The sequence below is a fragment of the Mastigoproctus giganteus genome, chromosome 12 (assembly GCF_048544385.1).
Source record: "Mastigoproctus giganteus isolate SK-2022 chromosome 12, ASM4854438v1, whole genome shotgun sequence".
Lineage (NCBI taxonomy): Eukaryota > Metazoa > Arthropoda > Arachnida > Uropygi > Thelyphonidae > Mastigoproctus > Mastigoproctus giganteus.
Window position 1 is genome coordinate 146,764,014 of NC_143586.1, and position 144,179 is coordinate 146,908,192.

Genomic DNA, 144,179 nt, shown 5'->3' on the forward strand with positions numbered 1-144,179 from the left:
AATAACGTGCTTTGTAAGTTGTCGTATTATTATTATTATTATGATAACTTCCTTATGTTAATATCTCAAATGTAGAGCAGTTGTCTTCGTGACAATATCCATGTGAAATCCCTGGCAGCATGCTGCGATGGGTATGATGTATCGTATCTTTTACGTGTAATAAAATAATTAAATCCCTGTATGTTATATCAGCGTTTGTCCGATTTTTTTTTTTTTTTTACGGCAGGGACCCACTCGGAATTATTAAAAAGAAATCTAAGCTCAATCATTTTAGTCGTATTTATAGACAAAGAGGAGTTGATTGTTTTATCTTCTCAATTTTTAATATTCAAAGTATAAATGCAGTCAACAAAAATGTTTATCGATTACTACATATAATATTTTGTTGTTAATGTGATCCTTGTACTTCAAATTTCGTGACCCACCTAGATTTTCTTGCAGCTCACAATCCTACAGGTTGAGAAAGCTGTTCCTATATTTTTCAAAGTAATACATTCTCTTTTAATATGCATTATCTTGGGGGTTGGGAGGGAAAGTCTTAATTATGTATTCATAATTTGCATGATAATGAAAATTGGGCATATAACTCTTCAAAATCTAATACCAGATTTGTGCCAAACGCTAAATTCCTTATTATTATTATTTTTTCATCCCTCTTCTCTCCCTCCCTGCTCCCATGAGTCATTTCAATATCATTTCTAAAAGTAGTCAACATCCTTCACTCGAATAGTTGCGCCATCATGCGTGCATTCCTCTAGTGAGCGAGGCGTGGAGGTGAATGGCAGTGGTGATCGTTGAAAGGATGCCGTTAGATAACAGGATATATCCGTGAAGTTTCTCGTGAGATCTGGATATGTTTTATGTTATACTCACATGTATGATTATTAGGAGTAATATGGGGTTGCCATTGCAATGGGCTTCAAAGATGGGAGGCAGTACAAATTTATGCGTCAATTCCGTCCTTTTTCATTCTGTTGGAAGTTGAATGCGGGAGAGGAAAAAAGCGGCATTTATGGCTTTACCTTGTTTTTCACTCTCAAAAGAACATGAATTCATTTGCTGTTCACCGGTAAGTAGTATATTTATATCGAAAGAACAGACTTCGATAGTCAGATATGCTCTGAAATATAATATTTGCTTAGAAGATGACAGTGTTGCTAATGCTAAAAAAAAAGTAGTCATAGTTGTATAAATGAAACTCATTTTCTTAAGTCTTAGTCTGTTTACTTGTTTTAAGTGCTTTATAGTTTATCATACAACGTATGAAACATGGAATAGTAACACGACTCTTTGGTTACTTGTAATTTTTGTTACTTGTTAGAACATTGCTTTCTGGATTTCTTAATCAGTAACAAAGTGAGAAGATGTTTATAGACTGCATGGTGCCTTCTCTTACCCTATCTCTAGTATACGTTGTTTATTTATTTTTTAACTCAACACCCAGTTTTGTGCGCGCACTCTGTATTAGATGTGGACTACCCCCCCCCCCCCCAGGAAATGCAAGTTTGGAATTATAGCAATTTGCAAGATTTTCCAAAAAAAAAAAAAAAAAAAAGGCTGTTGTGTGTGCTCTAAGAAAATAGCATTGCTAAACTTCAGTTTGTAGCGCTACACTGTTCAATGATTTTCAAGCATCTCACTGCACCAGAGAATTTACATTTAGGTGTGTACCGCATTTCTTACAGCGAGATATATGCACATTATACGAGACAGGAAATTAGTAATTAAAGCGGCTAATATAAACCAGCTGAGGATGTTTATGATTCCAATGTAGGTCACGTTCTCTTGAATAAAAGTGGGTTACCTATAATATAGCAGTGGTTACTTTCTTAGTTACATAGCGTTAGTAGTTATATCTAGAAACCATTGGCGGTTTTAGCATTCTTAACATGTCTTAAAATTATATAGAACAAATATATAATGAACAGTTTTAGGATTGTTATATTCATAAAGTTGATGAGTAATTTTAATATAGTGAACAATATTTATGTAAATGAGATAATTTATATAAATGCAGATAGTAATCCCAGTACTAATTTTACAGGATTTATTTACTTCCAATATAATTCACTTAGGATAATCTGGCCACAGATTTTTCAATGGGATCAGTTGAACTGTAACATTTAATGAATGGGGAGGAAAATGCATGCCTTTTAATGTAAAATGAATGAAGCAGAAAATAATTCACATTAATTAAATATGATTTTATGCTTAACAGAAAAGGGTTGCCCATATAAGATACAGTCGGTCTGGTGTGACATAAGCAGTGGTAAAGGGAAAAATGAGAGGAGTACATTATAGGCCAAATGACTGCAATGAGCAACTATGCAGATTGTTGGTAGATAGTGGACCAGCAAATCTGAATCATGAGATAATTTACTTTCCAGGTTTTCATTGAAATTCATAGGTTGGTAGCTCATTCAGTAACAGAACATTCCAGATTTGCTCTATGATTGTTTACTATACCAGTGGATGTTAAATATATGGAATGATTATAAATTGTCTGAGGATTCTGTAGATTCACTGAATTCTGTATTGCTTTACTCAGAGTTAAGCATGCTATGCAAAGAAAGATTGAGAAGTTGGCTTTGAGTGAAAAAAAAAAAAAAAAAAAAAATATATATATATATATATATATATAGTTAGCAGCAAGGAATTATTGCTTATGTTAAGACTAAAAGGAAACAGTTGAATCACATTGGTCCAATTGATATGATTGGCACCTTTGAATGATCCTGTACAGGTTGCTAACAAAATGAATAAATATTATACTTCTGCATTCACACATGGAAGTTTTTAGAGATAGCGTTAGCAGACATCTGTGTAATGCTGATTGGGAGTTCAGTGGTTTTGTAATAACTGAATGGAAACAGATAGAGAAATTGTAGCTAAAAGTGAACAAAGTACCTTTTGCTGATCAAATGTATCCACTTATATTAAAAGAAGCAGCAAGAGAGTTAGTCAGATCCTTAGCTACAGAGAACATCCTTGGATTTAGGGTAAGTTGCTATATATTAGAGACTTGCAAATGTATCTTCTATTCATAAGAGCGAAGTGAGTAACTACATACTTAAAGTTTGACTTCTTTGCCAGGGAATTTAATGAAATCAGTAGTTAAAGTAATGCAAGGTCATCTTGTTAGGAGTGGAGCTATGAAGCAATCACAGCATGGATTTGCTAAAGGGAAATTATGACTGAGCAGTCTGATTACCTGCTATGAGATTATCGCTGTGGAACTGGATGCAAGGAGTATTTTTGATATTGTGTATATGTACTTCCTATATGTACATTAATTTCCTTAAAGCCTGTACTCTTATTTATATAAGAATTATTCATATGAAGCAGTATTGATATGATATTGGGAATTTGTTACTACCATGGATAAAGGATGGTTAAAAGGTATGGATAAAATCTGCTGTACTTCATGGACATTTTGCCATAGGGTTTTGAATTTGACCCCTTACTGTTTTTAATATTTATAAATAATACTTGTGTAGGAATTTTCAAGCTTGATGTGGTGATTGTATGTAAGTTTGTTGTTGACATAAAGATGAGAAGGGTGGTTAATGACATATTCAAGCAGATGTAGGTAAATTAGGCAGATAGACTGAAGAAGGGTAATTGGAGTTAAACATTGCAGTATTCCACATCTGTAATACTGCATACAGCTTTGTAAGCCTTGTTTTAGGAAGGACATGATCTGTTGGAAAGGGTACAAAAGCTTTGTAAGCCTTGTTTTAGGAAGGACATGATCTGTTGGAAAGGGTGCAAAAGAAGAGCAATAAGATTGGTTCTGTAAATTGCAGATCTGGAAACTAAGCACCTATGTGGTCACCTAATCGAAATATATGTTTTTAAAAGATTAAGTAAACTAAATGCTGATGCCATTTTTATTCTTTCTCAAATGCTTTGCAATTCAAGGTGGAAAATTTTAAATTGAAAAAGGGTGGTGGTTTTAATAAATTCGAGGATTAAGCAAATTACTGAAAGGAATGAGTGTGGGAAAAAATCTTGCGATGCAGTGTATAACAGTCCATTTGCCATAGGAAGTGCTGACCAAGTGAAGTAAACTCCAGTGTAGTGGTGCTGATCTTATAAATAATTGAATAAACTCCTGGAGCTTGTGTATTATTCAGTCATGAAACAGACCAAGTTTAAAATAAATGTAAAACCTTTACTTTGAACTGCTTCATATGTATTCTCTACAATGCACAGATTTTTTATACTCTTTATTAAATGGATAATTTTTTTTTTTTTTTGCCTGTTGCTGTATAAGCTTTGTTTTCTTATATTATTTTGTCAGTACTATGTAGTAGCATCATTATCATAAATATTTAAATCCTGTTTTTAGACCAGCTCTTTGCTTAGTATTGTATGTAATTAATGCTTTGTAAGTTTACTGGAAAAGCTGTGGTTTATTTATATAATCAAACACTTGAAAGAAGCAATTTCTCTATACAGTTGTTCATTAGGAGGGTTACTTCAGTATCAAATAAGAACTACATAAATTTTATTGAAATGCTAATTTGCAGCTTTTTTATGTTACCCTATGAACTAAATGAATTCATTTAGTTTGTTACCCAAACTAAATGAATATTTTGCATCGACATTCACACATGAGGAGTTATTCAGGGAGGGGAATGCCAGAGGTGTATTCAACTCTGGCAGTAAGATAGATAATCTTGTAATAACTGAGAGTAAAGTGGAGGAGAAATTGTTGAAGATAAACACAAGAAAGGCACCTGGGGTGGATGGAATCTATCCAGTTATATTAAAGGTGGCGGCAAAGGAAGTAAGCAAACCCTTAGCCATAATTATGAGAGCTTCCCTGGACTCAGGGGAGGTACCCATGGACTGGAGATGTGCAAATGTGACCCCAATCCACAAAGGAAGATCAAAGGGAGACACAGGTAATTACAGACCTGTTAGTTTAACTTCTGTTCCTGGGAAATTAATGGAGACACTGGTTAAAGAAGCATTACAGGATCATCTAGACAAGACTTCAGTTATAGCTTGGACACAGCATGGGTTTGTTAAGGGGAAGTCTTGTCTGACTAATTTGATTGGATACTATAATGTAGTCACAAAGGAACTGGATGCAAAGAATAACTTTGATATCATATATTTGGATCTTAGAAAAGCCTTTGATACTGTTGCACAAATTGGAGCAGTGTGGCATTAGAGGCAAATTGCTGCTATGGATAAAGGGATGGTTGAGTGGGAGAAGACGGAGAGTGGTAATCAATGGACACTGCTCTTCGTGGACTAATGTTATTATTGGAGTCCCCCAGCATTCAGTGTTGGGTCCATTGTCGTTTTCTGTATTCATTAATGATATTGATGATGGTATATCCGGCTTAATGTCCAAGTTTGCAGACGATACAAAGGTTGGCAGGGTTGTTAATGACACTAATGACAGTACACTGCTGCAACAGGATCTAGAAAAGTTGAGCAGATGGGCTGAGAGGTGGCAAATGAAGTTAACATTGACAAATGTAAAGTACTACATATGGGAAGCAGTAATCCCAGAGTAATGTATCAACTCTGTGGTACCACACTGACAGTGGTAGAGAACGAAAAGGACCCGGGAGTAATTGTGCAGGCAGATATGAAGTTTTTCTGAGCAGTGCAGATGGTCTGCAAGAGTAGCTTATGGTGTCTTGTGAATGATATACAGAAATTTTTCTAGCAGGGATAAGGAGGTGATTATCCCCTTGTATAAAGCAATGGTCAGGCCTTGAGTACTGCATACAGGTCTGGAGGCCTAATTTTAAGAAGGATGTAGAGCTGTTGGAACGAGTACAGAGAAGGACAACAAGATTAGTGAATAGAACAAAGGTTTGCTCTTACGAAGAAAGGCTTAAGCTTTGCAAGTCTCCAGACACCGTTATAGTGTCTGGAGACTAGGCACCTACGAGGTGATCTGATTGAGGTGTATAAACCGTTGAATGGTTTGAGCATGCTCAATGCAGATGGGATTCTTCCTCTTGCTCAGAATAATCGCCTGAGAGGGCATAAATTCAAATTGAGGAAAGATGGTTGTAGGATAGATGTGCGGAATTTTTCCTTTAGTCAGCGGGTGGTTGATTGCTGGAACAAACTTCCATCTGTTGTTGTAGAAGTTGATAGCTTAAATAGATTCAAGGCAGAACTTGACAAACATTTGGAGTGAGTGGATGGGTGAAATAAGGGTTTTTTTATTTTTTTTATTTTGGCTGATGCTATATAAGCTTGCTTTCTTGGATCATGTGCCTTTGCTAATGCTATCACAGGGAACATTCTATATGTAGATTTATACTATTTTATGGTTTCTCATGTGCTGCTCCTCACTTTGTTAGTGATTCTGCAACAGCACATGAAACTTAGCTACATATAAGAATTTATAGTTTTTCAGAAATTATGATGTACCATATTTCCCCATGTATAAGACGCACCTTAATTTTGGGGCCCGAAATTTGAAAAAAAATGTATTACATAAAGTTATTGAATTCAAGTTTTATTCATATAACTCATCACTGTCAAAACTCCCATCCATTAGCTTGTCCTCATCTGTGTCTAATGACGAATCACTGTCTTCATATATTGCCTCGTCCTCAGTTCCATCTATGGCATTTGAAATGCCACACTTCTTAAATGACTTGACAATGATCTCAATCTTGATATTATCCCAGGATCTTTTCACCCAGGTACAAACTTCTATAGTTGGTTTCTTCACTCTTCCTGCTGGTGTCAAATTGTCCCCAGAAGACTTCATCCATTGGTTCCATTCATCTCTCATGGCAGCTTTGAAGGGTTTGTTAATGGTGACATCAAGTGGTTGGAGCTGGGATGCCAAGCCTCCAGGTATGAAGGCAAGTTTTGTTTTTTGCTCTGCAGCAATCTTCTTTGTATTTTTTGTTATGTGTGCCCTGAACCGATCAAGCACCAATAGGGCAGGTTTGCATAAGAGCCCACCTGGTCTCCTGCTCCAAATTTTCTCAGACCAGATCTTCATCCCATCCTGATCCATCCATCCCTTGTCATGAACGTGGACAATCACTCCTCGAGGAATGTCTTCTTTTGGCATTGTTTTGCGTTTGAAAATCAGCATAGGAGGCAGCTTGGTTCCGTCAGCACAACAAGCTAGAACAACTGTATAATGGCTCTTTTCACATCCACTTCACAGTTACAGTTTTCACCCCCTTCTTATCAACAGTTCTGTTACTTGGGACATCAAATTGAAGGGGGACTTCGTCCATATTTGCAATCTGTTCTAACTCAAACTGATATCTTCCGACATTGAATGACAAAACGATGAAATTCAAGGACCTTCTGCTCATAGCTTTCAGGCATCTTTTGGGCAAGTCTGGTGCATGTACGCATGCTTAATCCATTCCGTTTCATGAACCTGAAGCACAAATTGTGTCCTCCTTTGAAATCAGTAACTTCTTTTTCATCAGCAGTTCTTCTTGCCTCATGCTGAACCATCTTTGTGGACACAGGAATTCCAATTGCCCTTTGCTCCTCAATCCATATCTTCAGTTCCCTCTCTAAATCAGGCCATTTTGCTGACTTGCCTCTAATGGCCTTCTTCTGCCGTAGCGTTTCTTCTTCTTCCCGTAGCCATTCTCGGATTGTTTTCTCAGTTGGAGGAGGAGGACCAAACTTACGTTCAGCAGCACGATTTCCATTCACTTTTGCAAACTGGATCACTTAACTTGAATTCAGCACTGTACGAAAATCTTTTCGGAGCCATTTCTGGGCAGCACGTGGCAAAACGTAACCTAATATACCGGTAACAAGTGCGAAACAATGAGCGCAAAGACAAGTGGGAAATGCAAGTAAAAAAAAAAAAAAATCTACAACCACTGTATAAGACGCACCCAGTTTTTAGACCCCAAATTTTTCGAAAAAAAGGTGCATCTTATACATGGGGAAATACGGTATTTGTGTAGGAGAGATACCTCTTTTCTGTGTTGCTTTTCTCCATGACCACTTTCAAAGAGACTAATGGATTACAGAATTTACCCTTGATGATCTTGTGTTGCAGAGCAGTGTTATGTTCTGGCAACATAACAATGCTGCCAGAACATAAAATTAAAATTTATAAATTATGAATAATACATCAGCAGAATGGCAGAAGAAAAGTAAGAATCAGTTACAAAGAAAACCAGTGCATTACTATAGCAGTGGAAGGGAGTTAAATTAAGAATAACGGTGTTGGAGTAATACTAATTTAAAGTTTGATAGCTAATTAAAATAAATTTAGCATCACCCCCTTGATGGTATCCAATGCCAACTTACATTAAATATCACTATAAAAAGAATACCTACCACAAACAATACAAACAAAAAAATTGTGTGCACGCTGAGCATGCATAGCAGAAGTTAAGTGGAACTTCTTTTGAATCTTTGAAATGTTTGTTATTTCGATGTTTCAGTGGTTTAATGTAAAGTTTTTACAGATCTCTCCTTTGTACTCAATGGAGGTGGTGTCACATTGCACATATGTGCTTTATACGGTGGTCGCCTTACACGTATATCTGTTTTAATACTTGCATTACATTACTCTGAATTTCAGAAATTAACTGAAAACTCATTCCTTTCATGACTCCTTTTAGTTTAGGAAATAAAAAGAAGTCACAAGGAGACAAATCAGGTGAATATGGAGGGTGCTGCAATGTTGTGATCGATTTTGAAGTTAAAAACTCTTTCACTACAATGGTGGAATGTGCTGGAGCATTGTCATGATGCAAAATCCACGACGAAGCAAGGTCGAACCTGGTTGATTTGCTCGCGAAGCCTTTCCAAAACTTGAAGGTAAAATTGTCAATTGACATTTTCAATAGGTGGAACAAACTCTTTGTGGATGATTCTTTTTTGGTCTTGGCAAAGAAGCTCCCTTCCATTGTTGACTTTGCCTTTTTGTTTCGGGGTTGTAAGCAAATACCCAGCTTTCGTCCCCTGTAATCACACGAGAAAGCAAATCCGGAACATCTTCAGTGCTTTCCAACATCTCCTGAGTATGTCGCAATCGAATTTCCTTCTGCTCATGAGAGGTTTTTCAGTACCAGTTTTGCACACACTTTCCTCATCGACAAATTTTCAGTCAAAATTAATCTAACACTTTCTTGATTAATGTTTAGTTTTTCGGCAATCATTCTTGTGGTTAACCGCCTATCGTTTCAAACAAGATCATGCACACGAACAATGTTTTCGTCATGTCTAGTTGTGGAAGGATGCCCTGAATGCTCATCTTCAGTGGATTCACGTCCTTCTCGAAACTGTTTTGCCCAAATGAAAACACATGGTTTCGACATGATATTATTTCCATAAACTCTGGTCAACTTTTCATAAATATCCGTTGATGATTTGCCACTTTTCATCAAAAATTTTATCACAGCTTTTTGCTCTAAATTGCGTTCCATTTTTCATGGAACTGAAACACGTCTTTACACGAACAAACTTGTACAACGACTGATGACGTTTACTGTTTGCATGCGAATAGAGGGGAGTTCAGGCTATACAGTGGGATTACGTAATGGTTTACAGTGTGGCCACTTTGACAGAAACAAAATTATTCTCGAAATTTTGTCACACCTCGTATATACAATATAGGTGAATCTGCTATCAATTTAAAAAATGAGGTGCTGCCAGGACAGTGGTTTCAAAGCTACTGGCTTCTCCTCAGCTAACTAGCAGGTGGCATTTATTAGTAAACATGTGCCAAGCTTGGAAGGAATAATGTCTTTTTTTTTTTTTTACCAAGTTAACAGCCAAGCATTGTATGGAAGTTCCCACTTAAATGCAGTAGTTAAAATCAAATTTTATTTTTTCAGCCATTGCATTGAAATATCCCTCTGCCAGCTTTTAGTGTTCTTATAGTACACTATTATAATATAGCAGCCAAGAGCACTCAAAAAGCAAAGTTAAACTGCTAAGAGCACAAAGTTAAGTAAATTGTTACTTACACACACAGAGTATTTATAAATGTAATGGAAAATCTTGGTTCAGTTTTGAAATAAGTTGCCAGCTAGCTTGTTAGTGATGCACAAATTTTAAAGTTAGATCTGATTACAGACCTTCAAATCATATCTGAGACTTTAAGTACAATATCTGTTTTGTGAGAAATAGTATTAATTTTATTTTTATTTGTTTTTTTTCAGGTGATTATTAGTGGCGGTGCATAAATGTGTGTTAATGGTGACATTAGAAATCTAAGACAAGGCAAGCAGCATAAAGTGATTAATAAAGAGTTCAAAAGATGCTTTGACAAATCCAGATCTATAGACAAAGCAATTTGGAAAAGAACAAGTTCTGTCACTGGTGAGATACAATCTGGATTTCTACATCCAGGAAAATGTTGGATTGATAAGAGATATCAAAATGAATCCTACAATACCTGATCTAGAGGTTTAAAGATGTAATGTAGTGGTAAATTAATGTTCAGTGTAGGTAACATTTATCATTATATTCAGAAATTAAGTTTTTATACTAAATCGAACTATAATCTATAAATAATAATTACAGGATTTGTACAGAAATAAGTCATTAACATTCCACAGACCACTGATGCTCAGACATTAAGTGCTTTTTCATTGTATTTCCTTATTTTTCAAGTCTTGTTAATAAAATTAGGACTTAGCTAGTAGACTTTCTGGAGTATCTCCGCAAACCCTTGGTGTTCCATTGCTTATTTTTTTTGGTAAAATGATCATCTCTGATATAGTCATTAAAGGGATACTTTGAACACAAATGTGAAATTCTTGACTTCACTGCATTTTGGCTGAATATTAGATTTTATACTAAATTGAAATTTGATGTGGAAATTTTTATTTAATTTGTAATCATGTGTTTTTGGCTTTATTTCAAGTTTTGTTTTTTAATGTGGCAAGTGATTAATCCTAGAATGATATGTAAATCTAATGTGGAATTTGCAAAACAGTGTCTCTGATTTGTTGTTAGAATGGCCAGTGACAGTCCTTTAGCTCTCCCACTTTCCATTATTAAAAGTTAGCCATTTTGTCATTGGTCTCTGACTTACAAATAGTCAGTCAGGTACTCATTTGCCATAGTTTCACAAGAAACTATAGCAGCAACAATAAGCTAAAACATCTGAATCTAAAGTTTAACTATCAAAAATGCTTTTGATGTCAAAGTTCTACATCACGGTTTATCTGGAACAGGCCAGCATTTTTTGAATGAATTTATGACAGTTCTGCCATATACCTATTTGTAGAGAGAATCAGGAAAAAAGCTTTGTTCAGAGTGTTAATTTTTTATGCTTATATGTAGTTGATAAGGAATCCCTCCTCCATAGAACCCTTCTTTTACAGTCAAATGATTCCTTTTTTTATTTAAAAAAAAAAAAAAAGTATCTTCCAGATTTCTGCAAGATAGAAGTACTGTACTCTTTCTTTTTAGTCTTAATTCTAATTCCATTTCTGTGGTTAATAATTATTTTAGCTTCTTTGACCTTTCTACTAATCCTGATAAATGTGCCTTTATTTCTTTCTCAAATATCCTATTTCTAATGTTTTGCCTTGAAGATTGGCACATTGGGCTTGACTAACAACTAAACTAGTATATCTTAAAGATATGTGGGCATTAGGTCAGTTGATTACTTCTCAGTTACCATTCATTTGATGAAATTGCTTACAAATTTATCAACTCTAATGGAATGCATGTGAACTGCAAAACCTGTTTCTAAATTATACCAACAATATAGGGTGGAATGGGAAGTAAAGGATTTTATCCTACAAGAAATAATCACTGACATGACCTTAGGAAATGTTAGGGTTGGAAGATTTAAAATAGTAATCTAACTAAGGAAAAGAGGAATAGAAATCATGCAGAATGCTAAATGACCCTTAATTGGAGAAGAGATGAAATTTGCACTTAATGCTGCAAAATTAGAAACTGAATCGACACTAAAAATCAAATCTTTCAATACAACAGAAAGAAGAACATCATTAAAAGGTTCCTAAAAATTGCTACTTATAAGAATATGGACTCTTTAGTTTGAGTTCGTCATGGAAAATTCAAAATTACTTTAGAAATTAGGTAACTTATGGTCATATATACAGGCAGTTGCCACTTTAACAGTTTTTGCTTTGAGTTCCTAGGTTTACAAGTTCGTTTTTTTTTTTTTTTTTTTTCAAGTATCAACAAAGTCGGAAATATGAACATTAATTGCAATAAATAAATGCTAAACATTCATAAATACAGAATTTCAAACCACACTCATAGCTATACAACACAGTATTACTATGCCTGCAGTTGTTTGTTCAGGCAGAGATAAAGGAGGGAGGCCCAACTCTTAAAGAATTTTGGAAAGAATTCCATATTTTAGATGCAATGAAAATAACAAAATGAAACAGAAGCAGTCATAAATGTCGCTAACTAATTGCAACTTGGGGTTTCTACAACTGATGTCACTGATCTGCTGCAAGTACACAATGGAGAAGTCACAAATGAAGACCTTATTGAAATAGCAAAATGTGAAGAAGCTGAAACAGTTGAGACTCCCGTTTGTTCCTTCACTCTCAAGGGGCTTGAAGAAGCTTTTTAACACAGAAAAAGCAATTGAGATTTTCGAGCACACTGGAAAAGTTGCTACAGATTTAAAAAATGCTTTTGCATGCTGTCATGAAATTTAAAAACAAAAGGGAAGATTGTCCTGGAAACAAACAACTCTTAAAGCATTTCCAAAGAAGATGACTCTGTGTGCTTCTAGCAAACCAACGAGAGCCAAACCATCAACGAATGTACATTTATTGTGTATGATGAAGCATAAACATTAATATGACAAATAATTTCTTTATTATTACAATTTGCTTGATTTTAAAATTTTAAAGGTTGTTTTCATTTCTATGGATAAATAAATCATTGTTTAAGCATAAAGTATTGATTTGCTGACCTTTATTTAACATTACTATGGTCAGATTTCATTGTTAAGAACGTAACCTGTTTTTAACATTACATCTATGGGAAATAAATTCCTGCTTTACGAGCACGCACTAGGAACAAATTAACTTGTAAACTCAGGAACTACCTGTATATATAAAATCTTGTGCAGTTCATTCTTATTATTATTAAAATTATTTTTACCAAGTGTGTAGTCATAAACAGACCCACTTGAGGCATTAAGGGCAAGTTGCTGCTATGGATAAAGGCATGGCTGAGTGGGAGAAGACAGAAAGTAGTAATCAATGGACACTGCTCTTTGTGGACTAATGTTATTAGGGGAGTCCACCAGGGTTCAGTGTTGGGCCCATCGTTGTTTTCTGTATTTATCAATGATAATGATGAAGGTATATCAGGCCTAATGTCCAAGTTTGCAGACAATACGAAGGTTGGCAGGGTTGTTAATGAGAGTATGCTACTGCAGCAGAATCTAGAAGACTTGGACAGGCTGGCTGAGAGCAGGTGGCAATTGAAGTTTAACATTGACAAATGCAAAGTACTGCATATGGGTAGCAGTAAATGTACCAGCTCTGTGGTACTACACTCAGGGTAGTAGAGAATGAAAAAGATCTAGGGGTTATTGCAGATATGAAGTTTGTTGAGCAGTGCAGGCAGGCTGCCAGAACAGCCCATGGAGTCTTGTCTATATGCAGGAATTTTGCCAGCAGGGATAAGGAGGTGATCATCCCTTTGTATAAGGCGATGGTCAGGCCACACCTTGTACTGCATACAGGTCTGGAGGTCACATTTTAGGAAGGTTGTATGTAGAGCTGCTGCTGGAACAAGAACAGAGGACACCGAGATTGGTGAGAGGCACAAAGGATTGCTCTTGCCAAGAAAGGCTTAAGTTCTGCAAATTGCAGCATCTAGAGATTAGGCACCTGTAAGGTGATCTGACTGAGGTGTAAAATGGGGAGGGTTTTTTTTTTTTTTTTTGGGCTGATGCTGTATATGCGTGTTTTCTTGCATCATATGCCTATGCTAATAAAAATGTAAATAATATGGACATAAAGAGCTGACTGCTTTGAGTAGTCAAATATTTATATTCATGTCTTCATTTCCTCACATGGGCTACATAGGCCATGATGCTACAAGTCCATTTTATACTCTGTGAAATAATAGAGTATATAATTAAGAAAAAATGAGTAATTCGAGTTTCAAATCCTGGCTGGATATTGATGGGGAGTGTGGGTAGTGCAACCCTTCCTTCCATTATGAACAGGGATTGTAATTTTGGTTGATTAAGCAACTCTATAAGTTATACAGTATTATCTTGGTTAATGCGGTAGGTAACATTTTAAAATATTCATTAAAATGTTATTTGATTCCAAGAATTAAATCCCTCCATTGTTAGAATGAATGGAGGAATTTAATTCTTGCCAACCCTGTCAATAGTGCAGCAAGCAAAAGGATTTTCTGCATCTGAATTTCTAATCCAAGAAAGAGGAATAGATTCAGCTGTGGCAATAGGATATCCGACAGTTTCTGGCTGATGCCAGAAGCTGTCAAATATCCTATTTCTAATGTTGGCATCAGCCAGAAGCTGTCGGATATCCTATTTCCACACAACTCACCAAAAAATTAATTATATTAATGAATATGTATTGTATGTAATAAAATATTATTGATTGATTTTAATTTAAAGCTAAAAATTGATTTACTGACATAGAAAATTTAATACATCATTTATTTTATTTTATTTTTGTGGGTTGGGTTAATGTTGGTTGAGTTCAGGTGCAGTTCCAGTTACTGTGAATGGAGGTTGGGTGTAGATCTGATACAGTGGCTTCGTGTAGGACTCTGATCACATACATGTATCTAGAGCAGCACCAACATTAAATGTGCACTCTTGAAGGGCTGTTAGTGAGGAAAAGATCAAGACTGTTGTGTGAGTGTGTGCAACTATGAATTTTTGTTATTCTGGTTAGCATATAAACATTAGTAGTGGTAATTGATAAAGGAAGCAAGCTTATACAGCACCAATTAAAAAAAAAAAAAAATCTGCCCACACCATCTGTCCATACCCTCTACCAATTTGTCTAATCCTTCCTTAAATTTATTCATACTACACACTTTAACAACACCAAATGGAAGTTTGTTTGCACAATCAGTTTCTCTCTGGCTGAAAACAAATTTTTGCACATCTATCCTGCAACCATCTTTTTTTTTTTTTTTTCAATTTGTCTGCCCCTATGTGTGTTATCTGAGAAAAAGTAAGGATGCCATCAGCATTTAGTTCACTCAATCCATTTAAAGCCTTAAACCTTTCAAATCATGTAAGGTTATTAGTAATCACAAGAGTATCAACATCTCTACCAGCTGAGTCTGTGTAACTAGAAAATCAAAGCCAGCTGGAGTTGTGAACTAAGGAACGTTACTTCATGTTCAGAGGATTAGATTAAGTCAGTGAGAATAAGGTGGATAGTAGGTGGAAATGAACATCACTGAAATTGGAGCTGAGACTACATATATTTGTGAAATGAATGAGGCAGTTTTTGTGAGGTTTAGGTCTTTTTGCAAATAAGTTTGCTCTATTGATATGAATATTCATGATGCATTTTGTAGATAAGGTAAAAGTAAGGGGAGGAATATGTATGATTTATAGCATACACATAGTAAGAATATTCCCACTTCTTCACATGACATGGCCTTTGGCAGTAATAAATAAAATAAACCTGTTTGACACTCTCCTCACATAGGTATCCATCCAGCTGACCTTTGAATTTAGCTATGCTGTCAGCCTCAGCTACCGATGGAGATTTGTTATTCCAATTATCAACAACTCACTGGCTAAAAGCAAACTTCCTGCAATCCCTTCTAAATCTCTCCCTCCATAATTTGAATTTATTGTTCCTAGTTTTGGAATCACTTATAACAGTGAAAATTTCACCCTTATTCAAGTCTCCTCTAAGGTGCCTACTTTTTTTCACGCTCTGTAGCTAACATATCAAATGCTATCTTTCCTCATAATGATACCCTTTTGCCAATCTCACCAGGCACATTATTTCTCTTGAACATTTTCAAGTAGTGTAATGTCTTTTTTTAAGGGTGGTCTTACAATTGCCTTGTACAGTAGGATTATGACATTCCTATCTCTTCAAGCAGATGTATGGTAAATCATTGATACCACATGATGAGTCTTCCTTGCTGCCTGTCTACACTGTTCAGAGAACTTCATGTCTGACAGTATCACAACTCTTATAAACCCCTTCTTTCTCTACCGTTTTTAGTTCAACCCCACCATATAATTATTTATTTATTATAAAAATTTATTTATTTATATATTAAATAAATAATTATATGGTGGGGTTGAACTAAAAATTTTCTCCAAGTTTAAGCCTTGCATTTTGCTGCATTAAAACACAGCTGCCACTTTTCTGGCCATCATTGAAGTGTAAAATATCCTGAAGAAGCTCTGCTTGGTACCGATCATTAGCTGCTCTAATGATTTTGACACAATGCCCAGAGGCTTACATCTGGTGAGTATCGGCTTGCCACACCCAGGGTCCTGAGCTGGATGTCATCATTTTTCTCTTTCTTGGTGATTCCTTTCTACTTCTCTCTCTCTCAAGGTAACTCAGGAATTTTTTTTGGCTGGTGCAGCATAAGCCTCAGGCTTCCTTGCACCATATGGCTAATAATAATAATCCCCTCATCACTGTCCTTTAAGAAAATCAAATGCAACAGTGGTCCCAGTACCGATTCTTGGGAAACCCCACTTTTTATGTTATCCCATTGTGAAAAATAACCATTAATCACAACCCTCTGCCTCCTGCCCTTAAGCCATTCCAAAATCAATCTGAGGATTTTTCCTGTGATTTCAATATGTTCCAACTTATACAGTAACCTCATGTGCATGAATGAGTCAAATGCTTTGTTGAAATTCAAGTAAACAATGCTGAAATTATTTCCTACATCCAGCCCATAAGTTGCTTTGTCAAAATAGATAACCAGGTTGGTTACCTTTACAAAGCTATGCTGTATAAGTGAACCTGCATTGCACTCTTTATCATTGCCTCCATGATTTTTCTAGTCAGACTGATTAGTCAATAGTTATCCATTTCACTCTTAAAACTACCTTTATGTATTGGGAACACAGACTTCTCCAACTCAAGGGAATCTCTCCCAAGTCCAGTGATGCCCTCATAATTAGCCTTAATGATTCATTGCACTCTGTTGTCACCTCCCTCAAAATTACTGGGTGTATGCTACAACTCCAAGAGCCTTATTTGCCTTCAGGTGTGAAACTTTTTCTAATAAAGAATCTTCTGAAAATTGCTAATTTCATGCTTTTCTGCTTCACTCGCACAATTTCTCCTCATCACAAAAGGTCTTTCATTTGTGAATGTCAATGCAGAATACCTGTTCTATTCATCTATGTCTTAGTAGGTTATCCTAAGACTTTCTTACACTCATTCTTTGCATTCACATATTTGAAAAATTACTTGTCCCTATTCTTTACTCTCTTGGCCAGCAATTTCTCATCTGCCTTTGCCAGCCTAACCTTTTCTGTGGTGCTGTCAGGCTTACTGTTCAATTTGTAGCTGTTATAGGCTTCAGTACTTTTTATTGCTCTGTAAATTTTTCATGCTATGGGTTTCTGCTCTATTAAATTGACTAACTCATTATTCATCCATCTTGGAATTCTCCTCATACTGTACTGTGTTTTCTTAATGGTATATATACATTCAAAGGCTTCTCTATTTATAGCTATAGAAGTAAACCATAATTTTAATATTTTCACACTCTGTGAACTATCTCCACAGTTGATAGATCCTATTGTAGCATCTTTGTCATAATCTCCCTTCCTGAAATTAAAACCCATTCCTTTCCCTTTAGAAATTGCTACTGCTCTCTCTTCATCATCCAACTTAGAACTCTATGATCACTCCCTGCTTTATCAGCCCAGTGATGTCATCTGATTTATGAGTGTATCTGGTCTATAGCATACACAGTACTTAGAATCCCTTGGTCCCTAGACTGTGAGATCAGCTGAACTGGATGCCTCCTAGAAAGTTGCCAATCTGATCAGTCTGTTTAGTGGCCAGTTTGAGAAAACTGCTTTAAAACTGTATCCTCAAAATGTAAGGAATATTGGACCTTGTCATGATGCCCATCATAACCTCCAGTGATATGACTCGCACTGCATGACACCAATGGGAGGAGAGTTACAAGCAACTTAAGTGGGAGTTGCAAATTTTTTAAAATTTTCACTTCAGATTTTAAGATTCCCAATTTTTTTTCTATCATTTATTTCCAGTGCAGTAGTTTCATCTTATAAAGTTGCTTGGCTCTATCATTGTTTTATTTGATAATGTAGACTAATTAATTATTAAAAGTGAATAGTATATTTAATCATCCATTTATAAAAAAAAAAAAGGAAATACTGTGAATTGCGCTATGTCCAGATTGTACTCTAAGGTGCTTTAGTTTAAATTACGAGAGGAGGTACAAGATAAGATTAGCAAAGAACAAAGTGATTTTGGTCCGGTTGCTCATGTGTGGACAACAAAGGAATTATGGAAAGCCCTGCAGCAGATGTCAGTTAATACAGAACTTGTTGAACTGATTAGGGAATTATACGATAACAATGTGGCATTTATTAAAATTGGAAAGTCTCTATTTAACCCAATCTATCCAGTGAAGGGGCTGAGGCAAGGTTGTAGCTTATCATCAAACATTGTATAATGTTTTCTTGGAATGCACCTTGCAAGAATGGGAGTACCAATTAATGACAGATATTTATGGAATCTCAATTTTTCCAATGATCAGGTCATCATAGCACAAGAAGCATATGATTTGGAATACATGTTAAGAAAATTGCATCTTACTTTTAACCAATGGGGCCTCAATATCAACTTCACAAAAACAGAATTTATAAGCACAGCAGAGCATCTAGACAAATTGGAAGTCACACAATCTATACATCTAAAACCTGTTGACTTCTTCAAGTATCTTGGCTATGTTTATAACTAAGGAAGGACTGGGGAAAGAGGAAGTTAGCACATGAATTCACCAAAGTAGAAAGATTCTTTGTACCCTCAATGCTATCTGGTGGGACAACAATATCTCCCTTAGAACAAAGAAAAATGTATCGGACAGTTGTTAGTATGATTGGTACTTTGCTACGGATGTGAGGTGTGGACACTGAAAGTTGTTGTTATTTAGTTTTTAGGAGCATTAGCAACTAAGGCCATATTGCTCCGGGATATGCGATGGTCATTCCCCGACCTTTCCACATCCTCCGTATTTGGTGGTGACGGGCTCGAACCCCGGTCTAATCAAGAAGCATGTGCTATGCAATGCTGCTCCTTCCCACCTGGCTACGGAGGTGCCAACACTGAAAGAGGGTGACAAAAAGAAGCTTAGGGCCCTACAGATGGACTGCCTTCATCAGAGTGCTAGAGTTTCCAAGCTTGAGGAGGTTACAAACAAGGAAATTAGAAGGCATTTGCACACAGATAAAGATATTATAGAGCAAATTGAAAATAGAAGGCTGAGATGGTTTGGACATCTATGCATGAATGAAGAGGGATGGTCTAAAATTTTATGAGCGGATACCAGACGGGAAGAGAAGACACCTTAGAAAATCATGGAAGCAGGGTGCAATATCATCTATGAGAGAGAGGAATTGGAATTTTAATCAATAAGGTGACGAGCTGTCGTATAAAGTCAAACATAGAGTATGTTTATTTCTAGTCACTCTTAAAAATTAAAATATTAGTTTTATTTATGGGAGCAATTGCACAAATTCATTTATCATTTTAGAGGCGTGTGGCATAGCAAAGTTTGAGGACCTCTTGGTTAAATCTTAACTCTATATTTTTAAGAATATTGTAATTAAGTCTTGAAAATATGAAAAATATCAGTGTTGTCATTCTAACAATTTATGGTGAAAACTTAGTATCAGTCCTCTATTTTGTTTCAGAGGAATGCTTGATCACTCAAAACATACTTTCATTTACATATATGGATTGATGATGTGTGTATGTGTGGTTTTTTTTTTTTTTTTTTTTTCAGTTCTAATTTTGACTTGTGCAAGTATTGATATATTTTAAGCTTGAAGCTTCTTGAGATTATTAACTGCATTATTGAATAACTAATTTTTGTCTATTTTTTATATACAGATATATTGTATCTCAAGGATCGAGTAATCCAGAAGAGAGTACATGTATGAAGATTTATTTATTCAGCAAGAGTATGTTGCCATATATTATTATGAATTAGTTTATTTAATTACGGGAAAAATATTGCCATGGAGGATGAAGAACATTTAGAAACTTTGGCTTTATCCAAGGATGCTGCTTTGCAGATAGAACCCATCATGTTCTTTTCTCGGATTACCAATTCTGTTGCTTGGCTCAAATTGGTTGGTATAAATGTCTTAGCATTTGGTCTTGAGTTATGTGCAAGTGCTGGTTTCACTTATATTCCTCCAGTTATGTTAAAGATGGGATTCGAAGAAAAGACTATGACAACTGTTATGGCAATTGGACCTTTTATTTCCCTTTTTCTTGTGCCAATGATTGGTCGATGGAGTGATAACTGTAAATGTCATTTTGGAAGACGACGTCCTTTTATTCTTATACTTGGACTTCTTATGCTGCTTTCATTGGTGATTATACCGTTTAGTAAAGAAGCTAGTCTCCATTTATCGTTAGGAATGATAAGTGCAACATCAATTCTAGCTGGTGGAGTCATTTTGTTGGATTTTGCAAGCCAAGCATTAATGAACCCATGTAAATCATTGATGTCTGATGTCTTGAGTCCGAAAGAACAGCAGATTGGATTTGTAGTATATTCTTGTATGTTATCTATTGGCGGATGTATAGGATATTTAATTACTTCTCTGAAGTGGAGTTCAACTGTTTTTGGTATGGCACTTGGTGGACAAGAAAGAGCTGTTTTTATGTTTTTGGCAGTTCTGTTTTTCTTTTTTCTTCTTGTTAACCTTATTGTTGCTGAAGAAAATTTTCCACAACATATAAAGATGGTTAGTACCAGTAATTCAGTCCATTTGTTAAAACCATCCAGTGGAAATAACACTGGACTTAATGAAGTCATTACTTTATCTGATCATTTGCTTCCATCTCTGAGAAGAAAAACACCTGTTTCTAATGGCACTGCATTTCATGAACATTCAGGTGGAAACAGGATGCCAAATCACCGCTTCTCCTGTTGTTCACTTTCATGTGTTTTTTCTCGAAGAACATTTCGGCCTCTGACTGGTGTAATATCTTGTTTGTTTAGGACTGTACTGTATATTGTTGTATTCATCAGAAAGACTGTCCTCTGTCCTTTTGTGCAGATACATGTGTTTTTCTCAATGCCACCTGTACTACTGAGACTCTTTGTGGCAAGCTTGTTTGGATGGATGGCAATTATGTGCCATGACATGTTCTATACTGATTTTGTAGGGCAGGTAGGTATTTGATTTGTGTTCTTTATTTTTTTCCCCCTTAAACTTGCTTTGAAAGTATCTTTGTTATTTCCTCTCACCTTTTTTTTAATATGTCAGTATAATAGCATGCTTTTATATTATTACATTTACAAACTTATTTATTTTTTAATACAGTGAACATATACGAGTCCCAACTTTTATGCTCTTAATCGCTGTTTATTCGGCCGTAATGCCGAATAAACAGTCTTTTCTTTTCTGATTAAAAATTGGAGTAACCTCTATTGAATATAGTCCAAAAGGTCCCCCACATGACTGCAACTGGGCTAAAGATGAAGGATTTCTATTGGGGTCTGATGATGAAACACTGTACACCACATTACAATGGTTAAATTGTTCTGTAAGTTTACTTCATGTTTTTGCTTCTTGTGAGCATTAGTGTATGCATGTGATCAAGTTGTTGGTATTTGTTCTGAAAGATTACACCTTAGATTGCTTTGCAAAATAAAAATTGCTCATTGTTGTATCATCAAAATGAATACTGTGGCTTTGTTTGAACAAATGAATTCCAAATTTGATAGCTAGATATTAACAAAATGGTGAGTAGATAATTTGAAAATCTGATTATTTAATGTGTCAAGAGAAGTTTATTTACTTATCACTAGTGATTTGAATTTCCAGAAAACTTTCCTATAGTTAGAAAAATATCTGGAAAATCCCACTTTAATAATCTCATTTTACAGGTCTTAAAGGTGTCATGTGGAAGTTTTTATTAAAAAGTTATAGGTTTTTATCCTGCTAAACAGAGAAACTAACCTTTTTAGAGAATGTCCAGCTTAAGGACATAATATGTAAGATATGTTATGGCTAAGGATCAACAAATTTGTTGATCCTTAGCCATAACATAATTTGTTTTAGACTTAAGTTTTAGCAAATTTAAATCTGAAAAATATATGTTGGTGTCATTGGATTAGTGTACCTTGATTATGATTGTTAGCCACTCTTCCATCCCATATGTCAGGATTTACCAGTTGCTGGACCACTAACAATTTTTCATCTATCACGAATGAGCTGAACCTCAGTTAATAATACATTTTGCATTTTTCTGTTTGCTTAATTTGATGAATGCTTTCTTCCTTTTTTTTTTAATTCCTTTTACTGGTGGCATAAAACTTCTAAAATATATGTATAATTTAATAATTCAGTGAATGAATGACTATCATAGTGAACAGTAACTCTTACTGTTGCCCTGCATGAATTAAAGAGCATCGTAGTACTGTCTGTTAAGCATAATATCAGTGCATGTTAAAAGGAGTATTCCTGCCAGTAGCTAGATTTGTTACAATTTTGAGCAGTTAACATTAATCTTACACAATCTGCATGAATGTTGAAATTTTTCATTTAAGTATATAAGAAAAGTTATTTAAATTTCTTCATTGATGTCTGCATTTGCAATATAATTATAAATATTATCTCTGGGAGTTTCTGCAATAATTGATAAAAGGAAATAAAATGCTATGTAATATTTATTTTACATTTCATTAATGTTGTATGGAGGTTTCATCTGTTAGTGCCATTTATCCAGTTACTATTAATATTGGCCACATGGTGCAGGGAAAACAGTTTTGTTGCACGAGCCAATCAACAACATTAAAAAACAACTTTTATGCTTCCTTCTCCATAGATACTAACATAGCTGACTTTTAAATTTTCCTAATCCATCATCGTCAACTTCTTATTCCAAAAAGTAGTTGCTGCTGGCTAAAGTGTGAAATTTAATATTGTGAAAATTTCACCTTGCTTCATTATCCCCTGTAAGGTACCTATTTCAAAGCTCTATAGCCCAAAATATTTGAAATCTTTCTTCATGTAGATAGTGTTTTACCAGGCTCATTGCCTGTCTTTGCAAATTTTCAAGAAACTAGGTGTTTTGTTTAGGTGTGATCCCCATATCTGGATTCAGACTAAGTGCAACCTTACATTGTGACCTGCCTGTGTACCCTACACGGAATACTTTGTTTTTGTTTCTTCCTAGATTATAATTTCCAAATCACTTTATTCTTCTACTATTTTTAATTCACGCCCTCCAAGTATATAAGTGGTTAATACTAGTATGTAGTAGTATACATGTTTTTGTGGTTTGATATAGACCTGCTGGAATGAGTACAGATAAGGGCAAGGAGATTGGTGAGTGGAACAAAAGGTTGCTCTTACCAAGAAAGACTTACTTCCTGCAAATTGCAACGTCTGGAGACTAGGCACGTGCAAGGTGACCTGATTGAGGTGTATAATGCATTGAATGGTTTGAGCAAGCTCAATGATGGGATTCTTCCTCTTGCACAGATTACTCACCTGAGGGGACATAAATTCAAATTGAGGAAAGACAATTATAGAATAGCTGTGTGGAAATTTGCCTTCAGCCAACGGGTGGTTGATAGTTTGAACAAATTTCCATCTGTCGTAGTGGAGGTTGAAAACTTGAATAAGTTCAAGGCAGAACTGGACAAGCATTTGGAGTGAATGGATGGGGAGTTTTTTTTGCTGATGGTATATAAGCTTGCTTTCTTGCATCATATGCCTCTACTAATGCTGAGTGGTTAGTGTGGGAGTGAAGTATCATGTTTGTTTGTGTTGATAGAGAGAGTCTTTAATGCCCTTCACGGCCAAAAAGCCAGGGGTTTACATTTTTACAGGCTCCCGAAACTTCCGGGAAACTCAAACAATTATTTACAAAAAAAGGTAATTTTACAAATGAAAACATATTTTGATACAAAGGAGAGAACTCCTTATGAGAGTTAAGTTTGATTGAGTTGACTTAACATTGAGATAAGAGCACCAGCTCAATCAGACAGGAACATATGCAAGGTACACATCAGTCATTGCTGATTAGTCCTACTAGTCATAATTTTTTTTCCGGTAAGTCCGGTCAACAGCGAATTTGTCCAGGTCAGCGTCAAGTGCCCGGGTTTGCTTGAACATCTGCTGAGGGAGGAACCTGTCCGAGAGATGGAGTCGTGCTGAATGCGAGTAGATCTCAGGGTTGGCCCTAAGGGCAGCAGGGGGGGATCCTCCAGCCACAGGTATCCCAGAATGAAGGTGTTGCGATTATGCCTGTTATCATCCTGACTGTTGCTAGGAGGCGTTGGTCATCGACTAAGGTGGGAAGCCGTGGAATCCCGAGAGAGTCGGCAAGCTGCGTGGTACGAATCAGAGCTGGAAGGTTGTGCTTCCTGTTGGCCGACTTTAGGAGCAAGAATTCTGTCTCAAAGAGTGGTTTCTTTATTGACGGTGCCGTTGACGCCCAAATTTCAGCAGCATAGAGTAAAGGTGGAAAGATAATTGTTCTTATGTACCTCACGGTTGTCTTTTTATCTCTGATATGAAGGAGATGCTGTTTTGCTATCCACCAGAGTCTTGAAGCACGTGTGAGGAGCATGTCTATGTGGGCGTTGAATCGAAGTTTGGAGTCGAATACAATGCCGAGATCACGATGGCTGGACACAATTGGGATGAGAGTGTTGTCGACCGAAGAAGGAGTTTGCTTCAATGAATACACCATGAATTCAGACTTAGCAGGATTGATCTTGAGCCCAAACTGGCAGAGGTAAGATGTGACTGCAGTGAGCGTGTTGTTAATTTCTGTTTTTACCAGATCGAGGCCTTGACCAGGGATGATGGGAGTGAGTATCTTGATATCATCTGCATAGCTCAGTAGACATTGAGAATGTGCAACCAGTGGGAAGATAATAGATGAGAACAGAAGGCCGGAAAGGACGCCTGCTGTGACGGATCTAGTAAGGGTGCGATCTCCTGTATGAAGCTTTATAACTCTGTTATTCAGAAGAGGAGAGAAAGCATAATATGTTCCCTGTGATCTGGAAGTGGCATTCCAGGAGAGTGAGTAGTTGGTTTACTTGGACGGCATCAAATGCAGCCTCAATGTCTAAGTAAGTAACAGCTAGTTCGTGCCTTTTCTCGAATCCTGACAAGATAGTATTCGTGGTGGCTAGCAGATTGGTGATCATTGATCTGTTGGAAGGGAGTAGTGAATTTGGGCTGGATTACTGGGCAAGATCTGCTTGGTGAGGATGGGGAGTAAGGTCTTCTCCAGGAGCTTCAGCAGGCTGGAGGAGTTGGAGATGGGTCAGAAGTGTTTAGGTTTCGATGGCGACTGAACTTTGGCTAAAGGTTTGATGAGATAGTTTGTCCATTGCTGTGGGAAAATCTGGTTTGAGAGTAACTGGTTGAAGATAATTAAAAGTGGCTGAATAATGTATGGACTTAGGCATTTGAGCATGAATTGGGGAACTCCATCACCAGTGGTTGATGAGGCAGGTAGAGAATTGATGGCGACGATCAGCTGTTGTTTTGTGATCTGAATGGTGTTCAACACTTCTTGCTGGGTTGGCTCTGTTAGTAGAGCCAGATCTGAGTTTGGCATAGGATTACGATTAAATTTTGTGACGAAATCGAGCCACGATTCAGGATCAAGTTGCAAAGGAAAATGAAGGTTCACTTTCTTGTATGGAATTTTTCCTTTAGCCAGATCTCGGTTAACGTATAATTTGATTGCCTCAGATTTCAGGCGATTAAATTGAGCCCGTGCCCTTGAATAAACGATGCAATCATTGACATTTTGCGACTGTTTCCATGTGCGATGGAGCTGTTGCATCAGCTGGAAACTCATTTTGAGTTCTGAATTCCACCAAAGTCTTGTATATGGACTGATTGTGATTTTTTTAGAGGCAGCATATTTGGCAACCGGGTTGATCCAGTTTGTGAGAATGTTCACAGCTAGCTCTGGGTCACAAGTCTCTAAGGTCACCCAGGGAATGAGAGAGGTGGCTCTGATGCACTTATCTACATCAAGTACGTTGGGACTAGTGATGTCAACCTTTTTTGTTGATTTAAGCTTATGCGACTGAAGTATGGTAATGATTATTTATAAATTTCTTTGACATCTGTTTATACTCATATCAGGGTAACTATAAACTTACAAGTTTGTAGTTACCCACCTTTATATATTGGAGAGACAAATATACATCTCCAGTGTTAAGGATTTTCCATAGGTGCAGTGATGCTCTCATTGTAACTTTTCAGGAAAGTTTTTTTCTTTTGTTTAGTTTAAGAACATTTTTTAAAATAAAATCCTCTTTAGTATTCTAAAGATATTTCACATATGCTTATTTTCTGTATTTCCCCATGCATTTGGGATGTGTCTTCATTGTTAGTATAGGGAAAAGAGTGTACTGTGAGTCTATACAGGCAGCAACTCTTGGTTTACAAACATTGGCTATAACGAACGTCACAATTCATTCAAAATTTCTTAAAGTCGCCAATAGATAGTTCCTTATAAAACGAAATGCCAAATGTATAGCGAACATAGTTGTAAGATTTAAATACAAAAGGTTTATTTATTTATTATGATAATTATACTGAACAGTTCTAGCCAGTAAAAAAAAATGTTGGTTTACATGCCATGCCGTGTAGAATGTTTTCTCATGAGAAAGAAATCGGTGATTTCCCCTATTATAATAATAATATAATAGGATCATCACTTGCTTTGCCTAGGTTATCTTAGACGGTCAACCGTTGGTTCAGTTAGAGTCTGAGAAAAGGAAGCTTCCCCATCCCTTTCTCTTCCAGTCGCAAAGATACCTGAAATGGATAATACCAGCACCCGACTGATCTTTTGCGTCGCACAACAACAAATGTTTTATAGACACCGTTAGGTGTAGTTTTGCATTTGGTGACTTAAAAATATATTTTTAAAAATTTAAGCGATCTTGTTATTTTCTTATGTTACATGTTGTATACAATAAACCATAACACATAAATAAAAAAAAAAAAAAAAAAAAGGTAAACTGGCAGCCATTATCACCCCACTGCAGGATGGAAGCCTCCTCAACAATTCATGTTGAGGGAAATGGACCATAATCTGCCACGTGCTCCAGTGCGGGTTGGCAGATCGACCATAATTAGCACTCATGGTCTTGAACCCCGATCTACTAAAGGAGCACATGCTACTGCACTGACACTCAGCAACACATACGTACATACATTATAATAAAATCTATTGTATAGATACTATAGACCATTCGATGTTTAGTACATGGTTTTATGCTTTAAAATGGCTGCTAACGTATACGATACGTATCGAAGCTCAGGAATGCAAGATACGCATAGTGAACAACATCTTGGAACGGAACTCGTTCGTAAACCGAGAGTTGCCCATACTGTTGAAATGAAAAACTATGTTGTCCATCAACAGTTGGGTGCTTACCAGATGTTGTAATGAAATGTTTAAGCCAGCACACATAAGCAGGTGGATTAATAGAAGCCACTGATTTTAAATTCTTGTTTTTTAACACTAGCATGTAATGATCAAGAATAGGCTTAACAAAAACATGTTATTTTATTTTTTATGGTTAACTTCTTCAATAACAAAACAATTACCCATGCAGATTGAAATAAAATGCAAGTGGTAAAATTGGCATCAATGTTACTTTTTTTTTTAGATGTAATGATCTTTGTAGTAATCCACCATGGACGGCATGCCTGCTTGAAGACTAAACTAGACAATTTTTGCACCACTAAAAGTGGCGAAGAAGGTCATGTAACACCTGGCTGGTGGCCAACTCTTTATTTCTGGAAAATATTTTTGAATTCCACTTGCAGTATGCTTGACCTTTTGTTAATGGATTGCATTAATTATTATATGCATCATCTTCAATGAAACAAAACATTTATTAGTTCTGTTCAAAATGGAAAAAAAAAACCATCATGAACTTAAAATATAAACATGAAAGTATTAGCCACTATATAAAATTGTTAAGGGTGCAAAATTTAAGAAACTGCCCATGCCCACATCTTTCTGCTTATATGTTACATATATTTATATTAGGTTTCACGCCGGTCACCTGAAAAAATGTATCTAAAGTACACTTTCCCCTCAGTTTCGCAGATTTTGGATTTTCCAAACAAAATTCCACTATACTACCATTTCCCAGATGCCGACCGAAATTCGCGGGACATCCACCAGTTAGTATGCACAGCGGCAATATTGTTTTTGTTGCGAGTGTAAGGACAGTGCACTTTGTATCAACATTTATCCATTATTAGTATTATTTCAAATAATTTTTGTGACCAGCAATGGCTTCAAAACAAACAAATGTTAAAAGAAAGAATGTACATTTGAGTGTCTGGTGCCTTGGTGTTCGGTGTTTGTGAGCAGTATGGAATTAAAAAGCAAACTGTTTCTGATATTTTCTAGGCCAAAAGAAAGCTCTAAAGCTTTGCATTAAAAAAAAAAAAAAAAAAAGCACACGACAGTAAGCAAAGATAAAGTTCTAGAAGAAGCTGTTTACAAATGGTACATGCAGGAGCGATTATGTGGAGTGAATTTTACTGGTGTTACCTTAAGCACTGCAGCTGAGAAACTGGCTAGACATATGGACATTAACAATTAGCTAGTATTGGGTGGCTGTGGTGCTTTAAACACTGCCATGGCATGTGTAACAGGAATGAGCAAGGTGAAGCTGGGTCTGCTGCAACACATTCAGTTGAGCCTGTCAGGCTCCACCTCAATGAACTGATAAAGGAGAAGGGCCTGCTCTTATCCCGGTTGTATAATGAAGACAAGACTGGGTTATTCTGGTGATCCCTTCAAAAAGGCGCCTCCGTAGTCAGGTGGGAAGGAGCAGCAGTGCGTAGCACACACTTCTTGATTAGACCGGGGTTCGAGCTCGTCGCCACCAAATACGGAAGTTGCGGAAAGGTCAGGGAATGACCACTGCATATCCTGGAGCAATATGGCCTTAGTTGCTAATGCTCCTAAAAACCAAATAACAAACCCTTCAGAAATAAGACAAAACTCTTGGAAAGAAAATGAGCAAGGAGCATTTTTCAGCTTTATACCATGCAGGTGCTTAGGGCCTCCATCGCCTAAAGCTGGCTGTCGTAGGCAAATCATCTGCTCACGTGTTTTGAAAGATTACATGACACAGTTGCCTGTTATCTAATACCATTCAAAGAAGGCATGGTTCAATGCCAGCATATTTTTTGACTGGTTTTTCAAGCATTTTGTCCGTGAAGTATGTCAATATCAGAAGAAGTCTTAAAGGTGGTGCCCAATCATTTAAAGGCTCTTCTCTAATTAGATAATGCTCCTGCTTATCCAGTTGCTGAGAAATTAGTCAGCAGTGATGGCAAGATCCATACCATGTTTCTCCCTCCTGATACAACCCATGGATCAAGAATTCATAGTTTCATGCAAGAGGTACCTGAATGAAGACTTAACTGAAGACACAAGAGGCCGGTGTACTCTGCAGAACAAAAAATTATAACATGAAGTTAGCAATTTACAACTTTACTGATTCTTGGAAAGACATAAAAACCACCACACTGGCTCATAGCTGGAAGAAGTTGCTTTTGTGCAGTGACCCTGACATTGATTTTGAAGGGTTTGAGACTCCAACTTCCACCAAATGCTATGCTGTAACTGATGTGGAACCGAGCTACCAAATCTTGATACCAGTGCAGATTACTGATAAAGTGAGAGCAGGTGGCATTGAGGGGCATCCAGTAATGAAGAAATTATTAACAAACCAAAAAGGACAGCAGTGAAATTTAGCCCCACTACCACCTATTAATATAGTGTACACACAATGCAGATTACTTATAAGCAATATAAGTACAGTAATACCCCGACTTATGCGAACTCAGAGTTACGCGGTTCTTGATTTTTTTCGTTAGGTGTATATCTAAAATTAGCTTACCAGTGATTTGGAAGTCAAATCATAAAGCTTGGGTGAAAGCTTCCGTTTTTGAGGACTGGTTTGGTCGCCACTTCATACCCGAAGTCGAACGTTATTGCAAGTCTAAACAGATTCCATTTAAAGTGATGCTTCTTATTGACAGTGCACCCGGTCACCCTCTTGCCACACTAATTAATTTCGACCCACGTGTGAAAGTTGTGTTTTTGCCTCCAAACACAACCAGCTTGCTTCAACCGATGGACCAGGGAGTCGTCAAAACATTCAAGGCTTACTACACGAGCCGTTCGTTTGCACGTCTGAATGAAGCTATGAGACAAAATAGTGAGATATCTGTTAAAGACTTTTGGAAACAATTCAATGTTTTAGATGCCGTAAGAATCATTGAAGAATCCTGGGTTGAAATTCACAAAAAACACATCGAATGGTCTCTGGAAGAAACTTTGTTCATTTTTTTTTTTTTTTTTTTTTTCAAAAACAAGATGAAAACAACGCCAGAAACTGATCATGTCGCTCATGTGATAGAAGAAGTTGTTAATCTTGCCAGGCAATTACATTTGGAAGTCAATGGTGATGATGTCAACGAGCTGTTGGATTCACATAGTCAGGAGCTGACAATGAATGAACTCACAGAGATGCATGAGCAAAACGTCACTGAAGTATCCGACACTTCATACCCAGTTCCACCAGAAAAGCACATGACAATTGCAAGTTTGACAGAAGGTCTCAGCTCAATTGAAAAGGGCTTAAAAATTTTAGAACACATAGACTCCAATGAAGAACACGTTATAGCTACAAAGCAAGGAATAAAAAATTAACTTGCTACGAAGAAATTCTGCGTGAAAAAAATGCGCTGTGTCGTCAGACAAATTTGTTAGATTTTATGAAGCCATCGACAATGAAATAACTTTTTTACATAACTCATTTATTTTTTAATACATATTTTGTATTAATATGTATAAAGAATTGCAATTTTATTAAATATTTTTCTTCTAAACTAGTGTTTTTGTTAGTCCTTGGTCCCAATTAAACAAAATTTATATGTATTTATATGCAAAGTTGTACCCCGACTTACGCGAATTCGACTTAAGCAATTTTCGTCGGACCCACCTATCGCGTAACTTCGGGGTATTACTGTAGTACAATATGTAAAAATAAACACTAGAATAAATAATGTAACAAAATCAAAAACTATTTTCTCTTACCTTGATGGAGATAGAACTGTCTTAATGTATGTTAGGAGAGCCTGTCGTAAGGGAGCAGTATAAGGGAGGTAAACAGATGAAGCTGGACATTCTTCAAACCTGTTGCTGCGTCTGCCTCATCACAGCTAGGAAGATCCACTGACACAGAATAAATTAGTCTGAGTCCTACTATACGATCATGGCAGAACAAACTCAGTTCTATCTCCATTAAGGTAAGAGAAAATAGTTTATGATTTTTGTTACATTATTTATTTTTACATATTGTACTATTTATATTGCTTATAAGTAATCTGTATTGTGTGTATACTACCTATTGGTACTATACAAGTTAAGTGTTTCGTTAAATATTCATTCGGAAAATTCGGACCACCCGTTCCCCCTATTAGTCCGCAAAATTGTGAGTTATTTGTACTCGTATGCTATCCAGTCAAAACATTATGACTGCATCTGTGTTTCAGCAGTTGTCTGTTCTTCCTCACCTGTTGTGATGTGAGCCAGGCAGGTGGCATACAGTCTATACAAAGTACTTAATTGATATGGGTAAGAAACGTGATCTGATGGACTGCAAAAAAAAAAAGGATGGTTGTTGAGTATTGGTTGAAGGGTAACAGTACCCTTCAACCAATACTGTGGGCTGTTTGCAGAATGCTGTAGTTAAGATGTTCCAAGGGTGGATGAGTAATGGATAGAGCAGCAGTTGCTGGGCTAATGTTGGGTGCCCATAAGCTGTCCCACCTTGTGCTTACCAATATACGGAAAACAGTGGGATGGTTGATCATGAACTTCAACAGAGTGGTGACCAGCATTGTTTCCAAAACTACAATCCAATGAACCCTCCTTTGGAGTAGGTGCTCAGTCAAGATAACCATGCTTATGGCCACCCATCAATAATGACACCTAAAGGTTGCATCTGAAGATCATTGTTAGACCATTGATGATTAGAAGAAAGTTGCATTTTCTGATGAATCATGTTTCCTACTATGGCATGTGGAGTTAGAATGAAAAACTGTGGAGAGAAAGAGGAATCACTTTGATGTTTCTTGGGAATCCCTTGGAGCCCTCATACCCCCTAGACCACACTCTGAATGCTAAAAACTACCCATTCTACGTGGCGACTGTTTACCCAGATATGTTGTTCACCAAACATGAAATTGACTTTGTGTTACCTTGGCCACTAAATTCACTGGATACGAATCCCATAGAACATTTCTGAGATTATTTGGATCAATAGATCCAGTGTTTGGTTCTTTCACCATGGAATATTGCAATCCTGGCAAGATGAGGCCTTATAGAGTCCATGCATTATCATGTGGTGGTGGTAAGAGGAGAACACACCCACTATTAGGTAGTGGTCATAATGTTTTGACAGGCCATGTATATTCTTACTCTATGGTATCATTTTTTTTTTTATGAAAACATTTCTGATTACCAGATATGGGAATTTACAGAGTTCAGAGATCAAAATGATTTATCTCTGAATAAATTGGTCCGTTTGTAATATTCTTTCTAGTCTCTTATAGGGAAAATTATTAATATATATATTTTTTTTTCTACTGCTCTTCTGAATATTCTGTTTGTAGGTGATATATCAAGGAAAACCACATGGAAATGAAGAAGGTACTGAGGATCTATATGATGAAGGGGTGAGGATGGGATCTTGGGGACTGCTTTTGCACTGCCTATCAGGTATTACAGTAATTTATACAATACAAAAAAAAATTGATCTAAAATAATTTCCAAACTTTTGTAAAGTATTTTATGTTATTGCTAACTGTTAGTGATATCTTTACAACAGTTGACATACTAGTGTGTTTAAATTCCTTTAAGAGGTATGTCAATTACTGTAAATAGATTAATTTTAATTACAGTTAAGGGAATCTGTCCTAAGCACACTAATTGGTATTTTTCTAATTTACACATATGTTACACTTTTGCCATGAAAATAGCTTTTTTTTTTTTTTTGCAATGATGTAGTTAAATATAATAAGAGGAAGAATGCCACAGCTGATGACGATTGCAAGTTTTAAAAAAAAAAAAAAGAAACTTTATATTTGGCATTATTTTATACCACCCATTTTCATTTGTTTCTACAGAAAAAGAATAAGTTACCCTTGATTGAAGAATATTTAGCAGAATACATGCATTACAAGATTTACTGCTTGCAACTGAAGTTTAAAAGTGTATATACAGATCCTTCTTTTTTTAGTTTACTTATAATTATGGCTGTGGTCTGTTGTGCAGATATTGGTTGTCCTGATAGTAATTCTTTGAATGTAATGTAACTGAAGAAGTAGAATTTACAGATGGACTAGGTTAGAATAGCAGGTATCAGCAGAAACAACAAAATAAGTACAGGCTATCTGGGTAAATCATTTTATTATGGTTTGCTTCAACCTTCAGCTGCCTATATACATTACAATAAACATACACAAACAATAGATAGATGGCAATCATGTCTGAAAATATCTAGATATAATAGCATATACAAATATTTACAGGTGATACATGAAATGTATATGATTATAATAAAATTGTTTGCCACTGATGAGTAACATACATTAACCTTACTTATGAATGATGCAATTGATCATTGAATAATATTTCTGGAGCCATTTTTTATGAGGATGATTTGTACAGCTCTGTTAGGTGGTATATGTCCTGGATCTTTTGAGTTCCACAGCATTTATGCATCACTGGATTCTGTAACAAACTTCTCTGGGATATCTATTTGTTGGTTTGAAGGCTGTCAAACAGCCTAGGGGCATGCAATAAGGTTGTGGAGATAATTAGTGAGAATATGTAAATTTCCTGACATGAGCAACTGATGCCAAAGCTATCACACATAATAGATCTTGAGATGGTTAAAGGATGACCAGAACATGGTTGAACCATCTTAATATTCAGTACTCAATTTTCACAAATATTTTGATGTTAGCTAGTGTGGCAGAGGACTATATAGTCAAGGCATACATAGGAATCAGAACAGGGCATGATCGTATATAATGACTGGCAAATTTGTACTTGCTTGCCCCAGTTAGTGCCTAAGTAATGAACAGGGTTTTTGCTCTAGTGTTGAAGTGCTGTTTAAAAGTCAGGCCCTCATCCCACCTAAGCCATATGTGAAACCTTCTCCTATTAGGGCAGAGTGTTTGGACAAGATGAGTTTAATATTATCTCCCTAAGTGCTGCAGTCAGGATGAGAAGATTTCAGTGTAGCAGACAAGATGCCACCTTGGAGAACTCTTCTATTGATGATGTGGTTCGATTGGATGGTCTTGTATTCAACCCTCAGATGCATTTGTTTGAGAATGGAATTGAGGTTTTTAATAAGTTTCTCAGTATTTTTTTTTAAATAAAAAAAAAGTGCCTTTCAAGTATTGTCATCAGGCTCTCAACCTTTTTGGCTGAGGTACCCCCACTGGAAGTTCTGAAAGGTGCTCAGATACCCCTAAGACTATTGTGGGCACTGTATTATAGTGGAACCAAACTATAACCGTTACTTTACTCTTAAAATTTTAAAGTAAAAAAAAAAAAAAGTATTATTAAGACTCCAAATTAAAAAGTAGGCTTACAAAGTGAATCTAATGAGAGACCTGCTGTGACAGATTTTAAGGGATTTTGCTGATGATTGACAGCGAATGTCAAATCTATTTTGCTATCACAATATTTAGCAAACCCACGTTAACATAAATAAACACAACCATTCCCTCTAAATGTTTGTCCAGTTCCTCCTTGAATTTATTTAAGCTCTCAACTTCCACAAAGACAGGTGAAAGTCTGTTCCAGCAATTAATCACCCGCTGGCTAAAGGCAGATATATGCACATCTATTCTATAACTATCTTTCCTCAATTTGAATTTATGCCCTATCAGAATTCAGCGTGCTCAACCCATTCAAGGCCTTATACACCTCAATCAGATCACCTCGCAGGTGCCTAGTCTCCAGCCGCTGCAATTTGCAGAACTTAAGCCTTTCTTCGTAAGAGCACCCCTTTGTTCCATTCACTAATCTTGTTGCCCTTCTCTGTACTCATTCCAGCAGCTCTACATCCTTCTTGAAATGAGCCCTCTAGACCTGTATACAGTACTCTAGGTGTGGCCTGATCATTGCCTTATACAAGGGAATAATCACCACCTTATCCCTGCTAGAAAAATTCCTATATATCATTGACAATACACCATGAGCTACTCTTGCAGCCCGTCTGCACTGCTCAGAGAACTTCATATCTGCCTGCACAACCACCCCCCAGGTCCCTTTCATTCTCTACCACTGTCAGTGTAGTACCACGGAGTTGATACGTTACTCTGGGGTTGCTGTTTCCCATATGTAGTACTTTACATTTGTCACCTCTCAGCCCATCTGCTCAACCTTTCCAGATCCTGTTGCAGCAGCATAGTGTCCTTGACAACCCTGCCAACCTTCGTATCGTCTGCAAACTTGGACATTAAGCTTGATATGCCATCATCATCAATATTATTTATAAATACAGAAAACAATAATGGACCCAACACTGAACCCTGAGGGACTCCACTAATAACATTAGTCCACAATGAGCAGTATCCATTGATTACCACTCTGCCTTCTCCCCCTCAACCACCCCTTTATCCATAGCAGCAATTTGCCACACTGCTCCAATTTGTGCAGCAGTATCAAAAGCCTTTCTAAGATCCAAGTATATAATATCAAAGTTATTCTCTGCATCCAGTTCTTTTGTGACTGCATCATAGTATCCAATCAAATTGGTCAGGCAAGACTTCCCCTTAACAAAACCATGCTGTGTCCGAGCTATAACTGAAGTCTTGTCTAGATGATTCTGCAGTGTCTCCATTAATTTTCTTGGAACAGAAGTTAAACTCACAGGTCTATAATTACTTGTGTCAGCCTTTGATCCCCCTTTATGAATTGGGGTCACATTTGCACATCTCCAGTCTGTGGGTACCTCCCCTGAGTCCAAGGAAGCTCTCATAATTATGGCTAAGTGTTTGCGTACTGCCTCCTTTAATATAACTGGATAGATCCCATCCACCCCAGATGCCTTTCTTATGTTTAACTTCAACAATTTCTCCTCCACTTGGCTCTCAGTTATTACAAAATCAATAAGCACCCTGTTACATTTTGATAAACTTCTGGCATTTTCCTCCCCAAAATACTCATTCAGATTATCAGCTATTTGAGCAAGATCATGAACAGTCAAATCATCAATATCAAGTGGACCAGTCTCATTCCTTTTATAAGTAAAGAAGTCCTTGCAGTTTTTCTTAGCATCCTTTGCGACTTGATTACAGACTAGCTTGTATCTGCCATAGGCTTCTGTGTTGCCTGATAATTTATATGCATCCCATGTATTTTTTTTCTCTGCCACAAGTCTCATTAGTTCATCTGACATCCATTTCGGCCTAAACCTTGAACAATATTTGTTAATCGGTATGAAAAGTCTAGTTGTTTCTCACTTAAAATTTGCTGTTGGTAATATCATCAGTTGGTCCGACATCAGTATGCTGTGATCAATGCTACCTAGTGGTTCCTTTATCTGCAAATTCTTAATGCATGAATAATCACTGTTGTTAACCAGATCAAGAGTATTACCCTCTTTGGTTGTCTCTTGAACATGCTGCTGCAGAAAACAATCATCCAGTAAATCCACAAAAGTTTTGCTTGTGTGCAAATGACCAACCCACAAGTTCCAGTCAATATCCCCCATTATAACACAATCTGATTTACTGGCCCATTCTATTTTTCTTTACAGTTGTCACAAATGGTAAAAGTTTATGAACTGCTATATTAGGAAAAGAGTCCAACAAACTAGTGTGGAATACTAAAAAACGTTTTTTGGAGTGACATGTCACTAGAGATATCAATCAGTTCTTTTGTGGAGAGGACAGAGGAGTTAACTATCCACCTGTAATTTTCAGTGTCTGTATTGACCAGAAAATATTCTTCAAAAGAGGGGGGGGTCAGTTATTGTTTTTTTGGAAGTCTGACTCTGGAGATATTATTTTCAATGAGACATAGTAAAAGTATTGAAGGCATCAAATTCTCCCTTCAGCTGTTTCTTGAAAGAATAATTTTATCTTTGAATACATCGTGACTAATGATTTTCGTTTTCCTAAAACATGATAACTTCTAGGGCATCAGAAATATTTTACTAAAAACTAGGCACATGAAAATCTGCCATTTTGGAAGCAATGCCAAAACATCTCTAAGTCTAAAAAAAAAATTTATATTAATCTGTGCTTTAGCATCCAAAATAAAATATCCAGTAGATTTGTCCCTTTGGAATCATGGTGTGTAAATATGGAGGTTTTTCTATAAAACAGTGCATGGCAAGAATTGGCAGCAGTCTTCTTGAATAGTTTATTGAGGTGAGACAAAAGCCCTTGTGTTTTTTTGGATGTTTGACTTTTGGCACAGTCTTTACGATATAATGAAATAGTGGGCCAATAAATCAGTTATAAAGAGGGATTTTAACTTCCCAGATATTGACTGGAACTTGTAGGTTGGTCATACACACACTAGGAGGCTTTTGTGGATGATTGTTTTCTACAACAGTATGTTCGACAGGCAATCAGAGGGAGTAATAATCTTGATCTGATTATTAGCAGTGATCCTTCATGCATTAAGAATCTGTAGATAAAGGAAACACTAGGCAGCAGTGATCGCAGTGTGGGATTTACTCAAAGACGTAACTACCATCAGGGGTAAAGGGAAGGGTTTTTGCTTTTTTAAAGGTGACTACAGTGGGACCAACTGATGGTATTACCAACAACAAATTCTAAGTGGAAAGCATTCAAGGAGGTAATCTTGAAGCTACTGGGCTATTTTAGCATATGATGTAAGAAAGCAACCTTCTGATTTCAGGGGCTCCGCCGTAGCCAGGAGCAGCAGTGCGTAGCACACGCTTCTTGATTAGACCGGGGTTCGAGCCCGTCACCACCAAATACGGAGGATTCGGAAAGGTCAGGGAATGACCACCGCATATTCCCGGAGCAGTATGGCCTTAGTTGCTAATGCTCCTAAAAACAAGATAACAACAACCTTCTGATTTCATGCGTCCACTCGCTCCAAATGTTTCTCTAGTTCTGCCTTGAATCTATTTAAGCAATGACAGATGGAAGTTTGTTCCAGCAATCAACCACCTGCTGGCTAAAGGCAAACTTCCGCACATCTATCCTACAACTGTCTTTCCTCAATTTGAATTTATGCCCTCTCAGGCGATTATTCTGAGGAAAAATCCCATCAGCATTGAGCATCCTCAAACCATTCAAGGCCTTATACACCTCAATCAGATCATCTCGCAGGTGCCTAGTCTCCAGACACAGTAATTTGCAAAACTTAAGCCTTTCTTTGTAAGAGCAACCCTTTGTTCCATTCACTAATCTTGTTGTGCTATATCCTTCTTAAAATGAGACCTCCAGACCTATATACAGTACACAAGGTGTGGCCTGACCATTGCCTTATAGAAGGGGGATAATCACCTCCTTATCCAGCATATCATTAACAAGACACCATGAGCTACTCTTGCAGACCATCTGCACTGCTCAGAAAACTTCATATCTGACTGCACAGTTACCCCCAGGTCCTTTTCATTCTCTACTACACAGTTGATATACTACTCTGGGGTTTCTGCTTTACATTTGTCAATGTTAAACTTCATTTGCCACCTCTCAGCCCATCTGCTCAACTTTTCTAGATCCTGTTGCAGCAGCGTACTATCATTAACAACTCTGCTGACCTTCGCATCAAGTGCAAACTTAGACATTAAACCTGATATACCATCATCAATATTGTTAACAAATACAGAAAACAATACTAATCTTAAATTACCTCTCAACACTCAGTCGCGAATGGTTATAATATGAACTTACCCCCCCCCCCCCCCCGCAAGGTGTTTAAGGCCTTGCCTGGGTTGACCATGTTGAATTCTTCCACTTGCTCAGATTACGAACCTAAGGGGGCAATTCAAACTTAGAAAGACAGATGTGTGGAAATTTGCCTTTAGCCAGTGGGCGGTTAATTGCTGGAACAAGCTTCCATCTGTCGTGGAAGTTGATGGCTTAAATAAATTCCAGGAGGAACTGGACAAACATTTAGAGGGAATGGTTGCATGAAATTTTTTTTGGCTGCTGCTACATAAGCTGATATGCTTGCTTCTTGCATCACATGCCTCTGTTACTATTAATAAATACAGAAAACAACACTGAACCCTGGGTGACTCCACTAATAAGATCAGTCCACAAAGAGCAGTGTCCATTGATGTCACTCTGCCTTCTCTCACTCAACCATCCCTTTATGCATAGCAGCAATTTGTGCAGTAGTATCAAAAGCCTTTCTAGCATCAAAATTATTCTTTGTGACCACATCATAGTATCCACTTAAATTGGTCAGACAAGACTTCATCTTAACAAACTCATGTTGTGTCCGAGCTATAAATGAAGTCTTGTTTAGATGATCCTGTAGTGCTTCTTTAACCAGTGTCTCCATTAATTTCCCTGGAACAGAAGTTAAACTAACAGGTTGGTAATTACTTGTGTCGCCCTTTGATCCTCCTTTGTGAATTGGGGTCACATTTGCACATGTCCAGTCCATGGAAGCTCTCATAATTATGGCTAAGGGTTTACTTACTGCCTCTGTTGCTTCCTTTAATATAACTAGATAGATCCCATACACCCCAGGTGCCTTTCTTATGTTGTTTATCTTCAATTTCTCCACCACTTTGCTCTGTCAGTTATTACAAAATGTTCTAGCTCACTGCCAGAGTTTAATTCACCTCTGGCATTCCCCTTCCTGATTAACTCCTCATGTGTGAATGTAGATGCAAAATACTCATTTAGCTTGTTTGCTACCTGAGCAGCATCATCAATTGATGTTTTGACCAACACCTCAAATTCATTTACCAAACTCCTAGCATTGGTGTACAGGCAAGTATACATGCACCTGTTCCTGTTCTTAGCTGCCTTAACACAGTCCATGTATTTACTTGTTCCGAAATGACTCCCAGCAGTCCCTGAAATCTCCTGCACCTTGTTTTCCAGGCTGCTCTTTCCAATAGAAGCAATGCAAGAATCATTTTGGGGAGCACAATGTGTACAGAAAAGAAGGGACATGCTGTTAGTTAAAAAAAACACTAATAAGGAAGTGCATTAAATTGATGTTGGCAGACAATGCATTATTGAGTCTGTTTGGTGTGACATAAGCACTGGAAAAGGAAAAATGAGAGTAGGTGTGTATTATAGGCCTAATGAATCTGATGAGTATAATGAGCAATTATACTCATCAGAGAAATCGAGTGGGCCAGTAAATCAGTGTCTTATAATGGGGGATTTTAATTTCCCAGAGATTGACTGAAATTTGTGGGTTGGTCACACACACACAAACAAGGCTTTTGTGGATTTATTGAATGATTGTTTTCTACAGCAGCATGTTTGGGAGACAACTAGAGAGAGTACCCTTGATCTGATTATCAGTAGTGATTCTTCATGCATTAAGAATCTGCAGATAAAGGAACCACTAGGTGACAGTGATCACAGTGTGCTGAAGTGGGATTTACTCAAAGCGGTAACTATCATCAGTGGTAAAGGCAACTATGGTGGTCTGAGATAGTGTTTAATTCTATATTGCACAACTTGTATTAGAATAAGTAGCGACCTGGAGCGAGGGGTGTTGGCAGTCATCCTGAAATAGGTGGGTATATGGGATGTGTTAGGGTAACTAGGAATAGGAGCATGTATACCAATGCTAGAGGTATAGTAAATAAATTTGAAGTGTTGGTCAAGACATCAAAGGCGGATATTGTTGGGATAGCAGAGACATGGTGTCACACAGATATAAGGAATGCTGAACTGGAATTTGGGGAGTACAATGTGTACAGAAAGGATAGACAGGGAGGAGGTGTTATGCTGTTAATTAGGAAAAACATAAAATCAAAAGAAGTGCATCCAGTTGAGTCAGTTTGGTGTGACATAAGCACTGCGAAAGCAAAAATAAGAGTAGGAGTGTGTTATAGGCCTAATGAATTGAATGAGTACAGTGAACAAATGAGCAGAGAAATAGTGGGCTAGTAAATCGGAATGCCTTATTAGCATTAGTAGAGGCATTTGATGCAAGAAAGCAAGCTTATGTAGCATCAGCCAAAAAAAAAAAAAAAACTACTTCGACTTCACCCCTCTGTTCGTTTAAAATATCTGACCAGCTGAGCCTTAAACTTATTTAGGCTATCAACTTCCACAACAAGGGTTGGAAGTCTGTTCCACCAACCAACCACTCGCTGGCTAAAGGCAAATTTCTGCACGTCTATCCTACATCTGTCTTTCCTCAATTTGAATTTATGCCCTCTCAGGTGATTATTCTGAGCGAGAGGAAGAATCCCATCAGCATTAAGCATGCTCAAACCATTCAAGGCTTTATACACCTCTATCAGATCACCTCACTGGTGCCTAGTCTCCAGACACTGTAATTTGCAAAACTTAAGCCTTTTTTCATAAGAGCAACCCTTTGTTCCATTCACTAATCTTGTTGCCCTTCTCTGTATTCGTTCCAGCAGCTCTACATCCTTCATGAAATGAGGCCTCCAGACCTGTATACAGTACTCTAGGTGTGGCCTGACCATTGCCTTGTACAATGGAATAATCACCTCCTTATCCCTGCTGGAAAAATTCCTGTATATCATTGACAATACTCCATGAGCTACTCTTGCAGCCCGTCTGCACTGCTCAGAGAACTTCATATCTGCCTGCACAATCACCCCCAAGTCCCTTTCATTCTCTACCACTGTCAGTGTAGTACCACAGAGTTGATACGTTGCTCTGGGGTTGCTGTTTCCCATGTGTAGTACTTTACATTTGTCAATGTTAAACTTCATTTGCCACCTCTCAGCCCATCTGCTCAACCTTTCCAGATCCTGTTGCAGCAGTGTAGTGTCAGTAGTGTCCTTGACAACTCTGCCAACCTTTGTATCATCTGCAAACTTGGACATTAAGCTTGATATACCATCATCAATATCATTTATAAATACAGAAAACAATAATGGACCCAACACCGAGCCCTGAGGGACTCCACTAATAACATTAGTCCACGATGAGCAGTGTCCATTGATTACCACTCTCTGTCTTCTCCCACTCAACCACCCCTTTATCCATAGCAGCAATTTGCCTCCAATGTCACACTGCTCCAATTTGTGTAGCAGTCTTCCATGTGCAACAGTATCAAAAGCCTTTCTAAGATCCAAGTATATAATATCAAAGTTATTCCCTGCATCCAGTTCTTTTGTGACTGCATCATAGTATCCAATCAAGTTGGTCAGGCAAGACTTCCCCTTAACAAAACCATGCTGTGTCTGAGCTATAACTGAAGTCTTGTCTAAATGATCCTGCAGTGCTTCTTTAACCAGTGCCTCCATTAATTTAATTTAACCAGTGCCTCCATAAATATCACCAGTGGATGGAAGGGATTTGTTACCTGTTTAAGAACTGCCTGAATATGAGCAAATTTCCAAGCAAAAGTGGGAAAAAAAGGTGACACAGAACTGGAGTAAGTTCAGGAGCACAGGTTTTGAGAACAAGTGAATAAATACCGTCAGGACCTGGAGCTTTCTTAGCATCAAGATTGTTCAAAATCCTTCTTACAGAAGACCAATTAACTCATTGAATGGAGTGTACTGGGAATGGTGGGAGGTGGTTTACCAAGCTCATCAATACAAGAGTTGGAAAAAAAAATTAAGATGCTGACAGATTATCTTTGGCTGAAGTGGCAGCCAATAGCATTGGCAAGAGATAAGAATGCTTGACTACCATTTGGACAAGAAGCAAGTTTTCTTCTCTTAGCCTGTTCGAAATCTAATTTGGACTGATTAATAACTGCTTTACAATTGTTGCAAGCTTTGGTGTAGGCAGAAAATGAATCTGGAGATTCGAATACAGCCAGTTACGACCAACAGCATTCTTCTTTTGAACAGTTTTAGCACTGGAATTAGAAAACAGTCATTGAGCTTCGGGTTGCATATCATACAATTTTCTAGCAACGACCGACTAACTGAGATAAAAGCATTAAAATACACAGTAGCTTTTGAGATGAAGTGCCTCTTCATCAGCTTAGGCAGTGAATGGTGTACTCCAGTATATATATTGTTGGTTACAATAGCAAAAGTCAGCTGAGCATGATCATGTTTTACAAGTTTGGTGTTGGTAGAATAGAATTACGTATGTGTGATGATTGCCAGCATTCATTGCACTGCAAAATAGTACATTCCATAATGAGGTGCTAGTGCGATTCATGGTACTATTACTGCTAGCTATGTGCAGTGTGCCTCAAGCCATGAGCACTGGCAGTAATGATGTGACTAGTTGACGATTTCAATATCCCATTGGGATCAAGATTGTGCTGCTCAACCCACTAATGCTCAGTGACTGCGTAGCATTCAACATTAATGATTCAAAGAGCTGCCTCATGTTCAGAAACAGGTTTCTGAACATGAGCATGTCCAGATGCTTGGCAGCACTCATATGTACTAGCTTTTCCAAAACCAGGGAAGGACGACCATTCAAATTCAAATAACACTTCCCTATTGTCCATACTAGCTTTCTTGGTAAAACATTAGAAAAAATGTTGAATGAGCGGTTAACATGGTTTCTTGATTCACATAATGACAAAAGCCGAAGCAAATATATGCAACACCACTTTTCTCCAAAATGAAAACCTTGTCTTGATATTGAGAAGGCTTTTGATTCTACCTAGAGATCTGGTATTCTGCAGGAATTACAAAAACCAGGCATGCAAGGCCATCCACTAAAGAAGTTCATGCAAAAGTCTGTTGCCATCATATTCTGTCTCAGGATGCACAATTAAGAACAGGTAGTACCCCAAGGTGCAGTCAAAAATTCAAAGTCTTCCCAAACATCCACCATGTCATTATCTGTATAATCTGAAATGGGAAACTTGAACAAAATCCAGGTTATGCAAACCAGCAGGTATCTACTAAAAGGATTAATTTCACAGTGGAACTTAAGTGTGGATAAAAATCTATGAAGATAACCCCACATCCTTCCAATGAGAAAAATCTGTTTAGCCAATTGCAACATGGACCTCACACAACGGAAACAAAATGCCATACCAAAACCACATGAAACATCTGTATTCTGCTTATATAATGCAAAAGGATGCACACATAAGTGCAGTAGTGGTCTTGCCAAACAGCTTAATTTCTTATAGTCTCTTTGTATAGAATATGGTGCTAAACTTTTTTTTTTTATGTAAACCCCAAACACAAGTGGTATTAGAACCTGTAGTACTTAGTACAGTCAGTCCTCATATAACACGTGTTTACACTACACGAATTCGATCATACATGATTTGTAAATAGAGGAACGATATTGTATATAACACGAACCGAATTCGCTTATGCACGATTCGCCTTTGTGTTTACAAGAAATGGCAGTCAAACGCGGAATCACCCCGACTGAACGCAACATGATAGGAATGAAGAGAAGATTCTGAAAATGTATTTATGTTTTTTATATCGGTGAAGGGGAAACACATTTAACCATAATAACGTAAAAATCCATACAATTTCAGCTATCGGTATTACCGCAAATGCTTTGTTGTTATTTGGTTTTTAGGAGCATTAACAACTAAGGCCATATTGCGGTGGTCATTCCCTTGACCTTTCCGCACCCTCCGTATTTGGTGGTGACGGGCTCGAACCCCGGTCTATCAAGAACTGTGTGCTACGCACTGCTGCTCCTTCCCACCTGGCTACGGAGGTGCCCGATGCAATTAGATCAAGTTTATAACAGATTCCACTAGCAGGAACGCAACTAGAAATTTGTTTTTATTGTTTTATGGTAGTAACCCCCAGAAATGTGCTTTAGTAAAATGTGAGCTAGTGAGGTGTTCATAGTGTCTCTGTGTTTACGGCGTTGTTTATTCAGTTGCTACACACGTGCAGCTTTGTTTATGTGTATCAAGCGTGCCTCCTCATTTTGTAATTGTGCTTTATTCCCTAAAAATGAGTAAAATACTTAAAAGGTGTGAAAAGGAAGCGTTGTGGTGAAGACAAAAGATTCAGAGAGAAAAAGAAAAGCAATATGGTATGGATAAACAGAGACGGATTTGGTCAAAAATTCTTACCCAGAAAAATTTGTAGTGGCCTCATACTAGCGTTTATGGCCAAAATCACACCGGCCTCCGGGGTTTCCCCAGTGTCTCGAAAGAGAAAAAATATGAAATTGTGAAACGCTTTGAGCGAAATTAAAGACCATGTAATATTGCACGTGCTACAGCCCTAAATGAGGCAACGCCGAGAATTACAAAGAAAATAAAAACCCATTAGATTAAGGCACAAAGAATTGGAAGAGATGGAACGGCTGTCATCTGTTTCGATAGAAAATCAAACAAAAAACAAGTTTGCTTACCATAGAAGCAAAAGCATTAGCAATATTTTATTACATAATAATCGCAATAAAATGCATAAGTATTTTAATACGATAATTTGTGTTTGGTAATGTTTTGGCTACAAATGTGTGTTCAACTTTGGGTGGTCGGCACCTAACCCTAATTTTCCCATAGGGCCTGTTTATATTGCACAAGGGTTTCTAGGAACACAACTATTGTGCTATACGAGGACTGGAGGTTGAGAATACAAAAGAAGATATTTGTTGACATTGAGCTTCTGTAGACTGTAATTTTCAGGAAATACGTTGAAGGAAGATTGCCAACTGCCATTTTCTGGAAAATGGCAGTTGAAAATTTGGTTATGTGAGTTTAAAGTTGGACAGTAAATGGATGTTGGCTGGTGGCGGCACATGTTCAGAAAGAGAGAGCGGGAATTATAGAAGCCAATTCAGAAGAACAGTGCCCATGGAAATATCTGTAGAAGAGGCATGCGGCAGAAACAGTACATCTATGAGACAGTGTGTGGAGAGACTGTTAGAGATGAATCATTAATTAACCTAACTGCCCCCTTCGGAACGGAATCAAGAAGCCTGAGAGAAATTTTTGGGGCACCACCCCAGATGTGGGAACAATATTCCATGATAGGGTGGATTTGCAATTTGTAAAGAGTGAACAGCTGTTTGGAAGAAAAGTAACGCCAAGAGTGAAAGAGAAAACCAAGTTTTTTAGATGCAGAGGAAGCAATATTTGTAATGTGCTTGTGCCAAGAGAGATAGAAGTCAGGGTAATCCCCAAAAGAGATATATCATTTTGCCTAGAAATAGGAGTGTCACCAAAGATAACCATAAGGGCAGAATAAGAATCCTTTTTGCGAGATATAAGACAAGACTGAGTTTTAGAAGGATTGAAATCAACTAAGTTGACTTTGCCCCACTGGAGATCGGTTTGAGAAGTTGAAGCTGATTGAGCAGGACAAGGTTTCTCAAAAATGGAAAGTGGAATGCAATGTTCTATCATCGGCAAAACTATGGATAGGATTTCCAGTCAATGGAAGAAGGTCATTAATATACAAGAGGGAAAGAACTGAATCTTGGGGGACACTGGCATTAGTGGAGAAGTTAGAAGACAGAGAGCCATCTACCATGACCCTCAGTGAGTGAACAGAGAGAAAACTGGATAACCAATTACAAAAAACAGTTGGCAAACCATAAGATGGAAGCTTGTTTAGAAAACCTTTATGCCAACCACGATTGAAAGCCTTTGAGATGTCAAGAGCAACTGCTTGTGTTTCACCGAGCTTTTCCATTGAATTAGTCCATAAATGGGTAACATAAGCCAGAATATCACCGGTGGATCGACACTGACAGAATCCATACTGGTGATTGTTGATCAGACGGAAGGTTTCTAGGTAGTTTTAAGAGTTGGCGGTTAATTGATTTTTTTCATTGCTTTAGAAAGAGTAGAAGTAATTGCAATGGGACAATAATTGGATGGGAGGGATTCCCACCCTTTTTAGGTACGAGCAAATTTCCAAGCAGAAGGAAAAACACCTTTGGAATAAGAAAGTGAAAAAAGCGGCAAAGAATAGGAGTAAGTTCAGGAGCACAGGTTATGAGAACGAGTGGAGAAATACCATCGAGACCTGGAGCTTTCTTAGCATCAAGATTCATCAAAATCCTCTTGCATCCTTTTGACGGAAGACCACAGGAGTCATTGAATGCAGCGTGTTGGGAATGGTGGGAGGTGTTTTACCAAGATCATTAATACATGAGTTGGAAGCAGGTTAGCTTTATTTTATCCTTGGCTGAAGTGACAACAGAACCATCTGGTTTGAACAGAGATGGGCAAAAATTGCGGCCAATAGCTTGGGCAAGAGGGAAGTTTTCTACTCTTAGCCTGTTCAAATTCTAGTTTGGACTGATTAATAACTTCTTTACAATTGTTGTGAGCTTTGGTGTAGGTAGAAAATGAAACTGAAGAATTAGAAACAAGCCAATTACAATATGTAACGTTCTTCTCTTGAACAGCCTTAGCTGTTGGAGCTAAGTTTATTGGAAAACCAAGGTTTAGATGAAGGACGAGATTTTAAAATGGAGTGTGGGATAAAGGATTCCATTCCTGCAAGAATAATTTCACTGAAACGATCTAAGCAAACGGGGACATTAGAAATTTCGAAACAGTAATCCAACCAAGGAAAAGAAATCTCGCAGGTCATCCCATTTTGCATTGTTGTAATGCCATGAGATAAAGGCTCCATTGGAGAAGAGACAATCACCAAGTTGTGATCTGAGGTTGCTAAAGGACCTCTCACTTCATCCATGTACTTAGGAGGGTTGTTTGTGAGAAAAAGATCTAGCGTGTTGGCTGTATGGTTAGGATTGTCCGGTATTCTTGTAGGTAAATGAACAATCTGTGCAAGGTCATTAGTAATTGCAAAAGCCTCAGCATCTTGACCAGCTGGAGTTGTGAATATTAAAATCACCAAGGAAAATTACCTTACTGTTAGGAAAGTTGGACTGGAGAAAGTCTGTTTGTCTAAGTCTCTCACTAGATCACATTGACAAAACTTCCTTCCAAAAAAGTATTATTTTTACAGACTCATTAAGTGCAATATATGCCTGACAGCTAGAAGATTATCTTTCTTTCTTATCTTATTTCAAACCTGGCAATCACAAATAAAAAAACAAATTATACCAGATCAAACAGCAGCTGAAATGCTGGAAATCAAGTTTTCAATCAAACAGACATGAAGAGGTTATCCTCCTCCGGCCTTCATATTGGACACACACATTTAACACACTCTTATTTCCTAATGAAAGACGGTCCTCCCAATGTATTTTCGAACTCACAGTAAATCACTTAAATCATAGAATCCTCAAGTTACCAAATAGACCACCAATTTGCATCATTAAATCTTAAACTTATTGTGGAAGAGAAATGAGACATAAATCTTACCAGTCACATCTAATACACTGACATCAGTAATAACAAAACCAGAACAGGTGCAATAAAGCAAAGCAACTTTTGCACCATAAAACCACAAACAACATAAATACCACATGATACATTACTCTCCAAACAGAGTATCCACACACGTGTTTTTGTAGTCCAAGGAACTTCCCTGATAAATAAGTGACAGACTGGAATGTAAGGAAAGTGTTTGAGTATCCGCACAGGTTAGTTGTTCTCATTATGGCACATAAAAGTCAAGCTGACTGATTTCGAGAGGGTTTTTATTGCTGGCGTGTCAATCCACGAAGTTGCTGTCAGCAGTTTTGTGATTTGGAAGTGTAACATTACCAGTACTATTCAGCAATGCATAGGAAGACCACAGAAGGTAATTCCACGTGATCAAGGAGTACTCGGGAAGGTAGTGTGACAATGTCATCAGACATCCTGCAAAATGCCAACCACGAGTTTAAAGCTTCAACAGGGGTCAAGATCTGTTATGAACACATTACAGGAACTCTCTGACTTAACATAATACTCGAAAATAAAACTTTATTTAAGTTTTTGCCGTCCAGTGCAAGCTTTAAAAAATCGTGGAAACAATGGAGGTAATGTGAACCCAATAACACACTTTTTTTTGTAATTCATTCCAAGTCCTTGGAAGTCAAATTTTGCTATAGTACTAAACTATTTATCTCTCTAAAATGTCATTTTTATAATGGAAATTGCACTATCCTTTCATTGTTATCATATGTTCCCGTTATAAGATTCAATTTTTGAAGGCTTTTGTGATATTTTTCTAAAGCACGTTTCTGGAGGTCATGACCAAAACACAATTTTCACTTTCCGGTTTATTGGGCTTTTCTGTTAGTGCATCTAATTATAAACAGGTAGTAAACTCAATTTTATTGCATTTGTGACAATAACAATAACTGCAGTTGTGTGGGTTTTTACGCTATTATGGTCAAATGTGTTTCCCTTCGCTGAAATCTTCAATCATAAAAAATCGAATTTTCAGAAACTTCCCTTCATCTCTTTATGTATTACAATAATGAAGGGAAAGCGACCAGCGGAAAGTGCAAGTGGTGGTAGTGCCAGGAAACAAAATTGATTTAGAAATGAAGTAAGAAGCAGGACAAAGTTTGTCATCTATTGCAAGAGTATTAGGTCTCGCTGCTTCAACAGTAAATACTATTTTAAAGGACAGTGCGTGCGCATATAAAAGAACATGTCAAAGGATCAGCACCGATTACAAAACAGTGTTCAGGCGCTATATTGAAGATGGAAAATCAGGTTCAGAAGCGAGTGCCCCTGAGTTTAATAACCATTCAAGCAAAAGCAACAAGTATTTATAAAGATATTAATAAGTACGGCAAACCACAACCCAAGTTTGTGGTTTAATAGGTTCAAGCATTGCACTGGTTTCCACAGTGTTAAAGTATGCGGTGAAGTCGCCAGTGCTGATTCTGCAACTGCAGAGAAATTGTGATGTGTTAGAAAAAACTATTGATGAAGGTGGCTATTCAACGCAGAAAATTTTTAACGTTGACGAGACTGCTCTGTATTGGAAAAAAATGCCAGATCAAACATACATTGCCAGGTTTCAAGGTGTCAAAATATAGGGCCGCGCTCTTGCTTGGGACTAATGCAGCAGGAGATTACAGATTAAAACCACTGCTTGTGTACCATTCTGGAAATCCTCGTGCATTTAAGGGCATCAATAAAGCCACCCTACCCGTGCATTTCCTATCGAAACAGAGAGCATGAATAACAATAGCTCTCTTTGAGGATTGGTTTAGATGCTGCTTCATTCCCGAGGTTGAAAAATATTTGTAAAGATAACAACATTTCTTTCAAGATTTTGCTTCTATTAGATGCTCCTGGACATCATACACATCTAGATGATTTCAATTTGAACATGAAAGTTATATTTCTACCGCCAAATAAGACTTCACTCATAAACTATGGATCAGGGTTTTATTTTGAATTTAAAAGCATCCTATTTATGCACAACATTTGCTCAGGCATTGTCTGCAGTAGACAGTGAGAAAAATTTTACAATATTTACCATGCCTGTTAAACATTAATCAGGCCTGGGCGGAAATTACTAAAAGTTTTTTAAATAAATAAATTTTCTGTTTATACTCCGGCACGACAACCAAGTCAGTAGAGTATATAATTAATCGTCAATACAAATATTTATCGTATTTAGTAGTCACGTGCTTGAACCCCGGTCCACTCAAGGAATACGTGCTATGCACTCTCACGGCACTTAAAAGGTAAATCATATGAAGAGGTTACAGATAAGATTGTAAAGGTTGGAAAGCTACTTCATTTGGAGGAGTTAATAGAGGAAGAAGAGAAGGTATTATCTAATAAAGAACTTATTGACTTGCAGGCAGTGATAGTGAAAGAAGAAAATACTGACGAAGCTCAAGATGAAGCAAATGAGGAGCTGAGATGCTTCGTCACCATAGAGATAGCAATGGTGAGGTTTGAGAAGATGGATCCTGACAGCGAACAATTCTTAAAAGTTAACCGAAGGGTGAATGATATGCTTGCTTGTTACAAATAAATCTACGATGAAAAGAAAAAAGCCACCATCCACTCATGTTCTTTCGTAAGGTTGAGCAGCTGACCCCTTCTAAATCTCCGCAGCGGTGTAGTTGTCAGCTGAAGACTTCGATTCTGGCACTGCCAGAATCGATGTCTTCAAATTGCACGCCCTTGTAAATTTTCCTGCGCATGAGATAAAAAAAAATTTAATAAATACAATGAATAATTCTCTATATGTTCGTCGAATAATTCTTTTTTGATTCAATCAATTCAGTAAGTACAGTTGCGAGTGCTACACAAGCATGGGGGAAAATCCGACTTACGTAGCATTCTGCAACCCTTATGTAAGTCGGGGAGTTCCTGTATTCTGGAGCTCCACAACCATGTTAGGTTAGGTGCTCTTGACATCTCAAAGGCTTTCAATCGTGTTTGACATAAAGGTCTTCTAAACAAGCTTCCCATCTTATGGTTTGCCAACTGTTTTTAGTAATTGGTTATCCAGTTTTCTCTCTGATCACTCACTGAAGGTGATGGTAGATGGCTCTCTGTATTCTAACTTCTCCACTAGTGCCGGTGTCCCCCAAGGTTCAGTTCTTTTCCTCTTGTATATTAATGACCTTCTTCCATTGACTGGAAATCCTATCCATAGTTTTGCCGATGATAGCACATTGCGTTCTACTTTCCATTTTGAGAAACCTTGCCCTGTTCAATCAGCTTCAACTTCTCGAAAATCTGCTACCAATTCCTTAAATGCCGATCTCCAGGTAATTTTCCGGTGGTCAAAGGTAACTTAGTTAATTTCAACCATTCTAAAACTCAGTCTTGTCTTATATCTCTCAAAAAGGATTCTTCTGCTCCTATGCTTATCTTTAGTGACACTCTGATATATCTCTTTTGGGGATTACCTTGACTTCTAATCTCTCTTGGCACAAGCACATTATAAATATTGCTTCCTCCGTATCTAAAAAACTTGGTTTTCTCTTTCGCTCTCGGCGTTACTTTTCTTCCAAACAGCTGCTCACTCTGTATAAATCGCAAATCCACCCTGCCATGGAATATTGTTCCCACATCTGGGGCAGTGTCCCCAAAACCTCTCTCAGGCTTCTTGATTCCATTCAGAAGAGGGCAGTTAGGTTAATTAATGATTCATCTCTAACAGAGTCTCTCCACTCGCTGTCTCATAGACGTACTGTTTCTGGTGCATGCCTCTTCTACAGGTACTTCCATGGGCACTGTTCTTCTGAATTGGCTTCTATAATTCCCGCTCTCTCTTTTAAAACAGTCCAAACACGTGCCGCCAACATCCATTTACTGTCCAACTTCAAACTCACAGAACCAGCTTTTCATCTTCCTCGTTTATTCATTCAACTGCCATTTTCTGGAACAACCTTCCTTCATATGTATTTCCAGAAAATTACAGTCTACAGAAGTTCAAGTCCAATGTCAACAAATATCTTCTTTTGTCTTCTCAACCTCCAACCCATGCATGGTACTAAGTACTATAGGTTCTAATACCTCTTGTGTTTGGGGGTTTACATAAAAAAAAAAAAAAAAAACCTCTGTTTTCACAAGAGTGGTGAGACATAAACCCAACATCAGCTGCAATTAGTAGTCTTGCCTTGTGCTGTACAATGATCATGATTATCGATCAACAGAAACACTTTAATCCATCCTATTCTTATGAGATGCACGGGCATGGAAGAAGCCTGCAGAATATCTACCGCCAGAATGCATTATGCCAGCAGTGAATTTCAAAGGAGGTAGGTTTAAGTGTGGGCTGTTTCCACACATATGGCTTGGGACCTGTGGTGGTTATGTGGGAACAGTGAATGCTGATGTGCCTACCTTAACATTTTTGGTTAATTCTGTACTCCCTGTGATGTGGTAGTGGCACAGACTAATGTTTGTTTAAATAGGATAATGCTCCATGCCGTACTGGTGCTATTAAAGAATTGGAATGATTGGCATGGAGTCCTGATTTGAATCAGTTTGTTAGCAGAATGACTAGCCAGGAGGATGCAGTGTGTTATTGAAACAAGTGGCAGTGATATTGGTGTGGAATTCACATGTGCACAGATACCTTTTGAAGGGTAGTATAGGTCAGAATGTTATGGCTTCAGTTCTCTTTGGACATAAAAGAAGGGAAGTGGGGATCACTAATTCATGGACCATGATCTGCATTCAGACTGCTAACAACTTTTCAAGCAACACAAGTGATTTAAGCCTAAGTTGATAATTTGTGTATAAAGTAATTATTTTAGTTTTGCAAGTTCTCTTAATTTGACATGTGATATTAAAAATCAGTCATATGTTATACTGAATGCACCTTTTTTCCATGCTCTGTAATAACAAGAGTAAATAAAAATATGCTAAAAAAGGGACATGGACTGCAATTTTTTTTTTTTCTAATATTGATTGGTATTACTAGTAGTAATGATAAAATAATGCATACCGGTTGTAGCAGTATTTTTTGTATTCTGAATTGTGCTTTTCTGACTGCCTGTTCAGAACTTAAGTTTCTTTGTGTTTGTATGCATGTGGTAGTATTTGATTTACAGTAAATTAATTAATTTTTTTTTTAGCTGCTATATATGCTGCTCTTTTACAAGAGAAGCTAATTCAGCATTATGGACAGTGTGAAACTTATGTATTTGGGATGATGCTTTTCACTCTCAGCATGCTTGGAACCATCCTCTGTAGCAACATAGTATTGATAAATGTATTTGCAGCACTATCAGGTTTAGGATTTGCTGCGGTAACAACCATACCTTATAATTTAGTGGCTACCTATAACAACTCAAAAGAGGTAGGTAACAATAATTAAAGAGAAAGATGTGGCTCTATGATTGATTTTTTTGTTTAAACATTCCAGCTACAATTACTTTATAAAAATTAGGTGATTTGCAGTGCACTGGCAAATTTATGCCCAGGACTTAAAAAAAAAAATAAACAAAAATTGCACACAGTTACTTAATAATTTAGTATACCAACTGAAAAATGACTTCTATTTTTTTATAGACTGTTTGAAACATTTGTTTTATGAAATGAGCTATCATCTAACAACTAAGGTAGTTAGATGATAGCTCATTGAATCCATTGAAATTTGAAATATAGCATTAAAGATTTTGGTCTAGAGAGGTATACATTTCATATGCGATTATTGGCCTTTCACAAAACACAAACCTACTGCTACTATTACCAGACATTATTGGTGTTGTGGAAACCACAAATGTTGACCCATGTAGCATTAGTTTAATCATTCTGTGTGACAGTACTGTGTTTTTGCCACTTGTTACTTATTTGGAGAGATTTAGATTAAAATCTCATTGGGTATGGAAAAAATTCTTGAAGATCTCTGCAGTTGATACTGTAGAGAACTTTAAGAATTTGAACCAAACTCGGACCAGGATGTAGAGTTCTCCACACTTGTACAGATATAATAACATGTGTTGCACCTTAGAAATAACAGCTAGTTTAATTGTGAATCCCATCATACTCCATACTATAATCAAGATTTTCCATACTCAGTTTCTGGAAACACATGGTGTGAAACTTGGGGGGAAAAAAAGATTTGTTTATGAAAATCCCAAACACAAAAGGATTAGAACTTGTGGTACCATGTATTTTAACCCAAAATGGCTGAGGAGACGGAAGATACTGGTTGACATTAGACGTGAATGAAGGTTGTATCAGAGAAGGGATAAATGAAGAAAAGTGTGAAGAATCACATTTGCCAATTCATAAGAACAATACCCATGAAAGTATCTATAGAAAAGGCATTGAGCAGAAACTGAAAGTTCATTAGACAGACAGTGAAAAAACTTTGTAAGGAACAGGTTATTAATTAATCTGACTGCTTTCTTTTTAATGAAGTCTAGGGAACACAACCCAGGATAGGATAGATTTGAGATTTATATAGAATGAGTAGTTCTTAGAAGAAAAGTAACTCTGATGTAAGAGAAATTAATTAGAAGTCACATGACCTGGTATTTGATGGTATAAACCAGAACTATGATGCTCAATACGTTCTGTGTTGATTTCAATATTTGTAAAAGAATAAGAGAAGTTTACCTCCATATGATGTGGAAGTAAACTATCATTATCACCGAGTGTAAATTCTTTAAGGTTATTAACTATATAATATTGGTGTAAATACACCATAGTTCACTATTTTGTATCTCTCATATTGTGGAAATAACTTCAACTGGGATGGCATGTTGCATTACTAGGGTACCTGTCTGCCCGCCGGTGATGAAGCCAACTAACTTCAAAACGGGTTCTGTGTGGTGGTATCCACTGAAAATAAATACCAGTAGTCTTCTCTGCTAGAGAAGTGTTATTTATTCGAAGTAGTGCAGTACCTGCTATCTCATTGTGAAGGCACCCACAATATGAGATGCAGTTCAAATTTGTGGGTAAACTATGGTGTATCTACACCGATATTATATAGTTAATAACCTTAAAGAATGTACACTCGGTGATAATTTATTCTCCCTGGATGTTATTTCATTATATACAAATGTAAATGTTCAATGCACATTAGATATTCTTTGGAATATGTTAAATAATAACGCTATACCGATTAATTATACAAAGCTTCCTATTAAAGAAATTTTTCACTTAATTAAACTTTTAGTTGAAGCCAACTATATCACCTTTCGAGACAAAGTATACAAACAAATTTTTGGTCTGCCAATGGGATTAATATCAGGTCTATCTCTCAACGATTGAACATATACATTTGACACCTTTTCTACCCTTTTCTTTAGTATCACATACTATGGGAGGTATTTAGTCGATGTTCTCATTATTACTGATAGCACTATCCAAGACATTTTACATTGGAAAATATGGATACTAAGTCATTAAATTTTCTAAATTTCACACTTACTCGGGAGTCGAATAAAATCCAATTTAACATCTATCATAAACCAACAAACACCGGTACGCTTCTGCATTATAACAGTTATTGCCCGTTCACTTACAAAAGGTCTATTATCTTCAATCAATTTCTCAATGCCTATAAATATTCAATGATGGAATCAGCTTTTAGATTCAGAAATACAGATATTAACCAGGGAACTAGAAAGCAAATTAGGGTACAAAAAATTACACCAACCAACAATAGTAGCATCAAAAAAAAAAAAACTATTTCTGTCCCATACATTGAACAAACAGCTTAGCACATTCTTTAAAGATACCAACCAGACCAATACGAAAATTACATGCTATACTGAACAGTCACTCAGTTCTTTCCTCTTTAGCAACATAAATAAGTGACCTAGTATATAGCATTTCTTGCGGTGTTTGTGCTTCTCATTCAGCAGCGTCAGAATTAGCCTTTCGTGCCGTTAATGAAAAAAACATACATTTTTATTCAGCAAGCACGAAATACTGTGTCCAGCATAATTATACTAAACTATTAATTTCAGAAACTTTTGAAATTAAATTACACAAGAATTCTATTAACATTTGCCGGCCATATCTGATCACCGATTCGTGGTCTTTTACGTGCATGCTGAGACATAAACAGGAGCAGTAAATTAACTCTTTTTGCAAGAAATAAAAGAGAACTGCATTTTGCACAAGAAACTCATCACATTCTAGTGATGAAGAGTTTCTTGTCTGATTTTATATGATAGTTAACAGTTTCCTTTTCACTTACAATGTACTGCTTGGGTACTGGAGGCAGAGCTAATCATGAACACTTGGTAAATTTCCACTGTTGTGATGAAACATGACTCCAGCCATCCAAAGAGGCTATGGATAGGGAGACTATCACCTTTTCTAATACAAAAATGGCTAGTCTGTTGCTGAATTCCTGAAAATGGTCAAACGCCTCCAGTCTGGAGACTTGTTGATCGAAGCTGCTAAACGAGAACAATCTGTACATTACTAAAGTTTACAACTTTTAATGAAATTCCGGTCACTCCTCATAACACCTTGAACATATTCAAAGGTGTTATCACTGAATGGGACTGAGAGAGACCAAAGAGGAAATAACCCAAGATGATAAGTGCAAAAAGAATTATGACAATAAAAGAGGGCAAACTAGGTCCATCATCTTGACATTTAGTGCTCCGCAGTAAAAACTAATTTTTAAACTGCAAGATTCAACATTACTCCCTGAATCCCATCCACTCTTTTAAATGCCAGAAGTATGGCCACTCCTGGATAACATGTCAAGAATATGCTGTGTGGCTCATTTGCAGTTCTAAGGAACATACTCAAGCAGGTTCTGCTTCCATTTGCCGTTACCGCAATGGAAGCTCTGGAAAAAAATCCAAAAGTATAAAACAAATAAAGTTATATATCCTGAGGAACAAAAACAAGTTTTGTTAAATATGCCTAATCATCCATATGCAAGTCAAACAGATGTTTCAATTGAAACAAACACTTCTTTTGCTAATTGAGCCAAAACTTTACTAACAACCAACAAAAAAGCAGACAGTAAATGAAACAAAAAGTCTGGAAAGCTGTTCAGTCATATACTGGTAGTATGGAAGGAGATGATCACACAGTATTAGAATTACAATGTGGCAAGTCATGAGTGATTTTGACTTGCCACATTACAGCCTAATCTGCTGATGTGCCATTAAACACTCACTGAAGTATGACCACTCCATCTGTAATGGACTATGCCACATAGATCAGAGTAGAAAAAGCCAAATTGCTTCATATGCAAATTACCATCTGCAAGTCATGAAGTAGTAGTTGTGGGACATAGTACAGATATCACAGAGTTTGAAATGGGCATGATTTTGAGAGCCCATGCATCAAGTGCTTCCATATTGAAAATGGCACATCCTGCTAACAGAAGTGTAAAGGGTGCAGTGCATTGTATGGGCTGAATGGCAAGTCAGTGTGGGACAGTTAACATGAACAATATCCTAAATGATGATGCACTGCTCAATTATACGTATGGGGTTCCACAGCAGATGACCCAAGAAATACCCTCTCCTTACCACTAATCACCGTTGATGGCATATGTTGTGTCAACAATACACTGGTTGGACACTAGTGTGGTAGTCAGAGCAGTCCAAGTACCTGGTGCAACATGCCATCTGACACCTTCATGTGTGGCATAAGCAGTATGAGTGCATGGTGCCCACTATCCACACTGGTGATTTCTTAATATGGGGCTGGTTTTGCTGGTAAGAACTAGAACCTGTGGTGCATGTGGACCAATGTTTCACTGGTGAGCTCTATGGGATCTTCCAAGATGATAATGTATGTGTCATCAAGCCCACACTAGGCACAAGTGGTTTGAGGAATTCAGTGAAGACTTTGCCTATCTTGATTGGCCTCCAGATCCACCTGACCTCAATTCAGTTGAACATCTGTGGGATGTTTTCCAGTATCAGGTCTATGTTCTGATACTGGAAAGCCTTATAGGCAGCACCAGCTGCAGATCCCTACATATATCCAGTGACTTATCTGTGCAAACAGTGTTGAACAAGGTATTAGGTAGGTGGTCATAATTCAGTGATCGCTGAGTGTACATGTGATCTCCCAATATTTACCAGATAAGAAAAAGCTGAAGCAAGATTTACAGAAGTACACCACCAATAAAAAAAACAGTTGGATTAATCTTCCTTAATCAAGCCCAGACGATGAATAAATTCATACAGCAGAACTGCAAAAGACTAAGCAATAATTTCAATGATTTGAATGACTGGCTCATTCAGATTAATCCAGTGGCTTTTCTGTCTCCCTAAAGTCTAAGAATTATACTCTGTGTGGGCAAAATAGAGATGCTGAGTCTCTTGCTCATGGTGGGATCGCATTTCTGGTGAATTCTAATACACCCTCCAGACTTTGTAATTTAAACCTCTGTAGAAGTTGTGGCAGTTTGCAAGGAGTATCATTAATTGCCTCAATTTATATTCCACTCCTTGCACCAGAGTATTATCATGCAACTCTCACTGCCTGTCTGTTTACTTGGTGAATGGTTACTGTCTACTGTGGGAATCTCCTAATATGAATGAAAGGGATAAACTAATTGAAACATTCTTTGACAACATAAATCTGACTCTGGTTCCCCAACACATCGATTTATTCATCTGTCTAACATCTCTTTTCCCCAAGTACTGACTAATCAGTACTCATTGGGTCATTTTCCCATTATCTGTTCTGTTCAAACACAGGTCATTTGAAAAAAATCAGAATGGAATGAATACTCTACTTTTGTCCTTAGTAAAAGACTTGCTTTTACCAAGCTCATCTCTCAATCTGTACAGTCAACCCTTTAGAGCTAAAATAATTATTGATCAAATCTTCAAGTAATGCATCAGAGCCAGATGGTATTCAATGCACAATACTTAGGCATCTATGTGAAATTGATATCTACACCTTGTTGCTCTTACACTTGGATCTATTCAGAAAACATATGTTCTCCCTTGGTACCACTCTTTTATGTGTGCAATACCATCACTAATCTGAAACTACAGATCACTTTCATTGACAAGCTGTGTGGGCAAACTTTTTGAAGGGATGGTCAGTAAGAGGCTCAATGGATTCTAGACTCTCAAAATCTTTTGTTGGATCATTCAGATATACTGTAAATGTTCTCCCAAACTAGAACCCAACATTCGACATGCTTCTGTAACGAGAAAGCATGTGACAATACTTGTTGTCAGTAACTGTGATGGATTTGCATCTTCTAGGACTAAGGGACCACCTACCTAAAATGCAAAACTTCTTCCAAGTCCTATACCAGAACATATTATCAACATCATGGGTTCAAGAGGAGGGTGTCCCACAGGGCCCTATACTCAGTGCAACCCTATATGCCATCCATGTTAACAGCATACCATTAATTATTGAAATTTACATGAGTATCCTAATATCCTTTCAGTCACAGAGCATGACCACCATTGAAAGACAGTCCCAACATGCTTTAACCAAATAGAATCCTAGGTGCTACATAATGGCTGTTGCCTAGCTGAACTGAAGTACACTACTAGTACCAGTCACTTTTGTAAATGGCGACCACTCCAACCTAAGCTTGATCCGTACATCAACACTGTTTTCTACGCCTGATACTAGATATCAAATTAAACTTCAGACTTATGTGATTCACCTTCGAACCATTTGTTTAACAAAATTAAATATACTTTGATGTGTCTCATCCACGTAATGGGTTGCTGATCAATACATCCTACTGCATCTCATCAGATCATCCCGAAAAAGGCAACTCATACACCAACCATTAAGTTCAATTATTACTGTAAACAAAATGTTGATACAAAAATATAATAACTGCATTTACAATAAAATAAAATTGACATAATATACCATAAAATAATATGAATTAAAACATCGTTATAATAAAATACTATAAAACATACACATAATTAAAAGCGATAAAACCTGTAGCTTTCAGAAGCATCAGCTTCCTTCCTCAACAGTATCAAAACTTCTTGAAACTCCTCCTTAAATATGGATGCGATTATTGTTGACCGGGCACATGGGTTCTGGGACCGTAAATGGCCCGAGAGCTTGCGAATCTGCTCATCTGATAACAATACTATTAATAGGGACAGAGGCATGCGTAATCCCCTCTTTGAAACTGTGGTCCTGAGTACGGATGAACGGCTCTGTTTGACACGCTCCCGAGCCATTTCTGGTTCAGACCATGTGCTGGTTGAACCACGTGTGGAAGCACTGTGAGCCTGCTACTTAAGGAGGAGTTACAAGAAGTTGTTGAGGAAGGAAGCCGACGCTTCCGAAAGCTACAGGTTTTATCGCATCAACATTTTGTTTACAGTAATAATTGAACTTAATGGTTGGTGTATGAGTTGCCTAGACTATGGATTGCCAGTATATGACTCCACAAATAAAAGTACTCTACAGTGATTAAATGCTATTCAATACAGTGCTCTTAGAATTGCCCTTTCCAAATTCACAGTCTCTGTATTAAAGCCCATGAACCTCCATTACACCTCCAAAGGAAAACATTGCTTTTGTTGTACACTGCAAAAATTCAGGATCTTTCCCTACACCCTAATGGAGATATACAATTCTATAATTGGATCAAGATATGCCATCAAGATCTGGAGTTTTCTTGGCATCAAGATTGTTCACAATTCTGTCAGATGACCATGGGAGGTATTGAGCACGGTTTGCCAATATAAAAGTTAGTGATAAAGTTTGATTCTATAGAACAATCAAGTTGTAACAGAGCTGAGAGTTTACGGAGACAGAAGTTGTAGCCAATAGCATTGGGAAAAGACAAAAAGCAACTTTTCTGTATTGTTCAAAATCGAATTAGGATTGGTTAATTAATGATGATCCCAAAAATGAAAGATATGAATTTACTGTGCATGAGCTGAAGGTTAAGATGTTTGGCATTGGACCTGAATTACTGTAGATTATAATTTTAGGGAAATATATGAAGGGAGATTATTCCAAAGAAAAGAAGAGTTAGTATTAGCTATATGGCACAATAAAGTCCCAAACTTTTGCTGCACTAGCCAGGAAAAAAAAAAAAAAAAAAAAAACTTTGTGTGGTTCCCTCCTCAGATTAGTACCTATCCAGCTGTCAGCTATAACCACCTGCAGAGACTCATATGCCCCAGATAAACCTCTTCTTCTGCAAATATTTATAACATTAAAACTTCTGCTTTTTCTCTTAGGGCCTTATACATGTCAGTTAAGTTCCTTCTGTGATGCCTGATTATCCAAAGTCTTTATTCATATGAAGGCACTTTTGGACCTTTCAAGATGCAGTCTTACAATTTTCTTGTACATTGAGATTATGGCCCCTTATCTCTCCAAGCAAATGTTCTGAAAATCATTGATAGGACACTATGGCTGCCCTCCTTGCCACCTGTCTGCACTGGACAAAGGACTTCATATTATAACCCCTCAAATCCCCTTTTTTGATTCAGCTCTGCCAACTGTATGAGTTATTTTTGGAGTCTAACAATAAATGAATGACATTTAATAACCCAAATTTCCTTTTTGTGTGCTCTATTTTCCCTTTCAGAACCTTAATGAAATCCTCTCCCCATATGGGTGCCCTTGCCAGGGATGTTGTCTGCCTTTGAACAGTGTTTTGGTGCAGTTGTGGAATTATAACATCTGTATTAAGGATTAGGCACTGTTAAGCTTGCAAAAATCCATGCACATATTACTGTGTTTTGTTAAGTAGATTGACAATCAAGATTTAAGCTATTCCACTGAGTAACTGTAATAGTAAATTTTACATTTTAGTGGTGTTAAACATGAAACTATTAGTCTCTTCCACATTCAAGTTCATAAACAAATAAATATCCATTTATTTGTTTAGGAATACCATGTTTTCCAAATTCCACTTTGTCTTATGGTTCAAGGGTATGCTCGGTGCAGCTAAAAAAAAAGTAGCTCTTGTAGTGTGGGTGATCAATTCAGATTGCACACTGAGTTAGCTGTAATTTACATTGAACAAACCCTTAAGTATTCATTCATGAGTGGACCAGATAAACAGAAGCACAAAATCATGACTTGATCATGAATAAAGCAACCAACAGTTTCACAGATGGACATCATTGCTGATTCCATATTTCAAGAAATATGGAATCAGCAGTTTCCTTCTTGAAGAAAGTGAAAGCCAATATTAGATGTTCGACATTGACATTTTGTTTAGTAACCCCTTCTAATTCTGTGTGTCAAATAAAATAATTTTTTATAGCAGTAGAATATCCATAATAAAAGACAAACATAAATATAATTTTGCAGAGGATTTTGGTTTTGTATAATTCTGAAACAGTGACAGATTAATTGCCTTAATAAGGTCAAAGTTTGGTGTAGGGATCATATCTGTGGCTTGAATCCTATCATCAAGCAGTACCAGAGAGGTTAGGATTTATTTTTAGGGGGGGGGGGGCAAGAAAATACCAAGTCATTCAGTGAAAGAAGTAGAGGTTTTGCATTGATGTTAATCTATTTTAGGAGTTGATACCCTCCAGTTGGGAAGAGTCATAGAGAATGAAAAACACCTTAAAAATTTTAGTATAAGAGCTGAATTATTAATATGAATCAGATTTTGCCTTAACAGGTCCCTGTTTTTTTTTTTTTTTTTTTTTTTTTTTTTTAATTACAGGACCTTTGAAATTATTTTAGTGTATATATAGACAGACCAATATTTTTTTTTTTTTTTTTTTTTTTGTAATTAGGTGTTTTTTTGTAATTTGTAACAAGGTGATGATTAAGTAATTGGTTGTTAGCAGTGGTCTCCTCTGTAGTTTTTTTTAGAAATGGTCCAGACTTTAAGATCATCTGTGTGAAAGGGTTTCTGCCTGTGGTACAAGTCTAATAGAAAGGAACTGCAATAAGTGATGCTCAAATAAAGTGGAGGGGATTCCATAAAATTGGTTAAGAAGGAAGACTGATATTACCAGGCTAATGGAATCAAAGGCAACAGCATCCAAGTAAGATATCAGGCAGTTTTCAACAGATCAGCATCAGTTGAGATGCCTTTCTTCTCATAATATATTTGGACCACTGGAAGCAGTGCTTTAATAATGATAAGGGAACACAGGAAATTAAGTTTTCTTTTCATTATGTCCTTCCGAGCATATCAGCATTGAAACTTGATTCCCATATGGGTGGAATGTCATATTGTTGAAAGCTAACATTAGGAAAGTGTGGAAATCCTTACAACCAACATATTGGGACAAAGGCAAAAAAGTAAAGTGCAGCCATTATCAACCCACTGCAGGATGGAAGCGGACCATAATCTGCCACGCTGGCAGATCGACCGTATTCAGCAGTCAGGGGCTTGAATCCCGGTCTACTCAAAGAGCGTGTGCTACTGCATTCCCTCTCCTGCCCACTCAAAACCATTCCTTATTCTTGTGTTTGGTTTTAACGTGCTAATAACATAATTTCAAATGTTTACTTTTGTATTTAGCTTATTTCTAATACCCTTTGCTTCTCTCTCTTCATCAAAGATTGACAGATCAAACTTTATTATTTTTCAGGTTTATTATGCAGATTGCTATTTAGAAAGAGGTATGGGAGAAGATATGGCAGTTCTGGATACTGCCTTTTACCTTTCGCAGATAATTCCTTCATTATTTTTAGGTTATATTGTACATCTTACAGGTTCATCTGCTGCATATATGGTGATAGCTGCCGTTTGTGGTGTTATTGCATGCTACACTGCTACCTTTGTAACATATCCTTCCTGCCATTGTTTATGATGTATGAAGAGATTGACATTTACCAAGTTTGTACAGACTTGCTTTTTATCACGTGAATACATTTGTATTTGAATTTTTTTTTCTTCAACTAAGAAAATTGTCTTTCAAGAACTGTTATGGATTAATATAACTGTAATCCAGTAATTAAGTGCCTTTGCTACTCCTAAGGTTGCTGTTTAAAAAAAAATTCTTTTTCTTATATATCAGAACCAAAATCCTTATTTTGATGATGAAACTGTTAAGACAAAGTTTTCAAAATATTTTTATATTGTAGGTGTTTATCATATGGTAATTTCCCTTACAATGTAGTTAGTTTATTTAAGAGATTATATACTTTTGATTAGTAAGTCAAGTCCATTGTATCATTTTTGATACTTAGAAAAATAAGTAGTTCTTTGATATTAAGGAAGTTAACTGAATCTATTCTTCCTTGGGTGGCTAAAATAATCATATCAGTATAGATTTTAACAAAGTGATGTTATTCTTAGTGAAAACATTACAATAAAATGTATATTTAAGTTTAAAGAAATAATTTCTTTATTTTACTAGCTGCAGGCAGCTTAATGGTAGTGCACTTTAAAAAAAGGATCATATGCATTGATTTTTGAATGCTAGCATATAGTGAAATGTTTCTCATTCTTCTTCACATGCCAAATTTTTTTTATTTGAAAGTGTATATAAAAGTACGTGTGTTTTTTTTTTTTTCTTTTATCATGGAGAATTCATCATAATTCTCTGTATAAATATGATCATATGCATTATGATTTTTGAATGCCAGCATAGTGAAATATTTATCATTCTTCTTCACATGCCAAATTTTTTTTATTTATTGTGGAGAATTCATCATAATTCTCTGGATAAATATGTGAATTTTTCAGTTTGATCTCAAAATGATCTTTTTACTGAATATTGTTTCAGTTATTAGCACATCTTCCGGGGAAGAAAATGCCTCATATTTCCTTTATTATCAGTAACAAAATGGCCAAGTGCTGATTTGCAAGAGACTTTTTACAGGCCAAAGAAAAATACAGTAGGATAGGTGAATACTCTTTCAAAATCTGCTTTCGTGGACTAATTCTGATCACCAGTTAGTTAACAAAATGTATGTACTTCTGCATGTAATAATCTTAAAAGGTAGTTGTGTCATATAGGATAAAGTTTTGCTACTAACCATATAGTACAAGGAAGCCAGAGACTTTGCATTTCCCTCTTTCTGTAGGTTTTTGGATTTCTCAGTCCATCTTCTTTAACTACCCACAAAGCCAACTTATTCCAGTTTAACAGCTTGCTGACTAAAGGAAAATTTCTTTCTCATACTTTGAATTTTATGCCCCCGAGTTCTAGCATCATTCAAAACCATGAAAATTTCACATAATTTGTTTTACTAAACATCAATTAGATCTTCTCTGAAGTACTTAGATAACAAACTGAGCAGTCTCTCCTCATATGGTTTTCAATTTTTTTCAAGAAGCTGGATGTTTTGCCTCCACATGCAATTGTTTATTAAATTATTGAAAAGACACCATGAGCCCACCTTGCATGACAACTCCCCATATCTCTTTCAGTGTCATTTAAGAAAATCAGAAACAGGAGCAGACCAAGTACTGATTCTTGAGAGATCCCACTTCTAACCTTAGTCTGTGCTGAAGAGTAACCATCCCCATAATCCATCTGTTGATCTTACCTGTGATTTCAAGATGTACTAGACTCATAATTGACTTAGTTAAATATGATTTTTCATTTACAAAAGAGTGTTGTATTTTCTTCACAATTCCAAGAGTCTAATAAAGCCCTTGTGATTAATCGTAATGGGCTGATCCATTCTTTTTCCTGTTCAACATATTGTGTACTTCAAGGCATGTATAATTCAGTTATATTCTCCCTCCAGTTAATGCATCAAAAAATGTGAATCAGGGCACTGGAGACAGCAATCTAACAAGTTAATTGTAATTAAATGAGGTAGAAGAATCTCATAGATGGTTACAGACTATTAATTAAACTGTACAATTACATTCAACCCCTTAGTGGATCTTTCATATGCAAAGATACTCTAATAAGGTATTGATGTAGTAAGACCTGGAGTGACAGTTTTTCTCATTACTTTGCCATGTAATAATGAAACAGCATTTTTTTAAAGCACTAATTCATTTTGATACTTATCAATATCCTGATCCACTTGATATTAAAAAAAAAAAATTCAGAACTACTTTTTCTGGATGCCATGTTCCAGTTTTGAAATAAAGATAATAGTGTGTATATCTAAGGAAAATGAGAGGTGCACTCATATTTTATGATATCTGAAACGATAAATGTCTGTGCATGTTCCAAATTGAATTAATATATAATATCTTGCGTCTCATCTTAGTTGCCAACATTGATTTGTTTGTGTAGCTTCCATTATAAGTACAGGAAGTTCGCTTTACAGGGTTTTTTTTTTCCCAAGTATCAACATTAATTGCAATAAATAAATACAGCGCTACTGTGCATTCATTCAGGCAGATGAGAGCATCTTACTGATTGACATGACATAAAGCACTCTGGGGTTATTAAGAGTGGTTGTGTTGCTCTTCATTTTCACCCCACATATTAATACTATGGAAAGATGTTAGTGAAGAGGAATAACATTGGAAACAAAATGATCTCATTCTTCATTTTAAAGGCTATGGTTTCGTTTCCTACTTTATGAGGATAAAGTCGAGAACTACGGGTAGTCTTATTCCAATAAGTTAATAACAAACTCATTTGATTTCACATAAGGCCAAAATGTTGCTGTTTTGGTATGTATCAATCCTCCACCTCTCTCAATATTTTCTGATTCTCTTTGTAATAAAAATCTGCACTTCAGTGAAAATGAAGAAAGGCAATGTGTTCAAATTCATAATCGTCCACAAAACCACCAGAAGCAAGAAAATGGATGACATTTAGATCCACAGAAGATTTAAAAAAAACTGTTCTGTTATTATCTTTAGGTCTATAATTTATCATATGATCAAGAAAAGAATCTCAGGCCCGTCAACTCCTTCCTCTTATTTAGAATTGTTTGTACACTCTGGCGTAACTGTCTTAGGGATGACATTTAGATTCACAGGGACTGGCTCTGGAGGTTACTTGGTTTGTTATTTCATATGGAAATAGGCATGATCTTTAAGAATCCCACCAGTTCACTTTACACTTCTGTTGCACAACAGCCAAGTATCTAATCATAATTTGATCTATGTTACAATAGAATTTTTTTGGTAATGATAAGAGGTGGATGTGGAAAATAGTTTTATATCAAGAAATAATTTCTCCTTGAATTACTTTAAAACCTGATCCAGTATAGGGTTATTTATCTTCTCTTGTCCCTCTATGATGAACAGTATTTCGTGTGTATAAGCAAAGTTGTTCTAGAGGCCTGCTAGCTCAATAATAGATAATTGGTTGTATCATAGCAAAATAGCCTCTGTGATGAACATCAGAAGACTGTGCTCAGAATTTCCAAATTTCACATGAGTTTTTGGACTCACCTTGGTAGCTATCACATTCATGGATAAATTGAGAAAATGGGTTCATACAGATTTTACCCTGATTTGTTTGTTGCTTAGATCCATAATAAATTTTGCAAGCATGGCAGCCTAATGTATTTTTAGAATAAACAGTTCTAGTCAAAGATATCACTAGAAATTTGTGGGTGGGGATAATTTTTAAAACTTGGCAACAGCAAGGGAAGAGTGATGTGCATTTGTTGGAAGTAGGTATAAAAAGTATCTGAACTAGGGCTTGCATAAAACCGGTTTTCTCAGACTTAGAGAAAATAATTAAAAGCTTATAACACAGGTATTTATTTTATCTTGGGTAGATTTTACAAATCATAATCAAATCTATCACCTCATAAAGTAAAAAAAAAAAAATAACTAGCTTGAGATTAAACAAAATTACCTTTTCGTATAGTAAACAAAAAAATAATGTGAAAAAAAACAGCTTAAAGTATTTAAAAATAAATACTTTACTATTTATTGCTCAGCTTTTTTCTGAAAATGATCCTTAAAAAAAAACAGTATATTAATCATTTTTCCTGATAGACTTGACCTTATTTTTGTGTTAAAGAGACCAGTGATCGAAAACACTCTCTCAGATTGGACACTTGTTGGTTTTAATGGTCAGTAGTGCTCTATAAACTTTCTCCAGCTTTTCACTTCTACTGCTAGTTGCCTTCAAAATTTTAAATTCTTTGCTGATTTCCAATTCACTCGGATATTTTGAAGGCTCTTCAGTTAATCTCTTTATTACACTATCATACTCTCGCATGAGTGTATCTCCAACATCGGAACTAGACGAGTCTGTTTTCTTCTAAAAGAACAGTTCGTTTATTTTCAGTTTCTTCATTCAACGCTAAGACTCCTTCGGAATGTTTTGCAAATAATCTCTTCAGCATGCTTTTTCAAAACTTGCTTACTTGAAAAATCAAAAGTTCTTGAACCTGAATCTTCTTTCCTAAACTTTTTGGGGTTGTGTAGATAGCTCAGCAAAGCCACAGTTGGGCAATTTCGTCTTGCATTGTGACGCTGCAAAAGGCTTTTCTGCTGTATCAAGCTTAGCCAGCAAAAATTCTATTGAAGACTCTGCTTTAAGTAAGTCTGTATTTTCTGAGGTTATAGCCTTCAGAATCATTTCAACTGGTCGCAAAGTTTCACAGTCATCGTCAGACAGCTTCAGTTGATAGTACTGCACATAGAGCATTTGGAATGCAATTTTTCAATTTCAAAAATCTCTCAATCATATAGAATGTGCTATCCCATCTAGTCTTGCAATCTAATATAAGTTTATATTCTTTCTTATTAAATTTTGTAATATGTCATTTTTGGTAGGCGATTTTCGAAAAAGTTTGCAACTTTTTCCGACTTTGTTAATAGTTTGTGCAATATTGGCCATTGGATTGAATAAATAAATGAGCTCATCGGTAAAGTCGGTTTGATAAAGCATGCCTTGCTGTCTTTCTTCAACATCACTACTTTCTTCATTGTCTTTGGGAGACTCAGAGACTGTGGCACCACAATTGATTGCTTTTTCATAAAGTACATCTATAACTGACAGATGTATACAATGGGCTATACATTGTTGATGATTAGGCATAATTTACTTGCCAAACTTAATCATCACTGCTGCTCCATCCTCAACAATATCCTCATCCAAATTCCTTCAAGTGTCCATTCACAATTTGCTCAGTTCTTCTGCTATCAAGTGAACCATTAATCTCAATAAGACCTAACGACCAATGATTGTCTTTTGAATGCACATTTATATTCATATACCTTTTATTTTGTATAGACGTATATTCGTCTAGAGTCAATGAATACCATGCACCCAAAACCAATGAATTTTTGAAATGCTGAATGAGTTCTTCTTTCTTAGTTTTATAATAATTCAGAACCATATTTTTAATGCCATTCACTGAGACTGGTGGTAATTTATCATATTTATTTCTCTGAAGGTGAAGGCTTGATTGTATAAACTCACTCTTGGCAATTGAATTAAAAGAAAATCCATCTAAAGCAACTAATTTTGAAATCTCTTCTTCCATAGATTTTTTTAATGTTCTTACCAATTTTACGGGAGGTTCACTGTTATCTTGTTTAATGTCAATCTGATGCATTTTCTTTAAATGCAATATCAAAGATGATGTAGATCCTCCAGACGACTTCATTATCTTCTGACATTTCGAACATTGTGCTTCATCTTAGACATATTAAGAGTAATAAATATTAATTAGTAGGAATTTATATCACCGACAATATTGAAGATAACACAATACTATGAGTCACTCCCGCAAGCACTGAATGAAGGTCTAAACGAGGCAAGTTTCAAAATTTTCACAAGAGAAATTTTTTTTATTTATTTACTCGTAATTTTTTTCCCCAATTGAATCTATTGTATTTTCAAAATTACATAAAAGCTAAATTTGGTGAAGCTGCTTTTTGGAGAACATTTGATCGCAAATTTAATAGGAATAAAGAAGAAAAAAAACTTTGTACGATTGAAATTTGATGCAATATTCAGCGAATCTGTTTCTAGTGGGTAACCATCAATAAGGTGCGTTCCATAACTTGCCTGGCGAACAAGATAGATGGAAAGGAGAAATGTTGAGCATTTTCTTTTACGCTATTGGTCCGACTCAGTCGTAAATGAGTACACCTGCATCGTGCCATGATACAGGTGGGAAGATAAAAGGGCCTGCTCTTAGATTTGGGCCACTTGCCCATGAGATTCGTACCTAAACATAAAATAAAAAACATAAAGCAGTTGAACGATCCATACAAACGGACAAACAAATGTGCGTAACAAAAAAACTATATTCGAGGGCTAACTAAAAAAAATATTTGAATCCGGTTTTAGAAGCTCGGTTTCGGTTTTAACAACTCAATATGAAAACTGGTTTGCAAGCCGTAATCTGAACTGATATGGTACAACTTTACCCACATCTTTAGACAAGTAGACAGCAACCTGACTTTCTCCTTCAACATATGTTTATCCTGAACATTAATCACCCACAATTTGCCTCCTGTCTAGAAATACTACAGCCTGTACCTCTAATATTGTTCAGCTCATAGTTTTCCACAATTTTCTCACTCATTTAGTAACATGATGATATTTTTTTTCTTTTGTGGTCCACTTATATATTGTTCAGAATGTGCTTCTTTCTTAATACACTCAACAAATTTCCATGATGGGCTGCAACTTGTTCTTTAAACCTTCTATGCCATCCTTCAACCTTCAACAGAAATGTTGGGGTTAGGTAAACTATCACATAAGTTCCAGATTTCGTGTGTTCTCTTGGGATGTGCAGGGGGGGGGATCTCTTTTATGTCATCAAAATGATTGTAGTTGCTCTTCCTGGGGATTTCTTTCGATCTGTTTATCCTTATAAGACAGATGACCAATGAAATTTTTCTTTTCTTGAACTGCTATATTTTAACTTCAATGAGAATAGCTAAACTGAATTTACGTCCACTTTTATCCCAGTGAGCAGGTATGAGGAGATAAAAATGTGCCTTATACCAAATTAGGAGAACACAGGCACATTAACTACTTGCATTCTTCTAACACCAAGAGGAAAAGTTTTGGGCCCACTTGTAAGCTAATTATTTCAAAACACGTTGTTAAAAAAAGTCATTGAAAATTTATCATGTGAATCAGCAGAAATACTTTTACTAATCAATCGATGATTTTAGAACAACTTTAAATTAATATGTTCTGAAATTGTAGGAGCCTGACCCTTTGATTGTATCAGAATCATAAAATACTTTATTGGGCTTACACACACAGCAACAATACATTCTTTTATGGCATCCATCTCTTGCTATTCAAATTTTTTCATCTTAAATTTAGGTTTGTTGCTGAGACTGCAGTGAGAAATCTTTCCACTCACAGACTTTGAGCTTTCTTGAATAGAAATCCTTCTTAGTGGCATCAATAAAGTAGGAATGTGCAGGCAATGACCCAACCTGATATTTTCCTTTTTGGGCAGTAACTTCTGAATGAACTTGCATACTCTTGCAATTCTGCTATTTGGAAAGCTAAAGTCTTTAGCAGTCCTTCCAGTTTTAGAATGTGCTGCACTAACTCTTCTTCAAAACAGTTTTAAGTATGGCCTTGCTGCAATTTTTATTTATCTCACTCCATTGTCCATAGGAACCTCTTGTACTCATTCTGTTCCATTTAATTATCTTTCAAAAAGCAGTGTTGATTAATAGCACATTTTTTATCCTTTAAATATGGAACATGACAAAATACCTAAATATGATTTTAAGTTACTGTAAATACATTTCCTTCATTGGATCACCAGTCTATTCTAGGCAACATTCCTGTAGTTACAGATGTTTTCACAACAATAGTGTTATAATTAACTTGTATGGAAACTAGATATATAATGTGGTGTTCATGTAAGAGTAATTTTTTTTTATGCAATGCATAAAAAAAAAAATGTCAGATTAAAGTTTGGTATGAGGCTACCTCTCAGGTTTATAATATCACGTGGTATGTGATTTTCATTTGAAAAAGTCTTATACAAATTCTGCCCTTTTTTTTATAAGAGTAGAATAAAATGCATTAAAGTTCTTAGATAATACTTCAGCAATTCATGCTCTTTATCTACTCCTGTACAGATTTTTTTAAATGTAGGTGATAGAAGGTCCTTTTCATGGCTGCTGACAGATTTAAGAATTGTTTGTTGGTCTATCCTAGTTTATTTTAATGTGTAACCCTTAGTAAATAATACTATGAATGTGGCATTAAGGAAGTTTGTGCTAAAAATTCAAGCTACTCCTTCCCTTGTACATAGTTATGTTAATTTTCAGAAACCTAGAAATAAGAATCATGTTCTGTCAAATTTAAAACTGAGTTTTTTGAATGATATATGTGGGTCATGTACTGATCGAAGTGTTGGGTTAATAGTTTTTTTTTTTTGTTCCCTTTCAGGGTTTTAAGGTGCTATATACACATTGTTTCTTTGTATCCATATTTTTTAACTTATTTATACAAGAACAATACATGCATGTTTTTCTCTTTCAGAAAGATGTAGCTCAGTAAAAATTTTTATGGCATTTAGATATTACTTGAAGGTACTTTATTTTTACTAGTCATTTTGAAGTGGGAATAAAGAAGCAAGTTTTTTTTCTTAAAAGACTAAAATTAGTACCAGTGTAACTAAGTTCGAATTACCAGAATATTTTGGCCAGTAAACATTATTTGGATGAAAAAGAAACCTTCATTGTTCTTAGAATATGAGTACTTTAATTACTGTTTATTTAAATTTACTATGCATTACATGCTTGCCTTTGAATGTATTACCTCCTCTGGCACTAGTTAAGAATGCAAAAGTCTTCAGTTCATTTATTCTAAACACAGTGAAGCTGTTGCATTTCTTTCTATACTTTTAGGGACTGGATACTGTTGTAAATTTTGAATAAATGACTTTCTACATCTTTTTTAGATTCATTTACTAAAAAGTAAATTCTTTATTAACACCAACCAGATGTAAGCATCTTCTTGTCAATAATAAAACAGTTACATTGTATATAGCTCTCTCAGATGGGGAAAGGAAAATACATCTCAAAGCCCTGTCATTCTAAGTATACACTTAAGCTAGAACTTATTTTGTGAAACAAACAGAATCCCAGTTAGTTTGCATAACTAATAAGTTAGATAAAATAATTATGTGGAGAGCACTTACATTTCTCTGCTCATTTTAATGTGGTGGTTAAGTCTGGTCTGTTTAAAACAGAATACAGCTAATTTAAGAAGGTTATCGTCCCCCAAAGTATAATTGGGAGTAAGATGATGAAGTTTGTAGAAAGTACTGTAGAATTATTGCAGCCATCAAAATTGTTGCAAAGACACACTTCTTTTTCATTATCTTTTCTAGTGTCTCTGTAGCACTGTGTGGCAGATGAAGAGCGAACACATCCCCAAGTAACATTTATCGGATCATCTGTAAAAAAAAAAAAAAATTCCTTCCCATTAATCCTCAACCTGTATCAATTTCACATCCATATAAAAACTTTAAAATATATGAACATCCAAAACTTCAGGTATATCACTATGGGTGAAAAAAAAAAATGTAAATGGTACAACTCTGTTATTATTGTACTGTGCTTCATTTCCTGGTCTGTCTGAAGCTATTCCTACTTCATAAAATGATGGAAAGACAGACTGTTATTAATAGAAGCCGTAGCTAGCACATTGACCACTGTCTCTCTATATTTTGTTCAAATTCCATCTTTATGGAGGAACTATTTTTTTGCCCCTCATGTACTTGGAAAGCTTCTGATACTGTTACACATAAAACGCTATGGCATTAAGGGAATCAGTGGACTTCATGGAGTCTCCATGGTTCAGTGTTGGGCTCAATATTGATGAATGTATATCAGGCTTATAGATCATATGCAACTAAAGTGTACTGCACATGGGTAGCAGTAACCCCAGAGTAACATACCAACTGTGCGGTACTACACTCAGGGTAGTGGAGAATGAAAAAGAGACCTGGGGGTAATTGTGCAGTGCACAGGAGGCCTCATTTTAGGAAGGATGTAGAGCTGCTGGAATGGCAACAAAGGCTTAAGTTCTGCAAATTGCAGACTAGGCACCTGCAAGGTTTGAGCAAGCTCAGTGGCGATAGGTTCTTCCTAAGAGGGCATAGATGTGCAGAAATTTTCCTTACTGGAACACTTCCATCTGTCATTGTGGAAATTGACAGCTTAAATGGGATGGGTTTTTTGGCTGAATAAGCTTGCTTGCATCATATGTCTCTATCAATCATCCATTCAATTTGAAATAAAAGATTTGGGAAAATTGCCCACCAGTATAAGAGATCTATAGAAAAATAAATCATTGAGTGACTTGAAACTCACATCAACAATAAGTTATTTCTAGTCAGCTCTGTGTAAAGCTAAATATAAACTTACTTGCTGAATAGAAAATCCATTTGGTACAGAATCCTGCAGATATGCTACATTTACTGCAGTCCTTCTCTAATTGTGTGATGTTTGGTACTTTTTCCCACTTCCTGAGGTCATAATATGGCATAAAAATGGGATTATCTATTGGCTCTGCAATAGACTCTTGTGCTTTCGCTTTTATCTGCATCTCAATTAGCTCTTCAGCATCAAGCTTTGTTTGGCCACTCCAGGTGCATTGATAACACTTCGTTGCTTGGATAGCCACTAGAAAAACAATAAAAATGGATTATGTAGTGTTTTTTTTGTACTATACGCAAAGTTTATTCAAATAAAAATAATTTTTGATGTCGCAGTTAATATTGTGTTGGGAAATTTCATACACTTATCATAACCTGTACGAGGATGTCCAAAGGTCATTGAGATTAGTAGTGAATGATGCATGCTTATACAGCATCAGCCAAAACTATCCATTTAAAGCCTTAAGTACTTCAATGAATTCTTATACCCTTGCATAATTTGGTTGCTTTCCTTCTCCACTAATCAATTTATCTAGGTCTTGTTACAGTAGTATGTATTAATTACCCTGCCAACCTAGATATACTTTTATCAATATTGAAAACATTTAAAAATCCATGATGCATTACTTCTTTAACCACTGACTCCATTGTTTTCCCTAGATCAGAAATTAGGTTTACAGTCGCATAACTGTTTGCTTCATTCTTTGATCCCCTCTATGAATCCAAGGATTTGCTTACCTGATTTTAATATAACAGTTCTGATCCCTAATATATATTGTTTTTCAACAGCCTGAATAGTAACAACATTCATATATGGTGAGCCAATTGGTTCATTCCTTTACATACTGTTAATATCAGCTTCATTTTGTACAGCTGACTTTTTAGAGAGATGCAAGAATAGCCACTATTAAGAAAAAAAATTACAGTTCCAGTGTATCGATATTTGTTATAGCAAAGTATTTATGTCAGAAATTCAAAAATAAACTGCAGACCGAAGGTGGCCGACCCTTGCTATAAAGGATATACAGATTAACTAGAGCCCCACAGACAGTAGTGAATGTGATTCTTGCACTGCTTCCTGCTATGGCTCATCATGAAACAGGTAAATACATGGGCTGTAAATCATCAAATGCAGAGTTACACTCTTAGTTAAGAAGCATTAAATCTAAGGCAGTTTGGTGTGACATGACTGCTGGAGAAACTGTACATGTGTATAGAGTGGGCCAATAAATCAGAATGTCTAATGGAGAATTTTTAACTTTCCAGGTAGTGACTGGTCACTCAAGGCTTTTCTGGATAATTTGTGTTAACACTCTTGATCTGATTATTGGCAGCCTGCAGGTAAAAGACCCTTTAGGTGATGCTAATGTGGGATTTACCTAAAGACAACGGCTTTCATATTAACTTAATACTGTTCCAGACTTGTCAGATTATGAGAAGTCTGGCAAAGGCGTCTTAAAACAGAAGGAAGGGGTTGAATCACATTGGTCTGCATCTACCTTCACACATGAATTTAAAAGATTTTGTGGAAGCCTCTATGGACTTGAGAAATTATAGAACTATTAGCTTAACTTCTGTGCCAGGGAAAATGATGGCATCTCTGTTTTAAAGAAGTGATGCAGGACCATCTAGACAAAAATGAAATTATATTGCAGTCACATCATAGATTTGTTTAGGGCAATGTTGTCTGACCAATCTGATAAACTTGAATTTAAGGTAGGCTTTTGATACTGTTACACAAATTGAAGCAGTGTTTATTAATGGAGGTAAGCTGCAAGATCTAAAAAAAAAAAATTATGCAAACTTAAGGAGATGATTAGGCTACATCTTGAATACTGCATAAAGGTCTGGAGGCCAGACTGATGGCCATATTATGTATTTCTAATGGTTAATACTGACTGTATTTTATGAGGATCATCTCCAAGAATTTAAAGATGTTTGAACAAATATTTAGAAACTGGGGGCAGTCCACTAACAAATGGCAAACAGTCATTCATTAATAGATGAGTATGCCAGAATTATTTCTTCTTGCCTGCTTTTCTGGAAGCTGGAGGGCCACAGCTTTTGATCTGGTTTTATTTGGTAAAGTTTGTTTCCTGGATAATCTTTCCAGATTAGTGACCAACTTTAGTGACCAACTTTTGTAACATGCTTTACGGATGATGGCTGTAAGATCTCCTTTTTCATTTCCTGCTATAACTAATAGTGGAGACAGCACTGAGTTAATGTTCAGTAATGTGATCCAGAGCTCAGCTCCTACTTCGGTCTCAGTTTTTGATCCATCTGTATATAACTATGGCGATATTGGAGGGAGACAAGATGTTCTTTCCCCACTGTTCAAAATAATTCTATATTCCATGATTGAGCCAGTTTGTTAAGTCTGAGTGGAACAGGTTTAATATTGTAAAGGCATCTCCATTTAGGATGAAGGAAGACTGCAGAAGTAATGGATGTTCACAGGCTTCGATGTAAGCACTAAACTGGGGAGGTTCTGAAAGACCCTAGAGAAACTCTGAGCACTGGGGATCATGTTTAACTGCTCTAAAGTACTTTTCCTCTGAGTCATACACTGGAGAGCCATAGTCCAATTGGGATCTGATGAGAGCTCTATAAAGATGGATCAAGATGTGTCGACCAGCACCCCATGACATTCAACTTCTTCAAACAGATGGTTCGAAAATAAGCCACATGTGCTTGAAAGTTTAGTTTCTATCTAGCACTAAGCCAAGAAAACGGACAGTGGGAGGAAGAAGAATTGAAACGTTCTTGATCTTTAGCTCAAGATCAATTGAGCTTGCTGAGCAGAAATCCACCACTACTGTGGTGGATTTCTTCTCAGCAAGACTATCCATTGCATAATGTCCAGGATTCTATTCTAGCAAGAGCTGCATATATTATTGACCTGAATCGCAAGTAGGGTAGCACTCAATATGGAACCTTGTGGGACACCCTCTTCTTGAATGTGAGATGCTGACAACATGTTTTGATATCGGACTTGAAAGTTACGTAATTTTAAAAAGTTCTGAATAATTTGAGGAAGGTAGCCCTTCAGCCCCAACTGGTGAATATCTAGGTTGACCATCACTAGATGCTGTTCGTGACGAAAGCATTTCGTATGTTGGATTCAATTTTTACAGAAGCCATATTGGTGATCAGAAAGAAGCTTTTGGGAATCTAGAATCCAGGTGAGCCTCTTATGCACCATCCTTTAAAATATTTTTCCAAAAGAGCTTGTTAATGATATCGGTCTAATTCTGTCCTAAAGTGGGAGCATACGTATTCTCTGAAAAGATACGGTTTCAACATACTGTAGTGAATGCAGTCTGGTCCTGCTGCACTATTTGATGATTTGCTCAAGGACTCAGCTCAGCTAGAATAAACGGTTGATTATACAGAAGTGAGACTAATTGAAAAAAAAAAAAACGTGTTTGCTATATCAGTAGGGGAGTATAGGTCCTGCCCATCACCTATACTCCCCTTTATCACGTTTCGTACAGAGCATTCTTCATTCCACCACAGATTTCGGAATGGAAATTTCTGCTGTAGATAATATATGGCTGGTAAAGTGGTCAAGATTGTGTTGCTGTACATATTGCAAGTGGAATAAGTTTTACACTCTGCATTTGAATTGAGCTGATGATAGGCTGTGGAATGAATCATTCAGCACTGACCATTCCATGCTTGGAAAGAGATGGATAGGTCTATGACTGATGTAGTACCTGTGGGTAGTTGGAGGGCCAGGAATGTTTCTGTTAATTGGCCTCTCCTATCCATGATGACCATTGAAATCAAATAAACAGGAGGTGTAAGCTGTGTGATAAGACTGCCAATTTCGGTGATATATAAATGAATGTGAGGTTTAACGATATTCCCATTGCTATCCATACTGCTACAACTTCTAAGGAGGTTAGGAGTTGTCTTGAGGGTATTGTAGTTTTCACAAGTATAGCTACCCCACCACAAACAAGAAAGTCAGAAACAGTCTCACTTAAAAATAGTATAATTTTTGAATTTGATAGAAAGGTTTCCTGTAAGCACACACATCCTACTGCATTAGTAAATCACTCAGGTCATCTATATTACTGCATAATCCTCTAGTTTCATTGAGGAAGAGTGGACATCCTATATCCATGATATCATTAGCATGTAACTCTAGTACTTTGTCATCATCCTCAAGGTTGAGATGACATACCGATCGGCGTATTGCATCATGTTACCACAGTTTTGGCCCAGGTGGCAAAGGAAATGCTCGGTTCTATGGAAGCATCTGAGTTGCGGCTGCTTCTGGTGAGTGATTATATTTCTGGATTTTTTTTTTTAGCATTAGCAAAGGCACATGATGCAAGAAACAAGCTTATATAGCATCAGTCAAAAAAAACTCTGCTCATTTCACCGATCCACTTGCCTAGTTCTACAACGACAGATGGAAGTTTGTTCCAGCAATCAACCACCTGCAAATCTATCCTCAATTTGAATTTATGCCCTCTCAGGCGATTATTCTGAGCAAGAATGTCACCAGCATTGAGCATGCTCAAACCATTCAAGGCTTTATACATCTCAATCAAATCACCTTACAGGTGCCTAGTCTCCAGACACTGTAATTTGCAAAAATTAAGCCTTTCTTCCATTCACTAATCTTGTCCTTCTCTGTACGTACTCGTTCCAGCAGTGATATGTATTATCATTGCTGGAACGAGTGCAGAGAATTAGGTCTCCAGACCACTGCTTTATACAAGGGAATAATTACCTTATCCCTGTATATCATTGACAAGACACCATGAGCTACTCTTTGCCTGTTTTCCAAAGATTCCACGTTTTAGAAAATGCCGGATGGTTTCCCTTACAGTTTGGGCAAAAAGGAGTGGAAGCTGTACAGTCTTGAAGCCTCAAAGCATCTCGGAATGCAAGATGTAATACCGAATCTTGCAGTTTAAGTAACCTGCTTTAACAGAAGATGTAGGATTCGGAGTGGTGAACGTCGGTTGCCATCTTTTTTGGTCATGATTCTCCGTGCATAAGTCACTTGTATTATTTTTTATTCAGAAACTGTTAGTCTCATTCGCTGATAACGCCTCTACAGAGTGTTATGGGGCATAACTGACACTGGAATGCTGTCAATTGTAACAGTTTTTCTGAATGGCTTGGACCATTTTCACCTTCACCATTTTACGGGATCCAACAACCGATTCTAAACATTTCTGTATTAGAAAAGGTGATAGTGAGTGTTGTGAGAAATGCTGGCATATCTGTATTCTGTTTTTCGCGTAATGTTCTGAGTCAGAATTAACAAGTCTGGAGCCTGTGGGCTCTAGCGGTGGATATGCATCACTGCTCCTTTTAGCCCTGCAAGAGGGAATTCCTTCTCCGAGTTACCGGCCCCAACCAATCAGCAGTAACGTTGCTCAGTGATTCTTTGTGGAAGTGGGTAGTTTAAATAAAAAGTAGACAAATTACAAATTATTGGATGGATATGGAATTTTTTTTTACCTGGAACAGAAGTCAAGCTAACAGGTGTGTAGTTACTCATGTCCAGTCGATAGCGACCGCCCCTAAAACCAACAATTTCTTTTCCACTTATCAACAAAATCATTTAGCTCCCTGTTTAGTACAATGAAAACAGCCATTTTGATCTTAAAAGCCAAAAATGTCTATACCCTTGTCATCACATTCCCACTACAAGAAGATGCCCCTTCAGTTTATTTTAGTGCTTGACAATGTGCTAACCGAAAGTAAAACTTGATCTCCTCTGTGATACAGTATCACCAAACTTTGGGCCTAGTAAAACGTTGTCATCTGCTATAGGCCAAGTGACTGTTATCAACGAGTACACAAACAAATAAATGGTCGAGAAAATCAAAATGTCTTAACAGTGGATGGTTTTAACTTCACAAATATTGACTGGAACTTGTGGGTTGGATGACTGTTTTCTACAGCAGCAACAAGAGAAAGCACTACTCATAAAGATATAAGTTATATCAAAGGAAGAGTTTTGCTAAATTCTAAACAGAGCACGCAGGAAAGTAATTTGAAGCTATCAATACTATTCAAGGTTGTCAGATGTACAGAAAAATGCATGGGACAAACCTATAGTAAGTAAAAACTAGTCTGCAATCAAGTAAGCTAAGGCAGATTATTAAAAATTCTTTGTTAAGAATGCAAGGCATAACTATTGATCTTGTTAAGGTTGCTGACAATCTAATAGCAGAATACTCATGGTGAATATTTCTCCAAAACTTGTTCAGAGAAGAAGTAATTACAAAACCTTTCCCTGCTAGCTAAGTTGTCAGTGGGATGGACTTAAAAAAAAATATCAAATTACATTTTTTACCCATCTATGACTATATCATCCTTTAAAAGCACAATTATTATCTGGACTGTTCATGAACAAAAACGCCAAATTAGTTTCACTGGGAGCTAAATAAAACCTACTGCAAAAGCTTTTTTAGTAAAGTTCAAAAAGAGGGGCGTAAACTTATTATGTAAATATTTGGCATCAACTTCTACACATGAAGTTTTTAGGGATGAGAATACCAGAGGTACACCAAGTTATAGCTATGCAAGTAGATCAAGTGAGGCAATAAAATCTTCACCCATAATTATGAGAGCATCCGTGTATTCAGAGTTCCTAAAGATTGCAGGTATATACGAGGTTTTCAAAAAGTAAGGTAACACATTTTTTCTCTCGATAATGTTTAATTATACACGCACTACTTCTCCGCTTTATCCATACCAGTACTGGAAAAGTCCGTGCCCACACGCAGTAATCGACTGATGAAATGCTTTCCTGAAAGGTATTTTTTCAGAGGGCCGAAAAAAATGGAAGTCTGAAGGCGCTACGTCTGAGCTGTAGGGGGGAGGATGTGACAGAGTTTCCCAACGATTACGGCGTAACCACTCACGAGTGGTGTGGCGTTGCGTTGTCGTGCAACAAAATCACACCGCTTGTCAGGAGTCCTGGTCGTTTGCATCGAATGTTGGCTTTCAGTTTTTCCAACGTTGCACAGTAAAGCTGTGCATTGATTGTTCCTCCCAAACACTGGGAACAGTTTTGAATTTTTTGCGCACAGGAGATTGTGAATGTGTCCAGGTCATGGAGTCTTATAAAGTGATGAACCCACGTTTCGTGGGTTCATCACACACAGCAGACGTTTCGTCTGCTGTGCCTATGCGAGCGAGAAAATCCTCTCCGTCGCTGTATCGCAACAGGTTCTCCAGCCACATCCCCATGCATTTTTCTTTGTCCTCCTCTGACAATTGTACATCGTGAATAGTCGACTTACTCACGTTCACTATTTGTGCAATTTCACTCGCCTGTTTTCAAGAACGATGTGCCATTAACGTCTTCTGTCTTGCCCGATGTCGACCTTCACTGTCAACACGCAAGCTTTAAATTCATTGCACCAAATATACAGCTGCTTTTTTTAACATCATCTTTTCGCCATACACAGAAAGCAGTTCACGGTGAAGACCCCTTTTGTTTGCAAAAAGTGAATAACTTCACGAACACTTGTTTTGGACCACACTCGCACGGTAGCCGCCATTTTGCAACTGGAATCTGCTGTGAGGCGACAGTACCGCAACACTGCACTGGCTGTCTTTTTGAACGTTATTAACGGGTCTATCTGTACACCGCGTTTCATCTGATTCCCATACTTTTCGGAAACCCCTCGTAGATGTTTCTCCTATTCACAAACGGGGATCAAAAGATGAAGTGAGTAATTGCAGACATGTAAATTTGACTTCTGTTTCAGGATAGATCCCAACTACTATGATAGACTGCTGTACAAATTGGAGCAACGGGGCAGGGAAAAGTTACTGCCATGAATAAAGGAATGTTTGAGTGGCAGAAGACAAGGTGGTTATAAATGGGCTGAGCACCTTACTGTCTAAGTTTGCATGGGAGTTAATTACAGGAATCAAGGCATACTGCTACACCAGCAGTAATTCCAAAAATCAACCAGGTTGGGTGAACTAAAGAGATCCAGGAGTAATCGTACAGTGTGGGATGAAATTTTATGAACAGTATAGATAGGCTGTTAGGGTTACTTTTGGAGTTTTGTCAATTATGTGTACAGGGATACTGCCAGCAGGTGATTATTCCATTGTATAAGGTAATGGCTAGTCAGAATCTCGATACTGCATAGAGGTCTACCGCAAAAGACTTCAGTTCTGCAAAATGTGTATAAGGCTTTAAATGGATTGAGCTTACAGGATAGACGTGCAAAAATTTTTCAGCCAGAGTAATTGATGCAACAAACTACGATCTGGTGCTGTGGAAGCGGGTAGGTTGAATGAATTAGATGGCACGGATAGTTTGTCATTTTTGGCTGTGCTGCTATCATCATCATTTACATTAGCAAAGTGTCCATCTAGGCAAATTTAAGGAAATATTGAGCTTGAAAGTAAGCTGAACACGGTATATTTCGACTGTATGCTAATTTTTATATCTGATTGTATTAGAAAGAGACCCCGAATGTCTTTACTCATGTTATTTTTCAAAGAAAACTTTACATTTGGCAGTATTAATTGCCATTTCTCTGACCATCAGTGTGGTATTATAGGCAAATTTAAAAAGGTGACGAAATAATACAAAGTGACAATAACCCCAAACTCAAGAGTTGGAGTAACTACAGAACTGATGTGAATTCTCTGAACAGCTCATGGGATTCAATTACTGAGATACAGGTGATTATTCCATCACTTTGTGATGGAAAAGGCCTGCATCGTATAGCAGGGGGCCTCCCCCCCAAGCAAAACAACTAAACCACAAAAAGCAATGGTTAGGTAACACAGGACTATGCTGGTACTAGACTTGATAGTTGGCAAAGCTTTAAAACATTTGATTATTTAGAATTATCATGCAGTAGGTAATGGACACTGATATAGAATCAAACGGCCACTCCTCGACTTACGTAGTGTTCGGTAGAACACTACGTAAGTCGGAATTTCCCTAAATGCTTATGCAGCACTGGCAACTGTGGGCGCTGAATTTGATTGAAGCAAAAAAGGAACATGTAAATAGAATTATTTATCTCATGCGCAGGAAAAATTACAAAAGTGTACAAAATGAGAAAGGCATAATGTCAGCAAGTTTTACTTTTTTGAGCATTGTTGCCGGAATTAACTCTCCAGCTGCGGAGATTTAGAAGGGGTTTCTTCCAACACATCACAAAAGTTCTCCGCAGCTGCGGCACTGGCGACTTCACCGCATACTTTAATGTTTTGGAAACCAGCGAGATGCTTGGGGTTCTCCATAATCTCTTCATAAATACTTCTTGGGCACCTGCTTCTGAATCTGATTTTCCAGCTTCGATATAGCACTTGAACGGCTGTTTTGTGATCACTGTTTAAGCAGCGAGACTTAATTCCGTGCAATAGATGATAAACTTTGTCCTGCTTCGTACTTCTAAATCAATTTTGTTTTGTTTCCTAGCACTTTCCCTTCACCATTGTAATAAGTAAATAGGAACTCATTTCACCATAATACCAGCTATCGGGATTATCGCAAATGCAATAAGATCGAGTTTACTACCAGTAAAGTCGAATATTACGAGAGTGCGTTTCAAGCCCGTGACTACTAAATACGATAAATATTTGTATTGACGATTTATTGTAAACTCTACTGACTTGGTTGTCGTGCCGGAGTATAAACAGAAAATTTATTTATCTAAAATAAGCAGCAAGTTTCATATAAATATAACTCCTGCAATTATTCTCTCTTTTTTAAATGCGTATATATCACAGAGGCTGCAGGTCCTTGAGGCTGTCACACACATTTTCTCATATACATTTGTATGACAAGCTGCTCTTGCTACCTGGAAGTTTAAAACGCTGATGGAACTGTTGTTCAGGTGACACTTGAGTCAAATGGACCGAATTATGGCGATAGCCAAATACTTGGCCTGCACCTTCACCATGATGGGACTATTAGTAAAACTGTGTATAACCCCCGCGAGCAAATGCTGATAAAGGGCAATTAGTATACTGGAGGTAACCACCCAGGTGTGAACCAAGGGTCGTGGTGTGGCATCCATACCACAAATCCTTCCCTTACGTATTACCAGGCAACTGATGAAATACCACTACTTTTCTTATTCGAAGCGTGAAGTGATGAATCCCATGTTTAGTCTCCAAAGCAGCAAAGCTCTGGTAACCCTCCTTTCTTCCATCATAAAGTATGATTGATGTCTTTTGAGGTTATATTGGGCATTATGGAGAGATCCAATCTTCCTTTCAATTCGCGTGTATAGCTCTAAAACGCTATTCGAAAGCCGGCCGCTAGATAGTCCACTGGACCAAACCTATTGGTAACTCTCTGAGGGGCATCCAGATCAGCTAGTGTATAATCTCGGTGCTTCTCCTCTGCCAGATAGTGACTGTAGGGAGTTCGATTAGTGTTAATTGTCGAGGCCAGGTTATATTCTTGCAATGTATAATACTACGCCATATCCAAAAATTTCATTACTTCATATAATATGTCCTCCCCACCTTTTCTTACTTCTGAATACAGTATATTACGAATCATCAAAATGGTCTAAACCTCCTAAACTCTTCCTCGTTCATTTCACAAATAAACTCCAATTACTGGTTGATTCAACCACTGCTCATCTCAGTTGCCCGATTCCCTTCGCTTCAAAGATGGTACTTGTGCACATGTCCACGTCAGAAGAGCGGTGACACCGGAAATAACAAACGAAGTTTCTCTGCTTGACCAGTTCTGTCTCCTGGCGTGCATTTGGTTCTTGTTGACGTAAATTATCTTTCGTTCTTTTTCTATCAGCAGAAAAATTTGATTCATCCTCTGATAAGAAATGTCATGGAATCTTGAGACAAACCTCGTACCTGATGATGGTCGCGTGTATTACTTGTTAAAAAAGGAGCGCCAAAAAGATTAATCATCAAATGACCAGGGACTGATTTGAAACATTAATTGCCATCCTGGGCACTAACGATATTACTTAAGCAAATAAGCCACCCGGGGTTGATGAAATCTATCCAATTATATTAGAAGTGGCAGAAAAGGAGGTAAGCAAACCTTCGGCCATAATTATGTCATATCATTGGGTTCAGAGTAGTTCCTGCGGATTGGAGATGTCTCTTCTGTTCAAAGGGGATCAGTGGGCGAAATTAATCATCACAAGAGTACTGTTACAGGAGGAAAATAATGGAGTCGGCGATTAAAGAAGTAGTGCAGTTAAACAGCACAAATTTGTTATGGGGCAGTCTTGTCTGACCAATCTGATTGGATACCACTACGCAAAAAAAAAATAATTTTCACATCATATACTTAGATTTCAGCAACACTTTTGGCACCGTTACATATGAAAGTTTTGAACAGCAGTCTGGAATTATAAACCACTTGTTGCTATGGGTAGAAGGATGGTTGACTGGCAGAAAACACTGTGGTTAGTAACGGGCTCTTCTTTGACTAATTCTATTAGTGGAGTACTCCCACGGTTCAGTGATAGGATCCATTGTTGTTTTTAATATTTTTTAACGAAGGCATATTGTAAGATCTACATCTTACAAATACTGAGAGTTAATGGGAAATTTTTGTGATTTGGGAATAATTATTCTTTGATATGGTAAGGGAATTTTTGACATTTAAGAGATGTATATATGACAAGAATACTGGATTTAGAAATAAGAGGTTATAGATGTGTAAATTGAATAGCAGTCAAATGAAAGAGAAGTAAATGCCGATGTGTGAAAAAGGGGTGAACTGAGAGTAAACAAAGACAGTGGCCCGTACTAGGTCATTTGCGAACAGGTGAAAAAGGTTTACTAAAAGCAGAACAATGGGCCAGTGAAATGCGACATCGGGACTTATGTCCAGATGCCGCATTTTGGATAGAATTTCGAATTCAAGTTTCAGTATGGTTTTAAAAGGGGTTGCTCTACTGAGGACGCCATCAATGATTTAGTGAATTTCAGTAAGCATGTATCGGCCTTATTTGTTCATTTTGTAGGAGCATTCGATACTGTTTGGTTTGAGTGTTCTATTTAAGAAGTTATTTAAGTGACAGGAAATTCATAGTAAGGTCTCAGCGTTTGAAATATGAGAGGATTGTAAACCGCGGATGTCGTCAGGGATCAGCGTTCAGCCCTGTTTTTCGGAACTTGTGGTTAGCCTTTGATAAGTCTGAGTATCATAAGATAGCTTTTGCGGACGATTTGGTTTTGTTGGTAGAGGGTAAATCTAGACAAATTGAACATAAAATTGGGACAGTGGTGAACAGTCTTGCTCATTGGGATTCGAATAACAAACTCAAGATTGACTTCTAAAACAGTGATGATGCTTACGAAAGGTAGTTATTGATAACAAGCAGATACCTCTTGTTCCTCAGGTTAAAAATTTTACAGCCTCTATTGTAAAAATTACAAGAAAAGACTGGGGGTTGAATAGAAGAGTTCTTTCTTTGTACTACAAAGCTATATTTTTGCCTATTGTGTCATGTGCTCCATCTGTTTGGTTTTTGCGAGTGAGTACTGTTAAATTTAGGAATAAGTTAAATTCATTACGGTGTAAAACAGTATCTATGAACGCAATACAAGTTACTGCGGGTTCTTTTCCTTTGGATTTGTTTATAATTTTTAGGGCATTTTGTTATTTTACCAGGAAGTGTAGGCCAGTTACTATTATTGGTATTCAGGTTGATCGAAAGATATCTAATAGAAATTTGGCAGGAAAGATGGAATTCTAGTGTGACCAGGAGGTTTATTCTTGATGTAACTTAATGTAGATTATAAGAAGAACAAGTCGTGTAATTTGAGAATGGAGACTTCTTACTTATTAACTGGTCGTGGATATTTGAAGAGCAAGTTGTGCGAACTAGGGATAAAGTCTGACTCGTGTTGTTTGTCAGGCTTTAGAGACTTGGGACCATGTGTTATTTGATTGTTCTGTTTACGATCAGATGAGAATTAATCTTGTAAATGTGGTGGTTGATTTATGCAGAGGTAATGAACATAAATTGTTATCTAGGTTTGAGTATTTTCAGACATTTCAGGAATTTTCCAGAAGAGGAGGCAGCTTAATGTACTGATTGACAGTGATTAATTGTAGCAGTTCTTTCATCTATGCTGTCATCTTATAATGCTAAGATGCGGGATTATTGCTGAGTCAGTCTAGATAAGTGTTTTTTTTTTTTTTTTGCTAGCATCATGAATTGATGAAAGTGGATTTATACTCCTGACTGATTGCATACGTTTCTTTTTCTAACTTCCTGGTGTGGGCAGCCAGGATACGGGGAAGGTAACACCTATCGGTATTGCACTTAATCCGTGCATTGTGCACAGACAGGAAAAGTTGACCCAGGCCCGGCTCTAGGGATGGAGAGCGGGAAGCTATCGCAAATTTTGCGTTTACTCCCCGGTGGCAGATTGGCTTTTTTTTTTTTTATTGGTAGAGATGGACTTTAAGTCTAGGTTCCACAATACATACATTAATGTACTATGACCATAAATCCCGACAGGCTGGCGTTTGCGTTGGAAAAGACCGAATCACTGTGGTGGACTTTTCGGTAAGTTGACATTTCGCAAACACGAAAAACAGATATCTTTGGAAACAATGGGCAAACATAAAAGGTCTATGCTGCCTTGGGAAATAAACAATAAAATTACAGGTAAAAGGCTTATGGTAATTTTAACCAATAGGAAAGAGGGAATGGTTAGGTGAATTCTTTGGATGGTAGAGAGTCCTGTGGGAGGAGGTCAAACGACCGAGAAAAAGTTGGGGGTCGTCAGTTTGGGATGAAAGGGAGGAGTGGCTGAGAAAGTGATCGTGGAGACAGAAAGAGGAAATAATTAAGAGTAGCAAAGAGTTATGAAAGATGGCTAATGAACCAGGAAAGGTAACGACACTTTGAGAAAAATACATCTAAGGGATCGGTAGTAAAGAAGGAGTTGTGTCAAAGTGGGAAGTCCAGGAGATCAAGGATGCCGGACCCAAGCAGCCAAGAGTTCCGAAAAAATATCTGAAGCAGAGTCAGGAGAAAACAAAGCCCTAGACAAAAATATATTCAAAGTTAACAAGAAAGAGACTGTTAGTAAAATAGAAGGGGGTAGCACTAGAAAGATAAATTATCTCTGAGGTAGATATACTAACAGATTAGTGTATAATGCAAGGGGAACGAAGGAATGAATAAGAGAGAGAGAGTCGGAGAATAGGATAGTTACTAGGTTAAGAAAGGTAAGTGAGAGAAATATTGAGAGTTATGAGTGTATAATGTGTTAGAAGGGAAATAAAGTCTTTAAAGAAAGATTCTGAATATGGTATTTTAATTAATCAAAATTTGTGTACAAGTAGTTTATCCGAAGTATTAGTAACAAGAAGGGAAATTAGGATACTGAGAACAAGAGTTGAATGTAGCATTTTGAATATTACTATGAGAAACAGTATTGTATCCAGGAGGAAAGAAAAAGAGGTAAAGTGAAGAAGAATGAATCATGTTTTTTATATAATTGTCTAATCAGATTAACTAGTGAAGGGAAATTGTAATAAGACTAAGATTTAACTTTGTATGTTATGATATCTGATTCAGTTGTATATATATATGTATGTAATAAAATTCATGTTTTATTTCCACTTGAGTCTTATTATTCTAAGTAACACACGCCTGGCTAACTTAATTAAAATTTGCGAGAGAATTTTGCAAACAAACTGATTACCCTCATGCTCCTGACAATCTTCATTGAAATATACAGTGTATAGCAGTCAGGTGGCAAAAAGTGAGCCTAAAAAATCTAAATAAGATTTCCAAGGAAGGTAATAAAAATCCTGCCCGCCAGGACAACATCAACCCTAATATCTGGTTAATAACAGTAATCAACAAGCTCTAGAAAAATTAGGCAGATGAGGATTAATTTGAATTTAACAAAGTACTGGATATGGATTGCAATAATTGTAGAATAACATGGCATTTAGGTGCTACCAAATTCAAGATAGTGGAAAATGAAAGAGACCTGGGGTAACTGCACAGTTCGACATGTTCTCTAACCAGTATAGGCAGGCTGCTAGGACAGCTCATGTGGTTCTGCCAATGGTTAGACCACATTTTAAGTACTGCATATGAGTCTGTAAGACTGATTTTAAGATCAATGTGGATCCGTTGGAACTGGTGCAGAGAGGAGTAATAAGATTAGTCAACGATATAGAAGGGTCTTCTCAGTAAAAGACTTCATTTCTGTAAATTACAAGCACGGAGACCAGATTGAAGCGTTTGAGACTTTTCTGGAACATGAACACACACGTAAAAGGACGTAAATTGAAAAAAAGAATGGTTGCAAGAAACTAGTGGGCAATGTTGCCCACAACTCTACTTATGTTTGTTTGTTATTTGGTTTTTAGGAGCATTAGCAACTAAAGCCATATTGCTCCGAAATCTACTTATACCCAGGTTATTTGGCAGCAGCGATCTCTTCACCTATTGGTTATTACATAATTGATAAACAGAAGGAATTATAATTCGCGCTTGTCAATGCAATTACCGAAACACTTACCTACTGAAAGTAACACAGTAACCAGTATGAAATACAATCCCCTCAAGTCCAAACATGCTCGCCAAAGTTTGAAGAGTAACATGGCGATCGCACAACTATCGGTTTTACCACCATACAAAAGTTTAACAATTCATATTTGATAACATTCCAAATGAAAATCTTTGACTTCTGCATCACTCTGTTGCTGCATTTCACCAAATGGTCTTGATAATTTATCAAAAGTCATGGCATAGTTCGGTAGTTTATTGTACAGTGATTACTGCTTATCTTCGAACAGCAGATAACGCTCAGATCTACGCAAATTTCGATATGCATGAACAAAGATTAGAACCTCCCAGGGAAAAAAAATGTTTGTAAATATGTAGGTATTATGGGTATTTGTGCGAGTATTGGCGTTTATTTTTAAGCCCGTTAACTATGCACTCCCCACTACCGCTTGCGTAAGGCGCCTATTGTCTTTATAACGCGATATCCCTCCCCACACTGTGGATGGATTTTCATAAAATTTTATATTTGTCTCTTTCAGAAGGATTTGTTGAGCCTTCTCAAATTTAATTACAATCGGACCAATATAGATTCGTAAAATATTACTTTTTCCCCCTTTTGACAATCTCCAGAAGAACCAGCTTCCAACCTGTCTAAAGTGATCTTTTAAGAACCTTGGAATGCAATGGTTACGCTGAGAGCTGGTATTTTCTGTTGAGGGGGGAACAGAGTAGCAGGGCCGCAAAGAGTACTTCCGAAAAATCACCCCTCCACGACATCCACCTGACGAAAAAAAAACCTTCACTATCACCATTCTTCTCGAAAACAAAATGGTCAAAAATTGGTGCAATTACTCAACACAAATTATTATTTTTAAAAGCAAGGTAACTTGTCGCTGGTATTAGTATTGGCAAATATAGTTCTGCCATCTAATGCGAAAAGCATAAATCAGAAATATAACTGTAAATATTTCTTTGCTTCTCTTTTAATAATCTGCATTGAAAATGTATGAAGAGAATGGAAAATTTATTTCTGAATAATTGCAAATGTACTGTTAAAAAAAAAAAAAAAAAAAAACTTTTCTTTTACACATTCGATAAGTTTTAAAAGAGAAACTTAACTACAGTTATGTGGACTTTATTCAGTGGTATTTTTGATTCCTGTGAGACTACAGCACCTTCAATTGCGGACTAATAACACCAGTCAACAAAAAATGTGATTCTGAGGGAAATAAACGTGCTGATTCCAAAAACCATCGTAAAAAGTCTATCACGTCTACATCAAAAGAGTACCAACGTTTAAAGTTAAAATAAAGGGATCTACACTTATAATTCAAGTGTAAAGAAATATATAACTCATTTAACTTCCGAAATGGTTATATTTCAATAATATATAATCAGCGTATCAGTAACAGTCCTGAAAAACTTTTCCTACCATGGGATTTTCTCTTGTATTCCTGCTTACTCTCCCTCACAAGAAACCAGCAGTAATCTCCCATCATTACAGGGTCCCAGCAACCGTAGTACCGCTTTTCCATCGTGGAAATATCTTGATGAAACCGCTCCCCTTCTTTATCATTCATGTTTTCCAGATTTTCGGTGGAAAATTCTGAAAATGTCGTTGAAAATGAATCCGAATGTCGTTGAAAATGAATTTTCAACGACATTCGACATGTTTTTGTAGCACTCGAGTAAATTAGACACCAACATTTCGTAGCTTTCTTCTTTCCTATTACCCTAAAAACCATGTACTACCGCCTTAAATGATCGTCAAGCTGCCAATTCAACCTCCTTTAAGTGGATTTCAAACACATCGTGTTTCTGGAGTTTCCTAATTTGGGGTTCTATGAAAATTCCTTCCTTGTTTGGCATATTTTAAATTAGGAAACACTTCTCAAGTATGTAAATCCGTTACCTGCTTTATCTAGTCCTTTCAGGAGATTTTTCATCAATCCAAGTTTGATGTGCAGGGGTGGAAGAACCTTGTTTGATTACACTAAAGGAATATATTGTACATTACATTGTCTTGGTATGAGCTCGTCCCAATGTTGCACAACATAATGTTCTTCTATCGGACGGCTGTCCCATAAACACAAAAAACAACAATATTTTGTGAAACACCCTGCAAACCAATAACCTTAAGATCACTGCATATGTTAAGGGTATAATCCTGGTATATTAAAGCATGTAGAACTTCAGACATGCTTTCGTGACTAAGTCCAATTGAATAAAAATTCGTTGCCATTATGAAGCAAAACTGCTTTTAAACTTAATTTTGAGGTATCTATGAATAAACGCCGTTCATCTGACTTATGCACGTCACCTAGTTCTTTCAGAAGTTCAAAAACACACATTGCCCTCCGTAGCAAATTATTTCGAAAACTTTTCATGTCTCTTTCGAAACACTGAAATCTTTGCTCCTGCTGCGAATATGTTCCACTGCTGTAACTCAAGACATATTCAGCTTATTCTTTCCGCAAATTTAAGTCTCCAATCAACTCATTTTGTTTGATTAAATGTACTTTCACTACCTGAACTTACTGGCTGATAGTCAAGGGTTGCGGGCCGCACCCTCCTACTCTCGAGGGGCTGTTTATGTCTGGAGGATAGATTTACAATCCTGAGAGCATGTCATAATCAGTTCATAATCTCTTCAAATTGTAAATTGTTGCATCGGAATTTGGACCTGATAAACATAATCAGCCTTCTACCTGTGGTTATCACATGAAAACCAAGGCCAGAATCGATTGCTAAAATTAAGAGAATTAGCTTATATCTGTTAAAATAAATCAGTGTCGTACATTACAGTGAGGTAGCAAAAAATTAAGCCATCAATCTCGCTCTTAAAGTATGAGACACAATGACAGATCAAAAGTAAATTTTCGCATTTTGTAGTACCACGTGTATTCGAATATGGCATGAATAACTATTTTCAATATGGCCACTGATTCATTAAACTGATAATTGCTAAATAAAAAGTACATCTATCTTAAATTAAGGAGTAGTACCGTGCTCTGCACAGGCTGCAATAATTGAACACACGCGAAGTACTCATTTTACTTGGATTCTGTGATCAAATGGATGCCTTGGAGGGTGCTTATCAATTATAAATAAGACACCGATCCTTGTCGGTTTAAATCATAACATCTAACCCTTTTACTTGAACTACTTTTAACTCCTTCCCTCTAGCCTATAATGGACTTCAGTCATTAATTTTATCAGTCCATGCTCTCTGTGTTTGATCATGCGTACCCGACTTAATGAAAGCACAAATGAAATTGTGTTTAAAAATTAAATCCTTTAATTTTGGTTAATGTAAACTCGATTTCGGATTGAGACTTCCCAAATGGTATATGTAAATCTTTGTAGATGCAAATGCCAGGAAAATATTGTGAACAAACTTATGAAAGAATGGGTTTGATAATGTCTAATAACTTTGCAAATCAACTGGTTTCCTTGATTTCCTTGAAAGAAATGGTTTCCTTCAGCCACTATTTTAATAGTGGCTGAAGGAAACCAGCTGAAAATAAATTACAACGACCGAAAAGTAAAGAGAAAAAGTCTCGAATTTGTGTGTGTGGGGGGGGGGGGAACACTAGGACTACAACTTGAAATATTCGCAGTATTTGTGTAAGAAAAATGTGAGTAGTCCAATTCACGAAATTGAGGCTGAAGATACTAAATGTAATCATTCAATCAACAAGGGCGTTACCTATAAACTATATGATGACCACTTGCATTCCAACCATGGTCAAGTCAAAAGTATGTACAACTGCACTTCCGCATCGACAACTTGAACACACTAGATCCTTGCACAATGAGGTGGGTGGCCGACAAAAAAATGTCATTTCTTCAATTATTAAATAATCCATGGATCTTTGCGACAATGAGTGATAAGCAGGTCTAACTCCTCCCAGTTCTTTACAGTGATTGGCTGTTAATCACCACGATTTTGGGTTAGATTTAAGTGCTGTTTTGCTCTGTTCTTATGCTTGCCTCTGGTTTAAAATTGGGAAGGAATTTTAAGATGTAGCTCTTCCAATCACTGCGAAGCAATGGGCAGAGCTAGACCTCTCTATCACTCATTATTGCAGATCCATGGGTAAGAACCCTCGTACTGAAGCCTAACCATGGTCTTGTCCATATTACAGCGACACACAAAAGCTATTTGACGAAAAGTGATGATGTAATGCTCCACAGCAAATATCGGGAACCTCTAATCTCCTCAATGAGATGGTTAATCGGTAATTCAAAAGAAACGCCACAAGCACGAATTTAAGAACCCCCTCCCCTTTTGTGTGTACCTATTTTTACACCTTAAATCTCGCGCGATTATCAGCATTCATTAATCAAAAAAGTCTTACGAAGAGCCCACTAAACGAATGTATTCAACTCTATGGGAAACCTTCCCTTGTATAAGCCGATAGTTCGACAATCTCTCATTGGTTTATATTGATCATAACCAACAACTGTTGTGAAACTACCAACTACCTCAAATAAATCTTCAAGTGACATGCTTCCAATTTTCTTTCTGAACTATTTTATGTAACCTGACCTTGTTTAATAGTATTACGTTTCTAAATGATTAATTAAAAACTCGTTCATAGCGTTGTGGCTTCAAGAGCTGATTTGCATTTTGTGAGAAACAAAAGATTCATGGAGGAACCACACCTCCCTCAGCTGAGATCGAGTGACTACAGCCTCATTGAAAGAATACTTTAAGCATTCCTCTGGTCACAATTTATGCAAAACTCAGAACGGCATTAAACCACGTTCCAATCATAACCACAAAATTGAGATCTCTGTTACCAGTTCCAACCATGAATTTGTGGACTCATCTCACCCATTATCACCCCTCTTAATGTTTATTGCTACAATTCGCCTAAAAGAGTTCATTTTGAATAGCCTGATCTAAGTAAGCATCAAATCTAAATGTTGGGGGGAGGGTGGTGGAGGAATTGGAAATCTTAGATTTAAAAATCAATTGAAGCCAAGGAAAACTTGTTGAAATTACCAAGTAAAAGAATGTTGCGCGTACAGTCAATAAAATGGAAATAACTAGTTAATAAACTTACCTAGAAATGGCTGAAGAACAAGTCTTGGCAGTCCTAGTCTATCGAAGTCACAGTCGTATTTCATTTCTTCTCTTAGGATACATAGAAAGCTTTACAAGTGGAACACGAAGCATTTTGCGACTCTCCCCAGGCTACGTACAATCCATCAAACTGGAAACTTCAACTTTTCGGTAAATTGCAGCAGGTAAGACAAGAGGACATTTACGCAGGAGTTGAACAACGTAGCGGATCCGTTATACAAAGAAATCTTCACGTGCGGTAAACTCAAACTTATCGTTAATTACTGAGAATAGAATTACCACGGAATCTTCTTTATGGAAAGATCCTGAATGCGACATTTCAACACGTTGAGAAAGAATAAATGCACACAAGCATGGGTTTCTTCTGAAACAGCGCGAGATATCGCTGTACGTTTTAAATAATCTAATAATTCTAATCTAATAATCTAATCAATGAAGATGGTCATTAGCCGATTTAATAAAAGTTTCTTAATATGATCAACACCACAAATCTTTAAAATAAACTTACGAATTCGCCACTCTGAGCAAGCGTCTGTACACTTCCATCCATTAAGCACAAATGACAAAGAGTTGCATATCTCTTGCGCCATCTGTCGGTACTTATATGAGTTATCTAAAGTTAAGACATATCTTATATCGACAGTGCTAAAACAGAAAGAGACCGTAGGGAGTGGTGCCCACGCCATGCACTATACATGGGGTGAAAGCAGAAAGAGACCGTAGTGAGTGGTGCCCACGCCATGCACTATACATGGGGTGAGTAACACCCAATGTAACCCCCTCTCTTCAACATCCCTCACACGGGGAAAAAACCCCGTATGGCGGATTTTGAAGAGAAAAGGTGTATAGGTTTGTGTAGCGGGTGTCCTAAGGTCGGTTTTGGGTTGGTGAGGGGAAACCGGAGTACCCGGAGGAAACCTCACGACCACGGCCTGAGACCGACTAACTCAAGATACTGAGTGGAGAACCGCGAATAAATCTACCGATACGGGGGCTCGAACCCCCCACATTCCACTCAGTACAGCCTAGCGTTCTGCTAACATGGCTACCGGGTCCCGGTTAGAACTTACTTTAAAGTGTCTTTTATTTTTCAAGAAGAGCACATCACAACAAACGTCCTACGTTTAATATTGAGAATTTTCGCTTGTTATCTTTGCAGTTAGTAGGAATTCAATTTTTATAGTGATTTAAGTTAATTGTAATGATTAAAACATTAATAGTACGAGCAATACGCATGTTTTATTATTTTTTGTGGTCAAATTCTGGAAAAATTATGTTTTTCTTAAACAGTAACTCTGTCCGCCAACAGATGGCAGCACGTCTGAGCATATGGCAGAACAGAAGCTATTACTCTCTCTCTCTCTCTCTCTTACCCCAAGCGCTGCTGACACTGATATCTAGCGGTGATTAATAATTACAGATAGAGAGAGCGCAGTTAATATTCGCGTGGATGGTCGCATACTTTATCGACATCCAAAGCCATTTTTAATTTCCCTCCTCCACACTGATAATTATGCAAACAATTAACCTTCTAAAATTAATAGTAAAATTAGTGAAAATTTCTGCGCGTTAAATTTCGATTTCGTCATTAACGAAACAGGGCCGGCGGACATCGAAATGAATAAATTTACGGGCACCAAGAGATCACTCAACTCGATCACAATTCGGTTTAATAAAATACAGTTCTGTATTTTAAGAAAGCGAGCAGCAGCGCTTCCAGGAAGGCTACTTCCTAAGGGGGGCAATCACCAACCCCCTTATGGCTATTGGCTGTGAGGGGAAATTGGAGAGAAGACCCCCGGCATCGTATACTGTTCGTGCATTTGTGTGTGGTCCCAAAGAATCGCGTGCGCTTTGTACACACAAATTACTAGAAAGTGTACTTGGTCCTTGAACCCTAAGAGACCTTAATTAAATTATTATATTAATAAACCTTATTAATTAAATAAATAAATGTTATTCTGATAAGAATGCGTTAATTCAGTAGCTGATAAAAAGCATTTCAGTATTCTCCTGTATGGCAGCGCTGCGGTGTAAATTGCGCGAGTGAACTCCCGTTGCTGATATTAACCATTCATCATAAATGGCACAAGTTCGCAATGAAAAAAGATAAGTAATCATCAGGGGATGCTCTGGTCCCTGCTCGAACTTCTGAAGACATTTAGGATTATTTTCCATAAACATAATAACACCTCAGCTAACTCCAGAGAAATAATATAATTAAAATACGTTAGTTCCACAACCTTTCAATATTGTTCTCCACTACTGCCCTCTAGTGGCGACTTAAGGTACTGAAATTTTTATGTAAATTGGCAACAGACTAATAACAGCATCTCTCTCTCTCACGATCTTACTGATCTCTCTCTTCGGCACATACATTACGTATATTATATTTCCCCGCAGAATGGTAATTTGTTCACGACGCCAACTAAGTGCGGACCTTAGGAAAACGGACGTGTTCTCGCGGTGCACGTACGTTCACCTGGTTATATCGCGATGTCTTAATTCAACACACGTCAAAGTAGAGCGTAACCAATTGCCCGCTACCAAACGACAGACTCGTGCAAGTTTCTCACGCCAAAATGCTCGCGCCCAGGAACTTATGCCTTTAAGCGTTAAAATCACTGTTGGTACACGCAACAAACGATAGCTTTTCCACGCGCGGTGTTAGTCAACGTCACAATGTGTCAATTTCATGGCTCGCTTTTCGAATGGAGGTTTATTGTTGGGCCGAATGCTACTGTGCGCGTCTTATGCGAGTGGGAAGTATTTGCATAAGCCTGTCCCTCCCTCCCCCCCCCTCGGTTTCCCTTTTCCTCCGTTTCCCTTCGCTACACGTGTTTCGGTTAAGTAAATAATAGCGTTAGGTAGATGTCGGCAAGAAATTGCTGCCCAATTGGCCACGCACGACTGGGATTTAATGGGTCAGTGTTTCGTCCGGGCTTGCCAGTGGTGGTAATAATTGCAACGGGCGTTATGCTGATCAGGGGTGAACCTTCAATGAAGATGTCAGTGTCAAAGGGAAAGTTATCAGTCATTGTGATAAGGGCATGTCATTACAACGCTGGCACGGATTCGGAAGGCCGAGGTGGCTAAATTGATGAAGGCCATTCAAATCGTTCCCCATTTCCCATGACGAGATTTATCTTCTGTTGGTATCGTGGCCCTTCACTTCGTCTCATTTATGAGGGTAGGGGCTGCTCTGTGTCTCGCTAGCGTGTCCAGTAAGCAAGTTCTTAACATACCACACGTTGGTATTGTGTTTGGACTAGCAGACGACAATGATGTACACCATTAATCAATATGGCGATGTTAAAACAGAAAATTGAGCGGTCAAAGTTGTATTGTTCAAATGCCCTACTAGTAGGACATTTCAGAATCGAACTTTCTGTTTATTAATCTTGGATTCATCCCCTGTACACCCTCTTGGCTAGGAGGAGGAGGAGTTTAACAACGTATTTATAAGGAATTAGTTGCATATACGATGGTAACATGGTTTTTCACCCGGAACTCGTGTTTTTCATCCAACAAACAGAAAATCGACCTCAAAACACACAAAAAACACTGAGCCACATGGCCTTAGTTGCCGATGCTCCTAAAATCCAATAAGAACAACAGCATATACGATGTTTAAAAAATATTTCTGTTGTCCTTTTCCAATGGTTACGTCAACTTGAAAACAGTCTGTGTACCTGTTAGTACGCTGATTGTTTCCTTAGGGTTCTATTAAAATATTTTGGTGCCTTCTTGGCTTTTGAAATGGCATCTGATGAACTTGTAGGTGAGTTGGCTTAGTGTAAGAAGAAGGCTTCACACATGTTGGTGTGAATAAACAAATTAAGGACTGTCTTCTTCTTGCATACTGGTTGTTTCAAATGAAAACATTTTGCACTAATCAACTGGAGTGTGCACAGAACAGAATAAACCTTATTAATTAAATAAATAAATCTTATTCTGATAAGACTGCATTAATTCAATAAATCACCTTCTTCGCCTTGCTCCTGACCAAGGCGAATCTAGGCGATTTATTGATCACCTTCAGGAGCTTGGTCAGGAGCCTTCTTAAGATGTGAAAACCAAAAAAAGAAAATTCGAAACTATTTGGAGGATCTTCCGGTCTTTCCAATCGCAAATGGTTTTAAGTTTCCAGAGATGGGTGTGAAGATGGAGCCGTCCATTTTAGAGTGAAAAATTTGGGGTTTTCCACCTCGAAAGAAGAAAGCAGCATACAATCCTCGCTGGAGACCAAGTTAGTTTGAATCCAGACCTATCGCGCAGTCGGGCTTCGATCCAAAACTCCTGGCTACTCTTGACAACTCTATAAAAACCGCGCGTGACCTCACTGGATTATACGAGGAACACACGCATGCTGAGACAGCGCAAGATTGCGAAGCAGAAGAGTTATTCGCTATTTAAAAAAAGATGGGGGGGGGATGCTAGCAGGATCTCAGCCAGAATCACTTTCGCTTGTTTTAACGTGATAATTCCCGCCCATATAATGGTGACCCACGGACTCGGCCATTACAATGATGCACGCGAAAACAAATTGTGTCGGCACTGGAAACATTGTTCATGCAGACTGCACCACACGGTATTAGCAGAGATAATGTGGTAAGACAACTTAAGCAAGTTCCCTCTTCTGTGTTTCCTTCATCTGTCAGTTGTGTGGATACTTGAACGCACGCAACTTACAATAAGAACAGAGTTTAACAGAAATTCTTTAAATACACAGGATCTTCAGTAATGAGGTTGATGAACGACAGATGGCGTAGGAAATACTCTCTACCAGTTACTGAGATTTGCTCTAAACATAAGTTTACTTAAATTCTAAATAGCCAGTAGATGTTAAAAAGACAAAAAATGTTTAAAAAAAATTAAAAATTCACCGGTCCTCTTCGAAATCATTTGAAATTTTTAATATTTTGAAACTATCTGAATGCGCATATGAACAAGGCTGTTGTTGTAATAGGTTTCAAGAGCAACAGGCCTACGGCCATGTTGTGCCGTGTTAAATATGTCTGTGTTCTGTGGGCGATTTTTGTTTGCTGAATGAGAAACCCCGGGGAGTTAAAACCACCCTACCCTCTCCTGAGACCGACTAACTCAGCCACGTATTTAAAAAAGCCCATAATTTCTCATCGACAGCACTTGAACTCAGGTCTTTTCCATGTACTCGGTGGGGAAGAAATCCGTGAACCAGCTGGCCAAGACAGTGCGTCCACACCACGAAGACACTCAGAGAAAACGTCTGCGGTATATGGTTGGGCATTGTCCTCTGAAAAATGGCGTGGTATCCCAGTAAGAAAAGGGAGAGCGACGGGTTCTAAAGTCACGGCGACATAGTGGCGAGCAGTCAGATTGCCGTTGACGAACTCCAACAACGACCGAGTCTCCAAACTGTTCGCTCCACACACCATAACACAAGCAGGACCTGCAGTATGGCCTTCAACAATGACTCTAGGGTTATTGCGTTCACCACTTCGTCATCACAGGGATATGCGATAATCATCGAGCCCCAAGCAGATACGGGATTCATTTCTGAAGACCACTTGACGCCGTTCGGCACCGTGCCGGTACCATTCTACACACTATTGACGATGGATGGCCGTCAGGAGTCACAGTTGTTACAGCTCTTTGTGTGGTAGCCAGTGTGGCTGTAGGTGCGGTGTAAACGTGACAACGATCAAACGATTCTCTCGTTTTAGTCCTCCGTCGTGATCCACCATTTGATGAGCAGTCATACTTTCCCGCAGCCACTGTTGTAATATCGAACCAAACAGGATCCTCTTAAAAGGAAATTTAGATATAAGAAGACCGCCTCAGATAAAGATTGCAGACAAAACAACAGCCTTGACAACAGAAATAAAATATCTGCCATTCTTTTGGCTCTAAACTAACCTTCTTCCTTCACCTTGCCTTGCAAATGCTAGTGGCAAAATGAGAAGATATGTTGGCATGCTAGCAATATGAGTGTTGTGTACTGTTAGAAACCACTGTCCTTAAATAAGTAAAAAAAGTGCCCTGATGTAATTGTTAGCATGGTAGCTGTCCACGAGTGGAATAAATGGATAGTATGTGTTGTTCTACCAGGCATCGCTGCAAATTGGACTGCAGTTGGGAAAACCTACGTGGAACCCCCTGCATTGCTGATGTCACTCTCTCTCTCATTGGTGTAATAGGATTTTTTTTAGGAGCATCAGCGACTAAGGCGATGTTGCTCCGTGTATACTGTCTGTAGATTGTGTCTTCTCTGGTCGAATTTCTGTTTGCTGGACGAAAAACCCGAGTTTCCGGGAGAAAAAGCCATGCTTCCCTCGTCTGAGACCGACTAACTCAGCCACGTTGTGAAAAAGGCCTATAAAATTCTTCCAGTCATCGAGAGGACTCGAACTCTACCAAAAGGAAAGCTGTCCGTACAAAATGTACCCCGTGGTGGACAAATGAGCTAACAATTCAACGTCTCAAGGTTTACCACGCTAGGCGCCTTTATCAAAAAGCAAAACGTAATGGACAGCCTTTACTTGTGGTCAATACGTTACATTTAAATTATGAAAATGAGAAGAGGAAATATACAAAAGTAAGGTCAAATCTCGGCAGAATTTTGTACATACAACTGGACACCAAGATCAGTGAGGTCTTTATAAAATCAGTAGAAATAAATTAATCCTGGTGATATCTTTAATACGGTAATCTCAAATAATACTGAATCTCTGAACTGGACGCAATCTGCCAATCAAATACTTGAGAGACTTTTCCCCAATGATGATTGAACTCTTGATTCTGCTTACCATTCTGGAGTTAGGGAAATAAATGAGCAATATGATTCTCCCATTTATAATTTTTCATTTTCTATGGAATAGCTTAAAAATACTGTTTCTTCCATGACTAATAACAAATGCCCAGGTACTGATCTACTGGTAAACATTTTCATAAAAATATTCTTCTCTATTAGGGCAAACTATCTTTTTAAACTCTTCAACAAGTGTTTGAAACTGGGAATTTCCCTGTTATTTGGAAGTCAGCTCTCGTTAAATAATCCCAAAACCAGATAAATCACCAAGTGATCCTAAATCATACAGGTCTATCGCTTTATTATTCCACTTAGACAAGTTATTAGAAACATTCACGGCATACAGATGTAATCAACTTCTTTTGGGAAATAATCTATCTTCCTCTCTTCAGCATGGATTTAAGCGCAGTTGTAGTTGTGAAGACGCCCTTTTTGAATTAAAAAAGCTAATTGATAGCTTTACACATATACACTGGCAGTTTTTACTGATTTCGAAGGCGCCTTCGGCAATGTTTGGTGGGAGAGTATCATACAGCGCCTTAGGATCCCTCGTTGTTCTAAACATCTCTTCCTTCTGTTCAAAAGTTACTTTGCTAAACGTACTGTCTAAATCCAAACCAAACATCAGTCGGTATCTAAAGCTGTTTCTCGAGGGTGTCCCCAGGGTTCCATTCTTAGCCTCCTTGTGTGGAACTTTGACCAGGATGATTGACTGTCTTCTACCTCCGAAACGGACGATGTGCAAATGATTGCCGACGAGATCTCCATCTTAGTACATGGTAACTCCAGATCACAATTGGAAGAATGGGGTAACTCTGTACTCGACAGCTTGCTGGAATAGACTCTGAAAAATAAATTAAAAGTATCATCATCTAAAACCAAGATGATGATATTTCAAGGAAAACGAGACAATAATAGACGTCCGGTTGTCAAGTTTAATGGAGTACCTTTGCCACTTGTTACTCATAAGCATCGGGATGATTTTTGATGAAAAATTGTCATTCTTATCACACATCCAGAATTTTTCCAAAAAAGTGAAAACTTTTACAGCCATGTTATTCAAAATCTCTTGGCAGGATTGGGATTTAAAAAAGGGAACCCTATTTTCTACACTATACATGCAGCCAGCATATGATTTGACAGAACCAAACTTATTATAGCTCAAAGCAAACTAGAGATTGTCCAACGGACCTTTTTGCTAGCTCTCCTGAGAACTTGTAGAACAGTTTCAACTGCATCTTTGCAAGCTATCCCAGGCTTATTACCTCTGGATCTGTATCTCACGTACAAAGGCTTTGCTTACTATGTTCTTAGAGGATATTCTCTTAACTTTTTTTGATTTCTTTCTTTCTTTCTTTAATCTTTATTGTATACAAACATGGTATATATACAATAGACCCTTCACAGCAACAATGCCAGGGGTTTTACATTGGTTGGTGGACAATAGCCTTGGGGGAACGGGGCCCACATTGAAGTTCGGGCTCATCCCCCAGAGCCAACAATAAAATAGAATCAGTGTCAGATTATTTACAGGACATTTTATGCTTTTGACAGTATTTACCATGAAATAATAAAGATATTCATATTTACATTATGTTATATTAATATTTATATTCATAAAGATATTCTTCACTTTATTTACAACACATTCATAAAGACATCGTGCTTTGAACATTATTATGCTGCCCTTATTAATGTACACTTTGCCTGGCCAAGGTCAGGCTCTTAAGGATCTGTCTTCGGTACCTCCAATCCTTCACAAACCTACAGAGGTCGCCCTCAATTGAAACAATTGTGGGGAGCATCTCCCTGGGGAGAAAGCGGTCGCTAAGCGATAGTCTGTTATAGTGAGCTGATCTCAGTCCGGGTAGAGGGATCCTCCAGCCACTCAGTTCCCAGATGCTTGGCTCCGAGACCATTCCGGTTGTCATCTTGACAGTGAGAACAAGGCGTTTTTCAAATACAAGATCTGGAAGTCGGGCAAAGTGAAGTGATGTCGCCATCGCAGTTGTCCTTTGCTGGGGTGGATGACGATGTTTTTGCGTGATCCAACGAAGGAGCCAGTATTCGGCGGAGTACATGCGCTTGATGTTAGTAGGGGCCGCGGACCCCCAAATTTCCGAGGCATACAGTACGACGGAGTATACTGAGTGTATATGTATCGACGAGTCACATCCAGATCCCTAACGTGGAGCAGTTGTTGTTTTGTGGTCCAGCGCATTTGACAGAATTTTGCTGTGAGCTTGTCAATGTGGGGGTTGAAGCTCAGTTTATAGTCGAAGACGACTCCCAAGTCTGTATGCACCTTGACCACTGGGAAGGGAATGCCGTCTAGAGAGGCTTGAATTTCAGTGGGTTGGCGCTTCAGAGAAAAGACAATTTGTGCTGATTTGGCAGGGTTAATGAGGAGGCCAAATTGATGGAGATAGGATCCTAAGTTATGTAATTTTTCACAGATCTTTTTATTGATGTTTGAGAGATGTTCGCCGGGGTTAATCTGAGTATATATCTTAATATCATCGGCATAGCAGAGTATGTCTTCTCTCTGTTGCACAAACGGAAGAATAACTGCGGTGAATAATGCTCCGGAGAGAACTCCGCCTTGGGGAACTCCTGCAGTGATCTTTCTCCGGATTGTGTGTTGATCCGCTTTAAGAAGAATGGTTCTCTCAGACAGCAGGGCTGTGAAAAACCATAACATATCACCTTTTATGTAGAAGTAGTTTTCTAGGAGGTGAACAAGTGAGGGGATACTGATGGAGTCGAAAGCAGCTTCCAGGTCGATGTAAGTGACAGAAAGCTCTGCTTTAGCTTCTAGTGCACTGAGAATGGTGTTGGTTATCGATGTTAAATTGGTGACTGTGGATCTACCTGGAATGCCATAGTGAATCTGTGGGGGTTTGTGAGGCATGATTTGATTGGTGATGGTGGAAAGTAATGGTGGAATTTGACCTATGATACCACTGCCGATCCAAGAATGAAAGAGCGAAATGTTGGACTGAGCTTCATAAAAGATGGCAAGTGAGATGCAATTCATCAACCGAAGGAGCAGTGACCAGATGTTTTATACCTGATGTTAAATCCACTATAATACATTCTAACTGGCCACGGTTCTTTGAACTTTCTTTTATTTTTTTATCTTTAATAATAATTATTATTATTATTTTAATATATTTTATTTATTTATTTTTTTTTTTGAAACTTTAATTATTATTTTATCCATTTAAATATTTTATTCTAAAATTGTTAATTATGCTAGTCTCTTTGGGAACGGTTTTTTATTTTTATTTTTTATTTCTTTTGCTAGCCCCTTCAGGGGAAGGATTCGCTGGTCTCCAGTTTTTAAAGACGAGATTTTCAACTGGTCGTACCCAGATTTTGGATTCCTGTCTAACATATGAGGATCTTCCGTGCCGACTCATCGCTCAAATTCAGGACCAACTACAAGGAAACGAATTTTTATATGTCAACGAGGAGCACTGCTTTCAAGCCTTTTCCCATTTTGTCCAGAAATTATTCACCCGGAGAAGATCACTACTTCCACAATTGCCACTACAACCTGCCTACGTCTCCGGACTAGCGAAACACCTACCTAGCCTTTCCAGTTACGCTACTACCAGGAACAACCACCACACCTATTGTAGTCATCGACAGACTCGTTCTACCAGATTTGACACACCGAACTTGTGCTCCTACAGAATTTGATTCATCCTGGACTTGTTTTCTAACCCATTATCAACTGACTGACCCAGACTCCACCTCCGGTACTTCTCTGTCTCCTCAACAGACATGATATACAAATCACCTATACGACAGCAAACCCTGGACTTTTGTTCACAGGGTAGGATACTGCTAACCCAGATCTAGGTCTCCTTGTACTCTGAAGTCGGTTCCCGCGAATCAGAATCCCGTCAACTGCGTCACACACGCATTACTCTAACTCCATGATCTTTACATTCGTTTTTACATCAGCCGAAGCTTCTGCCCCGCATGTATTTCACTTCCTCAGTGTAATGCATGCCCTCCAACCAAACCACACACCCATATCTCGATATGGTCTGAAATTCAAGCTCAGCTAATGAGACTGAAGGACAAAAAATAAGTTAAATTCTGCTGGATCCCAGGGCATTCGGGTGTCCTAGGAAATGAAAGCCCTGATTGGGCAGAAAACATCCAACGATTTCACATCTTCTACCCTGTCAAATTCCATATACCGACTCTGTGTCATTAAACAGGCATACTCACATGAACGGGCGCAAAAAGGGCGAAGTCTTGCAAATAATCAATTACTGCAATAAAATAGTATCTCAAGAAAGGGAAATCAAGTTTTCGATTGAATCGGCATAAAGAAATTAATCCACCATGAATACGTATCGGATACATCGCCTTACACAAGTCTACCTACTTCAAAGGATGAACCACTGGAATGTTCACACCGCTACTGTCAACTTACTGTAGAAACATTTGCTTATAGAATGTTCACTTCCATCAAATTGCTCAACAAAAACAGCTTTCCATCTCTTTCTACATCAACAGGATTCTCTGACTCGGTCACAAATTCCAGGTGAAAACTTTGATATTTGTGAAATTTTGCCCTTCTGAAATTTTGCCCAAGCTGCATAAAGTACGATTCATAAGCAAGAAATCGATATGCACAATAGCAACGGTTAGGCGCAAAAAGGCCCAAGTTGCCATTTCTCAAAAAACACCCTCAATGAAAAATCGACAAAAACAACTACGCCCATATATATTCTCTACTCCAAGTGGATGGATTTTCAAGAAATTTTACATTTAGTTATTTTAGAAAGGTTGTTAAACCACTCCAGTTTTCATTAAAAGCGGCAGGTTCTGGTGGTATTTCTTCACTTTTCAAAACCCTCCTGAGGTTACTCGTCTTTTGTGTCGCCTTTTTACACTTTCATTTTCCATCGGTGTTTTCCCTTCTGCTGGGAAATTTGCTCATATCCAGCCAGTTTCTAAAAAGGGTGACACATCCCTCCCATTCAATTATCGTCCATTGCAATTACTTATACTTTTTCTAAAATAATGGAGAAATCAATTTTAAACTATTATGGACAAATTCAATGTCCAAATTCAACATTGAATAATTTTTGGACATTGAATAATTGAAAAAGTTTAGTGAAACTCAAGCAGTTGCTCTTGACATTTCAAAGGCTTTTGATGTTGTTTGGCACAAAGGTCTTCTAAACAACCGTCCATCTTATGGTTTCCCAACTGTTTTTTGTAATTGATTATTCAGTTTTCTCTCTGATCGCTCACTGAGGGTGATGGTAGATGGCTCTCTGTCTTCTAACTTCTCCACTAATGCTGGTGCCCCTAAGGTTCATTTCTTTCCCCCACTCTTTTCCTCTTGTATATTAATGACCTTCTTCCATTGACTGGAAATCCTATCCATAGTTTTGCCAATGACAGCACATTGCATTCCACTTTCCATTTTGAGAAACCTTGCCCTGCACAAACAGCTTCAACTTCCCGAATATCCACTACCAATTTCTTAAATACCGATCTCCAGGTAATTCTTCAGTGGACAAAGGTAACTTAGTTGATTTGAATCCTTCTAAAACTTAGTCCTGTCTTATATCTCGTAAAAATGATTCATCTGCTCTTATACTTATGTTCGACGACAATCAGATTTCTAGGCAAGGTCATATATCTCTGTTGGGGATTACCCTGACTTGTAATCTCTCTTAGCATAAGCACATTACAAATATTGCTTTCTCTGCATCTAAAAAACAGTTTTCTCTGTCGTTCTACTCAACAGTTACTCACTCTGTACAAATCTCAAGTCTGACCTACCATGGAACATTGTTCCCACATTTGAGGCAGTACCCTAAACGCCTCTTTGAAGCTTCCGAACCCCATTGAAAAGAGAACAGTGAGGACCCGTCTCTTACAAAGTCTCTCCACTTTCTGGCCCATACGAATTCAGTTTCTGTTACATAATTTTTCTACAGATACTTCCATGGGCACTTTCCTCCTGAATTGGCTTCTTTAATTCCCTCTCTCTTTTCCAAAAGCAGTCCAAACACTGGCCAAACCAGCCAACGTCCATTTGCTGTCCAACTTCAAACTCACAGAACTATCTTTTATTCTTCATCTTTTCCTTCCTCGTCTCCTTCAACTTCCATTTTCTGAAACAACCCCTCCTCATACGCATTTCCTGAAAATTACAATCTACAGAAATTGAAGTCTAATATCAACAAATAACTTCTTTCATCTTCTCAACCTTCAACCCACGCACGATACTAAGTACTATAGGTTCTAATACTTCTTGTGCTTGGCGTTATTGTTATGTAAGACTCGTACACATAGTTTGTTAACCGTTAGAGAGAAAAGAGGCAAAAAAGGTACACGGGAGGAGAGTAATAAATATTATATAGTGGTAATTAAACTGAACAGTTAAGGTTAAAGAACTAAAATCTATAGATTGTTATTAAGTCTTCTACAAAGTTAAAATCTTAGTAATTAATTGATAAGAAGATAACTATATTTACTTTCCAATTCTTTTAAACAGAGAAAAAAAAAAAGTGGTGAGAATACTGCCTTCCATTAAATTAGGCTTAAGCTATGGCAGTCTTGAGGAAAAACTGAAGAAAAACAGAGATATTTATAAGCAACGCGTATAAATGTAGTCGCTGAGACCCCTGAAGTTTAAAAAAACTTATCGACGTGCCTTAGCAGAGAAAACAGTAGACATTGAAAAGTGTCTTCCCTCCCTCCCCATTTCCTGCCCGGTTCACCGGTCTCAGATTTCACTCCACTAACAACAAAATCCAAAGAATGTCCGCTGCGCGTGGTGAAGCGGATAAAAAAGTCTACGAAAAAGGTCAAACTCGTACCGTGGTCGCCCCGTCACTCAAAAGATGATCTATGGGCTCGAGCGGCCATGTTTGCAGTGTTTCCGCTCGGGGCACGAGCTACTCCCTGGGATGGAAGATGGCGGAGGCGAGCTTATCAATCTGTATCTACGGTTGCGGTGTATAATTACCGCCACCTGAGAACCCGCCTTAGAGTTAATTGAGATTCACCGAGAGCGACGCGTGAGGGCGTGACGGTGCAGAGATGACTTCATTCATCTTGGGGCAATGGTGGGAACAGGAGCGCCCCCACATATTTATCAAATCTAATTATAGCCTACCAGCGTCCTTAAGAAACAATATGAAGTAGCTTTCGAACAGTGTGCAATAGCTGAGGGCGATCTGGCTGCAATACGGCACCGCGGATAACGGACGCAGGATTGGGACCCACAAATTGAAAAATATTTCGCAGCGATGGAAATAAATGAAGGGAGGAAGCAGCGTTCAAGATGCCCGACTTTTCTTTTGTTGAGCGTTAAAGAAAAGAGAGTATTTTAATAGGTGTTCCGAATCCGTGAGGGCCTTTATTCAATAATCGAGTTCCGGCACTCCAGCTGGTCTTTTTGAAGAGAGTCGCTTAACCACAATTAGGTTGTCGTTCGTTTTATTCGCCCAGAACTGATGTTAAGATCATTAAATAGACTCGGAGGGTGTAAGAGGGCCTGTTTCTACTGCGTATACACACAGTTGCGAGCTCAGTCCCGCCTATAAAAAAAATAATACTAAATCTCTTTATACTCCAGAAGAGAGGGACTGTGATCCAAACTCGTGTGACTGATAAATACTCTACGTTTCAGACCCGTGTGACTAAATACTCCATATGTAGCAGTCACGGTCACTCAAAGCGTATGCAATTATGCACCATCAAGAAACACGAGAAATGCCCTACCATTTCTTGTTTTTCTCGTGCCAGTGCAGTTCCAAAGAGCAGACTCCCTGTAGAATGGACAATTGTCATTTTTGTCGAAATCACGAGTGCTCCTCTAGTGCTCAACAAATCATCCAGAATATTGGTATAGCGATTCTCGATCATCCTGGTTGGTATTTCAAGTAAGGGACCCAGTTCATAACGGTGTAAACATCCCCAAAGCATCCCTAACCAATCACTAGGTTGTACAACACTTTGCACACAGTCTGGATAAAATGCCTCCTTGCTTCTACTGTGAATTCGGTGCTTAGCATAAGGACATTGGAAATAATCGGAATTCGTCAGACCACATTGCAGCTTTCCCATCAGCAACAGTCCAACGTTTTAATGCGCAGCTGTTATTGGCCTTTATCGGGGAACCTACTCCAGATACCCATATTATGCAATTCTCTTCGCAGTGTTTTCTCAGAAATCGGCCGAAGTTCTTGATTAATTGCTTGCAGCATGTTCTTGTCTTATTTGAAAGAGTTTTTCGTTTACTAGACTCAATATTCTTCGCTGAGAGTTTCTGAAACAGGCTTAATCGTCCGATTTCGTGTCAACAATTTATCACTACGTGCAACAGCCTTTGAATCTCGACAGATCAGTTGTAGCCGATGTGGTGAAAAGATGGAAGAATGATTGCTTTCCACGTGCTTAGCCCACATTACTTGGAATGGCGGAAACCAGTCCTGTGAAACAAAGAGCAGGGCTACAAGGTCTTCCGGATGACACAGTCGAGTGTAGGTGTTGAAAATGTTGGAGAGAATGTCATCCAATGTATTGTGCTCACAGTACAGTTCGGATCGTGTTGTTGGCTTTCTCTCGTTATTCGGATTGCTCGTTTGTTGGTTGCAGACAAAATCATCAGTGTCGATGAATTATTTTGTCTGCATTGAATTCTGCAGTGGCACACTTTGACAGTTTTATGGAAATGTGTCCTTCGTGTTCCAGCACAGAAAATCCCGAGAAATTTTCCTGCGGTTTGAAGGAAAATGAAATCGAACAACTTGCCTAAGGTGCTCATAGTCGGATGAACGAGGAACGGACATAAATGCCCCTACAACGAACCAATCGAAAATGTTTCGCAATGGGTCTGTTGTGTCATAGGGCAGGCGTACACCAAAATTCTTCATTAAAACTCGTACCTTCCAAAGTGACTGTGTCCAAATATTTTTCGTGGGGTAACGCACATCAAGAAGTAGAGATATATTCGCCCGGATAAAGCAGAGATCGCTATTGGTCTACTATTGTATGTTAGCAGAATTTTTCTACAAACGGTGAACAAAAAATGCTTCATTTCATCAAGCGTGTGATTTGACCTCATTTCGATACTAATTTTCTTACCTAAATTACTGTAATTAATCTTGTTATTAATAGACGGAAGTCACGTTGTGTCTGTAATACCCGATGAAATAAAACTTTATCAGACAGACCTAATCAATCAGACGAGGGAACCAGCTCCTTCTTCCAAACCTTCAGATGAGCGCCAGTGATGCTGGTGTAAATCTAATCCACATCTACAAAGTGGAAGATTCAATTATTGCTCATTAAACATTGATCAACCATAGATTACATGATCTAAAAACAATAATGCCAAAGACCTCAAGCATTTTGGCAAGGGAAAACTCTGTCTTGCATATAGAAAAAAAAAAACAGGATAGAACCTTCTCCCTCCCGAACTAAACCCACATTGCGTGTCTCAGAAATTCCCAAAATAACCAGGAGCGACAAATGCATAAGCTAACCAACTCACTTACTAAGTTTTTAATATGAAAGGAATGACTGACCTTGCGTGAGCAAGGTCAGCCGATTATTACTGTAAGGGTATTCGTTAGAGGCACCTCGATGTCTGTTAAATGATGGAACGTAACAATCGGGTTGTGACCAGTGGCGGATTTAGCCACTGGGAGGTCCCCAAGCGCGTGAAGTTTTTGGATCCTACGTTAGCATTAATAACACAATAATTTGGACATTCAAAATGATGTGAATTCGGTATTTGTAAGAGGGACTCCACTGTTGGGTGATCATACCCCCTTGTCTTTTTCTCTTAAGTTTGAGTTGTGACAGATTAAACCCTTCTATCAAGTCCAAACAGCTCTTTATTGAATTCTCTCTGCAGACCTGTCCTAAAAAACGAATAATTCATTTTATAACGATAATTTTTTTTTTTTCATTTTCTTTAACTACTTGAGATTACACCTAAAGGTGATTCTGCGTATCAATTACCGCTCCACCCCGACAGGTGGCGCTGGAACGAGGGGCTCTCAACAATAGAAAATTGGATTCTAACATTTAATTACGTATATTAGTGTCATATGAGAAAAAAATGACCTTTCAAGACTCCCCTTAATATATATGTATTTTTCTTTGCAAGGCGACATCTACAGGTGAGTTAACAAATTATCCAAGTCCATGACAGTACATTATTACGATGTAGGTGGAGGCGTCTTTTTACAGAGGAGGTTAACATTTAATTCTTGCCGCTAGAAAACCACGAGGGCCCTGACTTCTTAATGGAAGGGCGGTGCGAACAAATTGAGTTGTCTTGACCTACCACTATATTTCCTTGCCTGCGAGACACGTGCGTTTCTCCCGTCTGTCATGGGAAACTCCATAAATTTAGAACAGGATGTAAGACGTATTTAATTGATAGGCAACTTTTTTTTTTAAAATTCACTTTTACTACAGAATGCTTGTTTTTCAGAGTTGCCACCTGAGAAAGAGGACAGATAAGAAAATACGTGTGGCTCGAATTAAGATAGAAACCTCTCCCATAATTTAGAGACACGCTGTTATGAATTCCATCGTGCTGTATTAAGGTTATTAATGTACTTGGCTGATACACAATGAATTAGTTCATTTATCTTGTGACCTTTGCTAAGGCTAACCGGAACAAGGGAAGTGTTCTATAACAGAGAACGAAACGTAAAAGGATAAGCATAAATTTATAAAAAATAGTGATCAGTTATGAACGATGTGTGCCATATATTTTTGTATAGAAACGAGAATTAGAAACGCCTTAATTCAGGCAGAAGTAAGGCTAATTTCTGTCTATTATTGATACTGTCAGACACATTACATTGATCTTTGACATCCCATTGCCAGAAATGCACGCAATCAGTTTGTTGTTGGGGAACAACAAACCGATTGCTGCTAATACCCACATCAGCACACAAACTGATTCTACTTGCATGTTGTCTGCTAAATGAAAAACCAATATCCGCCCGAGACCGATTAACTCAACCACGTTGTGAAAAGAGCCCTTAAAAAGCCCTCTCGTCATTCACAGAATTCGAACTGAGGTCTTTACCACCAGCTGTGAGGAGGACTAGGTTTTACCAACTATGCTACCAACGAGGTCCACAAGTTTACAAGTGTGTTCACTGCCCATCTGCATGTTATATTTGCTTAAAAACTAGGAAAAACTCGCAAGAAAGAACTCTACTCTTTCCTCCTGAGAAGCGCATTATGGCCTCAGTTGCCAATGCGCCATTAAAAACAAACCAACATCCTGAGATAGGCTAATTACTCCCTCCATCGAAAATGGACTCTAGGAATTCCTCCAACCATAGACGGGAAGTGAACCAGGATCTCTCCAAACGAGTGACAAGTGGCGAAATCACTACACCGTCAGGGAAGACAGGGTTAGGGATTTTATCCATATTAAAAGCATTACACGGGTTCATAACAAGCTAGTCTTCAATATGAAGTTTTCAAGACTCCTCAATTGATTCTTCAAGCTGCTACCTAGCTGCTTGATGAGTCAATGGATCCAGCATAAGTTTGTTGCGTATAATAGTATAATGCGCATCTGCATTTCACGTGATGGTAAAAATCTGTCATGATGGCTCTTGAAAATGTCCGGATCGCAGAATTTCAAAATGATTAAAATATCATTAATATTTCTGGGATCTCTAACCAGTCGAGAAGTTAGAAAAAATTATAAAATTATAAAAGATTAAATACGGATGAATCCATGCTGGTACGACGCACGTGCAGAGTCAAAGCTTCCTAGGGAAGGAAGGGGGCCTTGCTTTCTTCTCAACATTCTCCATGTAAACGCAGGTACACTGCTTTCTGCACGAATAGTTACCAACTTTAATCGCACAATATTGTGTTCCTCCTCAGCAGTCGCGCGTTTGCCGTCACTCCGCCGATTTCGGGAGGGCTGGCAAATGCGATAGGGAGTTGGATGGTTGTAGGGAGGGGGTAGGTTGCACGAGAAGAGAAATGCTCGAGTAATTAATGAAAGGAGCTGATGTATGCGATGATTCAATTAAGGACTGTACAGCAATGATTAACCCGGGGTTAACGCTACGTCGCCTGCTTAGCTCGGCACGTGCACTTTTATGAGATGTAAAGTCCGACGTCCTAGATATAGGCCTATCCAAAGTTATTAAGACTCAGGTAAGGATATGGGGGAGAGGGGAAGAAAGAAAGGGGAAGGAAGAGCCACCGAAGGCCACAATATTTCGTTATTAATGACGCGTAAGACACAGCCACGCTTGCGAGGTTTCTACTTGAGGACTAAAGTTGAAGCCAGGCTTTAATCACTCCTAGTTATTCTCGGGTCATTGGACGTAGGAGGCTGATTTTCAAGACGTCAGTGACTGTAGTAGCACAGTCAAAGAGTGGGAATAATAAATGTAAGAATATTTACGAAAAAGTTCGGGTCTCATAAAATATACGAACCCTCAAAGTTCCTCCACTCGCGCATTTCTTGAAGGGGACGATCTCTGAACTCTCAAAGTTCCCTCCCTCAAGAAACGTGTGAAAATCGGTGGAAATGTGTTGTCGAAATGCCCTTGGAGTTATCAAATTTCTTATGCTCTGCGAGGTCCTGCTGATGATTTCATGCACGACAACTTTCGCTTCCAAGGGTACTTCGAGTCTTCTTAGAAAAGAAAACGTAAAAGTAACAAAGTTTAATTCGAAAGATACCAGGATTTTTCCTTTTGCCATGTACACTGTTTATATACCAACATATGAACGTTCGGAAAGTGTAGTTGATCTACGTGGAACCTGTGTTTTAAGCCACTGGAAAGATTTATTCCATCTGCAAAACTACGCGTTATTAAAAATCCTAGAATGTGTCATCTTGTAAACTCTCTTGAAATAAAAAGAGATTTTTATTGTCGAAGATGATCTCTCAAAGGGCTTCAACTACATTGATGACTTTGTGAAGGTATTTATGCAAGTTTTTGCTATGTAGACACTGGAACTTTGTGCTACTTCTCCCATAAGACTTCATCTATATTTCTGCTAGAACTAGGACATCATCTAATTCTCAATTATTGTTCTAGAACATTCTGAATGTGCTCAAACGAATTCGGATCTGGACTATAGACTGGAGATAGTAGGTGCATCACATTATTCGTGTCGTAAATTGTGCGCATTGTCTTGTCGGTATCCCATCTCTGAGGGATGAAAAACCAGAGTTTTTTGAAGCACAAAACATGCAATCCTGGAAGCTTGAAAACTCAAGAGTAGTGTGAAAAAGCGCCTACAAAATTCTCCCCGTCTAGATTGAAGAAATTGGAAAAAAACAGCAATCCACAGTGGTACCAATGAGTCCAAATTATATGTTTACACCGTGGACGAGTTATTCTCACTGGTGAGGCTTCCACGGTCCCTCCCTCTAAATTTTCGCAATGGGGAAGATATCGTGCAACCATTTAGGCACAAACAAAAAAAAGCATCCCACAAAATAAAGCTTTCTTATTTCTGATGGTTAATCTTCAATCAAAAACATCAAAAGAAGTCCCTAACGAACTGGAATAGAAAATCGCACACCTTTACCACATTCTAAACCTTAGTTATACGCCGTTAGGGGGGAACACAAAAGAGTTCGTCAGCGACTATTAATTCTCTCGCTCTGACCGAAATAAAAGTACGGCGGCTGTGGCTATTAAGTCTCGTGGTATGCTGAATGCTCGCGCCTAGCAGCAGCCTAACTCAATCTGTCTATTGCCCACGCGTGCTAAAACGCAATGGGGATATCCCACAGCGTACCTCGTTCTAGTCTGCACAGCAGGCTCAAACGGGAACAAATAGGCGCTGTCATTGCTGGCCTTTAATATAGATTTCCATAAATCTCTGAAGTTTATTAACAATAGAAGGGACTCTGATTTAAAAGACCTCCACTGAGAAAGAACTGGTCTAACCCTACAGATGTGTAAGCACACTGTATGGCATGGCCAGTGGAGGAAAATAATAATGCACATACATTCAGAGAGAAGGGTATGGGGTGAAAAAAAAATATTATTGCGAATTTATATGAATTGGAAATCTGGACTTTGCATTTATTCTTGATATATTAGAAATGGAAGGAAATTGATTGAGTTAAAACACTTTGTTCCGCATTTTTTTGTTCTCCTTTCTTTTCGGAGAAAGGCTTGCGTTTGTGCACTGTTATTAAACTCGTATATCATAAAAAAGAGGGAACGGAAAAACACTAAGAGGTCTCGATAAGACAAGTAGAAAAGAAAGGAAACGTTTTAAGATGTAATGCGATATTATATCTTTGTATTTCTTACCTTCGGCTATTTTAGTGCACTCTAAGAGTGTCTCGGGATTTATGACTCCAGAAATGATCCAAATGTTCGCATTTCCTTACTGGTTCAATTTGAAGTCTTGGAAAGTTTAAGATAAATGTATTTGAATGCTGCTTTACTGAACTTTATAAAGCTTTCATCTTTCGGTATTTCCTTATACATTGAGCGCCCCCTAATAAACAAATGGAGGTGTTAAGAGTGACGCAAAGTTATCCCAAACATCGAGCTGATTTTAAGTACGAACTTAAGGTATGTTAAAAGGCTTTGACATTGAGCGAGGTGGAGCAGGGCTAAAAATGATAAACTGCTCTCTTTTTCTCTCTTTTCAGGTGTGATGCTGGGAAAGTTGGTGAGTGGAGTATTGAAACCTGGATGAAGTGAAGCGTTAAGAGGAAGACTCACAATCAAAACTGATTAGGGGGTTTCTTCGCGCAATCTGCAGCTATTCTACGTAGAAGGGTAACGGTGTCGGGTATGGGGAGGTTCATTATAGGAGATAACAACCCTACACCTGCTTAAGGCCGAGAAATTCGATGAAAGATGGGAGAAAGGTGCCTTCCTTCAATGGCTAGCGTTTGCGTAAAAACCTTAAAACGATAGTGCCACAAGGGCGACATCTGGTGCAAGTAAACCTTCCATTGTCAATTTTCTTAGAGAAGTTGAACTGGACTATTAATCTACTCGAACGAGGCTTCCTCTGTGGGATTTACGATGTGAAAGTGAACAGAATCGAAGCGATATCTTAAATTTATTTATTAGAGATGGAACTGGGAGTTCCATCACGGTCAACGGCAGATAATAAGAAAAGGGTAATTCTTTAAACACTAATGACGAAGTTGTTATTCTCTAAGTTCAGATGGGACAGGGAAGGCATGAAAATTATGTTCATTAGGAGTTCAAATCTCCTATTTTGTACTTCAAAGGTGTTTACCATAACATTGAGTTGTGGGTAGAGTTGGGATTTGAAACCCCTTCAGTGATCTAGAAAACGTTTAAAATTTGATATCAATCCGACTTTTTCTTCTCCAATAATGTTCAAAAATTCTACGGATTTCAGTGGGAGGATTGAGAGAGGGACTTTCCTGTGGACTGACAGAATATACGTTGAAAATCTGGTATATATCTGACGTTTCTTTATCGAGTAAAGTCGAAATATTGGAAATATACTTCAGTTTACTTATACAAAACTCTAAAGTTTAATTTTAAAAATTTTTGCGTTGCTCTAATACAGGGGTCAGCAACTTATCAATAGTGAGATGTCCAGTTCGCTATGGTGAGGGACCTCTGGTGCCAGTGGCGAATTTCTGAAAGCAACCGATCTGTGTTAGTAAATAACAGCTATTAAGTTTTAAAAAATGATTGGAAAAAGGGGGTTTTTAAAACACATTTACAGAGCTTATTAGTTTTATAATTTTGTTTTTAAACTTAATTTTATTATGAAACCTATAAGATAAAATTGCTATTCAACAGCTATTTTTAAGAATCTTCGGGTAGTGTAAGATTAGCTTGATTTTTTCTCTAACACACAGATTATTGCACTATTACCTCTACAAGGTGAAATATTTCGTACCTTACAAGTTTTCTCCCTTCAAAATTGCCTTGGGCTTGCATGCACTGTTCTATGCGTTTCTTCCAAGCAGAGAAACATTTCTGGAAGTCATCTTCTGTAAGTCCTTTCAACACTCCCGTCGTTTTTTTCTGGCTGTCTTCAATGGACTGAAAATTTGTTCCCTTAAGTACACTTTTCAGTTTAGGATAGACAGAAAAGTCACAATGGGCTAGGTCTGGCGAGTAGGGTGCATATTCACAAACAGGGTTTTGTCTTTTGGCCAGAAATTGGCGAACAGGGAACGCGTTGTATGCTGGGGCATTGTCTTCATGGAGCACCCAACCATTCTCCCACAATTCAGATCTCTTCCTTCGTTTTCTTCGATATTAAAAGAATTAAGGAGCATGGTTTTCATTTTTGATTTTGACGATTCTTCCTTTTTTTTTTTTTTTTTGGGTCTGGGGGATTGTTTTGTGTTCCATCGCATTGACTGTCTTTTAGTTTCTGAGTCGTACTGGAACAGGCAAATTTCATCGCAAGTAATTACAGTACTCAGAAAATTTGAATATTCTTAAATTTTTTTTCAAAACAACTTCACGAACTTGGAGTCTTCTCCTTCTTTGATCTTCATTCAAAACTTTTGGCGCCATCTTGGCACGCACTTTTCTCATGCCTTTCTTCTGTTAAAATTTACATATTGAGTTCTGATACAACCATTCTAATGCTTAAACGACGATCTCTTCTAATCAGTGTCCTTACTCGGTCCACATTTTCATCAGTTATCATGGATACCGGATGGCTTGGTTGTTCATCGTCTCCCACATTCTCTCCTCCTTCTAAAAATCTTTTATGCCATTCAAACACATTCTCTTGACGTAGTACCTTTGTTACTATGTCAAGAGAATGATTGTTGATTCTTTGTTAGATTCTTTTTGTCTGTTCACAAGGTAACGGAAAACTGTCTCACTGCTAAGCGAATGAGCATATTGAAATGACTTGGCAGACAACTACAGACATGAGAAACTAAGGAAAGATTCAGGGTCAAATTCAGGGCATTTGTTTCACAGGTGGACGCTTGGTGTGTAGTGGCTGTGTGCGCAATCTCCTTATTTAATAGCCGCACCTCTTATTACTAGCATCCAAACCAGAAGTTCCATGGTAAGACCATCGGCAGTCTTGAAAAAAATATGGAAATTTTTAGGGAAACATTATTGATGAGTAAAAGGCCTCTGGCAAATACTTTACACTAACCTCCAACGTACTGGGACCTCTTTCCCAAGAAGTAAATGTCTAACTCCAAAGGTCATATGACAAGTAGATGGCAGTAAAAGGCTTGGTAAATCTTTTACTCCAGAAAACTTACTTGTTTTTAAATAAAAAAAGAAAGAAAGAACACGCAACAAGATATGAATGCTCTGGGATCAGTTTATAATGAAGAGAGCATTCTTTATGGGACGTATTAGCAGCCCAATCCTCAGTGCATCACACCGATGCTGTTTTACTGAGCAAACACATTCCAAACTAAGTTTAATAAACGGGGAATGACATGAGAAACTACCAAGACATGCATCATATCTTAAGACAGGAGGAAGCATTTATTCGTCACGTGCATTTACCATTTTAATAAACGGACACCTCGCCTCGAGATGCCATGACGCAATCCATCTTCACCCATTAGTAGAAATTCTACAGATTCAGGTGTAACGCACTTCTGCAAACACTCCCGTCACCACATACACAACACGTGCGCCATTCGCGTCGCTTTTGCGCTCCATTTCCCGCCCATTTGCTTCTTATTATACTAGCAATGCACACTAACTTGGCGTCTAATGCACTCTGCCACATTACCATCACCCCATTAGGCTGCAATTAGAGGCAGACATTTGCATGTAACTTCACTACCCGCACGAGATATACGAGTTTACATACGACGCTAATAAGAAATGATTATTGCCGCGCCGTTCCTCAGCGCGCGAACCCCCCCAACCCATCTCCCCCTTTCTCTTTTCTCTTCACTGACAAACGCGGTGTAAGAACGCTACTGTGGCGTCCGGAAGACTGGGCTTGACGGGATGCGGAGACGAAGAGAGCGAGGGAGAACGAGAGGATGTTGGTAGGATGTGTTTGATGAAGGGGCTCCCTTAAACAAACTCTCCAAGGTGAAATGCGTTCCAGATGCGAACCCGGGTTATTATCTGCGATGATTTATACGGGCATTTAGTGATCTGACTCGGGATGGATAGATTAACGAAGCTACAAGTATCGTAGCAACGATGCCACCAAACTGGGGTTCTCTATATGGCCGTGACCGATATATGATAACCGAGGGATGGGACGAAAGAGGGAACAAACGAGAGATGATATAATGTGGGTTGAAGGCCTATAATAAAAGGCCACGCTAAAATTTAGAGTCAAGCAGCTGCTCCCTGTCTTCTATTTTTGATTGTTTTTATCAACGATTACTTTATTGAAATTCAACTTTCTTTGGGGCGTTTCCAAAGAGTTGATAGAACATTGACAAGTGGATAGGACGTTGAAAATTAACAAGTTTATATTTACAAATTAACGGATAATAATGGGAAATCAAAATCGGTCAGTATGTTGGTCTCTAAATTATGCGTATTTTGTGATCGCTTTGTCTGTTTTTCTGGATGAAAAACAGTAGTTTCTGGAATTAACATAGCCCCCCACTCTTAGACCGATTAACTCAACCATGATGCGAAAAGAAAAGCAGTCTCATCCTTCTTCTAATGAAGATCGCCATTATTCCAAACCGTATGGAATAATGACGATCGTAAACACCGTGCTAACTGAGAAGGGGTGTGTATTTAAAAGTAAATAAGAAATTTAATTGCTTTCTCACAAAGTGATGTTCAAGCCACACCAAAATCTCATTAGACTTTGTCTCGAGCAGTCTTCAATCCAAAATCAGCTGAAATATCTACATAGTTGTCTTATTAAATATTTTAATAAAATACAAAGATATTAAAAAATAGAAAAACTGAAGAAATAAACTGAAAAAGACTGCATTGTCAGTTTTCTCGCGAAAACCTAGGAGTTCGTAAACAACCGGTTGAGAAAGCTAATGGTGACAATTACCAAGAATAACTGGCCACTTCCAGTTGGAAGTGACCAATTCTTCGGTGAGTGTGTGTCTTAAAGCGTCAGCTAAAGGCTATGAAAACAATTTTAGGATAGTGGAAAGTGTAACTGCAGAAGATATAAAGGCCATCCACGGGCAACATCGAAAGACACCCAATATATGGCCGTTATAGTCAAACACGACAGAAAATTATTTACAAGTCAACTTGCACTGTAGTTCTTATCGGCTAAAAGTCGTCCTTGCGGTAGCACAGTGGATATAATCGCAGTCTTCCTCTCCCTGGATAGATGCTGCCTGGATTCGAACCCGTCAATGGTGCGATGGATTTTTATGGGCTTTTTTCACAACGTGGATGAGTTACTGTATCAGGTGAGGGTTGCATGATTTTTCGTCCAGAAAACATTTAAATCGACCTTAAAATATAAGCAGTTTACAGACAATATACTGTCCTCCTGGCCTTAGTTTCTTTGGGCCTTGTATGCAGATGATACACGGCTTCACGTCGTGCAATATCAACGTATAGAGTGTCTCGTAGGTGTAAACCCCATAAGAGAACACGCTTATCATGCAGTATAGAGCAGCCAAATTGAAATTGAACAATGGAGTCAAGTTCTGTTTTCTGGTGAGCTAAGATTCAGCCTGAACAGTGGTACATCTGGAGAGAACGTGGTGTAGAATATCAGCAAATGGAAAAGACAGGTTTATTGTGGGGAGATATCACCATTAATGACCGCTTATCCTTATCTACGAGGACAGAATTAATTGTCCGATCACAAAGAGATTTAATCTTAAATGAAATTTGCAGATAGTCATCAGTTCTTTTTTTTTTCTTTTTGTAAGGCAAACGCTTCCCTACAGGGCTCAGTTGGTTGATGGATTTTTTCGGAAAACGAAGATATCCAGAAAATGAAATGACTTGGCACATCCCAGATATGAATCTTCTGTAGAACGTGCCTGAAGTGCTTTTAGGAGAAAAATGCAAGTCATCAACCTTCTCAGGAATAAATTCTATTCTATTTTTAATCGATGATATTTATGAAGGTATATCAGGATTAATATTGAAGTTTGCAGATGATACAAAGGTTGGCAGGGTTGTTAATGACAGTAATGGCAGTGTGCTACTGCAACAGGATCTACAAAAGTTCGGCAGATGGGCTGAGAAGTGGCAACTGAAGTTTACCATTGACAAATGCAAAATACTGCATATGGGTAGCAGTAACCCAAGAGAAATGTACAAAATGTGTGGTACTACACTGAGGGTGGCAGAAAATTAAAAAGACCTGGGAGTAATTGTGCAGTCAGATATGAAATTTTCAGAGCAGAGCAGACAAGCTGTCAGAGCAGGGTTATGGAGTATTGTCAATGATATACAGGAATTTTGCTAGCAGGGATAATGAGGTGATTATCCCCTTGCAAAAGGCATGGTCAGGCCACACCTTGAGCTGCGTACAGGTCTGGAGGCCTCATTTTAGGAAGGATGTAGAGTTGCTTGAGCGAGTAGAGAGAAGGGCAACAAGAATGGTGAAGAGAAAGAAGGGGTCCTTTAACCAAGAAAGGCTTAAGTTCTGCAAATTGCAGCGCCTGGAGAGTAGGCACCTGCAAGGTGATCTGATTGAGGTGTATAAGGCCTTGAATGGGTTGAGCATTCTCAATTCTGATGGCATTCTTTCTCCTTTGCTTAGATTACGAACCCCGGGGGGCATAAATTCAAATTGAGGAAAGAGAGTTGTAGGATAGATGTGTGGAAAATTACCTTAGAATAGCGGGTAGTTGATTGCAGGAACAAACTTCCATCTGTTGCTGTGGAATTTGATAGCTTAAATAAATTCAAGGAGGAACTGGACAAACGTTTAGAGGGAATGGATGTGTGAGATGGTGTTTTTTTTTTTTTTTTTTGAATGATGCTACATAAGCTTGCTTTCTTGCATCGCATGCCTCCTATACTACTACTCCTTTAATTACCTTATTGGTAGCATAAAGGACTTAGTGGGACAGCTGTGTACATATACACCTGCCAGTGAGTGTGGGTCACGAATTACGCCCTCCAGTAACCTTGTGTAACCTTTATTCAAAACATGAAATTTGTATGAGTTTTACGGTGGATTTTTTCTGGGTTTTTTCATCATCACTGTTGAGGTGATGACGTAATTCACCTTTTTAGAAATAAACCATGTTATAAATACAGCCAATTCCTGATGTCTCTTTAGTATCTTTTAAAATTTCCTGTATTTGTTATAAGAGCAACCACTTTAACTTTATGCACAGGAGTGCATTCGTTCTGATACACGTACAGTTTCATACTAGAATGAAATGCACGCATTTAAAATCAAAATCAATGCTTCCTGGTTGTAATAACTGCCCTCCAAAGCGGGTGGAAAAGGCCAGAGTTCAAATCCCGTCAATGACGCCAGGAATTTTTAAGATCTTTTTCCTAAGGTGGCTGAGCTAGTCAAAACACATCGAGTTTATTAAGCAGCCACTACATTAAAATAAAAACAAAACTGCCTTGGCTTAATCTAAAAACAACAACAACAACACGGACCAGAAGCATCGGTCAGAAAGAAAACATAATAAGATTCATAAACAAAAATTAGAATAATGCAATTCTGAAAATTCATCTCTGTCGGAATCACCAAAGAACCACATCAACACGTATCCCGCAATCCAGAAAGGTCACTCGAAGACGCACGTGCACTCGCATTTGAGGAAAAGGAAAAATACAACCTGGCAAAGATGCTAACCCGATAACTGATAACGTACACTGGCGTGAAATATTTCCAAGGCCACGATGCGCGCTGTGGGTCACCCATCGGAATAATTACTGCATCCCAACGTGTACTTAAAGGCGCGATTACCCAGAATTAAAGGTAACGCGATAGTCTTTCCTCTCTGTTTTTGTAGAAGTTGAAGACTTACTTAACAAGTGTCAGGTCAAGTCATAACCCTTCTCTTAGCCGTGTCATAGTTCTTACCTACAACGTATTAATTTAAACACATAATATATCAACCACTTCCTTCATCTACTACGAACTAACTCATTAGAGGGGTGTATGAATTGCTAATTAGTTTATAAGTAAGCGGATACATTTTTAAAAGTTAGAGAAAAGACGCGAACAGAGAGAGAGAGGGAAGGGGGAAAAAAATCCAGCGTATTCTTTGTTGCGTGCAATAACATTTTCCTAACTCACCTTTTTCCACTTTAAAAACATAATACCTGTTCGTGGAGCCCGAAAATGCCATTTTTATTTACCGCTTTAAACATTAAAAGCTCAAAAAAAAATATCTATTTTCCAGCAAGCCATACCATTAAAGCTGACATCCAACTCCTTAATGTTCAGCCGACAGCCCTGGAAAGAACATGTTGACGGTGATTTATTACCTAATACATTCAATGTTTACTGATAAAATATCCACCTTGACACTAGATTAATGGTCGACTTAGGAAAATTCAGCAACGTAATGCACACCCGTACTTGGTAAAAGATGCTTGTTCGTGTCTCGAGCGAACTACGAAACTTCTTGAAGGATATTGCGTAATAGCTGCGTCTTGGGAGGCGTGGTCTCCAAACGTGTGCCTGCAGTGAACGTGCACAGCACGATGAAACATTAAAGGGCCCGTGCTAGGCTTTGTGAAAATGATTAAGTCGTCAGTTTTTCCAACTTTTCTTTGTTTTTTTATTCTCGTGCTAAGAAAGGGATGAGATTGCTTACAGCACTTGATAAGTCTTTTATTTATTTCGGTGATATATTGGGAGGAACAGATCCCTCCAGGATGAGAGAGTTAATAGGGAAGAAATCTGTTTCGGTACAGGGAGCAGGAGAATTCTTCTTAAAACGTGTTCTCCAGTTTCAACAGCCACCTGCGTACTTACTAACAAGCATGAGTTTCTGAATTACTTGGAAGAGGGAGTTGTTGTTGTTGGGTTTTAGGAGCATCAGCAACTAAGAGCACATTGCTCTGTACTGTATATATTGTCTGTAAATTGCGTGTGTTCTGTGGTCAATTTTCTCTTTTGCTGGATAAAAACCCAAGTTTCCGGGAGGAAAAGCCATGTTACCCTTGACTGAGACCGACTAACTCAACCACATTGTGAAGAAGACCATAAAAATTCCTCTCCCGTCACTACATTATTATAACACGTGGTACATTAAGTAATTTATTATCTAAATGATACAATTAGAAAGGAATTGAACCACTTCAACGCAACCGCTTAAACTATTTACGGGTTTAAACCATAAATAGTTTTAAATAGTTTAAACCCGTCTTCGGGCCTGTGTGGGGAGGAGAACATTCCTCATATAACCACACACTCCTCAAACAATGTTTTATCCCCATAGGCCTGAAGATGGGAAAGAGTGAGTTCCAGAAATGTAACCATAAATAGTTTGTGTTTGGCATTGAGGTGGTTTAATTCCTTTAAAATTGTATCATTTCGAAAATAAATTAGAATTACCATTAGCATATGATGCAAGAAAGCAAGCTTATACAGTATCAGTCAAAAAAAAAAAAAAAAAAAAAACCTTCCCATTTAACCTATCCATTCGTTCCAAGTCCAGTTCCTCCTTGAATTTATTTAAGCTATCAACTTCCACAACAACAGATGGAAGTTTGTTCCAGCAATCAAACACTAGCTGGCTAAAGGCGAATTTTGGCACATCTACTCTACAACTGTCTTTCCTCAGTTTGAATATATGCCCCCTCAGGTTCTTAATGTGGGCAAGAGGAAGAATCCCATCAGAATTCAGCGTGCTTAACCCATTCAAGACCTTGTACACCTAAATCAGATCACCTCACAGGTGTCTAGTCTCTAGACGCTGCAATTTGCAGAACCTTTAGCCTTTATTGGTAAGAGGACCTTTAGCCTTTCTTGTTGCCCTCCTCTTTAGTCGTTCTAGCAATTCTACATCCTTTCTAAAATGAGGCCTGCAGACCTGTACGCAGTACTCAAGGAGTGGTCCGACCATTGCCTTATACAAAGGGATAATCACCTCCTTTTCCCAGCTTGCAAAATTGCTGTATATCATTGAAAATACCCCATGACCTTCTCTGGCAGCCTGTCTGCATTGTTCAGAAAACTTCATATCTGACTGCACAATAACCCCACCCCCAGATCTTTTAGTAACCGAAATTACTTAATCTACCACGGATATAATAGTGCACTGTCGATCAATCCATAAACATGATTTTGTTATAAAGGGAACCTCACAGGGAACTAGATACCTCTTTTCAAAGAGTTGCCTCGACATTGTATTTCAAATAAACAGAAGGTGGTAAAAGTAATATATTTGCTATTTATTTAAAAGTGTCCCCATCCTGACAGTTGTTCGATGATTCTATCTTATCCGGTGGTGGACACCAGTTCATCTAAACTTGAAAAAATGCCTTCGCTATTTTCGGTTGTATTTCAAGCAACACCCTTTCCTGTATAAAAATCAAAAACTATATGTCTGTTCACGATATTGGTCTCGTGTTCTTCATCTACAACGATTAACGAGGCATCGAAAAGCTTCAACCAGGAATCGACTTTATGATATTAACCCGAATTTAATGAGTTAACTTTTTAAATACGAAACTAAATAACTGATGCGTTTGTTAAAATGATCAACTGATATCGTAAATGGCACCACAATGATCCTTTTTAGAGACTGGGAGTGAAATACGAACAATATTTCCGTTGACACCGGCCTGACAGGAAATATAATTTAAAAAATTTTAAAGTCATAAAATGTATTTCACTTATATTGTCTCATTGGCGCTCCTCAGTTCTCACTTCTGAAAAAATGTTTTCTAGTTTTACATTTTTGGAAAGCATAAATCTGCAAAAAGACATATTATCTCTCTATGCATGGCATTCTGTTATCTCTAAGATTTCTAGTTTTACGAGTATCATTCTTATGCGAAAATGGGAAAAAAGAAAAGAAGATACACTACTGGCCAAAAAATTATAAACCTTTATTCAATGGAGCCATCTTTCGCCTAAATTACAGTCTGCACACGTCGTGGCGTGAATTCCAGTAGATCTCTGAGGGAGTCTAGCTCCACATTTAACCATTCTTCCTGAGCCGAACTGCTTTATCCAACGTTATCCCAGAAATCTTCAGTTTTATTCGGATTGTGAGAATTAGATGGCCAGGGTAGGTGTGTAAAGTGTAAAGTGTAAAGTGTGTTTAGGGTCTAACGGCACCAGGGGTTACCCCCATCTCCGTGTAGTCTACATTGTCGCGTGTTACAGAACACTGTAAAGGCCAGAGATTTAAAAGTGTATGAATATTGTTGGCTGTAGTGTCGTGTACCGTTGTTCATCTGGCTATTTAGCCGCTGGACCCCTACTGAGGCCCAACGTTGCCCACACTTAGCCCCGTGGAGGCAAGCCAGGTACACCAGTATTTTTAAATAAGTACTCTGGCAGGTCCTGCCACCTAATTTCCTGGGATTTCAGTGGCTAGGACAAAAAAAAAAAAAAAAAAAAAAAAAAAAAAATGGGGGGTGCACTAGAGGTTGGGTCAGGCCAAGGAGTTTTAAGTTATACAGTGTGGAATTAAGAATTTTGGGTGTAGGGCTAGGATAATTTTGACATGGGATGAACGCTAGTTGGAAAGCTAGAGGGGGGAGGGGAGACTAAAGGCTGGGGGGGTGAGAGACAGAAGTATAGGGTCGATAGAGTAGATGACCCCAAAATCAGTGAGGCAGGCCCATGCCACACCAGAAGGAAAGGGGGGGTGGCGGGGAGGAGACAAGGGGACCTTCACCTCCTCCCCGCCAGGACAGGGGAGAAACAGGGCCGCGCAAGGGAGCACGGGTTCAGGATCGCCACGTGGCATTGGCAGCAATGCTGCGTGAAGTCATAGTTGGCAGAGTCCATTCCGAGAAGGTAAGATTCGAGTAGTGCAGTCCTGGGACAGACAGGTCCCGGCCGGGTGGTGAAGTCATTTCAGTAGTGAGCTGCATGAAGATGTATTTGGTAGAGTCAATCAGAGAGGATCAAATCCGAGTAGTGTCAATCCTGGGACAAAGAAGTCCCGTCCAGATAGTAGAGTCATTTCAGTGGTGAGTCAACTTGGTGGGAGGCGAAGCCGGAGCGGCAGTCATGGTAGATGAAGGTGATGTTGAGACTACATTGTAAAGGCACAATTATTGTGCAGGTTGAAAGTCTTCACGGGGATTGCAGTGTGCTGAAGCAAGTAGTGGTCTTAACACATGGCTGTTTAGGCCGTTTCATTGTCTGGTTGGGTCTGATTCTGTGGTTGTGGTAGGGTTTTCCGCCTCGTGAAGAGGCCCTGAGCAAAGTTCGAAAAGGCTGTATAGGTATGGTGGTCTTCCAGGAGATGTTGCTCCTGATCTCTCGGGATGAAATGAATTTGTGTGATGAGAGAAGATCTGAGGTCATCATATAGTAGGCAGTCATGCATCAAGTGGTCCCAGGTTTCCTGGGCACCACAGGTGCAAAGGGGGCTGTCGGAAAGTCCAAGAAGGTTCAGTTTGCTGCGAAAGGCACCATGCCCTGTTAGGAGGTACGTGGTTAGAAGGCCTGGGGAGAACCAGGATGGTGATTTGGGATATACTTTGCATATGTCTGGTATAAATTTGCGGGTGATGGCCCCTTTGGTGGATTCAGACCATCTGGCTTGCCAGGTCTGTTGTAAGTAGGTTAGGAGTCTGCTTTTTTCGCTGGAATAGGTGTTAGCAGGATCCGTGGTAAAATCAATAAAGGTGGTAGACTTTCCTCTGCTGAGTTGATACATCATCCCCACATGGGCCACCTCAAGGTCTAGGGGCAGTACACCGGCGAGGACTTGTAGGGCGTGCGTGCTGGAGGTGCAACATGCTCTGGTTATCGTAAGGAGAATTGGCCGTTGAATGATGTTCAGCTTTCTTCGTCCTACCACAGTGGAGGCTTTGGTGAACCATATGCCAGAACCGTAGGTGATAGCTGGTATGAATATGGCTTTATACAGTAAGGCTAGAGTGCGTTTTTTGAGCCCCCAATCTCGGCGGGTAACCCTGGCAACCAGTGCAATGTAATTTCTAATTTTCTTTTGTAGATAGTTGAGATGTGGGAGAAATGTTAGTTTGCTGTCGATGATAATGCCAAGGAGTTTCAGCTGAGTAACAAGCTTGATGGTTGTGCCATGTATCTTGATTTGAGGCGGCCTCTGCGGATCAAGATAGCCCTTCAGGAGAATGGATTGAGTTTTTGTGGATGAGATGGTCAGATGGTTTTTCCGGACCCACGCTTGAAGGGTGGTAAGAGCTCTGTTGGCAGATACTTCAAGCTGAGCCCTGGAGTCCCCTGCCAGGATCAGGGAGAGATCATCAGCATATGCCAAGGTCTGGACATCGCCTAAGTCAGTACTGAGAAGCTCGTCGAGTACAGAGTTCCAGAAAAGGGGACCCAGGACAGAGCCCTGAGGGCAACCTCGGTGGACACGACGTTCCACGCTGGAGAAGGGAGCCTGAACCACAATGCTCCTGTCACTGAGATAGTTGGCAATGCAGTTGTAGAGATTTCCTGGGAGCTCAGCGCGTCTCAGCCGTCCGAGGACGCTAGGCCACCATAAGGTGTCGAACGCCCCAGCAAAGTCGATCGAGATGACAAGGAGGTACTTCTGGGTGCAGTTCCTGGCAGCATTTGTAATAGCCTCCAGCGCATCGACCGTAGACATGCCCGGTTTGAATCCAAATTGATTTCGTGCTGGTAGCTGTGCAGTATTGTAATGGTTTTCCAGTCTCCGTCTAAGGAGCTGCTCAAAAACCTTACTCAGCACAGGAAGGAGAGCAATAGGCCTGTACGAGTCAGGGCGATCATACGGTTTAGTTGGATTTTTGAGTATGAGCCGAATGGACGCAGTTTTCCAATCAGTTGGGAACCATCCCTTTAGCAGGCAATGGTTGAAGAGGTTTAGCAGGGTTTCTGGAGCGAATTCAGCAACTTTTTTAATTATTTCGGGCTCGAGCATGTCCAGGCCTGGTGACTTGTTATTTCTCAGTCTCCCAATGGCCATAGAGAGATCCTCGACGTTGAAAGGCTCTTCCACGAGTGTTGAGTTATAGTTGTTATTGTCGAGGCAAAGCTGCTGTTGTTCTGGTGAGTTGTCATCTGGTGGCTGTTTGAAAGAGTAATCAAGTATGTTTGAAATTGAATGCTGCCAGGTGGAGGTCATGTGGCCTTGTGGGGTGATTGTGGAGCGAATAACTTCTCCCCTTGGCAGTTTGTTTGTTGTTACCTTGAACACGACACCCCAGGGGTCAGAGTTACCAACTGTTGATACCAGGTGCTCCCAGGACAGTCTTTTACGCTGCCTGATCATCGCGTTGTAAGCGTTTCGAGTTTCTCTGTACTCCTGCCGGAGGTATTCAATTTCTGCAGGGGGCCAGGATCGCCTGGCTCGTTGGAATGCACGCCTCTTTTGGTTTACTTCACGTCTGAGGGCCTGAAGCTCTCCTGACCACCAGGGGACTGCTCCAGGGATGGGATTTTTCCGTTTTATTGCTGTGTTTGCAGCGTTCGTAATTATGTCCGTGACCTTGCGCTGATGGGAGTCTGGATGCTGAACTTGCACATTCTCGGTTTGTAAGTGCAATATCCCATTGATGAGTGTTTCTTTAAACAGGTTCCAGTCAGCTTTGTTCAAAGCGTATCTGTGTTGCTTCTGTCTGATAATTGTGGACTGAGTAATCGATCTGTACATGTTGAAAGTTATGGCCCGATGGTCTGAGGTGGACCAGCCCTCCCGTACGGTCCAATCCGACAGAAATCTAGCAAAGGACCTAGTGGAGAGAGTCACGTCAATCGTAGATTCCCAAAGTGAGCTGGAAAACGTCGGCAGGCTGTTGGGCCTATTTATGACTTCCAGACCACTATTGGCCAGGAACTCCTCCAACCGCTGTCCATTTGCAGCACTTCTACGCCCTGGGGTCTCACTGTGCCAGAGGGCAGAGCGGCAATTTACGTCAGCACAAATGACAATCTTTGCACCCGCCAGTTCTGTTAAGACATGTTGTAGGTACTGGACTGCAGGTAGAATGTCCTCTCCTGGCCTGCAGTACAGAGAAACGGCATAGAAGTCGCCCAGAGAGGAGATGATGTGGGCACAGGCGGCCCATGGAGAACAGAGATGAGATATCTGCATCACAGTCAAGTGAGGATTCCTCACAGCGATCGCCGCCCAGGGTGTCACACCAGGAGCCTGGACAATTTTGTAGGACAAAGGGTATCCCCTTATTTTGTTTGAATGAGTGTAGGGTTCTTGTATTAAGAGAATATCGATGTTTTCCTCATCTGCCTTCTGTCGGAGTTGTGCCACAACGGCCTTTGCCCGCTGCCCGTTTATTTGCAGGAATTTTATCTTGTTGCTGTTATACTGTTTATGCAGTGTCCCCATAATTTATTCGTTGTTGGAGCGTGCTCTTGGCCTTGATGTAGACAGGGCATTTATTATCCCGAAGTGAGTGGGCATGAGGTAGTTTCTGGCTTTTACAGTTAGCACAGATTGGTTCATTGGCCTTGTTCGGGCAGGTTTCATAGCTGTGGCCTTTATCGGCACAGTGACCACAGGTCTGTTCTGTCTGGGTGCACGTGTGGGTCGTGTGACCGAAACGACAGCATCTGAAGCATTTTGGGACAGCTACATGCTCCTTGTAGCGGTGAGAGCCCCAATTTATGTACACTCGATTGTGGTGGATCAGTATGTGCCAGGCTGTTGGTGCCAGTTCTACAACCCAGTTGAAGGAAGTGCCACTTCTAGACTTTGTTTGGTACTTTGGCTTTATTAGGTTAGCTGGGTTCTCTTTTGGGAGTGCATGTTGGAGGTTGCGCCTGTACAATTCATCTCGTATGTTGTTGGGGTCCAGGCCCTTGTCGATGTCATAAATTACTATTGGGGGTGCCTTTTTCCTTGGGGGCTCAGCTAGAAGGCCCAGGGTAGGTATCTTAGCATTTGTTAATATCATATCAGCGTCGTCCTTCGAGTCAGTTTCTATGATGATGCCAGTATTTCGGGTCTTTCGAATGGATTTTATTTTAGTGTTTCTCAGGTCATCAGTAAGGGAAGCGATTACAGTCTTCTTAATCTCCTCGCTTGTTTTTGGTGCATTGGCTGTGGCCGGCTTGAGAACTACCAGGTGTGGTGTTGGTAGTAATGTCTTTCTTTTTGGTGGCGGGTCCGTTCTCGTATTTGGCTTTGTGTTCCTCAGCGCATCAGCAAAAGTTGGGGCGCGCTGTAGCATTTGTGTGCCCCTACATTCGAGGTATGCCTCGAGTTTGGCCTCATTCCTCTCAGAAGCAAGGTGAACGTTGCGCAGGATGGTTTCAAGCTTTGCCCAGATACCAACAATCTCGCCCCGAAGGGTTGAGGTAATGCGGCTGGAAGACTCTTTTAGTTTATTTTCTAGTTCAACTCGCAGGGCCAATACCTGCTCATTAACGGTGCCCTCTGGAAGAGTTGGGTCGATGTTAGTCGACTCTTGCTGTTTTGTCGTCTTTTCGCGGTTGTCTTGTATGGGGCCCTGGGATCCCTGGGGCTCTTGAGGCTCACTTTGCGAGCGGGTTTCCCTGTCCGATTGGGGAACTACCCGTTTTCTATGTTTCTTTTTGGATACCGGTGTCAGCCGGACATCCTCAAAATTATCCGTGATTTCAATGTCAGGTTGGTCACTTTTTGTATTATCAGTGGTTTGTTGAGCGCTCGATGAACAAATCAATTCAGTGGGATTTGTACTGGGTGTATCCATATTCTCAGATTAGTTGGAAATACCGGTTTATCGGGAATATTCGGATAACAGATTATTGCTGCACAGTTTGATAGAGGTTGAGGAATGACGAAGTTTGGTGCCAACCACAGGTTTGTGGCTAAATTTGAAGCCAGATAGTGCACGGATGTCGATTTGGGCTATCCCCCACTGTAACGTGAGGGGGGGACGCACAGCCGTAAGATAGCCTTGGAGAACCTGTGCTACTTTCTTCTAGCGTTTTCGCAGCCGCAGAAGCTTATGGTAAAGTCTGTTTTTCCACTATACAAGCAGGAACGAAAGTAAAAGCTGTCCATGGTAAGTCTATTGCAGCGGGGGGGGGGGGTGTCACTGAAATCATGATTTCACCGAAAATTGTTCCCTAACATAGTTTGAAGATATTGGACGTTATCACAGTTCAAGGTTTCACAGGTGGAATTGCCGTCCCCAATCAAGGTCACAGCTGAAGGGGTAGATAATTCACTAATCCCTGCGCCGGAGGGGAGTGCTACACATTCCTCCCAAGTCTAGTGCAGGGTATTTGCGTGGCAACCACAGTATAATTGGTGCCTCTCTATAGCCCTGCTGTCAGCCGCATGGTGACCAGTACGGTCTGGCAACAAAGGATATAGATAAAAAACGCAAATAATCTGCAAAGTTCCCGTTAAATAATCAAAAGTTTCTCACCCTGAGATCCACTGTAGTAGTTATACTAAGGAGTAAACTTTTCAAAAACTAGTAGACACTGTTACCACATATTAGTGAACAAGATCCAGGAGCGCGGAGAACGTGCGTCCACACTAGACGGCGGCCATACTCGTTTTCCCGGCCAGGGTAGGTGTTGGAAATCTTGGAGTTCCTCGAGCAATTCAGATACAATATTTGCACGGTGTATGGTTGTGTTGTCGTCTTGAGAGAATTAATCGCAATCCGGGCAAATCTGAAGCATTGCAGGGTTAAGTCGGTCCGATGCGACAGGACATTCATTCACGATATGAGCAGACCCAGACCATGATACCATCTCCAGCAGCTTGAGTGGTTGACATGAGACAGTCTGGACGCTTGACTTGATGAGATTCACGCCACATTTCATCCTACCATCGGTACAAAAAAAGTGTAAATCAAAATTCTTCAACCCACATGATCTTTCTGCACTTATTCTACAGGAAGACTTGGCATTGGAACCACGACTCCAGTCGAATCTTTTGATTTTCTGTAGCCAAATCTTAGATTCTTCAACTCTGCCGCATAGTTCGGTTGAAAATGGGTCTTTCTTCGCCTAAATTAAATTTTTCGATCATTTACTGCCCACTGGACCTTCTGTTTTGACTCACAATTCCCTTTTTAAAGGCGAATTGGAAGAATAAGAAGGTTATTTTTTTAAAATAAAATTAATAAAAGAAAACGGTTGTTTGTCAACATAGACACAGTAACGATTGTAGAATATAAATTAGAAAATTCCGTTTTAAGACGATACCAACGACCATCTCAAGTGATGGAAATAGATAACACCGGAGAAATTTTCTTAAATTACGTGTAAGATTTCTAAAAGAAAACATTTCATTTCACAAGGGATAAATACTAACGCTTTGCTGTAGTCACACACGCATTGTTGGCAGTTAGGCCTAGTGGATATTGCTGGGAATACGTCCATAAAGTTTTGAATTGGAGCAAGTGCGTGCGTGTATAGTGTGTGGCAGCCTGCGAATGAGCTCCGATTAAAGTTAAGATATAGAGTGCATGTGCGAGTAGTGTAAGGTCGCCCTGAACGAAGTTCTCCCTATATCATGCAATATTAGTGTTTCTTATTCTCGCAAGTAAGCAATTTATATCAGATGGTTCGTCTCATCGTCGCAGATCCCATAGTCACGTCTTTTGAATATGATTGTTTTCAGGTAATCTTCTATATTAATTTTATTTGAAACTATCGCTTAGTACAATACTGTATATAGAAGTTGCTCAAAGCCTATCTAACCCCGTTTCTGAATGCTAGAAGAACAAGGTCAAAGGTGTGCCTAATACGCTAATTCCCAAGAGTAACCTGCTAAAGGGTACTAAAGTTAATCCTTGCCGAAAACTTTACAGAACATTCCCTTGGTTGAACATTTTTGATCACGCAGTTTGTGGAAACTGAACTTAAAGCTGTGGAAAGAGAATACTCAACGAAAAAATGCCAAATAATCAATTCAACTGCGCTATCTGTAAGGTGGTGAAATCAGCTGTATTTCTGAGCTGTCTTTCGTGCAAGAGGGGATTTTGTAAGCCGTGCACCCCCACAGTGTTATGGAAACTGAATAAAGAACGGCGAAAGGTGTGGACATGTGATATTTGTAACAGAACGAGCGAAATCAACAGAGAGAATGAAACCGTAAACCCACGGAAAGCAGACAGCAGCATCCTAGACACTGACCTCGACAATTTCACATCACTGACATCATTACCGCCTGCCGAACCTTCTGACTGTCTTGTTACTAACGAAAACGGAACAGAGATTGTTTGTAATGGTTCCAACACAAAAACTATTATGCCTGAAAGCCCGATGGCCAATACTGACCAAGTAATCACCAACGATTTCATTAGTAGAAGCCTTACAGAAATCACTGAACACACGAGAACTATCACAGCCCTACAAACAGATAATGCAAGGATTACGTTAGACAAGATGGAAAGAATTTTTGAATGCGTCGCTGATCTCTTCACTGAAAACCAGTTTCTGCGGGCTCAAAACTTAGAAATCCTGCAGGAAGTATCTCATCTGAAGAGCCAACTTGAAGAACTTAAGAGCATGACTATGAATAGTTTCACTTCGAAGCCTGGCCAAGGTGCAGGATTCCCATTCACCTCTTCTATACTCACTAATGGGATGACACATAACGAGAATGATGTAACAGCATACAATCAGACTTCCGCACTGAAAAAGAACCCAATGCGGAATCAAAAAGAAACCTATGAGGTATCAACTTATGAAAGTAACGCTGCATGTGTAGATCCCCTAGCTCTCTTTATAGCAGGCCGAACGTGCACACCTCACCAGCTTGACGCACCGAATCAAATTTTGGATAGATCCATGATTACAAATACCATTCATCCCAATTCTGTTAGTAGACACTGTCAGGAAACTCCTACAGAAACTCACCTTGGCCCCCACTCGTGGGGTGAGGTTGTCGCCGGGCCGTCCCCTCATGTATCCAAAGGAAACACAACGAAGGAAAAGCGCCAAACGGCAAGGATGGTACCTGAGACACGAAGAAACAAGAGATCGAGAAGATCATATATAACTGGGACAGCCCCAACTACTTGGCTCAAGACTAGTGGCAACGTAGCACACATCGACCAACAACCCACTCGCAAAAGCCTATTCATCTCACGATTGGCTCCACACACAACCTCTGAACAAGTTAAAAATGGCATAAGTGATAATTTGAATATATCCGTTGATGTATACCAACTACCCACAAAATGGCCTTCTTATTCATCTTTCAGATTAGACTGCAACAGTACCCAATATAAAATCCTGTGTCAGCCATCCACTTGGCCTCAAGGGCTCCTCATCAGGCCCTACTTTCAATCTTCGCCCCCCACCAGACTTCAGAGGCACAGCCAATCAAGACACGATCACATTCAGGGTCCAGTAAACCCCACTAGCTGACTCACTACCGAAATCATGAATGGAAGCCAATTCACAATAATTCCTGTTAGGATATCTGAAAGAAACACCTTAAAAAAAGAGAGAAAAAGACCGCAGAGGGTACTAAGGAATATCCCCAGACATAATAGCATCTCTATATTCTATCAGAATGCCCGTAGCATCCGTAACAAGCTTGAAACTGTAGAAGAACTTCTACTTTCGCACAAGTTTGATGTGCTCTGCTTAACAGAAACCTGGCTTGGCCGAAATGAGGAGCATTTTCCATATGCAGTGTCGGCTGGATATAATGTGATTCTCTGCTCCCGACAAGACAAAAGGGGAGGTGGAGTGGGACTCTTCTACAAAACACCGCACATACTTGTTACTAAGAATTATAAAAGTCAGTCCACTAAGTTCGAAGGGCTAATTGCGTCATGCGAATTTAAATCTGCTCGCATTGATTTTGCAGTTATATACACCCCTCCAGGACCCGATGCTGAAACCGTCGACGAGATAACTAATTGGCTCATTCATGGGCTCCATCACTCAGCAAGGCATGTTATCTGTGGAGACTTTAACTTTTCCCCTCAACTTGTTCATCTTCAGTCCAGATTGCTAAATAACCTTCACCCATTAGGAATCCATCTGATTAATAATCTCCCGACCAGAGGTGATCACCATCTTGATCTTGTGCTATCATCGAGCAATTGTGAACTTGATTCTACAACAGAAATAGCTTTTCAATCTGATCACATGCCAATTTTAATTAACTTATATTTTCCGACTCCAAATTACAACGTCTCGACTCAGGTCCACACCAAGATAATAACGAGCCCAAAATTACTCAACATTACTAAATGTCTAGAAGCAGCCACTGCAATTCCTTGGAATGCACTTGAGCAATGTGATAATCAACTTGCCTTAGACCTTTTAACTCGCTGGCTCATCACAATTTCTAATTATGCAGCCTCAAAGAAAATAAGGATCTCTGAACGTACGAGAGGATGGTGGACTCCTGAGCTGAGTAACAGTTTTAAGCTTAAACAGGAACTGTACAAACAGTGGAAAATGACAGGACTAGCTCCGGATCGAATTGCGTACTCCAAAGGACGAGCAAGCTTCAACCGCCTCAAGTCTCAAGCCATAAAACATCACATTGAAACCACACTTCATAAGGGCTGTCCATCATACCGACAGAAATACTGTGAACTCCCTCCACAGTTTGATCCTGAAAGGTGGATGGACTTTATTGCACGAGTTCAGCAAAACCAACTTGAGCCCAGTGATATTCCCATGTTTGATGATGATGTGCCCAGAGATGCACTTGAAACCATTCAATTAACAAGACAAGACCTTTTATCTGCGATTAATAAGTTGCCTGCAACTGGTACAGCGGGAATCGACAAAGTACCACAATTTATCATTAAATGTTTGAGCCCATTTCTAAGTGATCCGCTCCTAATAATTTTCAATAGCATATTAAAAGGAGAATTTTTCCCTCCAATATGGAATTTATATTCTGTTAGGCCACTCCCAAAAGTTTCCCAGCCAACTGAAGCCAGGCACTTTAGACCCATCTCTCGTTCCTCGTGTCTATTGAAATTACTTGAAAAAACAGTACTGAAAACACTTACCACGCACATTCTCCCGCACAGGCCCCAGCAAATTCATTATTCGTTGCAAAACAGATCAACAGTTAGTAACCTGATTATGACTACTAATGCAATCCTTGGATCATTTGAGGAGAAAGAAGAAATGGCAATCACATATCTTGATTTACAAGCTGCGTTCGATAGTGTTCACATCCCAGCCTTGTTCAAACTCCTTCGAAATTACTATCACATCACAGGCCCAGTATGGAAGTTTCTGACATCCCTTCTTCAGAATAGAATCATCCAAATGTACATAGGAAAACAAAGGTATACTAGACAAATACATGCAGGCGTTCCACAAGGAGGAGTCCTGTCCGGAATTCTTTTCACTGCTATCATCTACCCACTAATACACAATAGAACAGATATGATATCATATGCAGATGATTTAAAGATCTTCACAAAAATAAATTTGACTGATGAAGCCAAAAACGCCACAGTAACCATCAACAAGACCTTATCAGAAGTACAGCAGTACCTCAAGAATTTTGACCTGCAAGTGAACCCTGAGAAATCTGCCATCATGGTATTCTCTCTTAAACCCATACCAACCATAATTCAGCCTGCGATTGACGGAGTCCCGATCCCCTGCGTTGAAAAGCAAAGAGATCTGGGTGTAATCTTCGACAGAAAATTACGATTCCATCACCATATAGAAGAACTCTGTGCTAAATTCAACAAGAAACGGTGGGTTGCCAAGCAGCACTTGCTACACATTCACAACAGCAACCTGATAAAAATGTACATCAGGATGATGATTTTTGGAAGTGTACTGTATGGAGTAGAGTTGTGGGGCTCAGCTGCAGACACCACAATTAAACCATTAAAAGCCGCTGAATACTGGCTCCTGAAGTGGGCAACCTGGAAGTGTCATCTCCCACCAAAGCAGCGCACAACACCGATGGCCAACGCGCTGAATTTAACCAGGTTTTCAGCATTAATGCACGAGAGAAGACTCATCTTCACCGTAAAAATGATTGCCGGGAGAGTCTCAGCACCCAACGTTTGGGACACCGTGTGCTGGCGGATTCCCCAACCAGGTCTCCGCTCCACTCCCAAGCTTCTTGCTCTTCCTTCGAGACTACATTTGAAAGATCGGTTCCTGCCTTATCAGAAGCTCCACCTGGTTCAATCCCTGGATGCTGACTTATTTAAAATCATAGATGATAAAAAGTATAGACGGATCATCCTAGATCTGCACGTGGTCTCCAGAACTACCAACTGATCTCAGATCGTAATGGCGGGGCAAGAGACTCTCAGAAAACTGGACTTGAGGAAAAGCTTTTGTTATCACAATTTGTTATTTTTGTTATTTTGTATTAGTTTTCCTTTCAAGTCAATGTTATCTGCTATGAGTACTTTTTTTTTTTTTTTTTATTATATAATTTGCTTATAATTAATCTTTACAATTTCTTTATTATCTCTGCCATTTGTTAACCTCTGGCATGGTGCCGTGAAGGGTATTGTATGGTCGTGGTACCTGCGTGTACTGGTGAACTGTACAATAAAGATCTTATTTATTTATTACACTGAATAATTGTGCACAAATGAACAAGGGCAATTTATAAAAGGGGTAAAAACAAAAAAAAGGAGAAAGGAAATGCTTAGGAGACACCCATTATCATTAGCCCATGTCTTGGAACTTGGAGAAAATAAAACATTAAATACATTGAGGTAAATGAAAGCCCCTTTTAAGGCTTAAATGTGTTTGTCACTTCCTGTCACTGAACTGCTTCCGGTTGTCTTTTGCATAAATGCAAAACTTCGATACCACCTAGGACACGATTCAAAAAAAGAAGTGTCTTTTAAGCTTTTAACCGAAACATGCCACCAACAAAAAACGGAAATAAGGTTGTTCAAATAGGCGCACAGCAACCCCTGAGAAGTCGGCCCCTGACAGCCGTATTTCACGAGCAGTCAAGTGCCCCAAGAGGGAATATCTGTCCACAACTGCCTGTAAACAAGCCATAAAACTCATCTCCTACAGTTTCCACTAGACGCAAAAGAGAGTGGAAAATTCAGAAGATGGTGGACAGGAGAGATAATCCGTTCAATAAGCATCTCTTCGCACTATCCTAAGTTATGGCCAATTTTACGGCTGTTAAAAAAAGGGCCCTGGTACTCATCCGTTTATTTATGGCATCCTCTGCTAAGTACTGTCTGTTCCTTTCACCGACCAGAAAAGAAAGAAGGGACGGAAAAAAAAAAGGCAGGACTGATCACGCGCTTCATTATCTGCGCATGCTCGCTGGAGGCGCAAAGTGAATTCGACAAGCACAACAATGCGCTCACATTCAGTTGCTAATGTAGTGTCCTCCGATTGTTAGCGAGTGGCAATTCTTTGGCAGGCGCGCGCTCCATCTCGGTGTTACGTAAGGCAAAAAAAAAAAATCCTTCGCGGCACATTAATACACAATAAATAGTTTTCTTATAGCCCCGGCTTCACAATAGCTGGTTAGGCTTGAAGCGACGGGGAGTCAACCGCGTGTTTGCATCTCCATGCTGGCGAAAGAAAGACTCGAGGCCATATGTCACCTAATCAACAAAGGAGCGATGTCCGAGAGTCGACGGGACTGTGACTGGAGTTGTGGCGGTGGTCGTTAAAAAGTGACAACAAACGCTAGAAATATTGAGTAGGGTAAACGGAGACTATTGTCAACCTACCTATTTCGCCAAAGGCCCCCAAGGAGCGACAGAAGCAAGCCCTTCCACCGCTGATGCGGGCTGTTGATACTGCACACTGCATATCATTTCTTTCCTTCCACTCCGGCTTCTTTCTTATTTTTCCAGGGGTGCTATACGGAAGCCGTTTACCCCGTATTCTTTTCTTAAGCAGAATCCCATCTAACCATGAATGGCGTGTTTAGTTTTCTTTGGACATTCCAATGCATAGTTTATGTAAAGGACTTACATCGATTGACAAAAATAGGACTCAAAAACTCGTTGTCTCCAATGTCCCTTCGTCTACCTCTGGGATCTTCGAACTTGATTCTGTAATTTTTTTGCGTTTCCATAAAACATTTGTTTGATGGAACCATAATAACAAAAGCCATTAAGAAGACTATTCTCGTGCTTCTGGAGGTTAATTTGTATCCATTTTGTATTTTAAAATCAGAGAAATTCGAAATATTGAAGATTGAATCTTTTTAGTGAATTCTTCTGGTTTTGGGTAAAAATCAGAAATCAAAACAGTAATTAAACCGGTCAATGAGTTATCAACCTATGATCGCAACAGCTTCCATTTTTATCATAACTCCATGGTCCATTTATTTTTTTTTTTTTTTTAATTTTGGTTTAGGAAATGGCCTCTACAGATTTTTAAGCCTCTTGGCACATGCGCCTATTTGTCTCGAAAACGTCCATCCTTATGTTTGCCAGCATGTAAAAATTCACCCTCCAGTGAATTTTAATGATGCTTTATATTTTTAAACACGAAATTTCACGAATATTACTTAAAAGAATTTAAAATAAAATTGAATTATGAATAGAATTTAAAATTGCATACTTTTCATGAAGTTTCAATTGGACCGATAGAAATTCGGAACGTTTTTTTTCATCAAATTTTCAAATTTTAAGATTTTTGAGGATTACTCTACAAAGAACAATTAGATTTACAAATTTTTAGAGCATCTTCTTTGAGTTCCCTTTTAATCCTCGGAAACCTCTATAACCCTTTAAACTCGCCTATATTCCATAAGGTTGGTACTGCAACTTAAGGTCCATCCAAAACTGTTCCACAATCCATCGATAAACTAGGATCGACACCTTGCCATTCGTGACTCAGCAAGGAAATCCTAGAACAGAATCTATTTTCGACGTTTACTTTCCCCTTCCAAATATTCCAGGACCTTATAATCACTCTTCTCCGGGAATTCGTCTTTTAGGACTAAGGATTGGTTCTTTAATCATTAACTGATATCCATGTTTACAGAAAGAGACAACACGATAGGGGATTGCTGGTAACCTCAGGAGTTTGAGAAGTTTATGCTGTTATTAATCCCTGAATGTTATTTGAACTCGATGTCATCAATTACTGTTCCCATAAATCCATAATTTCCACAGTTCCAATAATTCTTTTCAGATTTTAACAGTTCTGTAAGTGGCACGTTATAACTGTTTGGGTGACACACAGTCCCCCGATGTTATTAAGTGCCGGAAAATTTCCTGGTGGGGTGCCTTCCCACTGCCAACAGAATTCGGCAGTTGATCGTGTTTTTGTTCTACCGTTTGGCCAATGAATGGACCACCACATGCTCTTTTTTTAGTTTTTGGATAAAGAAAGGAAAAGCCACCTTCCTACATCCACACGTACGCTCTCCTGTGCACAGAGACGCAGAAAGAGACACTGAATGCCTGTATGCATACATGGGAGGCGGGCGATGGGGTCAGGTCGGCGTTAGAAAAGCCAGGCAAACGATATACTTCCCTAATGGAAGATCGCGTTAAAAAAGAATGAAAAATGGTCTTTTCCCTGAGCCTGTTAACACGCTTGGCTTTTAGATAAACAGCCCATCGATGATCTTAACCGTAACTTCAACAGATTCCGTGTCGTAACAAATGGTGCTTTTTGTAGCCATTGTTCGAGTACCAATGGCGTGAAACGATTTATTTCGTGTCATATGTTGGCCGTTCTTCCTAAAAATTTCTCCATCTTGTTTACATGTGCTGATTTCACAATGACCCAGAAATACTGCGCATCTGTTCCACGTGGCGTAAAACCACGAGCGCATGCGTTACGAATTCTAATCAGACTTCGGTGCGGTGTGACTGACAACGTTGATGAGACCGTTGGCGCAGAAAGAAGCCATTAGGAATCGGTCGGTGGCTTAATGCGCATGCGTGGAAGTTAATTACGTGTAGGTGAAATCGGAGGCGTTTTCGGTGGAATTTGAGAAATGATCAACAAGTCGTGCTTAGAAAGTAATGTTTATTGAAAGAAGATTAACGTTGGAGACGTCTGGAAAGAGGTAGTTCCACTTTGGAAGGACTCAGTTGGATAAATCATCTTAGTGTTTTGGAATCCGGTGTAGTTCCGAAGAATTTCAAGTTGGAGCAGTAGCAGGCCTGTGTTTATTAAGTTATTGGCTCGATATTGGATTTGTTTCAAAATACCGACAGTTGAAATGAGCACATCGACAAATGATGGGTCACGGATCGGTTGCTAGTCTAAACTGGACTCCGCTGAGGCAGATCCATCGGCTCTTTAACAAATCGTAAAACGTCTATGTGAAATTGTTGAAACTGGGTTTATCAGATACTTCTGACATTATTAGCATTAATAATGAATTATGCCAAGATTTTCCCTTAAAATCCTTTTCTTTATCAGTTTCGATCCCAGGATCTGCTTCTACCATCATAAGATCTCCCACATGCGTCTCGAAGCGAAGCAACATCTAGGCAGCGAATTAGACACTATGAAAACTTACATCCTCACCTATGTTGAGTAGAGGTCTTGGAATCTGCTGCCCCATCATCCTATAGCACCTTTACGCTGATGTATTTTAGATTCTATTCTCTCCAGAGCAGCTCTGAAACACCAACAGCATAACTCCATGCGACAAATTCTCTGTGTGCTACTCTAGGGCTGACCACGCTCATTTATCGTAGAGACTCTCCACATCAGACTCAATATAATCATCAATACAACCATCAAGGAGATAAATTGATCGACCTGCCCAATACATGGGATCAATTATTTCCCTTAATAATATAATTAAGAAATGATATTAAAGAAATAAGGTGTATACCCCTAATTAAAAAGTCATATATGATGAAAGATATATTTTCTTTTAATATAATGTCTTAAATCGGTAACTTAGATTAAGCATTTCTCTCTCCACCTTTTCCTCCGATAAAGTCCTGGTACGCAATGTAGTTTCCAACAACATTTTCCAACATTTTTTTTTTTATGGCAACTTATGTTCGGTGATTTAAGGAGAATTTAAGATGATTCTTGCT

The 144,179-nt window shown here is 38.4% G+C and overlaps 1 protein-coding gene across 1 annotated transcript; it reads left to right on the top strand.

Moving 5' to 3' along the window:
* The first annotated feature begins 20,200 nt into the window (after positions 1-20,200).
* Positions 20,201-64,446, top strand: LOC150077492 (solute carrier family 45 member 3-like). The gene is made up of 4 exons (XM_090385920.1): positions 20,201-21,367; positions 32,903-33,008; positions 53,795-54,018; positions 64,178-64,446. The coding sequence occupies exons 1-4, from the start codon at positions 20,201-20,203 to the stop codon at positions 64,397-64,399; spliced, it is 1,719 nt and encodes a 572-aa protein (XP_090242046.1). The 3' UTR covers positions 64,400-64,446.
* The last annotated feature ends 79,733 nt before the right edge of the window (positions 64,447-144,179 follow it).

What these genes read in the sequence shown, in the direction of transcription:
- LOC150077492 (XM_090385920.1), top strand. Translation starts at nt 20,201, where the DNA reads ATGGAGGATGAAGAACATTTAGAAACTTTGGCTTTATCCAAGGATGCT. An exon ending in GCTTTTGCACTGCCTATCAG is followed by an intron (nt 33,009 to 53,794) that starts GTATTACAGTAA and finishes TTTTTTTTTTAG; the next exon opens with CTGCTATATATGCTGCTCTT. An exon ending in CCTATAACAACTCAAAAGAG is followed by an intron (nt 54,019 to 64,177) that starts GTAGGTAACAAT and finishes ATTATTTTTCAG; the next exon opens with GTTTATTATGCAGATTGCTA.